This window comes from Canis lupus, chromosome X, assembly GCF_003254725.2.
Source record: "Canis lupus dingo isolate Sandy chromosome X, ASM325472v2, whole genome shotgun sequence".
NCBI classification, from domain to species: Eukaryota; Metazoa; Chordata; class Mammalia; order Carnivora; family Canidae; genus Canis; species Canis lupus.
This window is the reverse complement of record NC_064281.1, coordinates 21533241-21677419: the sequence shown is the minus strand read 5'-3', so window position 1 is coordinate 21677419 and position 144179 is coordinate 21533241. Positions and strand designations below refer to the sequence as shown.

General features: G+C 40.4%; 5 protein-coding genes, 1 long non-coding RNA gene and 1 other non-coding gene across 8 annotated transcripts; 2 read left to right on the top strand and 5 right to left on the bottom strand.

Annotated features, from left to right (window-relative positions):
- Nucleotides 1-57637: 57637 nt before the first annotated feature.
- On the bottom strand, nucleotides 57638-62391 carry LOC112655312 (melanoma-associated antigen B5-like). Of its 2 annotated transcripts, none has more exons than XM_035711733.2 (2): nucleotides 62263-62391; nucleotides 57638-60244 (listed from the first exon to the last, which is right to left on the bottom strand). In XM_035711733.2, exon 2 carries the CDS (start codon nucleotides 60181-60183, stop codon nucleotides 59122-59124), a length of 1062 nt encoding a protein of 353 aa, XP_035567626.1. In that variant the 5' UTR covers nucleotides 60184-60244; nucleotides 62263-62391; the 3' UTR covers nucleotides 57638-59121. The 2 variants fall into 2 exon arrangements, with proteins under 2 accessions (XP_035567626.1, XP_035567627.1); XM_035711734.2 differs by having other exon boundaries at nucleotides 57638-60589; nucleotides 62263-62369.
- Nucleotides 62392-66094: 3703 nt separating this feature from the next.
- Nucleotides 66095-68486, bottom strand: LOC112654491 (melanoma-associated antigen B5-like). Its single transcript, XM_025439062.3, has 2 exons — nucleotides 68129-68486; nucleotides 66095-67484 (listed from the first exon to the last, which is right to left on the bottom strand). Exon 2 carries the CDS (start codon nucleotides 67278-67280, stop codon nucleotides 66261-66263), a length of 1020 nt encoding a protein of 339 aa, XP_025294847.3. The 5' UTR covers nucleotides 67281-67484; nucleotides 68129-68486; the 3' UTR covers nucleotides 66095-66260.
- A 3926-nt stretch (nucleotides 68487-72412) lies between these two features.
- Nucleotides 72413-74509, bottom strand: LOC118353768 (melanoma-associated antigen B4-like). The gene is made up of 2 exons (XM_049107819.1): nucleotides 74405-74509; nucleotides 72413-74335 (listed from the first exon to the last, which is right to left on the bottom strand). Exons 1-2 carry the CDS (start codon nucleotides 74507-74509, stop codon nucleotides 73178-73180), a joined length of 1263 nt encoding a protein of 420 aa, XP_048963776.1. The 3' UTR covers nucleotides 72413-73177.
- LOC125754713 (translation initiation factor IF-2-like) lies at nucleotides 74508-115417 on the top strand. Its single transcript, XM_049107818.1, has 7 exons — nucleotides 74508-74695; nucleotides 74904-76162; nucleotides 85219-85318; nucleotides 104071-104466; nucleotides 107538-107670; nucleotides 108254-108382; nucleotides 112585-115417. Exons 1-2 carry the CDS (start codon nucleotides 74508-74510, stop codon nucleotides 75826-75828), a joined length of 1113 nt encoding a protein of 370 aa, XP_048963775.1. The 3' UTR covers nucleotides 75829-76162; nucleotides 85219-85318; nucleotides 104071-104466; nucleotides 107538-107670; nucleotides 108254-108382; nucleotides 112585-115417.
- On the bottom strand, nucleotides 78370-78476 carry LOC112656007 (U6 spliceosomal RNA). The gene has a single exon (XR_003134033.1). It is a non-coding gene; the product is annotated as a U6 spliceosomal RNA (small nuclear RNA).
- LOC112655301 (melanoma-associated antigen B4-like) lies at nucleotides 114953-116741 on the bottom strand (the record flags this gene model as incomplete). The annotated part of the gene is made up of 1 exon (XM_035712275.2): nucleotides 114953-116741. A coding segment is annotated over one exon (1161 nt), but the record flags the coding sequence as incomplete, so codon positions are not given.
- Nucleotides 116742-117215: 474 nt separating this feature from the next.
- Nucleotides 117216-123966, top strand: LOC112654489 (uncharacterized). Its single transcript, XR_003133074.3, has 3 exons — nucleotides 117216-118080; nucleotides 118433-118514; nucleotides 123807-123966. It is a non-coding gene; the product is annotated as an uncharacterized LOC112654489 (long non-coding RNA).
- The last annotated feature ends 20213 nt before the right edge of the window (nucleotides 123967-144179 follow it).

The following is a 144179-nucleotide window of genomic DNA, read 5'->3' as shown; positions in this document are numbered from 1 at the left end:
TTCACAGCTATTGTAAATAATGTTGCAACGAATATGAGAATGCAAATATCTGAGAACAAGATTTCATTTATTTTATTTTTTGGAATTTTATTTTATTGAAATTCAATGAATGTATAGGGTATTATTAGTTTAAGAGGTAGACTTCATTGATTCATCAGTTGCATATAACACCCAGTGCTCATTACATCATGTGCCCTCATTTAATTCCCATTAGCCCATTACCCAGTTACCTCATACCCCCACCTGCCTCCCCTCCAACTATTATATTAGATATATACCTACACATGGCCAAGCATTACCCTCCCTCTATTTCTCATTAGCTCCATAGATGCCTAGCATGTACTGCCTCACAGTAATGCAGTCTCAGAATAATCAAAGTTCTTAGGTAGAAGCTTTGGGCTCTGAGAGATTGAAAGTAGAAACTCCTGTCCTCTTAAATGCTAGGCCTAGAAATGGTATAACGTCACTTCCACCTTAACTCATTTGGTTACAGTAGTTGAAGTCCAGCCTAGATTCAAGGGAAGGATGCAGAACTCCACCTCTCCGTTAGAAGTATATCTACAATTTTGTTTTGTTTTGTTTTGTTTTTGAGTAGGTTTCATGCCCAGCTCCTGGCCCTGAGATCAAGACATGAGCCGAGATCAAGAGTCAGATGCTTAGTTGACTGAGTCACCAACTTGCCCCTACGATTTGATTTTAATTTAACTTTCTTCTGCTGAGTTTACATATAACATTTTACCATGCTTCAGTTTCTTCATTTGAAAAACTACGAAGTTCTATCTTGTTTTACACTTCACTACAGTTGTTTTGTTGTGATATGTATATCTTAATGAGAAGACTTTTCATTCTCTTTATGATAGACATACAATGATATAATTTCTGATATATGACAGAGCTGTCACAATTACATAATTAATGTGTTTGTAGATGTGTATTTATTAAGTCCAGTTACTACACAAGAAGAAATATCAAATTATCATGTTTCCTTGGTATTCTCATTTTTTATAAAAATGGAATAGTCTGGTAATTAGCACAAGTTATTCAAAAACAATGCACCAATTAAAAAATAACATCTTACAGAGCACAAAATAGTAACCCACAGCAAAGTATTGTCTCATCCAAAATATTAATAGTGCTAAGGTTGAGAAACGTGCTCTAAAATTCAGTACTAAGTGGGATGCCTGGGTGGCTCAGTGGTTGAGAATCTGCTTTCAGCTCAGGGTGAGATCCCAGGTCCGGGAATCGAGTCCCGCATTGGGCTCCCTGCAAAGAGCCTGCTTCTCCCTCTATGTCTCTGCCTCTCTCTGTGTGTGTCTCTCATGAATAAATAAATAAAATCTTTAAAAAACATTGGTACTAAGAGGTAAAATGTCACTACAGTACCTCAGTTATGAACTAAAGTATAAACTTTGTTATGAACTATATGTAGAGTTACATTAAAGAGCAATGACTATGAACAATGAACTAAAATACACAAAATATTGATTATGAAAACATTAGCCGCTGATTCTTTTATAATAGTATGAATGCAAATTGCCAATAAGCATATGAAGAGTCTACATTACTACTACTAGTAATAAAGGCAAAAACCGTAAAAATTTTTTCTTCCCTGATGAAACTGCTAAGAATAAAAATGATACCTTGAGTGATCTCAAGGCTGTGGTGAAGAGTTCCTCTTATGTACTATTTTCTGATGCATCCACTGAAGTCACTTTGGGAAAGCAATGTGGAAATTCCTATGAGGAGCCAAAGCAATATCTACCATTCCACTGGTCATTTTATTTCTATGGATTTATCTAAGAAAATAAAGATATGGGAAAAGGTTTAATACAGAGAGATGTAGTTATAATTGTAAAAATTGAATATAATTTGAAAATGTGAAATTGGGAAATCATCTATTATAGATCTACATTTAGATTGTGTGATACTAGGATATTTATTTACTTATTTATTTATTTTTAGACATGGGGCTTGATCCCTATGACCCAAGCCAACTGACTTATCCACCCAGGTGCCCCGATACTAGGGTACTTAATAATGTGGATAAATGTGAATGATATCAATTTAAATGGTGTTATAGGCTGTATTGTATCCTCCTAAAATTAATATATTGATGTCCTAACTCCTAGTGATGAAGTTTTGGAATATAGGTGAGGTTTGGTGGGGTGGTCCAGAGCCAACGACCAAGAAAGAATTCTTCAGATGTCTTTGGTGTAAAATGATGGTTTTATTAAAGCATGGGGACAGGACCCATGGGCAGGAAGAGCTGCTGCCCTAGGCCTGTGAGGGGTGGCTGATTATATACCTGGGAGTAGGAAGGGGCTTGAAGATAGTGTACACTCTAAGGAATTTTGGAAGCAAGGTTTCTAGGACCTTGAGGGTGCTAGCTATTGTTGGGAAAAGGTCACTTATTACCGTCTAATAAAACGAGTCATGAGACCCTTCAGACGTGTATCAGTGGACCATGTGCTTGGGGGATGATTGCCAACATGTATCTTAGGGGGTAGAGATAAAAGAAAATTTTTTTTTAAAGATTTTATTCATCCATTCACAAGACACACAGAGAGAGAGAGAGAGAGAGAGAGAGAGAGAGAGAGAGGTGCAGAACAGGCAGAGGGAGAAGCAAGCTCTGTGCAGGGAGCCCAACGTGGAACTCGATCCCGGGTCTCTAGGATCAGGCCCTGGGCCAAAGGCAGCGCTAAACTGCTGAACCACAGAGGCTGCCCCAAGATAAAAGAAATTTCTTTTCTTTCTTTTTTTTTTTTTTTTTGATAAAAGAAATTTCTAAAGGAATTTTTTTAAAGGAATTTTTATATGTTAAAGTAGACTTACAGGACCCTGGGGGTTGGGCTAAGATTGCTTTTTGCCCTTAGCAAAATATGAATATCGAGGCACTTGGGTCCATAGAAGAAGGTCCCTCTGCCTGTTTCAAGGACTTGTCAATGTGCTGCCCCCAGCTTGTGCTTTGTCCTCAGCTAGCCCTGTTCCCCCATCACTAGTACCCCAAAATGTGACTATGTTTGGAAATAGAATCTTTAAAGAGATAATTGAGTTAAAATGAGATCATGAGAGTGGGCCCTAATCCAATATGACTGTTGTCTTTGTAAGATGAACAAATTTGGAAATACACATGTGCAGATGGAAGACCATATGAAGACACATGGAGAAGATAGCTATGTACAAGCCAAAGAAAGAGACCTCAGAAGAAACCAACTCTGTCTACACTATGACCTTGGACTTCAAGCTTCCTGAATTGTGGGAAAATTAATTCCTGTTGCTTAGCTACCCAGTTCCTTGTCAAGGCAGGCCTAGCCAACTAATACCAGTAGAAAAATACGTTTTTAAAAAACGACTTATGTGTGCATGCCTGTACTTGGTCTGTGTATATTTGAACTATGACATCAATTTTGTGAATGTATATCTATACTAGCATTAATGCACTAGAAATAAATATGCCAAAATGTTAGTGGAGATAATTCTGGGTAGTCATTTATATTTTCTTCTCTAAATTTTATAGTTTTTTCTTTTTTCCCCACCAAATTGTGGTTTCTACGTAACTTACTACAAATACTTGAAATATAATAAATTGTCATTAGTGGGACCCCTTCGATTTCAGAATTTAGAAATATGTTGGTTAAGAATGATTTAAAGCCTCCTTTTCATCATATAAGAAAAATATGCTAATTAAGCATAATTTTGAGGGATCTGTGTAGTTACCTAAAATTATTTTTAAAGTAGTTGATTTGAGATAATCTAAATAGCAAACTCATGTTAGCTATTATTAGCTAGCTAACCAAATTATGTTAGCCTTTACACTACTGTAGTGTTAGCAAAATTTAAATTGAAGATTTATTGCTGCATAAACTTATCCTTTATTACATCAGATTGGATGTTTCCTGTCATCCTAAGGACTACATTTTATTAAGGAGTATTTAAGTGTCCTAACCAGTTGGAAAAGATAAAGCAGAAGTCTTGGAAACCCCTTAATATTAATTTTTGAAAGGGATAGATAAATCTTACTAAGAGCAATCAATCACCTTCTGCAAATTCAAAGTAATTAACATTTCAGTTGGAGATACATACATTCCAAATAAAATAAATCATTGGTTCTTCCTTTAAAGGCTTCTGATCTTTTGTCATATGATTTAGGCTTGTGAATTTCAAATGGAAGTGGCATTCCAGAAAGGTTCAGGGATAGTACTAATTTGCAGCTCTTTTCAACCTAAATAAAAGTCCTCTCCTATGCCTTGTAGTGAATAATCTAAACTAAACTACCTGACATTTCCACTCAGTCCAAAGAACCGAGTGAAAATGCTGAATTGTCAGCTAAGCTTTGATGTAAATCAGTAGTCACAGGAGACTGCAAAGAAGAACATAATGTTACCTTCAGCTCATCAAAGGGAAGCTTTCTTCTTTTCAAGGAAAAAAATTGCTGTCGTGCTTCCTCTGAATTGAAGAATCCTTTGGCCTCATTATTTAAGATACAGTTTCCTCCCCAATAGATATCAAGATAATTAACAGTGAAAAGCTCCTCTTTTTCTCATTGATCTAACAGAATTATAAAAATACAAATGAGAAACAAACTGTTGGTTTGCATGTTAGACTTTCTTTTTAAAATTTTTTAAGCATTCTTTAAGCTCATGATTATCTCCCAAGGATCAAAGTAAAATAAAAGTAAGGCAAAAAAAAAAACAAAAAAAAAAAAAACAAACTTAAGCATACTTTTGAAATCATTTTCTTGGCAAAGCCAAGAGCTCATTTTTTCCCCTCTGTAGTCTGTATATAGTCTGTATGTCTATGTGTTTTCTACACAAACCATGATCTTCACACTAGGCAACATTGACATCACTTTGAAGATTGCCAGGAAATGCATATTCTCAGGGCTTATCTCCTACTAACTGAATCAGAATCTGTGATTTGACGTGATTCTTCTGTGATTTGTGTGCACATTAAAGATTGACACATGCTATTCTACATGATAAAGGATACTTTTCAGAAGTAAGGATTCATTGTATTTTAGTATTTTGTTCAAACTAGTTAAGTCCCAAAGCATGGGTCAACAGTACTTTGTAAACCAGGGTTACTTTGCCTATGATCTTTGCATTTAATAGAGCTATGTTCCAGGTAGCTTGAAGTCTAAGAAGTAACATATTTTTCTAGTTGGAGGGAAGAAAATGTAAAGATGAAATGCCTTTTCATACAAGGCAAGATGCTTTTCTATAGTATAGGTGCTGTGTCAGTAAAGATGCATTCATTTGTAAATCATGAAGAACTCAGTAAGAAGGACATAAACGAGTACTTTTTTATTATTATTATTAAACAAACAAGGTCCTGCATTAGGAAGATCACCTTTGGCAAATTCTCTGTCTTGACACTATCATTAAGAACCCAAATTCTTGGGCAGCCCAGGTGGCTCAGCGGTTTAGCGCCATTTTCAGCCCAAGGCCCGATCCTGGGCACCCAGGATCGAGTCCCATGTCAGGCTCCTTGCATGGAGCCTGCTTCTCCCTCTGCCTGTGTCTCTGCCTCTCTCTCTCTCTCTCTCTCTCTCTCTCTCTCTGTGTGTCTCATGAATAAATAAATCTTAAAAAAAAAAAAAAAAAGATCCCAAATTCTTCTGATAGACTCCAAGCATTGACCTTGGCTTTAAGCTAGCTCCCTGATGGTCACAAAAGGACTGAACCATGAGAAAAAATATTGCCTAGCTTTTCATACAAGCTCACCCTTAATTCTCATGGAGTATGTTGGAATTACATGTAGCAAGGACCAAAAAATTGTCATGATTGGTGTTTGACTTAGCAGGATTCACACATGAATTCTATTTGGAGAGAGGAGTATGGTGGTAAGCTTCAAGATGCTTCCAAAAGATTCCAACTCCAAGCATTGATACCTCTGTGTAATCCTCACCCCTATCTACTACCCCCTTGAGTGTTAGAACAAATGATTTGCTCCTAATACATGAATTATGGTGAAAGTAACAAGACATCCCTTTCCAAATTGGGTTACGAGAATAATTTAGCTTCTGTCTTGCCGATTTCTTTCTCTTTCTCTTGCCCACCTTAATATGTTTCAACTCTCATGTTGCAAGTAAGGCCACTATGAGCATCTAGGAGCTAAGGGTGAATTCCACCCAACAACCAGCAAAAAAGCCAGAATGCTTTAGTCCTACAACTACAAGTGAAGTAAATTCCTTCCAAAATGTGAGCCTACAAGTGGGTCCTTTCCTAATCAAGCCTCCAGATGAGAACGCATACTTTGCTAATAGCCTGTGAGACTTTAAGTAGCAGACCCAGTTAGCCATACCTGGACTCCAAACCTGTGAAAACTGAGATAATACAAGTGTGCTGTTACAAGTTGCTTTGTCTTAATTTTTTACACACACACACACACACACACACACACACACACAAAATATCCTAGTTATAAGTAGATAAATGAACAATGTCTTTTATAGATACAGAGAACTAAATCCAAAGACTGTGAGTCCTGTATTCCTCAATGTCTACTATTTCATAGTTGCACGGTTGAATTTGCTAGAAAATAATTTCAAATGATGAATTATGCCATACAAATATAAATCTTCATTTGAACCGTATGAAATTGCCATTTTTTGCAGGTCAAAAATGATTTACCATTGGTGATTTCACATGGTTCAACCTGTATATGTAACAGTTTTTAATGGAATTGTATTCAGTATTAATAATCTTCAAACTGAGACACTGACTGTAAATGCACTGGTATTAGGGGACAGGTATTTCTCCTTTGGTAAGACCATTTTCCTTAAGTAAATGCAGAATTACTAATTTCAATTTTTGAATTCTAGGAATATTTTTTTAATTCCTCAAACATTTTCCAAGTATGTTTGAATATTTTTCAAAAACTCATTTGGGGGATCCCTGGGTGGCGCAGCGGTTTGGCGCCTGCCTTTGGCCCAGGGCGCGATCCTGGAGACCCGGGATCGAATCCCACGTCGGGCTCCCTGGTGCATGGAGCCTGCTTCTCCCTCTGCCTGTGTCTCTGCCTCTCTCTCTCTCTGTGACTATCGTAAAAAAAAAAAAAAAAAAAAAAAAGTTTAAAAAAAAAAAACTCATTTGGTAGTTTGATCCTTTTAGTTTATTTTGTTCTTTTGTTAAAATGCATAGTTATTATTTGGGGTTGTAGAAATATAATTCAAGCAGTTATCAGTTATTCGTGTCTTGTGAAGGAATTTTTGGTTCTTTCTTGAGATCTTTGAGCCTTTTTTTTTTTTTTTAAGATTTTATTTATTTGAGAGAGAGAAAGAGAATGAGGGGAGAGAGGGGCAGAGGGGGAGGGAGAAGCCGACTCCCTGCTGAGCAGGGACCTGGATGAGTGGGGACCCAGATGCAGGGTACCATCCTAGGACCCTGAGATAGTGACCTGAACCAAAGGCAGACACTTAACTGACTAAGCCACCCAGGTGCTCCTCTGTGAGCACTTTTTTTAAGGTTAATAGGAAATGAACTTTCTGTTCTAAGACTTATCTGGATCCTTGGTTTACTGACATAATGGCAAATTTCAAAAATTGATCTTTCAGTAAATGCTATTCGCATGATATGTATTTAATATACTCTTAATAGTATCTCTATCACTTGTGCCTTGTGAAAGTAAAAATTTTAAATTACTGCAGTACATTCTCTAAAGCTAGACATTCTTACTGAAACCATACTACTTACCTTTAAAAAATGAAACATTCTAACAATTGTTTTAATATATGCATTAAGTACTTTCAGTAGGTTCCTGGTTTTTCCTATCAACACATATTGCAACTGAAACTTCCTTGTGAATCTCTTGACCATTACTGCAATAAGGATTTTATCCTCATAATCTTTCAATTTCTGTGGAATTTAGAGGGCTTTTTTTTTTTTAATTGCTCTATGGTTGTCACACAATGTTACATTAGTTTCAGGTGTACGACATAGTGATTTGATAAATCTATCCACTATGTTTTGCTCACCGTCCGTATAGCTACCATCTGTTCCCCTATAACGCTATTATAATTCCATTGACTATATTCCCTATGGTCTATCTTTTATTCACGTATCTTTTTCATTCCATAACTGGAAGCCTGTATCTCCCACTCTCTCTCACCCATTTTGACCATCTTCCAACCCTCCTCTCCTCTGGCAGCCATCAGTTTGTTCTCTGTATTCAAGACTCTTGTTTGGGGGCACTTGGGTGATTCAGTGGTTGAAATCTTTGCCTTCAGCTCAGGTCCTGATCCCAGGGTCCCGGGATCAAGTCCTGTATCAGGCTCCCCACCCGGAGCCTGCTTCTCCCTCTGCCTAGGTCACTGACTCTCTCTTTCTCTCATGAATAAATTTGAAAAATCTTTTTAAAAAGAGAGAGATTCTGTTTTTTTTTGGAGGGAGAGTTGTTCCTTTCTTTCTTCATTCATTTTACTTGATAGATTCCATACTTAAATGAAATCATGTTACTTGTCTTTGACTTATTTTACTGAATGCTTTTTTTACACCCATGAAACTTGAGTAAACTTTAAAAATGTCAATATATTTTATAGCTTTTGTTGAAGATGATTATTTGCAGGTATTATAAACAAGAAAATGAAGTATGACATTCTATGTCCATTCTAGTTTTGTCCATCCCTGGCCCCTTTCTCATTGTGGAGAACCAAACATTTTATTCCAGCACTGAAGCTCTGTTTTCCTTTAGTTGTAAGTTGTATATGTACAGTCATACCTCTCTACTATTCTTATTTCTGGCCTAAGTCTCAAACACACAATAAATAAAACATTTAAACAGTTAATAAACCCTCTCACAGATAAAACTGGAGCCTAAGTCATAAGAAATGGACATTTTAACCAAGTATTTTAGCAGACCTACTATACTCACCAATATTTCTATGTATTTCTATAAGTATCTACCTATGTATCTACTATTATCTTCTACAGCCACAAACATCACTCATATTTTGTTAAACTGGCAATAATTACAATGTCTGTTAATATAACCCAGTGGTATAGTGACTCGGTAATATAAAATTGAGAACTAAACACACACACACTTCTTGTTGACTGATATTTTAGTATTCCGTATTACTTAAAAAGTAATTTAAGTATACAAAGTCTAATTCACTCTGCTTAATATTATCCCACAATCTTAAAGATGAATGAAGACAGTGAAAATTATAAGTAAGCTATATATACCACACAATGTAATTATTATTAACATAAAAATCATTTGTCACAATTATGATTCAACTTAAGTGAACACATAATTTTAAGTTTTCAATAATCTTAAACATGTGGAAATGATGTCATATCTAACTTCTAAAGTATAAAAGTTTACACATAAACTTTTAGGTATAAACTTTTTTATTTTTTTTTTTAATTCATAGAGACACAGAGAAAGAGGAAGGCAGAGACACAGGCAGAGGGAGAAGCAGGCTCCATGCAGGGAGCCCGACAGGGGCACCTGGTGGCTCAGTTGGTTGAGTTTGGTTGGTCCAACTCTTGGCTCAGGTCATGACCTCATGGGTTGTGGGATTGAGCCCTGTGTGGAGCTTTCCACTCAGCAGGGAGTCAGCCTGAGATTCTCCCTCTGCCCCTTACCACACCTTCACACACTCCCTCAAATAAATAAATCTTTTTTAAAAAGACATAAATGTTCTAAAATTTATTCATGTTTTTATTTCCCTCACTTATATAATTGTCTACTATATGAAAAATATGAGCAATACTGTGAACCAAAACCAATTTACTGTGTTGAATATCTTTCATATACCAATCCAGACTTTTCTATCCATCTTGCTCTAGCCTGCTCTGTGATTGAAAGGCTGAACCACATGGACTCTATCAGCAGGCCCCTTGTCTTCTGCCTTTCAGCTGCCTTTGCTCTAACTCTAAGCGGCTTATCCTTTTGTTACTTAGCAATCTTTGTCTCATTACTTCTGGGCCATGCTGATAGCTTCTTCCTCTCGTCCCTTCTCCTCACCTCTTTAGGGCTAAATATAATGGGTACCCATATTATTAGTCACAGGAACAGAACTGTCCCTTTCTTTTACTCCTTTTCCAGCATCTTGGTATATACTTTCTTTGCACATACTTCTTGAATTAACAAATTTTAAGTGGCATCTCTTTCCTGCAAGGACTCATACATAGAAAAAAAAAAAAAAGGAATGGCCAGAAAAAATATTAAAAGAAAATGGGGCCCTAGACCTAAGTAATAACAAAATTACTTTAAAATTAAAAGATTAGGGACACCTGGGTGGCTCAGCGGTTGAGAGCCTACCTTTGGCCCAGGGCGTGACCCTGGAGTCCCAGGATTGAGTCCCACATTGGGCTCCCTGCCGGGAGCCTGCTTCTTTCTCTGCCTGTGTCTCTGCCTCTCTCTCTCTCTGTGTCTCTCATGAATAAATAAATAAAATCTTTTTCAAAAATGAAACTAAATAATTAGAAACAGTGAAGTCATGTTTCATAAATAGAGAAACCCAGATCACTGTGTAGGTGTATTAAAATTTATGTATATATGTAGGACTGCCATAATATGAAGTTAGCTATTTAAAACAGTAACAAAAATACCTTTGAAAGAGTTGGAAATTTACATCATGCTGTACACCAGAATAATTTCCAAAGGAATCAAGGATATCTATGTAAAAAATGAAATAATAAACTATTAAAGGAGACAACAAGAGATTTATTTTCCTCATCCTTAAAAAATCCTTTCTAAGTATAACACCAGTCCCAGAATGTACAAAAGGGGGAAAAAAAGTGTTACATTTCACTACATAAAATCTAAATGCATAGTGTACTTAAAAAAACCGTTCTCATGCTGGCATACAGCCAAAGTAGGCACCAAGAAGGGAAACAGGCATAAGAACTGATGATCCCCTTTGCTGGAGGCTCCCTGTAGGGGAGAAAAGAGGTGCCATGGTTCTGGCTCTCCTAGCTTGGTGGAGACCCACTACTCAAGCAGCTACAACATCTCCAGAAAGATTCTGCTACAAAGCAGCTTGCTGTCCTCTGGACCTAGCTCTTGGGACCCCATGGTGAGAGTCCAGAGCTCTGAGGTTGCCACTTAGGAAACGTCTTCAAGATTATTTGCACGTGGCACGCCTGGGTGGCAGAGTTAGCTGGGTGTTGGACTCTTGGTTTCGACTCAGGGCCCACATCTCAGGGTCTTGAGATTGAGCCCCTCCTCGGGCTCTGCGCTTAGCACAGAGTCCCATTGAGATTCTCTCGCTCCCTCTCCCTCTCTGCCCCTTTGGCTCATATTCTGTCTCTGTCTCTCTCTAAAATAAATAAATCTTAAAAAAAAATAGATTGTTTGCACCTGTGTAGCTTTTACCACCAGACCAGCCAGCACCAGCTAAACATCCCTGTTTTGAGTACTAACCTAAAGGTGTCCTTTGCCTTAGCAGCCTTCTATTTGCCTCGTGCTTTAGAAGGGTCATCAGAGGCCATATGCCAGATGCTCTCTTCTGAATGCAATGGACTTGATTCAGTTCACAAACACCGTGTAGACTTCTCACATTTCTGTTGGGTTTGTCCCTTATCCCTTTAAACCATGAATGTTCTTTGGTTAATGTTGATGTGTATGTTACATAAGATAGAACAAATAGAGAGAGTTCTAGTTTCTATGAATGAGAATAACTGAAAATTGGCTTGAGTTACTTTAGCTTACTGTCAAACCACAAAGGAGGCAGTGCAAAGAATACATGCACAATTAAGGGGACCAGGAGAGTTGGACCTCCAGTAACTCCCTTTGTTGCATGTGAAGTAACTCTAGTTTATGATTTCACCAGGTAATAAAGAATAAGGGATGCATCTTGTCAGAGGAGGCAAGAACCTGGCCTCTTGTCTTTCTTTCCATATTATATTAGGTGAAAGATGTCACCATTAAAAAGTTAGCCTTCGAGGCACCTGGGTGGCTCAGTTGGTTGAGTATCCAACTCTTGGTTTCCTCTCAGTTTGTGATCTCATGGGTTGTGGGATGGAGCCCTGCTTCAGGCTCCTCTCTTAGCAGGGAGTCTGCTTGAAAGATTCTTGCCCGCTGCCCCTTTCCCCACTTGTTCTCTCTCCTATATGTCTCTCAAATAAATAAATCTTTAAAAAGGTAGCCTTATTAACATAGAAGTAAATATTTTAGTGCTGCCACACCAAACCTTTTTATTTTTAATTTTGTTTTCAGTGCAGAAGACTGCTCATGGCCTGCAGTAAAGCTTTGGTCCTCTTGGCATTTAAAGACACTGCAGCCTGAAAGCTGTCTTACCATCATTTGTCACACTGTTTACCCATCCCAAACATAAACACACAGTTCCTATATCAGAATTACTGTTTAGAGGAGAAACCTAGTGAAAAAAGATCTGCATTCACAATGTACGGGAACTGTATGCCAGTCAATTAGGCCTTCGGGGACTGGCATGATCCATGCTAAGGACGATCACGCAGTTAAAGAAATCACACTTTTTTTTTTACAAAAAAAAAAAAAAAAGGATAAAAGTAATGAAAAGAAAAGTGGATGTCAAAGGTAATAGAGTTAATTATTCATGTATAGGGGAAGTTAGGAAAAACTGCTTTATTTTTATTTCAGAGCACTTAAATGGGAAAGTTCTATCGAAACAAGGTGCTGTATAAAACAGTGATTATAAAATAGGGTTCATAGTAGTTAAAATTATAATTGCTAAAATAAAATGATGAGAGAGAGAATTTCACTTTGAGAGTATCTCCTAGAAAGTAGCTTTAAAAATCAAGCTATGAAAAGTATTAGAAATATGCAAAATGTAGAATATTTGCTTAAATTCTTGAATATGTGGTGTGTTTTCTTTAGAAAGATAAAACCAAGAAATTGGAGAATAAAATATCAAAAGTATCCTATTACAGAAAAAGAGGATATCTTCAGGCCGTCAGGGCTTGTTGAATACTGACTTCAATAAAAGAAGAAACAAGACCCACACATAAACATGTCACGATTTCATAACACCAATGATAAAAAGTTCTTGAAGAGTTTTAAAGGAGAAAAAAAGAAACCCTAGTACTTGTTATTGGCAATACTGCATGAAGAGCACATAGGAACAGCGATTCGAAACGTTCTAAGAAAAGCATTTAAAATCTAGAATTACCTAACCAGCAAAATGAATATATTTTGAGATATGCAATGAATTATGTAGTTTACTTTCAAAGCATACTTTTTGAGAACTTACTGTAAGTTTTTCTTCAGCAAAATGAGATTAAAATGAAGAGAAAGGAAGGCATGTAATTCAGGAAGCAGTAGGTAGATCACAGGATAGGAGGTTAAGAAATTCTCTTTAACAATGTGTACCAGTTCTGAAAAACGCACTTCCTTGAAGCAGGAGGACAAAGGCCTTGGGGAAAGATGTCTTTGTAGAATGAAAGGCAACACCCTCCATTAGGCAGCATGACTCAGAGGATAGAAGCACTCAGGTATATAATTGATTTTTTTTTTTTTTTTATGCAGTGAACATTTCTTGAGCACAACTTTATTCTACGCACTTCTGTATGCACGGCCGTGTGGGGAGGGGCACACAGAAAATGTTTTTTCAGGATTAGGAAAATCTGTCTTGTAGGAGATAGAATACACAAACAGATAACCTAAAGTGTGTTATATTGGATGGTATTCCAATGGATGTGAAGGGCAAAGCAAACATAGTGAGCGAACGACAGCCCTGATATTCAATAGTTCGGATGGAGACATTGTCCTAACCACTACCTTGGGCTGAAATCTCAAGTTGTGGGGAGAACATGAGAGAGGACAGTGCACTTGTAGTATGGAGAATAAGACAGAGTGCTGGAAGAGAAGAAAATAGAAACCTAACACAGGACCTCACGTGACCAGAAGGCCATAATAAATCCTGGATTCAACTCCCAAATGAGAGCGGAGACCATTGGATGACTTTGATTGGGTCACTCAGTTGTATATAAAATGGATTGTTAAAGTGAAAGAGTAGGAGAAGAAAAACCAATAAAGGGACTTTTAAAATAATTGTGAGGGAAGATGATAGTTACTTGGAATAGAGTTTCAACAAGGAAAATGACAAGAGACAGATTTGAAATGTGATTTAAAGGTATAGCTGACAGGAGTTTTGGCTCTGTTGGATGTGTAGGAGAGAAAAAGAGAAGAGTCAAGATTGAAAGCCAAGTGTGGCATGTGAAGAACTCGAACAACACAGTGTCCATTTAGTGGGACAAAGAGAGTGAATAAGAAGCAAATTTGTGGGGGCAGGGGACATATATAGTTGGATATATATAAGGCTGGAGTTCATGAGAGGTATTCAGGATAGAAATAAATCTCTTTCTCTTTTTTTCTTCAAGAAAAAAGTGAAAACATTTCTAAAATTCAGAGGGAAAAACAGTGTCACAAGGCAGCCATGGTCCAAATATGTATATGTAATCTTCATGACTGTAATGTTTTACTTCAGATAACTTGGGGTCAATACATTTTATCCGGAAGAAAGGCTGGTAATCCTGACACACTGTTCAACTGGTCAGTAAACACTATCTCTGCAGTCATAGTACTTGTGTTCTATTGAATTTGCAGTGAGTTTAATTTTAAGCTTTGAAGATTTATAGGCAAGGCAAGTTACGATTACAGTTGAAGAAGAAAATGTAGGATTTAACAACCCTGACAAGTGTAAAAGTAAAGCTGTAGGTGACAGATGGTGGGAGATGAGAGAGGAAAAGAATGTGGGGGGATGCATGGAGGCAGTGACATCCTTATCCTACATGGAAGAGAGTCAAAAGCCTTAAGGAAATTTTATAGCGCAAGAAATTGAGGAGTGAAGACATTACTTAACATTGTAATGTTTCCCAGCGCAAGAACTAGTTATGGCCATCAGCTGTAGGCAATAGCATAAGTCAAAACTTGAAATTTCCTCTTGAGGAGCTAATAGTCTGTTTTTTTTTTTTTCCTAAAACTAATCAAGACATGGGATTATAAGTATACACTAAGGTTTCATGTGTTAGAGTTTAAATTTTGGAAATTCCAGAAAAGTTATATGGGGAGTCCATTGTAAGCTAGGGAGTGGTGAAGAAGACATTTTCTATATGTATTTCAGATTAAGCCCTGTTCCATTTTGACTTTTAACATAAATATAAAATGTTTAAAAATTGATTAGAAAGTTACATTATAAGTAATCTATAAACCTTTACTAAATACTAGGAAGAATAAAGTAGAATTCGGAAAGATATAAGAAATTTAAAATGTTTCAGTTTACAGAGTACAAAATTTTAATTCTTTCTCTATCAAAATGTTTCCTAGGACTGCCAAGATTTGTACCATTTCACATTCATTCAATAACCTAGACAGGTGCACTTAACCATCAGAAGTTATAGGCCATAAACTTTGACCAAATGTCATTATAAAATTGTAGTACTGTATTTGATATAAAGCCCTGTGAAAACAGAAATAATCTTATGGCCCTATGTACTTGAAAAATGTTAAGTGCTATGTTGAAACTCCTCAGCATTATAAAGAAGACAAGACTATCATGTTTACGTTCTTGTAATCACAAACAAAAGGCCCTGTTCACATTACCCACTTGGAGCCGTCTCAAGCAAGATAACAGTCTGTATGCCTTCATACATAGACACACCACATATGTAACAGTGCTCGTTGTTCTCACGCTTACAGTTCCTCTCCCTGTGTTGACTAAAATAAAGCAAAGATTTGCAAGAGAACAATTTACAGTCTTTTACCCACACAGTTTGTAAGGTTTAATCACTTTGGATAGCAATAAGAACAAAAAGTATGGAGAGGCTAGTCTCAAGTAATCAAATTTGCCCATATAAATATTGGGTGACTCCTTTGTGGAACAGAGAGTGTGATATTCTCGTTAGTCTGACATGGTACTGCTGCAGCGGTGATGTTAGAGGTGCCTCTAGCATTTCTGATTCTAACGTAGCCTAGAATTTCATTTCTTCTGTAACTTCATGGAGATCTTTGCCTGGATTTTTGCATCCCCCACACTTGGTGTAATTGGAATTCACACTTGGTGTGATTGGAATACCTACCTCATGTTCTATTCCTGATTTTAAGTATGATCTTCCATGTCAGGCTCAATTAACATCTTCTAACATCTCCATTTTTAAGATGAAATTGCTTCTCCATATAATGATCCTGTTAAACTAGTAGATCAGTTGGGCTTGTTCTTAATACCTGAATTCTTTAACTTCCTTGTCTCATACTGTAATCTTAATACAGTATTTTCCTATAGTTATTTGTATATTTTAACTCTTCCTTGCACACCATTGTCTTTTGGACCTAGCTCATCTTTTCTGTCAGAACTGGAACAATCGGTAGGCAACTATTATACAACATAAATTTGCAAGCAGCTGCATTATAATCGATTTTGTTCAGAGTTAACACATCCTTGTTTTGTTTTTTGTTGTACTGTTAAAAAGTTCAGCAAGATTGATAAAATCAAATTTGGTCAGACCTTTTTTTAAAAAGTAAGTTATCATCAATATGGGGGTGCAGGTATCTCTTCAAGATGTTGATTTCATTTCCTTTGGATATATGTCCAGGAGCTCAACAGCTGGGACATAGGATATTTCTAGTTGTATTTGTAATTTTTTGAGAAACAGTCATACTGTTTTCTATAATAGTTGTACCAGTTGACATTCCCACCAAAAATGTAGAAGGGTTTCCTTTTCTCTAAATCTTCACCAACATTTGTTATCTTTTGTTGTTTTCTTTTTAATACTAGTCACCTTTCCTGTATAAGAAATGATTTTATTGTAGTTTTGATTAGCATACCCTAATGATTAGTGATGTTGAGCATCTTTTCATGTACCTATTGGTCAACACAGCTGCTCTTTAGAAAAATATCTGTTTGGGGGCACCTGAGTGGCTCAGTGGTTGAGTGTCTGCCTTTGGCTTAGGTCATGATCCCGGGGATCAAGTTCTGCATTGGGCTCCCAGTAGGAAGCCTGCTTTTCCCTCTGTCTATGTCTCTGCCTCTGTGTGTATGTCTCTCATGAATAAATAAATAAAAATCTTTAAAAAAGAAAAATATCTGTTTTGCTCCTTTGCCTCTTTTTAATTGAATTAACTTTTTTGCTATTGAGTGGTATGTATTCTTTTTATATTTTGAATATGAACCCCTTAGCAGCTAGATAGTTTGTCTCCCATTTTGTAGATTGCCTTTTCAATTTATTGTTTGCTTTACAGGAGCGCTTTAGTTTGGTGCAGTCTCAGCATTTGTTGTCTGTTGTTTTGGTATCTTATCTAAGAAAGCATTGCCAAGACCACTATCAAAGAGCTTTTTCCCTGTTTTCCTCTAGGTCCTTTACGGTTTCAGGTTTTACGTTTAAGTTTTTCATCTATTTTCAGTTAATTTTTGTAAGCATAAGATAGGGGTCTGGTTTGATTCTTCTGCATGTGGATATCCAGTTTTCTCAACACCATGAACTGAAGAGCCTATCCTTCTACATTATGTGTTCTTGGCATTCCCATGTTCATTGTAGCATTATTCGTAACAGTCAAGATGTAGAAACCATATGTTCCTTGCCTGATGGATAAGGGTAATGGGATATACATAAGGGAATCTTAGCCATAAAAAAGAAGGATATCCTGCCATTTGTGACAGCATAGGTGAAATTGGAGGCCATTATGGTAAGTGAAATAAGCCACACAGAGAAAGATAAATGCTGCATGGCATCACTTTTATATGGACTCTCAAAACAACAACAACAACAACAACAACAACAAACAAAACCTTTTTTATAGAAATAGAGACTAGAATGGTGGTTGCCTGGGGCTGGGGAGAGTAGCAAGTAGGGAAATGTAGGTCAAAGGGTGCAATCTTTCAGTTATAAGAATAAGTTCTGAGCATTTAATATAAAGCACGATTACTATAGCTAATAATATGATCGTATATCTGAAAATTGCTAAGAATAAATCTTGAGCATTGTTTTTTTGTTTGTTTGTTTTTAAAGATTTTATTTATTCATTTATGAGAGACCGAGAGAGGGAGAGAGAGGCAGAGACACAGGCAGAGGGAGAAGCAGGCTCCATGCAGGGAGCCTGACATGGGACTTGATCCTGGGTCTCCAGGATCATGACCTGAGCCAAAGGCAGACGCTTAACCACTCAGCCACACAGGCATCCCAATCTTGAGCATTGTTACCACACATCCCAAAAAAAGAGTTAATTATATGAGATCATTGATTTGTTAATTGTCTTGATCTTGGTAATCATTCCACAATGTATATATCGAGTCATCATGTTATACACTTTAATAAATATAATGATATTTTTCAGTCACTCCTCAATAAAGTCAGGGAAAAAGGAATTTATCAGATACTATGGAAAATAACCTTGCTTTTTCAGAGAGGGTATAATTCATATTTTTGATAGCTCCTTAAATGAAATATGGTCACGGATAGATGTGGAATTGGTGCATGCTGCTTGATATCTCACCTTGACACTGCCCTTCAGATTTGGGTGTTTCAAATATGTTAAAGACATTACAAAGTTGTTTTAAACAGAATTGAAAATCAGCGTCTCCGCTTCAAGAAAACTGGGCTAGTTCAACAAAACATGACTCAAAGTCTGAACTCATATTCTTTTTTTTCAAAGATTGTATTTATTTATTCATGAGAGACACAAAGAAAGAGAGAAGCAGAGACATAGGCAGAGGGAGAAGCAGACTTCCTGTGAGGAGCGTGATGCGGGTCTCTATCCCAGGACCCCAGGATCACGCCCTGAGCCGAAGGCAGATGTACAACTGCTGAGCCACCCAGGCGTCCCTGAACTCATATTCTTAATATGCCCTCTGTTCTGTGTTACTGGATTCACATAAGAGCCTCTATTTCTCATTTTAGCATATTAATATACTAAGGATGGAAACACAAAATACCATTCCAAAAGAGAATTTTAATTTAATTCTATGTCTTCCCTTCATTAGGATAGGTCTTAGTTTCCCCAAAAGGACTGAAAACAAACTGAGGCACTATTTTTAAAAATGTTTAATACCCTCTGTTGATTCTTTCATTCATTTTAGACACCTCTGCTCTCATAGAGGCCTAATTGGGAGTTACATATTCTCTTTGGAATTCCCTCAGTGTCTTATTTCTTTTTCTAGGACATATGCCACCTTCCATGTTATTAAGAATTTCCATTAAAAAAAAAGAATTTCTAGGACATATGCCACCTTCCATGTTATTAAGAATTTCCATTAAAAAAAAAGAATTTACATTTTATAATCATCACACTTTTTTGCAATGGGATTAAAAGTTATTTGAAAATGGATACCGTTTCTTATTCATCTATGTACCTCAGTCACCAGTGAACCAAATATATGGTGTTAGAAAAATACTGAACTGAGCTTAAACTTTCACCTTCCTTTTAGACCTCATTAATATCTTCTGAATTGTAGTGATAATTTTACATATCAGCTTAAACATTGTTGTCTTTTTCTTTAGTATTATCTATAATTAGTATAGTTCTTTGACTTAAACTGGTGAAAATAATAGGGCAAGCAAAGATTTTGCTCAGGTCAGTCCAATGTTTCTCATCTATAATAAATACCTTCTGAAGAATATTCCTAAAGTGCTATACAGATGTGTAAGAATGTCAAGGGAAAGTACATCACTGTTGATTTTACATAAAATCATTTAGCTTATTCCTAAAATCAGGCTATAAATTCTTAAAAATTTATCCAAGACAAAATCAAATTTCTATTTTCTTGAATTTGGGGGGGACTGTGTTGTCATAAAACTTCGTATTTAAGTGTATGAACAGATCATAGCTGTAAGATTCAAAGTAATTGCCCATATAGGACAAGTCATTGTGAAACTACCAATATTCTAAAACAAGCTATTGTCATTTGAGTATTTTGAATTAACTGTTTCTCGACATAAGATATAACTACATTTTTACTAATGTGACAAACCAAGGATAAACAACACCACAAGTTCACTGCCTTTTACAACCTGAAATTTGATATCTTATTTCCTCACACATCATATATACAAAATAAAGTTAGGAAACCTTTAAATGGCATTTATCCAAGATATGAAACACAGTTCAAGATAATTAAGAATGTTAAATATAATACAGTTTTTACCAAATTTGTTTATTAAATTATTCATTCATGAAATATATATCCTGTAACTATTTTGTGCCATAAACCTATTAGACTTTATCCTCACTTTCATGGAATCCATACCGCAGCAGAGAAAGTAGATATTGCACAAGTAATAAGAAATCTGATAAACACTAACAAAGAGAACTGTGGATAATTATTATCATCAATGTGCATGGGGTTTTTTTCTATAATATTAAATATGTGGAAGGCATTTATGGATTTTTTTTTTTGCATTTATGGATTTTTTAAAGCACCTAGTCACACTGTCTTGTAAATAGATGATAAATATTTGTTAAATGAGCAAAGAAATCAATATATAACTGGAAGAGTCATGTTGAGTGCCTAAAGGCTATAATGGTAAATGAGGAATGGCATGCAGAAGTATTTTACATAGGGCTAGAATGCCTGCTCTCAAATTTTATTAGAAACAGAAAAAGGGGGGATCCCTGGGTGGCTCAGCAGTTTAGCACCTGCCTTCAGCTCAGGGCATGATCCTGGAGTCCCAGGATAGAGTCCCTCATCGGGCTCCCTGCATGGAGCCTGCTTCTTCCTCTGCCTAGACTCTGCCTCTCTCTATCTGTCTCTCATGAATAAATAAATAAAATCTTAAAAAAAAAAAAAAGAAACAGAAAAAGAAAAATTCAGATTTTCAAGTAAAGAGTGCAGGATTTAGAATAGATGTAGGAAAGCTTTCCAAAGAGTTGGTAGTCATTAAATATTATAATTTATTTCCAAAAGAAGTTGTCAAATTCTTTTCACATGTCTTTGAGAATAAGATAGGAGTTTCATCTGTTCAGGATACTTTAATTGTCTCTACATTATGCCAAAACATCTGCTAGTTTCATTCAATAGTCAAAACTCCATACTGTCAATTCAAAGAATAAAATCAGCTCAATCATTTTTCTGGCATCTTATAGCTCAAACAAACCTGTTGATTGACGTTTTTATTTTTCTTCAAATTATTCTAGCTTAATGATAACTTCAGGGCTCTTGTAGTTCTGAGTGGGCTAGATTAAGTAAAATTTCTAAATCCCTTTTCTGTTCTATATGAATAAAACTGTTGTTTATTTATGATTTATGAGTATAAAATATATGTTACCTTTATATAATTTGAATGAAGCATACTTTACCTTTAAAAGCATTTAAAGTGAGAAAATGCTAATGTCTATATTTAAATTATAATGAAAGTTGCTAGAACTTAAAGAGGTTGTACTAAATATTCAAAGGTGAATGCATTCTATATATTTCACTACAGTACATAGCAACATGCAGTGAAAAAACTTTGGGAAGAATACCAGTTAGAGTAAAAGTGAGGAAAATGAGAAGGAAACTGCTGTTTATAATTTGGGGGTAGAAATTAGAGTTTGGTTGATGCTCAATATTCATTGGATAGATTAATTATTGACTCACTGCTTTATATGGTGAGACACTGATCTGTTGTATATAGGATAAGAAGTAGTATTCTTAATCTTAATTCAATTAGCCTAAAACAATACTTAATCTGCTAAGGGTTTTTCCAGTGAGAAGAGGAAAATGAACAACAGTGGTATATGGGAGAGAAAATGGTTGTCACAACCCTGAGATCATAACCTGAGCTGAAATCAAGAGTCAGACACTTAACCCACTAAGCCACTCAGGCACCCCATCACATGGTTTTTACAAGCTGCTTCTTGCTTGTGTAAATCAGGAACCATGATATTTTGGTAACAATCAAAATGATATATATAAAAATCTTAATAGGCTTATTTTCTATTTGATTCCAAGTAGTTCCTATGTCTTTACTACATTGAAATTATTTTCTAGACAGAACTAGAATATGATCTATTCATTGGTTCTTTACTGATGGTATGTTGGTGGTTTCCTAAGCATTAAATCTCTTCACGTTACAATAGGTTCATTTGCAAAGCAAGGATTAACATAGTAACTGTTTTAGAGAATTAACATGTGGATTAAATATGAAAATGTATATAAATCATTTAGCTCATGGCCAGATAAACTAAAAATATTGAAAAATTTTTAGCTGTTGATTACAGAGTACTCTTTCTGTTTGAATTACCAACATTGCAAATTACCCTCACTAAACCCTCTTAAACTTTGGATGTGGAGGCTGTTGTATTCATGCTGATCTCATTTATCCAGCACTTTTTTACTCCACTGATAAAATGAAGAATTTAATTTACATTTTACTTCACTGCCAAATGCTGGTGTTTTCCGTATTTGTTTTTAGGAAGTCCATTATATTTTCATTTCCATAATTTTTCTTCATAACAGTTTTCTGATGTATAAGCAAAGAATTAAAAACAAACCGAAACCTTCCAAAAAACAGGAAGAGTAATCACAACTTGGAAGAGAGAAAATGCCATGCCATCCACGAAGATCATTTTCTACTCTGATTTATGTGATAGTAGAATAAAATTCTAGAAATGCCTGGGTGAAACCTGGCAGAACAATGAACAATTAACATTTCTAGAGATATTATTATATGCCAGGCATGTATGTAAGGAACATTTAAAATGCTGATATACATGTACCCATTCTGTATTCACAAACACCTTAGGAATCAACTACTAGGGATCCCTGGGTGGCGCAGCGGTTTGGCGCCTGCCTTTGGCCCAGGGCGCGATCCTGGAGACCCGGGATCGAATCCCACGTCGGGCTCCCGGTGCATGGAGCCTGCTTCTCCCTCTGCCTGTGTCTCTGCCTCTCTCTCTCTCTGTGTGACTATCATAAATAAAAAAAAAAAAAAAAAGGAATCAACTACTATTATTATACCAATTCTACAAGTAACCAAATTGTGGCATGACAAATAGTTGTGCGAGATGAAAAGGGACTAATTCAAATATGGTAGAGGGTTCTCAGTTTTCCCTTTGTCTTCTACGTTTGGTCTTTTTTCTTTCTTTTTAAATTTCTGTCTTTGAAATTTGACAAGACAGTAAACCAAAAGGCTTGCAAAAATAGTCATGGAACATACTATTTTGCTGATTATTGTAACCTGAAGAAGGAGAATAAAGTTTGGAACAATCTTGAGCCATCAGTTTGGGTTCAAGTAAAAAACTGCTCTATAAGTCAAAACATGAAGGATATGTACTCACCTTCCCCCATCCTATAAAATTCTCCCCCAGTTGAGGAGTTACCTGTTCTGCTAATGGTCCCGTTTATGCATCTGTTAAATATGGAAGACCTTAACCTCTATTAAGTCACTTAAATGATTTACCTTTGACAAAGATGGCAATGTAAGTGGCAGACCAGGATTGGCAAGGACACAGTCCAGCTCAAGCTTTGATACTCTATGCACTCAGTGCCTCTTTTCTTTTTAAACATTTTTATGGAAATTTTTAAGTATATGCAAAAGCAGATAGAGTCCTATAATGAATGAAATCCCATGCATCCATCACTCAGTTTCAAAAAGTATCAACTTGATGTCATTATTTCATGTGTTCTTCACCTTCATATACATTGTTTGTTTGCTGTAGTATTTTAAAGAAAATCCCAGATATCATGTCATGTCAGTTTCTGCAGTAAAAAAATCATTAGACATCACTAAATAATAAAAACATTGTTAGTATAACAAAAAAGCTACTAGCATACATTAGTATTAACAACAGTTAATATCATGTAACATTCAGTCTGTAACTCACTAGCGGTGTCAAATTTCACCAATGGTCTCAAAGTTATCTTTTTACCATTGAATTGTAAAAATCAACATCCACACATGCTCATATATTGCCTTTGGTTGTTTTGATTCTTAAAAAATGAATTATATGGTTACAGTCTCTCCTGTTTTTTTGTGCCATTTATTGGTAGAAGGATACATGTCATTTGTCTTGTGGAATGTTCTATATTTAGATTTGCCAGATTGCTACTTCAAGTTGTCTTTTACCTTGTTTCTCTTTCTCCTATATTTTCAGTAAACTGATAGTTAAATACAGAGTCCTGATTTTATTCATATTTCATTTTTAGCAAAAGCACATCTTCATTTCACTACTACTTACTTCTTACTGCATCACATCATGAGACACATAAAGTCTAGTTGTCCAGCTTGAGTGAATCTAATGTTATCATTGATTTCCCGTGGTCTGAGTATGATGTTTCCATTATAAATTTTTTCCATCAAGCTTTCATGTAAAAAATATTACCATTCTTTGATGATAGTTGGGTTCAATATCTCATCAGAGATTGGAAAATGTTGATATTCTAATCTTTTATTAGGACAATTTATTCTAAAAAGGACATTCCTTCATCCACTCTTTGGTTACCTTGAAGCACAGTTTACACAAGAAACTCAGAGAAAAATGTGTGATTCAACTTCACTAGTTAAAATTTTTAGAGAAATGAGTCTTTCCTCAAAAACTCCACTGAGGAGTAATAAGACAGAATAATGTGTAATGTAGTAGTGTTGTGAATTCATGGATTTTTATATACTTCAAATATTTGCAGTTATTCTATTTGATCATCAATATACTCTGCCTTATACCTGTAGAAGACCCTTCCACATTGACTCATGGTGGTGAGATGGACTCCTCATCAGGCTCTAGGCCCAGCACAGAGTCTGCTTGAGATTCTCTCTCTCGCTCTCCCTCTGCCCCTCCCTTGACACTCACATTCTCTCTCTGTTTCTCAATAAATAAATTAATTAAGTCTTATAAAGCTTTTCATGTTTTCTTTTGTCTTTTGAGTATAACCCAAAAAGAATGTATGTGAAAGTATTGGTTTTTAGAATTAATTAAATAATTTCTCCCTATGGCCAGCCCACCACCTATATACAATTAAATATGTTTGTTTACTTTGGATTAGGTTTTCAGAACTTGTTTCTGTTCCAATTTAATATTTGTAAATATTTAGAAAATATATGATTCCATCGTAAAAATTATGTTGGAGATCAAAAGTTTTACTCTACCCTCCAATGTTTTTCTAGTTGGTCTAAGATTTAAATTGACAGGTGCCTGGGTGGCCTACTCAGTTAAACATATGACTTGATTTCAGCTCAGGTCATGATCTCAGAATCTTGGGATCAAGCCCCACGTCATGCTCCACACCCAGCATAATTTACTATATTTAAAGACATTTTGTATTGAGGGCAATATTTCTTTTTTTGTATTTTCTTATATTTCCAATGGGCTTTTCGTCTTTTTCTTTTCTTTTCTTTTCTTTTAATGATTTTATTTATCAGTTCATGAGAGACAGAGAGGCAGAGACATAGGCAAAGGGAGAAGCAGGCTCCCTGTGGGGAGCCTGATGCAGGATTTGATCCCAGGACCCTGGGATTGTGACCTGAGCCAAAGGCAGATGCTCAACCACTGAGCCACCCACGTGCCCTGCTTTTGGTCTTTTTCTTTACAATTTTAAAAATATCTTTATGCAATGGCAATATTAGCAGTTTGTGAAAAAACACCAATTGTCTCACAAGATTTTTATTGGATTTTAGATTTTTGAAAATTTTACATCATTCAAGAAATTAATCACAATCTGCTTTAATTACTATATGTGGTTTCTAGGGGAGAAATGAATGCAAAAAATATGTATAGCTTCTTTATTGTATATATTTTACAATGTTATATATGTCAATTATTTTCATTATTCTCTGTCTACACATTTTTTGTTGTGGATTTGGGTTCCATTTTAAACATATAAATCTTAGAGTGGGCTGTTCACCAGCTTTGCCCATTTTTCTAAAGGATTGTCTCTTTTTTTCCTTGTGGGGTTTTAAAAATCAATTATGAATATGAATCCTTTATCTCTTATGTAAGCTACACATATCTTCTGCTTGGTATCTTACTTTTTAACTTTCTCAGAAGTGTTTCTTGTTCATTTTGTTTATGAATAGAAGTTCTTAATTTTAATGAAGTTTAATTTATCAAAATTTCTTTAATGCTTGGATATTTTTATATCATATTTATGAAATACTTACATCCTTCAAATATGCATAAAAGTTCTTGTAGGAGTTTTCCAAAAAGTTTTATTACCTTTTTTACATACATCTTAAACCCATTTGGAATTGACTTTCTTTATGGAATGAGGTAAAGGTAATTATTGACTGAAATTGACTAGTTCAATTTATCAATAAGATGAACATTGCTATAATAATATCACCTTTGTCATGAATCAGGTGACTGTTGGTCTTTTTCTGGATTTGATTCTATTCTGTTTATCTATTTGTCTGTTTGGAAGTAATAACATGAATTCACTCCCTTGGTGAGTCATAGATAGAAACTGCTACAGGTGGAGTTGCAAGCAAGGAGACCATGGGAAATAATTTCCAAAGTCTTGACTCCCTGATCAAGGGTGAGTGGATTCCCTTTTTTACAGATAGGATGGATATTAGAAAGGGGAGCCTTGTCATCCTGTGTAGAGGTGGACATGAGGTTGTACATGTGCCTTAAGATTATATACCAATACATATATTGCTATGTCAATGAGGGTGTGTTCCTCATTGGGCAGAGATTCTAGTATTACAATGAGGTAAGGGTAATTGTCGGTTACTCCATCGGTTACTCTATAATCCATCTGTGAAGGTGTGATTCAAGCTTAAGTTCAAACTGGTCTGGGTGGTCTGGGCCAGCCAGAACTCTTTCTCCAGGCAGTTATTGCTCAAGGGGTAGTTTCAGACAAGATAAACTAGAAAGAAGAGCTGAAGGGAAAATGTGGGACAAAGGTGGTGAGAACAAGCAGGTGAGCAGTAAAGGTCAGTTCTTGGGGTCCAGCTGGTGACCCCAAGTCTCTCCTCTAGTTTTATTCTGTTCCTCATTCTTGAGGGGCATGGGACAATAGTTTATCTTCTGTAGCTACTTCCTCCTGGACAAAGATGTAGTCATCATGAGGTATACAGGTGCAGAGTTTAGATAGTTTAGGGTCATCATGTTTAACCCCAATCCATCCATACCTGCATATTACCATTTGTAATTTTATGGTCTGTGTATAGTTGGACACAGATTACATCAGTTAAGTATGAAAGGTCAAACAGTAATAAGAGAAGTCTTTAGTTTATTTCCTTCATTAGATTCTTACTGATACTTACTAGGGGATCTAGTTCCCAGGGATGTTCCAGCGTGTTTATAGCTTTTGGCATTTCTAGGATTATCGTGACCAGAACTAACATCAAAAAGGTGTTAATTTAAAATCACACCAAGATGGGAGAGGACTAGAACATCATCTATTTTGCCATGTACTACCAATAAGCTGGGACATTCATTATCGAACAGTCACAGAGAATGATTTAATCTATTTAAGGGGCCTGGCAGCAAACAAGAAGATTGAAGAAACCAGAACAGTAGAACTAGTATCCTCCAAATAGGGATTATTATAGTTTAACTGTGAGAACCCTTATTTGCTGAGGTGCCACTCATTTTGAGGATGTCTCTGGAACAGAATTCTCAGGGCAGTGAGTAGCTTACAGGAACATTTGCTGTCATCCAGTGCTGATAGAATCTCCTCCTGGGGCCTTGATACGTTAGTGTGGTGAATCCAAGGTACAACTCTAATTTTAAGGAAAAGTGTGTGATTTCTGGTACTAGGCAGGGCCCTGTCCATGTAGGATATAGCCGATCCTAGAATAACCTATTTTTCCAAATTTCGAGATATATCCAGTCCCCAGGTTCATTTGGGTAAAGCTTAATTTTAGTGGGTTGAGGGAGGCAAAAATTTCCATACTTGTTGATCACCTGTCAGTGATTAGTTATGTGCTCAATGGCTGGAGCAACGTCCAGTCTGGAGGTGAGGAGTCAGAGCCTTTTGGAAAAACCTCCCATAAGTCATTTCAAATGGGATGAAATTTCAGTTTGCCTTTTGAGGCTGCTCTCATTCTAGTGAGAGCTACCGGCAGTAACCTTGACCAGTTTTCCTGTGTTTCCTGGCACAACTTTGCCAGGGTCTTTTTCAGGGTTTTGTTAGCACGTTCTGTCTTCCCTGAAGCCCGAGATCTCCAGGCAGCTTAGAACCTCCACTTTGGTATTTGAAGCCTTGGTTATCTCAGAAATAATTTGTGTTATAAAGGCTGACCCATTCTCATCTTGGGTTGACCTTGGTAATCCAAATCAAGGAATTGTCTCTTAATAAAAGATCTTTGTTACTCTTTTAGCTCTTTCTGTCCTACAGGGAGAGGCTTTAATGGATCCAGTAAATCTATCTATAAACACCAAAAAGTATTTGAACCCTCCAGAGGCTGTAGGTATTATGGTAAAGTTTGCCAATCCTTCCCTGGCATTGCACCCCCGATTTGAGTTGCTCTAACTAGAGGGGATACTGGAAGTCTGGTTTGTACGTTATTGGTCTGGCATTAGGCGCATCAGTCTGTTGTTTTCTCGAGAGTTCGCTTCATTATTTGGACTTTGACAGTCTTTATTAACTGTAGGTATAAAGCTCCTTTAACATAATGAGTTGAGTCACGTGTAGACTTAAGGATTCCTCAAACAGTCTGCTTAGGCACCCACCTTATCCTATTGTTATTTGTCATCCATCCTTTGACTATCAGGGACCACTGATAGGCCAGTTTTGCAGCCTCTTTTTGTCTCATTCTAGAAGTAGGATGGTGTGAACTCACATAGTGGTAGAGAGGGAATTAGAGGCACTTGAAAAATCTCCCCAGGCTTGGCAGACTGTTTGGTGACCGCATTAGCCAAGTTCTTTCCCTCTGTTACTTCTCAATTTCCCTTTTGATGGCCTCTACAATGAGCCATTGCCAATTCTTGAGGTTTATGTACAGCTACTATCAGTCTGTGGATTTCCTTGCCATATTGAAATTCTCTGTTTTTCACTTTTTACAAGTGCCCCAACCCTCCAGATGGCTCCATGGGCATGAATTACAGAGAAGGCATATTCTGAATCACTATAAATAGTTAACACCTTGTCCTTACTCAATTCTAATATTCTGGTGAAGTGCAATTTTTTCTGTCTTTTAGGCTGAGGAGCCCGGGGCCAGTCTTTGAGCCTTTACAAGCATTTAGGGGCTACTACAGCATAGCTTGCCCTTTACTGTACATTTTCCATAAACCGCTACCATCTATAAACCAGATTTCCTCTGCATTGGACAGAGCTTCACTCTGGAGTTGTTTGTGGCTAGCATAAAGTTGATCAAGTACTTGATGATGGGGGAGGAGTGTGGCAGCTGTAATGGGGGGGGGGTGATGGTTATCTCTCAGCATGGCCTGATGTTGTAACATTCTGTTTTGTGATAGCCACAGATGTCCCTAGGTTTCCAGTAAAACGGAAACCTGGTGTAGGGTCCAAACAGTCATAGGTTGGCTCATAGCTAGTTTTTCTGCTTCTTTTACCAAGAGGCATGTGGCTGCCGCTGCTCTTAGGCGAAGGAGCCAACCCCTGGCAACCATGTCCATTTGTTTAGAAAAAAATTAGCCACCATTCTTTGCAAGGGCCCTAGCAACTGGGTTAATATTCATACAGTTATTCCTTGCCTTTCATGTATATACAAATCAAACAGCTTGTCACAATCAGATAATACAAAGTCTGGAGCCTTCCTAAAGTAGGCTTTGAGTTGCCTAGCTTCAGTTTGCAGGGCTGTAGGGCAAAGGGCAGTTTTAGTTCTCAATGATTCCAAGTCAAGAGAATGAAAGAAAACTAGAAACCTTAGTTTGGCAAGTCATAGCCAGATATTTAAAGAAATGAGGTGAATTCAGGATCCAGACCAGTTTTATAGGCAAATAACAAACTAGAAGATATCAGAACTAGAATCTAACACTCACAAAGAAGTGTTATTGAAACATGATTTTTCTCTGAAATCACCCAATTTCCCTCAAAGATAGCCAAATTGAGACTAAATCATTTGTAATACAAGTCCAATTTTTTAAAAACTTGGCCTAATTATTCATAAAAGCTCAGCAAGACTAACAATTGACCATATATGTTTTTTTAACTTGTTTTACTGGAACTTTTATGAGGAATTTCTTTTTTTTAAGATTTTATTTATTTATTCATGAGAGGCAGAGAGAGAGAGAGGCAGAGACATAGGCAGATGGAGAAGCAGTCTCCCCGCAGGGAACCTGTTGTGGGACTTGATCCCAGGACCCCAGGATCACGACCTGAGCCAAAGGCAGATGTTCAACCACTGAGCCACCTAGGTGCCCCTTATGAGGAATTTCAAATTGAACTTTTAATAGCCTCTCGAGGCCAGAAGCTAAGCCAAATATTTGACTTCTGAGTTGCCTGCAATACCTGCAGATTTGGGTGAATTCCTCTTCTCCAGGTTTTCAAAATATCTTAACATGTCCTGCATCTGCCAGGAAGTGACCTCCTTTACTCACCTGGTAAGGCTACTTGGAGCTCTGAGTATTTCCAAGGGGCTTTATTGGCTTCATCAAGTCAACCTTAGTTCCTAATAGCTGTCAGGTCATACCTGAGTCTATGCATATGTTTCTCAAATATGTCATTCCAGTCAAAGCCTAGGTAATAGAATCAATGTTTCCAATGGTGTTCTCTTACAAAGAGAACAGATTCTCCTTGAACTTAGGGAAATAATTATAGTTGCTCTAAAAGGAAGAATACCCATTGAGCATTTCTGAATTCTGGAGGGTTCAGGAAGGGAGAAAATAAAATGTTTCAGTTTGGTAATAAAAATATTTTATTGTAGAATCCTCAAATCTGAAAGAGTGGACATTGGAAAGAGTGGACAGTGTTTCAAAAAGGTTCATAAAACTATAATCAACTTCCTCACTTCATTTAGTCCCATGTCATTAATTGCTCTGTTTGAATGCAGCTTTATCATTAGTTCTGGAAATTCTTGCTCAGCATAATTTTAAGATCTTAAAGATATAAAAAAAAAAAAACATGTTTGTCAAAAAGTCCTTTTCATGAATCTCCTTGAAAATGAAACACATTTTGCAAGAGCATGAGAACAAGAAGTATAAATAACAAAAAATACTAAAAAATGGACATGGTTAAAGATCTAATAAGAGTTCATTATAATGTGGTTGACAAGGCATTCTGGATATTTCTATGACACACGCCCTTTCAATAATTAGAAAATTGAGTGGTGATCCTATACTAGGACATAGTAAAACTTTGGGAATTTCATATAACTTCTAGAACAGTTATAGCATTTTTGCATAAAATATGACCTAAGAAGGTTTATCACTTTTTGATAGTGTCTCCCACATAGCATAACATACCAAATAAACAAGCCTAATTAGTCAAAAAGACTTCATTTAGAATTTGAATCTTGGTAATTCTGTTAAAAACCTGACAAGGTTTTAACACACGTGCCTAAATAGGATTATAAATTATTATAAAACGTAATATTTGATTGTCCATTTAACCAAGCTGACATTAAGAGATTCTACAGAAGATTATATACTTGTTAGCAAAACTAAGCTTCTTTAATATTGAAAAGTTTTAACTTTTGTAACTAATCAAAGACCTGATAAAGACAAAGCATTGAATTTTTGTTTTTCTGGGCAGATAAGGAAAAATTTTCTTTACAACTTCTAATGAAGAATAGACCAATAATCTAAGAAAACTTTGTCTTTTCAACAGAGAAAAACCAAATCTCCATCTAATACCAGTGTACTCTTAAAACTCATTCATTCCTGACATGCATACATTTTTTTAAAAAAGATTCCCCTCACAAACCTGTTCTAGCTTTCTTTTTCATTTATATTTTGTCTTAAGCCTTCTGTCTTTAATAACCAGTCTCATTTTACAACAAAATTACTTTTTTTTACTTCAACAAAAATGTATTCCATTTTTTATATCTTTCTTATCAAAAATACATCTTACTTTACTTCCATACAGAGTTGTTTCTCTTACTATCTCTGGCAGTCTCAATTATATTTATCAGAATTTTTACTCTTAGGAGCCTTAGTCTCCAGTGAAAACTGAATACTAAGCAATTGTGAATTGTGTGTTATGCCAGAACTTTTTAGATCAGAAATTTATGAATATATTTCACAATTTCTAGAATCTTTTTTTTTATAGTACAGCCTTTTAATAAAGCATAAAACATGTTTACTAACAGACCCAAGTATCCTCAGTTCCCTGCAGAAGAAGCCAAAAGCAGACATATAATCAGTAATCAATGCTTTAGTATTGTCTCTTATTTGAAAAAACTTAGATACCCAATGAATTCAACCCAATTTATCATTTAAGTTAAATGATAAATGATGCTACATTAGCAAAACTTTGAAGTTTCAGGTCACCAAAGATTTCGAAAGTTATTTAAAGGTTTTATCTACAAACCTTTTTACCTATTCAGTCTACTTGTTTTTAACAATTACCCACGAAAACTTCATGAGACAGACAAGATCAACCATCTAAGTCATTTTTGCTGACACATTGCAAAAGATACAATATGAATTTAATAAATTCAGATAGAATAAAAGTTGATCATTATATTTGATGTTGATAACACCAAAAGACAGGTTAATTTACCAAACATCATCGCAAATCACGTGAACTTGAAAAACATTTGAGTTAGCTTTTGTATTTCTGGGTCTTAGAATGCCCAGTTCTTACAAGCACTTTTCTTTTAACCAACTAAATAGAGATCTTACCTGTTCTGGGTGTATGCTTCCAGTGACCCAAGAACCTGTTGCCTCCTTTGTCTGTGGTCGTAAGGGAAGGAGAAGGTACACCAGAGCCAAGTAGCAAGGGTGGAGATTTAAACAGGGAAAAACAACAAACAGAACAGCAACAGACAGATCAAACATCCAGGTGGGAAAGAGATTTCTTTGAACCTCCTAGGCCTTGCCCAACAACCAGTCTGGATGGAGGTTTCTTTTAATCTCCCAGACCCTAGACTAGTCTTTGTTAGATCACTCTCATTTTGCCAGGCTGGAGCATCCAAGCCTCTAATGGCCAGATCATGTGATCTTCTGTCATCCAGGGATGTCTAGACTGGAGTCTAATCAGAATGTTCAATCTTCCAGAGTATTTACTAGAAAGGCCTTGTCATTTCCCCAAGTATTCTGACTATTACGCTGGCTTGCCCAGGCTTTGTAAAACAACTTGAGTTTTACCTCTAAAAGTTGCACCACAGGCCTGGTGTAACTTATTCCAACAGAAATCCTTCTGAATAAACGTAATCAGACTCACCACTGGATTTGAGGTAAGGACAGAATGCCAGGCTGGTGGTCAGAAGTACCAAAAAGGGAGAGTTCCCTCCAAGGACTCCACTCCTGGTCCCAGTAGCTTGAACAGGATAACCTGGGCAAGCTCTCCCTATCCACTGCTCTGTTGGAAACCAGGGAACTGGAGAGCAGAACCTCAAAAGGACATCTATCTGGGTCACCAAATTTGTAGCTTAGCTAATGTGAATTCGCTCCTTGGTGAGTCACAAATAGAATCTGTCACAGGCGAGTTGTTGCACAAAGTTAACTTTATTTGAAACTGATAAGAAGTTGTGACAAAGTTGTGACTCCTCAATCACGGTGAATACCCATATATTTAGGGTGATGAGACGTATTTTGAAAGGAGAGCCTTGTCATCCTATGTAGAGCCTGGCATAAGGTCACACGTGCGCCTTAGAGAAACATGCCTATACATACATTGTACATCACGCAAGTGAGGTTTGTGCTCCTCCTTGGGCAGAGATTTCCATATTATAATGAAGTAAAAGTAATTGTTGGTCACTCCACAGGTCACTCCATGGTCCATCTACACAAGCATGAATCTGGGGATAAGTTCAAACTGGTCTGGGACATCTGGCCAGTATGAGTTCTTCCTCCAAGTAGTCATTATTGCTTGAGGGGTAGTTTGGTTTCCATCATGGGATGTTCTACCTCTCTGGTCTTTTGCCCAAGTTACAAGATAACCTGGAATGAAGAGGTTACGGGAGGATGTGGGACAAAGTCGGGCAGTAAGGTCAGGTCTTGGTGTCTAGCCAGTGACAATTCCTGCAGTGGTTTCCAATACAATAATTTTACCCCCTGCTCAGTGCTTTCTGTTTACTATCTTCGTACCTGCCCCAGGTGTCTTTTCTCCTCTACAACATTTCCTTAACTTTTATAGTAAGAAAGGGAGGGGGGAGGGAGAGCTGCCCTAAGATTTTCTTCTCCCTCTGTCCAGAAACCATTTCCTCATGTTGAGTTTTTTAATTGCCCCCAAAGAAAAGACAAATCAATCATAGTGTCGGGGAGGAAAAATAATTTTCCCTCTACTCTTTCTTAACAGAAAAACACAATTTAAAAAGATGTATACCTCCTGTATACATGGGAGATACATAGGAAAACTGAGCACTCCCCACACTGGCCCCAGCCACCATGTTAAATACCATTTCTAGCCAAAGATTAAAGAAAGATGTTGGTGGGGGAGGGAGTGGCCAGTTATGGAAAGTTTTCATGCAAAGCACAGTAATCAAGGGTGAAGTTCTTATGCAGATTCAAGTTATGACTTTCTACTGATAAGAGTTTTTAGATTTTTTTTTCATCATCCTATTTCTGATACAGAGAGGGTGACACCCTTACAAATGTATATGTCGGGATCCCTGGGTGGCGCAGCGGTTTGGCGCCTGCCTTTGGCCCAGGGCGCGATCCTGGAGACCCGGGATCGAATCCCACATCGGGCTCCCGGTACATGGAGCCTGCTTCTCCCTCTGCCTGTGTCTCTGCCTCTCTCTCTCTCTGTGACTATCATAAATAAATTTAAAAATTTTAAAAAAATTTTTTTAAAAATGTATATGTCTTTTAAAAAAGCATAATTTCTTCTCATGTTCAGGGCTTTTCCTATGTCTGCTGCTTCTTTAAAATAAGCTGCTCAAAACAATCCTTAAAACAAAGGGGTATATTTGGGAGTTGCTTATTCTGCTCCCCTTAACTAATTTCAATGAAGTCAAACATGTTGCCAACCACACCCCTTCTCTTTACATTTTTGGCTCTGACTCAGGAGGTCATCTTTTTTACATAAAAACTATGAAATAAATCAGCTGTTTGGATCTTTCATATGAACTTGGTACCCGACTATTATCCAGCTCACAAATAAATGTAACCCCACCCCAAGATCTTAGAGCACTGTACTTGTCCATTGTCTATACACATTTTCTTCCATCTTTTTAAAAGAGATTTCAGAGAAAACAGTTTTTTAATGTTTTTGACAAAGTTTCATGCCTAAATTATGTTTTAATTTTCTACTTTTAATGTACCTGATCCTAAGAAGAAATTTATGTCTGTAATCCGGTTCTTTAAATGCCATGTAGTTGTTCTTAAACTAACAAATTGGTACTGAGTTTCTCTTTCTTGGCAGAATAAATGCTGAATTTATAGAGGGCCCACTGTTTCCTTCTGGCAGTATACCAACCATCTGAAATTCTGCACTTACAGAGATGGTTTTGTTGTCAAGATTCTTCAGTATCTTGTTTAGATTTTAAAAAGGGGTGTCCAGAATTAAAGGAAGAAACAAGGAGCTTTGTGTGATGAAGTAGATCTCTGGACTCCAGATGTTTATATTGTTAAAGGAGGTTTATTTGGTGAGGAAGAGTTGTGCGCATTCCCTTTGTGGATGACTGGTCAAGCCTTGTGGCCAATTATGTGGAAAGGAGCAAAAAGTCAAGGGAGTTCAAGAAGTACTTTCTAGATTCCTTCATTGCTGTTATTCAAAACTCTGTTGAGGCGACAACAGTTGCCAAACTTTAGGAGGCACAGAATCACCGGGATGGTTTCTTAGAAAAGATTTCCAATAAATTTCATTTCTAACAAGTTCCCAAATATTACCAGTGTTACTGGTACTGAAAATACCATTGATCTAGGATCCCCCAAATAGATTTGAAATCCCCAGGGTCCAGACTATACCTCAGATATATCCAATGGCTCATCTTCTCAGTATACCAGGTGAGGTAATGCTGCAGTGACAGTAACTTCCCAGGTAGGGAAGTGTTGAGGTTGAATTTTCGTGTATGGAGAAGAAAGCCTAGAGGACAGATGTTTTAAAGTTCCTGACCTGGTTTCCCCTGAAAAGACTGGTTGGTGAGGAGGAAGGCCTTGGGGAAGCATAAAACAAGTTCAATTATTACCTTAAAAGTTACCTAATTTTATTTTAATATGGAAAATATTTTTTGCTTTTTCCACCTTCCCATCTGCAAGAGAGTTTTGGTTCTGAATTTCCACATCTGCCAGTGACACCTTCCAGACTGATGTTTCTTTGAAGTAAAACAACTGAATAATTTGTATACTACTGTTCTTCTATATTAGGGAAGTACGTCACTGCCGCAGAAGTAATTATCGTAATAATCGACACATTTCTATTTAAATAAATGCATAGACGTCTTTCTTGTTTCTTGGATGAAATTCAGTGTTGAGAGGAGCATTTCCTTAACAGGATCAAGCAACAAGTCTGATCTTTGACCAAGTATTTCTGCAAATAATTCCTGCCTGATTTTCAAGGTCTAAGAGTCCCCCCTCCCCCTGCAGTATCATTTACCCATTTTTAAAAATACAGCATTTTCTTGTTTTAGGCATTAACTCTTTATAAAATCTTTGCATATATTAAAGGTTTAATTCTTTGACTACTATATATGTTGGATATATTTTTCCAGCTCACTTATCCTTTTACATATATTTTTATATGTAAAGCATTGTTTCTTTATCTGAACAGATTTATTAATTTTCCCTTTTATGTTTCTATATCTAGACCAAACTTTAAAAATATAATCCTAATCTAAATATCAGATAGGGATGCCTGGGTGGCTCAGAGGTTGAGCATCTGCCTTCATCTCAGGGCATGATCCTGGGGTCTAGGATTGAGTCCCACATCAGGCTCCTTGCAGGGACCAGCTTCTCCCTCTGCCTATGTCTCTGCCTCTCTCTTTCTTTCTCTCTCTCTCTCTCTCTCTGTCTATCATGAATAAATAAATAAAATTTTTTTAAAAAATAAAAATAATAAAAAATAAATATCAGATAAATATTCATATACATTAAGTTCTGGGTTTTTTTCTTCCTTGTTTTTATTTTTCACCTTTACATTTGTTAAGATGTAAATTGAAATGTACTTTATTCTAAGGTGTGAGGTGGTTTTCTAAATTTCTTTTTTCCCTCAAATGTACTTTTCTTTATATGATTTTTATTTTATTTTTTAATAATTTTTAAATATTTTATTTATATATTTATTCATGAGAGACACAGAGAGAGAGAAAGGCAGAGACATAGGCAGAGGGAGAAGCAGGCTCCATGCAGGGAGCCCGATGTAAGATTCGATCCCAGGACCCTGGGATCACACCCCTGAGTCAAAGGCAGACGCTTAACCGCTGAGCCACCCAGGTGCCCGGCATATGACCATTTTAAAGATGAACTTTGAAATGATTTGGAAGGGATAGCTTATTTAAAAATCATAGAAAGAGGGATGCCTGGGTGGCTCAGTGGTTGAGTGTCTGCCTTTGACTCAGGCATGATCCTGGAGGCCCAGGATCGAGTCCCACATCAGGCTCCCTGCATGGAGCCTGCTTCTCCCTCTGCCTGTGTCTCTGCCTCTCTCTATGTGTCTCTCGTGAATAAATATATAAATGTTTTTAAAAAATGAAATAAAATAAAATGGTCATATGCCTGAAAATCTATACTTTATTCAAGTATTTATTTTTTAATGTTTTGAAATGATAGAGAGTAAGTCATCATCCATTCTCTTTTTGCAAACTATACTTGAGTATTTCATCTCTTTCCCAGGAAATCTAGTCTCTTATTGTAACATTACTTTCCATTTCCCTAAATCATAATTGGTATTTATTTTTAATTACTTTGACAATAATTGAGATCATACAAATAACAAAATTTATCTTTCAGAAAAAAATTATTTCTTCTTTTCCTTTGTGTATTATTGCATGGTCCTTGGTATAGAATTTCATACCTTTCTTATCTTAATATAAGAGCCCTTATATATTTTTTTGTATATTTTTTCATTGGAGTTCCATTTGCCAACATACAGCATAACACCATAACACCCTTATATTATATTTAAAGCATAGTAAGCATTGTGTTTGTATAAATCAGTGGACATATTTCTTAGTCAATTAAGATTGCTTAATAAAATACCAGAGACTGGGAGGGCTTATAAATAACAGAAATGTGTTCTTACATTTCTAGGGGCTGGCAAGTCTGAGATCAGGTTGCCACCATGGTCCGCACATCAGGGCCCTCTTATTTGTTAGGTTCTCTTCTGGTGGAAGGGGCGATGAGCCACTTTTGGGCCTCTTTAATAAAAGCATTAATCTCATTTAGAATCCTCAGTGACCTAATCACCTCCCAAAGGCCTCACCTAATATCATCATACTGGGCATTAGGATTGCAACATGAGTTTTGGAGGGAAACATTCAGTCCACAGCATTGTAGGAATGGAAAACATTACCATTATTTTAATTAAATTTTACCTATTGGCAGTTACAATACAATATATGAATATATTCTCATTTTCAAAAGTCACTGTTACAGATCGAATCTTCCTTGAATAACGCTACCAAACCAGCCCCTTCCCTTTCCTGGATTGATACGTATCAGCCAGACATTTCCCACAGGTTTAATTTAGCTTGTCTTTACCAGAAGTCATTTGATGTTTTTAATATAACTTGTAATCATTTTACACTTGCTTTTTGATTTCCCAGTAAGTTACCTTGATTAATATATTTACAAATCAATACACATATATCATTCACAAACATTTTAAGGGCTCCCGAGTATTCCATTGTCAGTACCCTCTCGATGAACGTTTAGCTTTTATTCCATTTGTCATAGCTACAGATATCAATGCAAATAAATAAACACTTTTGTGCATGCCTCTTAAGGGACATGTGTGAATATCTCCTCTAAATACTCAGAAGTGGAATTGTTTGGTCATAAAATATGTGCCTTCTTATTTTAATGTATTCTAATAATTGCTCCTCAAAGTGGTTTTAGAAATTGACTCTCCAAGCTGCAGAGCATTAAATCATTTGTTTTTCACACATCACTCTGTCTTCAGTATTATTAAACTTTCAAAAATGTGGGGTTTTTTTTTTCATTTTTTTCATAGTGGAAGTGAACATTTTTATTACTGAGTGAGTGGACATTAGAAAGAAGTAATATGAGAGTTCACAGTTTGAGATGATCTATTTTACACTGTTATTCTTTACAGGATATTATTACTTAGCAGGTGTTTTTTTCAGGTAGTATGCACATTTCATTCTGTAGCTATGTAAACCGGTATCTAATACATACTTGGTTGATGTAGGAGTGGTTAACAAGTTCTCAGTTAATGCTTCTCACACATGAAGTTTTCTTTTTTTCCAGTAACTTGCCCAGTTGGAATTAGTGTCAAACAGAGACAAAAACCTTTGGCTTCTGATACTCAGAGCAATGTTGTCTCCAGCCATAAGGAGTGTTTTTGGACCTAAGTAATCTATGCAGAACTAAAAATTACACTGTTCTTTGTGATGTGGTGGCAATCCTATTCCTTTTTTTAATTCTAGTAATTCTCAAAAGCCAGAAGTGGGTAAGATTATTGATATTTAACAAGTAGTTTATTCTTATTTATTCTATAGGCATGGGGTCCAAAGATCGTATTCCTGATTAATTACTTAAGCAACAATTGTTAAGCTTTTAATTGTTAATTAAATTGTTATGCTTAATTGATTGTTTAATGATGTTTTATTTGTTTATATTTAGTAATTTTTTTTATTTTATAAGTAATGCAAATCCATTGTTGGTAACACAGGAAATATTCAGAATTGTATTGTTTATGTTCTCCGATAATACAACCATTTATTGCGCATCACTAACATTTTTTTTTCACTAACATTTTAATTCATTATTTTTGTGTATGGTTGTGTGTATAACATATCCATACATGTTTACATATTCTTCAGCATTACTTTATAATCAGTGTGGCTTTTCATTCTTGTCCTCATACACACTTATATGAATAAGCAAATGTGTACATATATACATATATATGCGTATAGATTTACATACATGTACAAAGCATATAGAGTTCAGTATATGCATATATACCTATAAACTTATACATACATATTACTTTGATATACATACATATGTATGCATCTATACATACATACAGAACTAAGAAATATCTGTCCATAGATATGTAGATACGTTCCTGCATTGTTATATCTAGTCTTAAATGGAGGATGCGATGTAGAGTTGTTAAAAACAAAGCATATAAAAGCTTTGTTTTGACTCTTGGCTTAATTACTTACTGGTTACTCTTCACCTTCATGATGCTACATGTCATGTAATCTTGTTAGCATTACAGAATGGTAGGGAGTGTTACTTAATTGGGTGCTGATCATTGTTGAATAGGTTAGGCATAATATTTTTCCATTTTCTTCTTGATTCAATTTGTGCTGTCTTCCAAGAAGCATGAGTCCTGCCAGGGTGCCTTTACTTTGTTTAAAAACAAAGTTGCATTTTTTTCCCTAAACTACATTTTTGGACTAATGGATGGGGAACTTCCCTGCATCTTTATTTTCAGGTATTTAATTGCTCATATGTGATTGCATCTGTTTTTCATAGAGTTATACTTGATACAGAACATTATATTAGTTTCAGCTATATAACATAATGATTCTATATCTGTATATATTGTGAATAATCACCTCAAGTCTCATTAATGCCCATCACCACATATACATACCAATTTTTTTTTCTTGTGAGAACTTTGAAGATTCAGCAATTTTCAAATATACAGTGTAGTTTTATTATTTAGAATCACTTTGGGGGCGCCTGGTGGCTCAGTTGGTTGAGCATGTGTCTCTTGGTTTTGGCTCAGGTCATGATCTCAATGTCATGAGATCAAGCCTCAAGCAGGGCTCTGTGCTCAGGGCAGAGTGCTTGAAATTCTGTCTCTTTCTCTCCATCTGCCCCTCCCCCTCTCACATGCTCTCTCTATAATAAATAAATCTTTAAAATATTATAATCACTGTATATTACATCCGCATGACTTATTTATTTTATAACTGGAATTTTGTAAGTTTTGACCATTTTTACCCATTTTGCCAACCCTTCCCCCGTACCTCTGGCAACCACCAGTCTCTAGTTCCCTGTGTCTACAAGTTCTTTTTTATTATTATTATTTTTAGTTTTCCCCATATAAGTTATATCATCTAGTATTTGCCTTTCTCCATCTGACTTCTTTCATTTAATATGATGCACTCAGGGTCCATCCATGTTGTCAAACATTGCCAGGTTTCCTTCTTTTGTATGCTTGTATAATATTCTATTATATATATATTTCATATGTAACCAATACTATTAATTAATATTTAAATAAAAATATATAAAAATATTACTATATATTTGCTTTATCCATTCATCCATTGATAGATACTTAGGTTGCTTCCATGTCTTGGCTGTTATAAGTAATGCTATAATGGACATTGGTATGCGCATATCTTTTCAAGCTAGTGTTCAATTTCCTTTCACTAAATACTCAGAAGTGGAATTATTGGATCTTATGGTAGTTCTATTTTAATTTTTTGAGGAACCTCCACACTGTTTTCCATAGTGTCTGCACCAATTTACATTCTCACTGACAGTGCACAAGGGTTCCATCTTCTCCACATCCTTGCCAACACTTACCACTTCATTTTGATATAGCCATTCTAAGAAGTGTGTGGTGATATTCCAGTTTTGATTTGCATTTCCATAATGATTAGTGACATTGAGCACCTTTTCTTGTACCTGTTGGTTAATTGTATACTTCTGGTTATATCTCTTCAATGAAATTTTTCTTGACTGTTTGATCTGAAAGTTGGAGTTTTCTGTCTTCTCAGGGATTTTTTTCTCTTATATATAGTCACCTGTGCTCCAATTCTTCTGGGGTTTCTTTCTCCCCTCAAGGACACTGACACTTTGTAGAGTCATTATTCACTTTCTTTTGTTCAAAACTACCTGTTTCAATTCATCTCTTCTTGTTCTCATTTTTGTACTTTTCTTCTGTCTTTTATGCTAATGGATTTATTCCCTGTCATGCCGATGCTGGTCTTCATGTCTTTTTTTTTTTTTTGAAAGATTTTATTTATTTATTCATGAGAGACACAGAGAGAGAGGCAAAGACATAGGCAGAGGGAGAAGCAGGCTCCCTACAGGGAGCCTGATGCAGGACTCAATCCCAGGACTCTGGAATCACACCCTGAGCCAAAGGCAGATGCTGAACCGCTGAGCCACCCAGGCATCCCAGTGTTCATGTCTTATAGTAAGTTTTATTTTTCCTTTTGTTGTTGTTTTCTCTGGATTATCTTATTTTCTCTTACCATTCCTTTTCCAACTCTGTGTTTATTTAATTCTGTTAAATTTTATCTACCAATTGGGATGCCTGAGTGGCTCAGTTGGTTAAGCATCTGCCTTCAGCTCAGGTCATAATCCTGGGGTCCTGGGATTTAGCCCTGCTTTGGGCTCAGTGGGGAGTCTCTTCTCCCTCTCCCTCTGCTCCTTCCCTCCCCCTGCTAATGGTCTCTCACTCCTTCCCTCCCTCAAATAAATAAATAAAATCTTTTTAAAAATTTTTATTTACCAATTAATAATGGAATGATTTTAACTTGAAGGTAGCATAACTATATGTGCATTTGCAATTTAAAATAAAGAAGAAGGGGATCCCTGAGTGGCTCAGTGGTTTGGTGCCTGCCTTTAGCCCAGGGCGTGATGCTGGAGACCCGGGATCGAGTCCCACATCAGGCTCCTGCATGGAGCCTGCTTCTCCCTCTGCCTGTATCTCTGCCTCTCTCTCTCTCTGTATCTATCATGAATAAATAAATAAAATCTTTAAAAATAAATAAATAAAATACAGAAGAAAAAATAGGGTAATTTTTAAAGCAATGAAAATGTCCAACAAGAATCAAGTATAGAATCATAAATGCAAGTTATCAGCTATAGCACAATGGTGAACTTAAAGAATTATTGTAATATTTGATTTATGAAACTTAGGCTTTTCCTGATTAGTAAATATGATCTAATGTAATCAGATATATGAAATACACTAAGAACATTAAAATTATTATTGTGAACTTAATTCTAAAGTTTCTTTAACATTTCCTTTTAAAAATATATGTAATATGCCTGATTTCATTTGGAAACTGTTACATAATTGGGATTCCTTGTGGAACACAAAGCAGGTGCTGATTATGAAATCAGAGCCTTCTGAGAATCTAGTATGCATAGATCAGTACTGATGAGAGTAGGCCATCCCGAATATTTTCACAACAGGAGATATAATTGGTGTTTATGCTTCAACCATAAGTCATCAACTTGAGTAGACTGAAGATGCTGATAAAGCCATCTGGCAACTTTATGGATTTATTGGTAAAAAGCAGATTTTGTTCTTTTATTTGAAACATAATAATTTTAACATTTATAGTAGGGAGGATGTAAAAGAACAGAAGGTACCATTCACACTTCAGATTTAGAGTGTAACCTAAACTAAAAGTGGAACTATGCCAAACCAAACCTGATCTATAGAGACTACAACTGGCTGACGGTGACAAGCAAGCAGACACTTGGATGGAAAGAAGTTTATTGGATTGAAGCCAAAATACATTGTGCATATTTTGAACAAATATATCTGATGACTTGGCTTCAGGTTGCAAAATTTAAAACATACACAGAATGAAAATATAAACACTAATCAAAATTTGTGCTTGGTACCCGGTATATGAAGATTCATGAAATCATATACGAATCAGAACTAAGGAATCACTTTTGAAAAATGTTTAAGGGAACAGATCAAGATTATTCTTACTGAATTTTTGAATGTGTTCAGGATGAAAAATACATTTTATATCATCCTTGAACATGATCTTTTAGGCTAGTAGTTATATTTTTGGATACAGGCCTTAGGGGTATACCCCAAAAATAGCAAACATTAAAATGAAGATCATTTTATTTTCTAACAATAGGGACAAAAAAAAAGTAATGATGAGTTGTATTTATGAATTACATAAAAGAATTGAAATACAAGAGCAGGGATCCCTGGGTGGCTCAGTGGTTTAGTGCCTGTCTTCGGCCCAGGGCGTGATCCTGGAGTTCCAGGATCAAGTCCCACATCGGGTTCCCTGCATGGAGCCTGCTTCTCCCTCTGCCTGTGTCTCTGCCTCTCTCTCTGTATCTATCATGAATAAATAAATAAAATCTATAAACACACACACACACACACACAAAACTTTGAAATACAAGAGCAAGCAAGAAAAGCAACAAAAATATACTGATATTTGGCTTTAATAAATATTCAAGTGAGACAAAGACATCTTCCTGGCTTTCAACATAATAGTGATTCAGATTAATTGACATTATCTTTGAAGATGCTGGTGAAAATAGCAGAAAGACAGGGACATATAAATATTTTTCTTGATATGAAGCGTCTATTTTCCTACCTGGAGATGAGAAGATCCTGATAATTTCCTTCCAGGTTTCTTTTTAAGGCTTATTTATTTTAGAGGGGAGGAGGGGCAGAGGGAGAGAATCCAAAAGGAGACTCCCACTGAGCTTGAAGCCTGAAGACTCCATCCCACCACCCATGAGATCATGACCTGAATAGAAACCAAGAGTTAAACATTTAACCAGCTGAGCCACCCAGGTGCCTCTCCTTCCAGATTTATAATTGTGGAATTTATATATCTAAATCTATGCTTTCATAAAAATCATACAGAAATTCAAATAGTTTGTCTATAAGCTAAATGTAAATGAAGAAAAAGATTCTTGGTCTTTTCTGAAGGCTTTAGACAAAAGGAAAAAGAAAAGGTGAAAAAAAATTATTTGACCTTTAATTACTTTTGTTATTGACTTACAAATCTAGTCCAAAGAAGAAAGTTTCCTGGGGAAGTGTTTACAGGTGCCATCCTGATTTCTATAGTACCAGAGAGAAAGGTATAAAAGACACTAATGAAATATCCAATCATCAGAGTAGAGACTCCAGCATTCCCCCTGGAGATGTGGAGAATCTATTATTCATTCCCTTGACATAAGAGACTAAAAAGAAAATGACATCATATAATAATGATGCTTTGTAGCAAATAAATACCTATCACTCCCAATCATTCCACATAATAAGAGAAAAACAAAACTATCCCTAGGAATTATTTTTTCCTATATTGTTTTTGTTTTAATACAATCAGCTTAAGGATATATGGTGAGTAGAGTGATCTCATAAAAGTCTGTGACATTTTTGTACCTTATACAACACGTAATAGCCGGCCTCATAGGGTTGACGAGTAAATTAGCAGAATGCCTTGAACAGTGACTGGCAAAAACTAAATGCAACCAAACTGAAGGGGTTCATTGCTTAGGGTGCATCTCATTGAATATATCCAAGGAAGTGTTGAAAGCAAAGGATTTTGATTACTTATTACAAGTACAGAGACAGGGAGATAGCGCTAAAAGCACTCTCCACCTGGAGTTAGTACAAGAAGTTTTTATTCAGTGTTTTACAGAGTAGGGGCAGGGAGCTTGCGAAGGCACTTTCAGTGCATGTGCCTGGCACGGCTACATGCTAGTGCATAATACATCCTATGTTCAGAAGATGGTGGAAAACTCCAGCCACGAGAGGAATTCTGAGTATTACAATGAGTTGTAGGTAACTTCAGGTCACCTCAAGGGCCTTCTGCCCCTGTCCTCAGATCCAGTCCAGCTCAAACTGGCTCACAGAAGCTATCAGGGCAGACACACCTGGCAAGGGGCTATCAGGTGAAAGACCTAGTTGGGTGTCTCCTTGGCTGGAACTGTTCCACAAAACAAAACACGCCCCTTCCCTGCTTTTCTCCCTTTTCCTTTTTCCTGAGAACTATATCAGTCCTCTTATTTGAATAATTTCCCATTGCATCTAGTTAACATGGCATTGCATATGTTTGCTTATTGAATATATATATTTTTAAAGTCAGTCAACAGTAAATTAATTTGTAACAAAATCTGCCTGTTATTACTTTATTATTCAAATCAACTTTTCGGATTCATATAGACTGATATATTCAAAACTACACCAATGGTAGAAGCTGTAATTTTAAGAGCAAAGCAACTGGGTCTCTCCCCTCTCCCCCACTAAATTTATTTATGTATGTGGATTTAGCACACATTGAACATAACTGTTTTAACTGGTAGCAAAGATACCAACTTTCCATTTGGACTACTTATAAAAATACAAAAGGGAATTTTAAAAGTCAACAAAAGATCAGACAGATGGTATATAGATATAACAAATAGAAAAATGTTACATGCAATCCTGTAGAAAAAAAAAATGTAAATAGGTCACAGAGTTGCAAATCCAAAGAGACAACAGACATATGCAAAGAGGCTCAAATTCACCAGCAGTGGGGGAAATTCCAATGAGAGTAACAATGTAATACCATTCTATCTCTTAAATGGCTAAAACTAGAAAGAGCTACAACCTTGTGGTGATGGTAAATGAGGAAACAGCTACTCTCATAATTGCTGGTGAAATTTTGATGCATTAAAAGCTTTCTGAAAGTAACTTGGCAGCATACATTAAAATTAAAAATACATGTACCCATTCGGGGATCCCATCCCATAGAAGTAAAGCACGTAAGAACACATGCATGTGAAAGTTTATTGCTGTGGTATTTTTTTAAAAACTAAACAAAAAACCCAAACTTGAAAAAACAATGGTGTATCTCCATCAAGAAATGTCAGGATACATTGTGGCATATCCATACTCTCAATTATTGTTATTTGAAATACTGAATTAGAACTTTACTGGTTGTGTTAGGGTGTTTTTCATGAGGTATTGAGATACCAAGATCCAAACATATGTACAATTTAATGACACTGTTAAAAAAATCAGTAGTAATGGGCACCTGGGTTGCTCAGTGGTTGAGTGTGTCTGCCTTTGGCTCAGGTTGTGATCCCAGGGTCCTGGGATTGAGTCCTGCATTGGGTTCCCCACAGGGAGCCTGCTTCTCCCCTGCCTAGGTCTCTGCCTCTCTCTCTGTGTCTCTCATTAATAAGTGAAACATTTTTTAAAAAATTAAATCAGTAGTAACAAATGTTATCCTTATATACATAGATATGTACACCTATTTATACAGGACATGTAAGGATGCAGACTATGATTTCCTGGTCATCTTGAAGGCAGAAAAGGGGGCATTTACTGATTTGAGGGGAGGGAGAAGAGGAGGGCCAAACAAAAGATAAAATGTAAAAAAAAAAAAAAAAAAAAAAAGGCTACACCAGAAATAAGATGTCTATATCCATTATAATCATATATTTTAAATGACCTTTTTCAACATATTTAATAAAATCAAAAGTACAAAGATATTTAAATATATCAATAACACAGGTAAATCAATGCTTTTTTTTAACCAACTCCTTCTCATTCGTTCTTAGGTATATAATAACCTTCAAAATGCAAATTTTTATATTTCCATACTGTATTGCATCTGAGGAGTAACTGGATCTGGTGGAGGCCAGTAGCACATGTAGTGAAAAAATTTACCCAAGGCAAAACAAAGGAGATTGAAGTTTATCGAATACACTGCTAGGGAGCAGCTGCAGGACAACAAAGGAGAGACTTTTTGCCAGGAGGCAGTGGGGGGGAACTCTAGCTAATGGGGGAGTGAGGAGGATCATATATTATTTTCCTTTTTTTGGTACTTGTGCCGGCTTGTAAGTAGACCATTGGTCAGCTAGGGCCTATGGGTATTTTGAGGTAGGTCACCTAATAAGCCTGTTTGTGTTCAGCTTAGTGGCTGGCTATGGGCCCTTTCACCTTACTCAGGACACCATTGCTCAAGCCTGCTGCCTAAAAGTGGCCTCTACAGCATCTGTGGTTATTTGAAACCACTCACTGCCAAAAACGGACTTGTCACTGACCCATTTGGACATGGTTTACATTGGCATAGGTTTCATTCATGTTCTCTTTTATCATTAATATCCTCAATATTCCTTATTGTGCTTCCTAAACTATCTATTGGATTTGCTGGGGAGGAAAAAAATTTGTCTTCTATCCTTCTAGGTTCTTTGGATGGTCTAATAATTAAAAACATAAGATAGATGAACAGTAGTAAAGCAAATATAATTAGATGTCAATGGGGGCCACATTAAGTATATGGACTCAAAGACTAGTCAGTCAGACAACTGAGGTTATATACCCTCTTCAGGTAAGAAATGGGATGGAGGTCTGATGATTTTAAAAAGAAAAAAAAAAAAGCAGATGCTTGGTAATTAGACCTTTGTCTTGCTCTCTAGATAGGTCGTTCAGATAGCAAAGTCATCTCTTGGTAATAAATCTCTTTCTAGGCCAGTATTCCTATCTAAATTCTTTTAGGTATGGGGCACCTGACTCCCAGGTAAAGCATGTAACTCTTAATTTCAGGGTTGTGAGTTCAAGCCCCACGATGAGCATGGAGCCTACTTGAAAAAAAATTAAACAAAAAAAAATTATTTTAGTTTAAGGGAGAGGTAAAATTTTTTCTTGAGTCAGTTGGGTCTTGATTGCCTTTGGCTCAAGATAGTCCACATGCCAAAGTGGCACATTTTGGGAAACTTGTTCTGCACTCCTTCGGGTTCATTCTAAAATGCATCTTCCTTTCGTGATGGTTTCTTTCATCCTAATGATGTTCCTCAGCTTTGCCAACTTCATTTTCATCTTATCATTTTCTTGTCTCTTTCCCCCTGCTTTATTGTATTTCTGTCCTGGGTCATCAGTCAAATATTTGGATGTTTGGTTATATTTTCTTCATTAATTACAAAATATTTGATGACTCCTTGTGTTTTCTCTGTGGCAACATGTTTCTAGTGGGTCTTCTTCGTATGTTAATTAATGACGATTTTCTTGATGTCACATTTCAATAGTGTCTTCATATAGCTGCTGTGTTAGTTCCCTTTTTTGTTGTTAGTTCCCTTTTTAAATAGTCTGTTAGCATTGTTATCCCAGAAGTTAGCAATAAAATGAGGATTCATACTTTCCTCTTGTTATCTTTATTTTGGTGGTTAAAAAAAATATCTTGGAATTCTTTTATTTTTTTTAATAACAAATTTATTTTTTATTGGTGTTCAATTTGCCAACATACAGAATAACACCCAGTGCTCATCCCGTCAAGTGCCCCCCTCAGTGCCCGTCACCCATTCACCCCCACCCCCCGCCCTCCTCCCCTTCCACCACCCCTAGTTCGTTTCCCAGAGTTAGGAGTCTTCATGTTCTGTCTCCCTTTCTGATATTTCCTACCCATTTCTTCTCCCTTCCCTTCTATTGCCTTTCACTATTATTTATATTCCCCAAAGGAATGAGAACATATGTTTGTCCTTCTCCAATTGACTTACTTCACTCAGCATAATACCCTCCAGTTCCATCCACGTCGAAGCAAATGGTGGGTATTTGTCGTTTCTAATGGCTGAGGAATATTCCATTGTATACATAGACCACAGCGTCTTTATCCATTCATCTTTCGATGGACACCGAGGCTCCTTCCACAGTTTGGCTATTGTGGATGTTGCTGCTAGAAATATCGGGGTGCAGGTGTCCCGGCGTTTCATTGCATCTGTATCTTTGGGGTAAATCCCCAGCAGTGCACTTGCTGGGTCATAGGGCAGGTCTATTTTTAACTCTCTGAGGAACCTCCACGCAGTTTTCCAGAGTGGCTGCACCAGTTCACATTCCCACCAACAGTGTAAGAGGGTTCCCCTTTCTCCACATCCTCTCCAACATTTGTGGTTTCCTGCCTTGTTAATTTGCCCCATTCTCACTGGTGTGAGGTGGTATCTCATGGTGGTTTTGATTTGTATTTCCCTGATGGCAAGTGATGCAGAGCATTTCTCATGTGCGTGTTGGCCATGTCTATGTCTTCCTCTGTGAGATTTCTGTTCATGTCTTTTGCCCATTTCATGATTGGATTGTTTGTTTCTTTGGTGTTGAGTTTAATAAGTTCTTTATAGATCTTGGAAACTAGCCCTTTATCTGATATGTCATTTGCAAATATCTTCTCCCATTCTGTAGGTTGTCTCTTAGTTTTGTTGACTGTATCCTTTGCTATGCAAAAGCTTTTTATCTTGATGAAGTCCCAATAGTTCATTTTTGCTTTTGTTTCTTTTGCCTTCGTGGATGTATCTTGCAAGTAGTTACTGTGGCCAAGTTCAAAAAGGGTGTTGCTTGTGTGCTCCTCTAGGATTTTGATGGAATCTTGTCTCACATCGTATCAGCAAGAGAAAAACCAAGAACCATATGATCCTCTCATTAGATGCAGAGAAAGCATTTGACAAAATACAGCATCCATTCCTGATCAAAACTCTTCAGAGTGTAGGGATAGAGGGAACATTCCTCGACATCTTAAAAGCCATCTACGAAAAGCCCACAGCAAATATCATTCTCAATGGGGAAACACTAGAAGCCTTTCTCCTAAGATCAGGAACAAGACAGGGATGTCCGCTCTCACCACTGCTATTCAACATAGTACTGGAAGTCCTAGCCTCAGCAATCAAACAACAAAAAGACATTAAAGGCATTCAAATTGGCAAGGAATTCTTTTATCATCCATCTTGATTACAGTCTTTCAATTGCCAGACTGGATGAAGCAGTTTGTGTGGACTGTTTTTTGCACTTGGCAATTTATACGATAACTAGTGTTGTGCCCAAGATTGCAAATCCAAGAAACCACCAAAGAGCTGATGACGATGCAAGCAAATGAGGGTTTATTAGCAAGCTCCAGCTTGGATCCAAGTAGATCCAACACAGTGGAGCAGGGACTTGGACCCCTGAGGTGGGTTCCAGCTGGGTTTTTATGGGCTGGTCTAGGGGACCTCCAGAAGGGGTGGAGGAATTTCTTAAGCTCTGTTTTCATTCTGATATGGGGCTTTTAAGGATGTTAAGTGGTTTTTTCCTGTAACTGAAGTAAGGTAAAGTTCAGCTCTTATTCATAGGGGCCTGAGATGGCTGTACTTGTGCTAACACTGAACTTAAGGTGGAATGGCCTTAATTTTCTCAGCCTCCACACTAGTAATTAAATACTATTTCCAAAATGGTAATAGTGTTTCCAAAGCAGTAAAACAAAATGAGCAAAATGAAGTATGCGATGAAATGTTTGTTTTAAGAAATATGCCTTTTCAGGGGAGGAAAAGTGACTTTCTTTCTGTCCTATGTTCTTAGCTGAGAACCCAAATGAAACGGTAACAGGAGAAAAAAAAAGATAAATAGGAGAAAAATTAAGTTTGATAACTTAATATTTTAAAAAGTTTGATAAATGTGTACCTCATGTATACATGGGAGATACCCAGGAAAACTGAATTAATTCTTCTTCTGAATGGCTCAAGTCATCACCATAAGTGACTTTTCCAGCTAAAGACAAAAGAACACGTTGTGAAGAGTGGAGGAGGGGAAGCCTGTTATGGGAGGTTACAAAGAAAAGAACAGTAATAAAGGTTATGGTTGTTAGGCCAATTTACATCCTCACGTTCTCCAATGCTAAAGAGTTTCTAGAGATTTAGAATCCTCTGTCTCTTCCAAGTACAGAAAGGGAGACATCCTTACAAATGGAGATTTCCCTTGTAAATATCTATTACAAAAAGGGTAGCTTTAGATCAATTTTCAGAGCTGCTGCTTTGTCCAAATTTCATAAAAAATAATCTGCTCAAAATAATCTTGACAAAGAGACAAGTTTTGGTATGGCAAATTCTGCTCCCCTTCACTTTAAAAGAGGAGAAGAAAGTGACGTCCATCACAGAAACCTCTTTGGCATTTTAGAACGAGATACTCTAATGCAATAAGTGGAATTGATATAAATAGTCATTACTTTTGTCTCACATTGAAAGCTTTTTTTAACATCAGTTTTGTTACCTGAACACTGACTTCACAGTCCAGAGCTATAATTTCTAAATGATTTGTTTCTTTAGTTTGTTGAATGGGTTTTTGTCATTACCATATAGCTTTATTTTATAGAATACATCAAGTCAAAGAGGCAATTTAAAATGTAACCGCTTTCTAGTACCTTTTTGGTCCCTTACACTTCTCACATTCTATGGATATCTGTTGTGAAAGTTCAAAGGTGTTTTAGTCATTTGCTCTGCATAGTATTTTTTCTATTACCTGGCTTGGAAGAATAATGGAATTTCAAGATTAAGTTGATATTCTGGTTAAAGGAATGAACACAAATCCCATCCAGGACTAACTTATTTCCATTGGAATATGATTCAGTATAGTAATGCCAACCAAAATTGAATGTGTTATGCAATTAATCAGTTGATGTGCCTATTTTCAAACATTTATTGAATATTGATAGTATGCTTGATACTGTACAGAATACTCAGAGGTATCCTTCCAAGGGAAATTTATATCATTTAATATACTTTGTTAATATTAAGTATCAGCACTTTGAGGTCTATCGGGACCACTTTTAATAAGAATTTCATTAAATTATTGAATAATTCGCGGTATTTCTGTTATTTTCAAAATATCACAGCAATGTCAATACAAAAAAGATCATAAGTCATCCTTTCCTTTGTTATTTTTGCCACTTAATGCTTTTTATTATCAGGCTAAATGATCAGATAAAATTGTAGCCAAATTACAATTAAGCATAATCATTACAATCTACATAAATAATATTTGTACTCTGTGTTTGGTATGGTCTGATAAAAATGATAACTTGTGTAATGCACAACCTTTGTAATGCAGTACTTTTACTTTGTAAGGAGTAATGTGGCATTTATTTTAAAGCTTTTATTAAATTAAGGAATTCACTTATTCTTAGTCTGCTATAATTTTTTAAAGAATTCCCACCTCACTACATATAAGAATTTATGCTAGACAAACTGCAAATCAAAAAATGTTAAATCTTACTTGCCAGATACACAATTCTCCATTTGTAAAAGCTAGAAAAAAAAGTATTTTGAAGGTCTGAAAGTCTATTTAATAAGTATGATCACATGAGTGACAGGCAAAGGAGGAAATTTTAGCTTCTGTGTCTTACACTGTTCCAAAGACATTATTTCTCTCGAAGAAATTTTATACACCACTGGACCGTATCATGAACTAGTCACATTTAATTTAAAAAAAATAATCTTAGTATAATGTGAACTATTCCAACAATACTTATATGCCAAACTTTTAAATTTCCAAATACTGTTTTAAGAGCAGTATTGTCTCCTAGCAAGTGGCTTGGACCCATGCAGTATTTTAGCATAGTGCTTTAAATATCACTTTTCACAAACTGCTTTTCATGAAGTGAAAGCAATTGTATATATTAATTCTTATGAGAACCCCATCAGTATTCATTATATGAATTCTTTGTAAGAATGGGCATTACTATTTTATTATCTGGTATGCATGCATAAACCTCAAGGTACCAAAGTAGTTTTTTTGAAATCAATATTTCAAAATGTTGTATTTTCTAATAATTACGTATAAGTTACATTGTGCAGAGGTTACTTTTGTTGCATAACCTGTCTGTGGTCACACTGTAGCTGTTCCCATCGATGTCCAAGGAAAATGAATGAGTTCATGATTTTTTAGGCTATGTCATTATGGATAAAATTTATAACATTAATGTCATTACTACTTCTATGTGACATTTTGCAAACCACTTAGCTGTGCATTTATTGTGTCTGGGGAAAAGTTAAAAAAAGATGACAAAAATAAGTCACAGTAAAGAATTTATGATCTTATAAAAAATATTTAGAAATGCTATGTGTTGGGGCACTGGGGTGGCTCAGTGGCTGAGCTTCTGCCTTTGTTTGGCTCAGCATGTGATCCCAGGATCCTAGGATCTAGTCCCATGCATCTAGTCCCTGCATGGAGCCTGCTTCTCCCTCTGCCTGTGTCTCTGCCTCTCTCTCTCTGTCTCTCATGAATGAATAAATAAAATGTTTTTAAAAAATTATTTTCCAGTTTTACTGAGGTATGAATGACAAATACACATTGTATTTATTTAATGTGTATAATTGATGTCTTAGTATACATACATATACCTTGTGAAATGATTCCCCCAATTAAGTTCATTAACCTTAAAAAATCACAAAAGGCAGAAAAAAAAGAGCATAAGTCAAAAATAGGAAAATAGAAAAGGGTCAACAAATAGAAAACAGTGGGATGCCTGGGTGGCTCAGTGGTTGAGCATCTGCCTTTGGCCCAGGGCGTGATCCTGGAGACCCGGGATCGAGTCCCACATTGGGCTCCCTGCGTGGAGCCTGCTTCTCCCTCTGCCTGTGTCTCTGCCTCCCTCTGTGTGTCTCTCATGAATAAATAAATAAAATCTTTATTAAAAAAAACAAATAGAAAACAGTAACAAATAGGGTAGATATTAATCTAATCATTTCAATAATAATTTTCAATATCAGCAATCTGAAAATACCAATTAAAAGAAGAGCTGTATGAATCAGGAAACAAATCTCAACTACATGTTGTTTACAACAAATTCATTTTAAATATAAATATTAAAAATAGATATAATTAAATATAAATATGTGTTGAGTGAACTGGGCATCTGCCTGGGCAGAAGACCACACATTTATTAAGTGAAGCCTCAGCACTTAGTTGTCAGATCTGATGCTGGGTGTGTGCTCTTCCTAGGAATCTCAGGGAGGAAGTGTTGAGTCTGTTTGCAGATGAGAAAACTGAAGCCCAGAGAAGCTGAGGATGAGCCTGTGTTCCCGGGTTCTTGAGGGGCAGAACTGGCATGGATTAAAAATTAAGAGATGAAGAAAGATATACCATGATCTTATTAACCAAAGGAAAACGGGAGTAGGTGTGTTAATTTCACACAGAGCAAAGTTCAGATCGAGGGGAGTTACCAGGGTTAGAGAAGGGCATTACATAATAAAGTGCTAACTCTCTTAGATTACATAACGGTACTTAATGAGGATGTGCCTAAAAACAGAATATCATGAGATATTCTGTATGAGACAAAAATTATAAGAAAAAGTAGATGAATCCATTATACTAGAGACTTCTACAACTTTACATATTAGAAATGAAAAGATCTAGCAGGCAGAAAATTAGTAGGGACATAGTTGAACTCCTTAACATGATAAGTTAACAGGATATGATTAACATCTACGGACTACTTCATCCAACTGCAGAATACACATTCTTGTCAAGCTCACATGGGGCACTCACCGAGATTAACCACATTCTGGGCCATAAAGCACATCTAAGAAATATTTCAAAAATGGAAATCATGTAGTTTCTATCTCAGACAATAATGGAATTAAACTTGAAACCACCAACAAAACGATGACTGGAAAATCCTCAAAGCATGAAGATTAAATACGACACTAATAAATTACACGAGTATAAAAAGAAAACTCAAGAGAAATTAAAAAAAATATATATCTTCAATGGCTCAGCAGTTTACCACCGCCTTCAGCCCAGGGCATGATCCTGGGGACCCGGGATCGGAGTCCCACGTCGGGCTCCCTGCACGGAGCCTGCTTCTCCCTCTACCCCCCACCCCCCCGTCTCTCATGAATGAATGAATGAATGAGTGAATGGATAAATAAATAAATAATACTTTCAATGAAATGAAATGATAAGACAACTTATCAAAAATTGTGCGGATTTTTGTATGGGCATGAGATATAGGACTTTGCACACTGTATTCAAATGCAGTGAAAAGGGGCCCAGAACACGTGCCTTACCTCTGTCAATGGAAAGTTTCTTTGTAGTTTATCCAGGCTTCAAAAGTCATTTACATGCCAAGCTTAAGTCTCTCAGTCCTTCCGCACATTCTGTGAAGAACTGGCCCCCTCCCACAGTCTTTAACCCACATTGCTAAACCTAGACTTCAATCGCACTGAAAAACATGCAGTTTCCCAAACATACTTGCAACATTTGCTCCTACCTACCACCTCACTGCACTCATCTTGACTCTGGCATCCTCACTCTCTATTTTTTTAAAGATACATTTATTGGGCGGCCCAGTTTGCTCAGCGGTTTAGCACCGCCTTCAGCCCAGGGCGTGATCCTGAAGACCCGGGATCGAGTCCCACGTCCGGCTCCCTGCATGGAGCCTGCTTCTCCCTCTGCCTGTGTCTCTGCCTCTGTGTGTGTGTGTGTGTGTGTGTGTCTTAAATAAATAAATAAATAAATAAATAAATAAATAAATAAATAAAAATCTTTTTTAAAAAAATAAAGATTTTTTTATTTTACAGAGAGAGAGAGCATGTGATGGGGGAGAGGGCAAAGGGAGAGAAAGAAGCAGAATCCCTACTGAGCACAGAGCTCAATGCAGGGCTCAATCCCACAACCCTGAGATGATGACCTCAGTGTAAATCAAGAGTTGGAGGCTTAATCGAATGAGCCACCCAGGCACCCCTCCCCACCTTTTTTAAAGATTTATTTATTTATATCTAAGTTTTTTTTATATCTAAGATTTTTTTAAAGATTTTTTATTTATTTATATCTACTCCTAGACATCTCCCCCCCAAAAATCATGACATCTCCAGCAGTAGCACAGTGTATTTCCAAAAGTAGATGCTTGATTAATATTAAGGGAATAAATGAGCCAGTGAGCATATTTTCCAACTTATTAAGATTTAATTTCTTATAAATGCTTAAGTAAACTGAGCAAATCCAGGTATGTGTTATTAAATTTTACTGAACAATAGGCTAAACGAGATAAGATGGGAATTGATAATCTTTTACTTTATTCTGCTCTTTTTATTGACCCAAATAATTTTATTACTGAGTTATTTTATATTTCCAAAGTAATACCAATGCCTGTCCTATTCTGGATTCAAAATAATTGGGAAGATTTTCCAATTTGATTCACAAAATATAAAAACTCCTACTTGTAAACTTGATACATGTTAACAAATGTATGAAGAAAATGATTCATAAATTTATATTCAGAAGGTATTTAAACCATTTATTAAAAGGTTTAACATTTGAAGTCAGTCTCAGGTGTGCTGAGAGAGAGGAAAATGAAGATCTCCATACTACCACATAAACAGGTATATAAAGATGATATATATCCATGGTGAAGCAAGTGACCATTAGAGACTTGAAATGCTCTAAGTTCAGACAAAAGGAGGTGATACAGGTTTTCAGCTCCACTAAGAAGACAGTGCAGCTATCAGAGGAGGCCATAAGGAAGGACTTGTCAGCAGGTCAGTTTCCAGAGTTGGGAGGGCATCCTGGGGAAGTCACAAATGAAGGGCTCTGTAATAATGGAAGGTGCTGGAACCGGACAAAATACCAGGTCCAGGGCAGAGTTAGCTCTCAGTAGGATCCTAGGAAAAGGAAACTCAAAGACAATCCCCAAATTATTATTTATTTTCATATCTACCTTCCCTTCAATAGGCCTGCTTTTAGTATTTTGGTTTCAAGTGCCTTTGTACTGCCTGAGATATATTTGGAATAGGGAGTGTATAAATAAATTAAGAGACAGTAGGTTGGCCTTGGGTTGAGAGGAGAACCATGTTACCTTTAGGCAAATTCAAACCAGAGGTCTAGTCCCAGCTCTGCTAGTGACCATTCTTGTGAACTTGAAAAAAATTGCAAGTTCTTCATCACCAAGTGAGTTTGATAAGCTCCATTATTTGGAATGTATATATGTAACCACATGACAAGATGACTGGAAAATATTACCCAATATTTAAAGAGTAGCAATTAATATTATTTTGATCCCAAATGATACTACCCACCTCCTTTGATGTTTTTTTTCCAGGAAGTGTCAGAGAATATGTGGTATTCTTGGATAAAGAACACCAAATCAACCAAAAAAAAAAAAAAATTATCCTAGCTAGTAAAAGTAAGTAAATTTTCCCCATTAGAACATCTTCATTTAATTTAGGCATGGAGTTTTCTTTCTCAGCTGGTTGTAACTCAAGTTCCTAGAATTGGTGTCAAGGTACAAGTCCTCCCATCCCTTCCAGGTGCCCTTCCAATCAAATGACCTCTGTTAACATTCAATACACCCTCATCAAAAGCCAGCCCTTGCTCAGAGTTTGCCAAATTACATCCAAGATAATCTAATTAAAACACCCTTTTAATGAAGCAGGCTCTGGCTCTCCCAGCTTGGGGCAAGCAGTGCCGGCACTGTGGCATCTTGCCTGAAGGGGGTATCACCCTTATTTCTGAGAAAGTCCACAAGGATGTCATGTATAGATCATCTAATTTGCATGCTGCATTCATCTGCACTGGAATAGGAACAAAGGACACCTTCCTTTCCTATCCCAGGTGATGATTTCTCTTTGGTTGACCCACAATCCCACAGTAACTCCTAGCACCAGTTTTGTTATAAAGACTGACTGCTTTTGTCCCTTTTCACCAAATGCCTATGTTGAAGCCCTAACACCTAGTGTGAAGGTAATTGGAGGTAGAATCTTTGGGAGATAATTTGGTTTAGATGAGGTCATGAGGATAGCATACTCATGATGTGATTAGTGTTCTCCTAAGAGCAAAAGAAACCAGAACTTTCTCCCTGTACTATGTGAGGACACATGGAGAAGGTGGCCATCTGTAAGGTAGGAAAAGGCCTCTCACAAGAAATCGAGTCTGCTGGCACCTTGTTTGTAAACTTCCCAGCCTCCTTAACTGTGAAAATGTCTGTTGTTTACGTCGTCGGATCCATGGTATGTTGTTATAGCGGCCAGACAGACTAACACAGGGTGATGTCTCACAGTTCTCAAGTATACCGTTGAGGGGTTCTGGCCTCTACCCACCGATTCCACAATCTCAGCTAGTCCACCACACACTGTAAATGAGAATTACATCCCACTGAGGCCTGGCAGGTTCCTAAAGTCCCAAACTGCATGGCTCAGGAAATTTCCACATAATTATCTCAAAAAGATGACCCTCCTCCTCACTCATTCCTTTGACTCGACCTGTGGGCCACAGAGGTTATTTCAATGCTCACTTGTCTGAGTGGAGCTCACAGGCTCTCAAATTCTGAGTAAAGGCTGGATTTCCTTTATATTTGCATCTGAAGTACTAACACTGAGCCTACCCATGAGCAGATATTCACTGTGACAAACAACCAGTAAACATAAACTACAGTTTCTTGAGATTTAATTTCTTTCTTGAACAAATTAACAAAATCGAAGAATAAATCCTTTAATTTTGTAAAACTAAAGACTAAATGAACAAATAAAACTGAATTAATCATGTTTAATTTTTTTCCATTCCATTATTCTTACTATTTTATCATGAGATTCTTTCATATTGCTAATAATATAATTCCTATTGTGATGTTATATTTTCTTATCTAGATAATAACAAAACTCAGGTTTCACTAAGGGTGGAAAGATATTCCAGGGCATAGCCCTGGAAGATGCAATGACTTTGGCAATAGCGCTAGCTCTGGCCTCCTCATCTCGCAGAGCTTCTTCATAATAAGATGGGAAAGCACTGGGGATGGTATCGTTGACTTTTGCCAGAAATTCCAGGACTTGCATCTTGCTGGTTTCAGCTTGAGCTTTCGGACCCCACAGTAGCTCATAGCGTGGAGGATCACTGTTAGACACCTGGCGGTACTCTAGGTACTGCAGCCTCACCAAGTCTTTGGTGATGAGCTTCCTGGGCTCTCCGTAGATGAAGTGCTTCCTCCCGGCATATACTTGCATCATACCCAGGAACTTCCAGATGTCTTCCTCAGCAGCGCAGTTGCCCTTCATGAAGATCATTCCCAGGATATTCATCAGCAGACCGGTCTTGGGTAACCCCCTGCCAGCACGCACCCTCCCGTTGTTGGGGAGTTTGAGTTTGCTGATAAGGTCATACGATTGTCTGGTTGAGTCAATTTCCTTCAGGTCGACTGCGAAGACAATCTCAATGCGCTCAGAGGCTTTCTTGAGGATCTCAGGAAATTGGTCTTCATAATGATGGCCGATAATCTTCAGCATGTCTTCCTTCAAAATGGGTTGCTTCATTTTATACTTGTACAGAAGGAACTGCTCCAGCAGGCCAGGCTTCCTGGTCAAAGAATCTTCACCTACGTTCTCAGTGTAGTAGGCGGCCTCGTAGGCATTTGCTCTATCATAATCTTGGTTGTTGTACTCTGCATCAGATCTAGCCCAAGAAGCACCTACAGAAGTAAAGGTGGTGGCTTGTGCTCTTCGATACCACTGGGAAGTGCTACTTGCCCTAACAGGAGGCAGAATCTGGGCAGTATCTTCGTACTGAGGAGGAAAGGAGGGAGTGGACTCCTTTTCTACTGCTGCTGTGGCCTGAGCATTCTCACCAGCCTGAGCCTCAGCTTGAGCCTGGCGGCGTTTCTCAGAAGCCTGGAGCTTACTCTTCTGACTCCGAGGCATGATGCACTATGGTGACAAGCAGCAGGCAGGTGTATGAACAGGAGATCAGGAGATGTGAGCACTTGGAGGAAAGAGAATGAGATGATGTAAGCACCTTCGGTAGGGAGTTTCTACGTTGGCTTTAACTGAGGCTGCTTCTGCGGGTTTACTCGAGGGCACTGCTCCGTGGACCCACAAGGTTCCTGTTCTAATCAGGCTGTCCTCTGAGAACCCTGTAGAGGAAGGGGACCTTTCACTGCTGTCTGCCAGCCCCGCCTGGGGTATACTGGGGTGACATCAGAGGCTGCCAGTGGGGAACTTCTGTTCTGGGCTCGTGGAGGAGTCTTCTCTGTTTAACTTCAGGATCATCTTCTCAACCCTCGGCAGGTCCTGGGCCTCCTCTATTCTACTGCTGTGAAGTCGATACCTCAAACCAAAGCCAGAGACCCCAGAGGAATAAGTAAAGTAGTAGTTCCTTACTCCCTGTCCCTGTCAGGGGCATCCGCCTGAGATCTACGTGGAGCTCTCTCCTTCATGAGCTGTTTTGGCCCTTAGTTCTCATTCAGGGTGCTCACTTGGTCTCTAGCTAGTGCCTGGTACACCTCCCTCCTGCTCACTGGTGGCTGTACCATCACACTAAAGATCTCTTGTCTCTGAGATTTAATATAAATAAATGAGAGTAAGGCTTGGCCTGACCACCCTGCCCTGAACCTGCAAGTGCTGAATGCAAATATGGGGATCTGATTTTTTGTTATCTTTTTATGTTCAGTGGTCCCCTCCATCTTTCCCTTGTCCCCTGCTCATTGAAAAGCAAGGAGCAGATAAAAAAAGGAAGGTTATGTGTGCACGCATATGGGAGAAACCAGAAACCAAGGGGTAGGGGTGGATGCTTCATTCTCCTTGCTGAACAGGACACAGAAGGGGCTGGTTCAGTTTGCTAGCTAGGGGCCCTCTGATGACCTTGACTGGTGGTCTCAAGAAGGGCTGGTAGGCAGCAGATACCACATCACTGGAGATTGAGGAGATAATGGTGGGGGGGGGGGCAGTAGAGAAGCTATAAGAGTGCATATAAATCCAGTAAGAAGCTCAACTAGGAGGGAAAGAGATAAGGCTGGGGAAGATGCAGTGGCCAGGAAGGCTGGATTTGGTTCTGTTTTGAAGATAAGAAAGGCTTGACCTTATGTGCCTGTGCCCCTGCCCCAGGGCGCCCCAGGATTGTTGGCTGCTGTAAGTTCTATGCCACCTCCATGTTGTAGAATTGTTGATCCCCTCAGATCTCAACTCGGAGTTCTGCAGCCTTGATTTCCTTCAAGATATGATGGCCTTCCCGAGATCAAGGCTTTCAGCTTCCTGATCCTTCAAATATTGAAGGAAGCCTCACGCCCACCTGACCGCCACGCTTGGTTCCCCCGGGAGCCTCTAGTCAGAATGGAACCCCCTACTCCCCCAACTTCCCCATTCCCGCTGGTGAACTGGCAGCTCCCACCAAAGCCCGCACCTTCTTGTGACCCTCCAGGCAGAAATCTACCTCAGCCTGACTCCTCTGCTGTGGGGCGGGAGGACTGGGGGGTGGAGGCTGAGGGGTAGTGAGCGGGGGGCACGGAGGCGGTGGAGGCTGGGGGGTTAGGGAGTGGAGAGGAGGGGGTGGGGCCGGGGGAGTAGGGAGGAAGGGAGATGGGGGCTGGGGAAAGGAGGGCGCGAGAGGGTGGTAGAGGCTGGGGGGTGGGGAGTGGGAGGTTCGAAGAGGGGGAGGGGGGGCTCGGGGGTAGGGAGTGGAGAGGGGGTTTAGGGCTGGGGAGTGGGGGTGGGAGAGGGGGTTGGGGGGTAGGGAATGGAGGAACATATCAAAATGGGAGGTTCGCCTCAGAGGAGTGAGGGCAGGGAATGGGGGGTAGGCAATGGTGGAACATATCAAGATGGGGGTTCGGCTCAGAGGAGAGGGGGCTGGGGGTAGGGAATAGTGGAACATATCAAAATGGGAGGTTCGCCTCAGAGGAGTGGGGGCGGGGAATGGGGACATGAGGGATGGGGTGGCATGAGGTGGGGATGGCACTTTTGGGGGGCGAGGGCATTCTGGTATTTTTTAGTCAGGTTCCTCACCTTGACTTGTGCTCGGGTCTGAAAGATTCCTCACTCGCCAGGCCCAAGGCAGCTGCCGAAGCAAAGTCACGCACCTCCTCAGGCATCCCAAGAGGAAGTGAGGCTGTTCTTCCTGTCACCAACGACAGGGCCTCTCAAGGCTGGCAGCAGGGGTGGGATCTCTGGTGCCCCCTCTGTTCTGGGGTGGAGAGCACACTCAGTTTCATACAGGACTGTCCCTTGGCCCTCATCTATGACCTTGGGCTCTTCCACCCCCCCTCCTTGCGATGCCCTCCCTCCCATCCTTGAGAACTTTCTTGTGGAGATGTCACTCCGACAGCATAGACGGAAGAGTGGGGGGGGGGGGTCGCTGCATGACTGCCCAGGTGACTGTATGTTGCTGGGGTCAGCCTCCACTCATAGTTCCCATCTGGGCTCCTGTCTCTAACGAAAGGCTTCCAGAGCAGGGCCACAGCCCGCCAAGCCCTTGAGTCGTCTCTCTAGTGCAAATCGTACAGATGAGTCTGTGTCCCAGGAGTGATATGACACGGGGAAGGTCTTAGCTTGGCCTATGGAATATCTGTAAAAAAAAAAACCCGCCCATATATCCCTTCTCTTTACTACCCAGACTTGGCATCTTCGGTAACTTCTGTTCTAAAATACTTACCATGGGAAAAGACGGAGCCACATAATTTCATGAGACTGACATCTTTTTCTTTTTCCTTTTCTTTTTCTTTTTCTTTTAGGCTGCTATCTTTGGAAGTTAAACAACACTACATATTGTTAGCAGATATTATATCTTCCTGTCATCATTCATACCTCTTATTTATTTTGATATTTTTATTGCTCCGGTCATATATTCCTTTTTTTTTTTTTTTTTTTTTACCTAATTGGCTGAGATATATTTTGGAGTAGTGACAAAGTGAATACACGTTCACAAGGTTGACTTCAGGGTGGGAGTGGTAGGCCAGTGTATGCCCTGGATGGATTCACATCAGGGCTTTGGTCTAGCTCTGACATTTACCACCTTGTGAATAGGAGACTGAAGTTTTTTATATGCCAACTGAGTTTGATAAACTATATTTTAAGACTTTGAGAATGTAGGCACTGTATATAAAGCATCTGTCAAGATGACTGGCTAATACTGGGCATTCAATGAAAGGCAGTGATGATGATTTTTACCTAAATAGTATCATCCTCCTACGGAGGAATGTTTTTTAAATCCAGGGTCTGTCCTTCAAAATGCAATACAAAAGAATATTAAATCAGCCAAAAATTCACTTTAGCAAGTAAAATTAACTATCTTTTCCCTATTAGAGTATCTAGTATTTCATTTGGGGGTGTGGCTTTTCTTTCCATGGATGCCGCTCAGAACTCCTTGCGTGTTGTCAAAACCCCACTCTTTTTCTTCCCAGTTCTTCTTCCATTCAAATCACCTCAATTTTCATTTGTTTTGTCCCCACCAAAATCTAGCCTTCTCTTAGAATTTGCAAACTATAGTCAAGAAAACCTAATTAAAATACTTTTTTAAAAAAGATTTATTTATTTATTTATTTATTTATTTATTTATTTATTTGAGACAGAGAGAGAGGCAGAGACACAGGCAGAGGGAGAAGCAGGCACCATGCAGGGAGCCTGACGTGGAACTCCATCCTGGGTCCCCAGGATCGCGCCCTGGGCCAAATGCAGGCACTAAACCGCTGAGCCACCCAAGGATTCCCTAATTAAAGTGGTATTTTAGGGCAGCCCCAGTGGCTCAGCGGTTTAGTGCTGCCTTCCGCCCAAGGCGTGATCCTGGGGACCCAGGATGGAGTTCCACGTCAGGCTCCCTCCATGGAGCCTGCTTCTCTCTCTACCCAGGTCTCTGCCTCTCTCTCTCTGTGTGTCTCTCATGAGTAAATAAATAAAATCTTAAAAAATAAATAAATAAAATAAAATGCTGTTTTAATGCAGTGGATCCTGACTGTACCAGTTCAAAGCAGAAAGTGTCAATACAGTGGCTTCTGTGTGTGTCATCTCAAGGGAGTTCACCCTTTTATCTTGAAACTCCCTGGAGACCATGTGTTTAGAATGCCTATTTGTGCACTACATTCTTCTTTTTTGAGATAGTAACAAAGACACTTTTGATTCTTGCCTTTTCGGGGCTGAATTGCGTCCACCAAAAATTCATGTTGAAGCCATAACCCCTTCCCCCCCTCCTCAGAATGTGACTCTAGTTGGAGATGAGGCCATAAAAGAGATGGTTAAATTAAAATTAGGCCATTAGGGTGGGCCATAACCCAGTCTGACTGGTTTGCTTATGATAAAAGACTAGGACCCACAAAAAGATACCAGAGATTCATGCACACAAAAGGACAACCAAATAAAGAGGGTGGCTATATGGGAGCCCAGGAGAGGAACCTCAGAGGAAACCAATCTTGCCAGCAACTTGGCATTGGACTTCTAGCCTCCAGATCTATGAGAAAATAAATTTTGTTTTAAACTGCCCAGTCGGGAAGCCTGGGTGGCTCAGCAGTTGAGCGCCTGCCTTTGGCCCAGGGCATGATCCTGGAGTACCGGAATCGAGTCCCACATCGGGCTCCCTGCATGGAGCCTGCTTCTCCTTCTGCTTATGTCTCTGCCTCTCTCTCTCTCTCTCTCTGTGTCTCTCATGAATAAATAAATAAAATCGTTAAAAAATAAATATAAAAATAAACTGCCCAGTCTGTGTTATTTTGTTATGGCATTCCTAACAGGTTAATACACTGCCCCAGGTAAAGGTTTCTTTCTGGATTATCTATGATGCCAAAGTGATTGACCAGAGCTTGTTTTAATGGCCTCCTTTTCATCCCACTAGGTGAGGAAAGAACTTTCATACTGTGGTTCTATGGACTTCAAATACGCGCCACTGGACACTGTAGAGATGAGACAGACATCTGGTTTTGAATCATAGGTACTCACTTGGCTGGAGGAGAAAGGCATTGCGTGCTACACAGCACAAAATGGGGGCTACACCTAGGAACACAACGCATGAACGAGTCTTTGGAAGGCAGTATTTGGTGTCAAGAGTTTGAGGTGACCTTTAGTTCCCATGGTACCATGCAATCAGCTTCTTTGAATAATTCTGCAAGCTGATTGGGAACAAAAAACTGCTACTTAGGAATAAGCAAGATATTAGGTGCCTTGTCCCCTTGATAAAGATGGTTGTTTGATAGTGGACCTTATCTGCAAGTGCACAGTATGGAGGGGAGCTTTCATTTAGTCAATTTGAGGCCCTGTCGGTTTCACTCAACGTCAAGGAGACTGTAATACTGAACCTTCATTTTAGACCTTCTGGCAGCACAGTGTAAAATTCCATTCAAAGATATTTCTTTTCTCTCAACTCGGAGATGCATCATCTTAGGGTATGGCCTCTATCACCATTCCCGCGACCTTAGTCTAGCCCATCATGTAGCTTAATTTGAAATTACATCACACAGATTGACCCTACAATATCCCGAAACTTAAACTGCCTTGTTTCGGGGAATACACACGCTACTCTGCCCTGAGACACCTCCTTTCTGTTTTTTGGTGTGTGTGTGTGTGTGTTTTTTAACTTTCTTATAAGACAGAGAGGGTATCTTAGTATTTTCCTTTTGATCATAGCTACTAGTTTCTAAAGTTCTATAGGAGAGGCTGGGTCTTTATCTTAGCATCCCCAGTCCTAGCATGGAGCCTTCCAGAAAGCAGATTACTCACTAGACATTTGGGGAATAAAAGAGTATGAGGTCTACGTTGTAATGATATAATATTTCCTGAATTCTTTAATAAATAAAACACATTGAAGTATAAATCCCTTAATTTTATAAAACAAAAGACTGAAGAGTCAAGAGCATCAAAGCTGACCCTGTTTTATTATTTTTTTATATTCCATTGTTGCAGTAAATGGGATTCTTTCACATATCCATGAAAATCCCTATTGTGATGTCATATTTTCCTTAGATGATTGGGAAAAAACCCTCAGGTATCAGTAGAGGCGAGAAAAGCTGCTGGATGTGCCCCTATAACACATACTGGCTGTAGCAGTAGTGCCTGGCCGAACGCCTGGCTTGGACTCTCTCTTCCTCATCTCGCAGAGCTTCTTCATATCTTGTTGAGAAAGCACTGGGAACTGTATCACTAACCTTGGCTAAAAATTCCAGGACTTGCATCTTGCTGGTTTCAGCTTGAGCTTTCGGACCCCACAGTAGCTCATAGCGTGGAGGATCACTGTTAGACACCTGGCGGTACTCTAGGTACTGCAGCCTCACCAAGTCTTTGGTGATGAGCTTCCTGGGCTCTCCGTAGATGAAGTGCTTCCTCCCGGCATATACTCGCATCATACCCAGGAACTTCCAGATGTCTTCCTCAGCAGCGCAGTTGCCCTTCATGAAGATCACACCCAGGACTGTCATGAGCAGGCCGGTCTTGGGTAACCCCCTGCCAGCACGCACCCTCCCATTGTTGGGTAGCTTCACTTTGCTGACCAGGTCGTAAGAGTGGCCGGTTGAATCAATTTCTTTCAAGTCGACTGCGAAGATAATCTCTATGTGCTCAGAGGCTTGCTTAAGGATCTCAGAATAATGGTCTTTGTAATTTTGGCCAATAATATTCAGTATATCTTCCTTCATGATGGGTTGTTTCATTTTATATCTATACAGAAGAAACTGTTCCAACAAACTCACTTTCATAGTTAGAATATCAAGGCATTCGCTCTCACTAGAAGGTAAGGGCTCAGAGAAATAGAGATTTTCCTCATCTTGACTGTTCTCACCTTCATCAGATCTTGTACCAGAAATATCAGAAGTAATAATGGTGGTAGATGAGGCTCTGCAAGACTCCTGGAAAGTGCTAGTTGACTCAGGAGCTGATAAACTCTGGGTATTCCCCTCCAAAGCAGGAGAAGAGGAGATGGGGGACTCTTCCTGTGCTTCAGGGCTCTGAACTCCGTTACTCTGGGAGTCACCATGAGACTGGTGGCGTTTCTCACGAGTGTGAGTGCGAGTGCGAGTGCGGTGCTTACTCTTCTGACCCCGAGGCATACTGAGTATGATCAGGGACAATGGTCAGAATGTGAGTAGGAGAGAAAGTGATGAGGAACATCGACAGGATGTCACCTTCAGCAGGGAAATAGCACCTTGGCTGGTGGTATGTGAAGGAGGCTACATTTGCAGTTTTCCTCAAGGGCACTTCGCTACAAATCCACAGGGCTCCCCTCCACCTAGTCAGCCTATCCTTTGGAAAACCTGTGAAGGAAGGTAAAGTGAGGTTTAGGCTGCTTCCCGCCAGACCTGCCTCAGGCATCCTGGGGTGACAGTGGGGGCTGCTTGGGGTTGAGGAGTCTCTTATTCAAGACCATCATTCAACTAGTGGCAGGTCACGGCTTTTTTTCCCTCTGTTCTTCCGAGGTTGACATCACAAACCTCCCTGGCACCCACAGTAAGGAATTGATGGGGGTCCTCAGCTTGTAATTCCTGTCTAGGTCTGAATGTTCAGGGGGAACTTTTCTATCCTGGCCGCCGTGGGGTCCTCGAGTCCTCATTAAGGGTCCTAACTTTGGATCTGTACGGGGCCTGGCTCCCCCACCCCTTTCAGTGAATGGTAGCCACGCCTCCAAACTAAGGATTTCATTCCCTGTAAATATGATATAATTAAATGTTGAGGGAGTTTCGACTTGATAGCCTGGCCCTGGTTCTTAAGGACTAAAACCAGAGGTGGAGTCAGATTTTTGGTTACTCTTTCTATTTAGTGGTGGGTAGTCCCTTGGTCCTTGCTTCCAACTTTGACCCTTTTTATGGCTTGAAATTGCTCCCTCCCTCACCCTTAGGCCTGCCCCTCATATCAAGGCCTGTACCACCCTGAAACCCCTAGAAGAAAAGGATCTCCTTACCTGACCATACCTGTCCTTGGTCTTCTAAGAAATTAACACTATCATGCTCCTACTATTAGGGGTACGTGGCTCCTTTTGTCCTCAGGGTATTCACTTCAGCCTCTGGAAACACCAAGAAAGCTTTCCACTGCTATCACTTTAGCCATACCCCTTATACCAAGTCTCTCACCTCTTTGTGACACCCTAGGGTGAAGTGACTATGTCACATTATGTCAACAATGCCCAGGTATCTGAGGATTTCCAGCAAAGGCAGGATTGTATATGAGTCTCAGTTCTGAGGGAAAAGGTTTCCCTAATTTGTGAGACTACTTCCTTTGCTTGCCTGAGGTCCCTTCCCGTACACCAAGGCCCTCACATTTCTGGCACTTTTCTGGCAGAGTCAGCCTGACCGCCTTGTCTGAGGCATGCCACGGTTGCAGGGGCAATCTCTGTGCCACCTCACTATTCTGGGGTCTGTGATCCCCACAGTCACCACCCAGGACTCTTCCCTTGATGCCTGGCAGTGCCTGAGATGCCTCCCTCTATTGTCCAAGGTCTCAAAGCCACAGACCCAGCCCATCACTCCCTTAGGTGCCAGAGACAAGTCTTGTATGGATGGAAGTTTCTGTAATTGTCCTGCACAACCACCCACCCCAACCCGCGGGTACACAGGCAGGATGTTATTTGTGAGGCTTCTGCTTCATGAGTGACCTCGGGAGCCTGGTTAGTTGACATTAGGTGGCCTCCAGGTCAGAACTGGTCTTCTGGTTGGGATGCCAAGAGCTATAAATTTTGCTTTACATACCCCCTGGCTTCAAGCCAGGCTGCCTCCCCGCCCCCAGAATGAAATCCAGGAGGGGAGGCAACCACACCTAGCCTGGGCTCCTTGAAGCTATAAAGACATGATAACATAGGAACACAGCTCGTGCCACACTGCATGTGGGCAAGCAAATGTTTAACTTAAGACCCCATCATTTGCCCTATAAATACAGCCGTGATGGGGATGGTCAGTTGGAAGTCTCACCTGAGGGGAGGATGGTCTCCTCACACTTCTCCATCCAGACTCCAGTTTGGCTGACTCCACAGGGCTTCCCCAGCTAGTGAGAGGCTGGATGTTGTAAGTGCCCGATTTGATGTAACTTTGGCTTATTCTCCTTTACTGCTTACTATTGCCCTCATCTATGCGTCGATTTCCCTTTTCATCTTTCTATTAGATTTTTATAATATCAATAAGGTGTTTCTTCCCCTTCAAAAACAAGAGTAGGACAAATCCGTGAATCTTTTCTTTACAGCAGGAGGGAAAGTCAGGGAATGCTGCATGAAGCTACTCCTGTCTGTGCCTTTCCAGGTATGTTATGAGGATTCAGGCTTCTTCTTTTTTTAAAAGAAGATTTTATGTATTTATTCATGAGAGATACAGAGAGAGAGAGAGAGGCAGAGAGAGAAGCAGGCTCCATGCAGGGAGCCCGATGCGGGACTCGATCCCAGGACTTCAGGATCATGCTGTGGGCCGAAGGCAGGCACTAAACAGCTGAGCCACCCAGGGACCCCCGAGGATTCAGGCTTCTTAAGGCCTTCTCTGATCCCCGTAGGAGTTTGCCGCTAATATTCACTTAGGATCTTTACCTTGACTCCTAGCAGACCTTGGTTTTCCACTTTCTTTCAACTTAAGATCACCCATGTAGCCCTGAGAACCCTGAAAATAAGTGAAGAAAATCTTGGCAGCTCTGCCTTGGCCTCCTAGGTCTCAGAGGAGTCACAGGCCAGTCTTCCCATGATTTTAGTTCTTATGTAGCCCTGAGAACCCTGAAGATCGGTGAAGGAATGCTTATCTTGGCAGCTCTGCCTTGGCCTCCGAGGTCTCAGAGGGGTCAGGCCAGGCTTCCCTTGATTCTAGTTATCGTGGGGTGTTTGCCTCCTTAGTCCTCATTCATCAGAATTTTCATATTGACTCCTGTCTCTTCTTTGAAAGGCTTCTGGGAAATACCTCATCCTTCCAAACTCTTGCTCTGCCTCCCTACTGCAAAGCTGGCAGCGAATGGGTTGATCGCCAGAGGTGATGTGAGATGAAGGAGCTAGAGGAAAGATGGGGGCCAGGACAGGTGGCGTGCTGTCATAGAAAGCAAGCTCATTTCTTCATTCTCTTCAAGGACCTAGCCTCTTAACATAATTCCTCTTCTAACAAATTTACTTTCTGCAGTGAAGGGACTGAGTCACATGACACTGTGATTCCCTGATCATTTGGGGTTTACTGATACTTCCTTTGTTGATAATGTTGTTACTGAATATTGTCTCTTTCTCTATTCATTCTACACACCTTGATTTTTCTATTTTTATTGCTTATTCCTCAGGCTATGTATTCCAGAACCATACTGTGGTATGAAGTTGTGCTTTTTAACACCTGAAGTACATTTTGGAATAGTGAGCAGAAAAATGAAGTAAGTGACACAGGTGTGCCTCGGGCTGGGAGGAGCAGTGTGGGCTCTAGAGGAATTCAGAACCAGGGTCTAGGCCAGGACAGTCACTTGCCAGCCTTGAATTTGAGACTATTCTAAATAATTTATCTCCAAAGTGACTCTGATAATATTTATCATATAGGACCATAGAAATATATGTGATGATGTATTTAACATCTAGCACAGTATTAGGCAAAGTTCAATGCTTTTTAAAAAAAATTTTTTTTAAAGATTTTATTTATTTGAGAGAAAGAGAGCATGAGCAGGAAGAGGGTCAGAGGGAGAAGGAAAAGCAGACTCCCAGCTGAGCAGGGAGCCTGATGAAGGGCTCAATCCCATGACCCTGAGATCACGACCTGAGCTGAAGTTGGATGCTTAACCAGCTGAGCCACCTAGGTACCCCCTAAGTTTGGTACCTTGTTTTTTTTTTTTTTTTTTAATAAAGATTTTATATATTTATTCATGGGAGACACAGAGAGAGGCAGATACAGAAGCAGGCTGCCTGTGGGAAGCCTGATGTGGGACTCAATCCCAGGACCTTGGGATCATGACCCATGCTAAAGACAGACACTCAGCCACTGAGCCACCCAGGTGCCCCAAGTTTGGTACTTTTAATGAATGGAAGTTATTACTGATGATTTTGACCCCACATAATAACACTGTTTCCTCACATAATTTTATATCGAGCCTGTATCAAAGAATAAACAACTTCTGGGATCCCTGGGTGGTGCAGTGGTTTAGCGCCTGCCTTTGGCCCAGGGCGCGATCCTGGAGACCCGGGATCAAGTCCCATGTCGGGCTCCCGGTGCATGGAGCCTGCTTCTCCCTCTGCCTGTATCTCTGCCTCTCTCTCTCTCTCTCTGTGACTATTATAAATAAATAAAAATGAAAAAAAAAAACTTAAAAAAAAAAGAATATACAACTTCAAACAATAGAAATCCAAATCCACTGAAATGCTGCTGGGCAAATAAAATGCAGTAGTATTTCTCCACTAGACCATCTGTTTTTTAATATGGGTATGGGGTTGTCTTCTCCAGTTGTATGCAACTAAAAGTTCCTATTTGTGTCAAGGTCAAACAACTTCCCTCCTGGGTCCATTTTCATCCAAACCACCCCCTATTTTCATTCATTTTATTACTACCAAAATTCGAGCTCTCCCTTAAGAGTTTGACAAATTATACTCAAAATAACTTAGTTAAAATGCCCTTTTAATGGAGTGAGCTCTTACTTATCCTGCAAAAAGTGGTAAAGTCCAGGTGCTTCTTGGAATCTCACTTAAATGGAATATTACCCTTAATACTCGGAAACTCGCTGGACATTCTATGCCTCAAAAACCTTATTTGTGTACTGCTACCTGCACTGGGGCAAGCATATAGGACTCCTTCCATCCAGCCTTCAGCCCAGGACTGTCACTGGTTTTCCCAAAATTCCAAAGTAACTGTGAAAATCTATTTTCCTTTCTAGACCTAGTCTCTCAACTCAGAACCACCGACTAACGACCTGGTCCCTCCCAGTCCACCAATTCTACCCAGCCCATTGCACAGCCTGGCTTGAAATGACCTCCCCCCAAGGGACTGGCATTTTACCAAGGCCAACAGAGCCTTGATCAAGTAACTTACATTAGACTGTTATCATCTAGGACCTCCCCTCCCCTTATATACCTCTTTATTTTACTTCTCATTTATTTATTTCTCAGAATGTATCTCACCATCTTCATTGTATGAAAACTGCTGCTAGAGTATACATTTCTATGTGCGAGGGTTCAATGTTATTTTTCTTACCATCCAGTGCGATTAAGGACTATTCCAAAGAGCAGATGCTCAATGCTGGAGGAAAGAGGGAACGAGCAAGAAGTTTATTTGATTTAATTTCTTATACATTTTGAATTCGCTACATATACTCAGGTATATATTATTTAATTTTACAAGCAAAGTGCACAGAGAATAAGGCAATGAGTTAACCACCCTTTATATATGTGTCACCATTTTTTATCACAAATATTTTCCTATGAGGTTCCTTCATATTCCCATGAAATAAATTCATTCCAGTGCCATGCTACCTTGTTCTATAGCAAAAACAAAATACTAAAGGCTTTTCAGCTTGTTTACAAAAAACGAAACTCTTAATCTTAAACCCGAATGGGAATAAATTTCCATTCCATGAAAATACCTATTGCAGTGCCATGTTATCTGCTTTTCGATCATAAATACAATATAGATGCTTTGTGACTTTCAAATACCAAAAATGTAGCTCTGCTGTGTTAAACAGCAATAAATATTACATTAAAACCTAAGTAAGCTATTATAAGAAAAAACATTTGAAAACACCAAAATAAATATAACTGTCTATGTGTTTCTAGAAGTTACCTGTTTAGAACAAGTACGAGGAAGAGCTTTTCTCTTCCTTCCAGCCCCGAGGACTCTGCACGTGTTAAAAGAGCAAGGACTGGAGAGCTATGCCATCCGTAAGTGTACAGTCTAAAGCTAAATGAGCTAAGAGAAAAATTGAAAACACCGAAATAAATATAGCCGTATGTGTGTTTCTAGAAGTTACCAGCTTAGAACAAGTATGAGGAAGAGCTTTTGTGTGCCCTCCATCCCTAGGCCTGCACCACTCACAAGGTGGACCGCCCGCCCCGCTGCAGCCCCGAGGAGGAGCCGCCGCCGCCCCGAGCGCCTCCCTGGAGGCGGAGGAAGCCCAGCGCCGCCTCCAGGGCAGGCGGCCAGGCCGTGGCTGTGGCCGCGGCCGCGGCGGCCGAGGCCCCCCTGGCCGAGGCCAAGGCCCACCTGGCCGTGGCCGTGGTCGCGGCGGCCGAGGCCCCCCAGGCCGAGGCAGTGGCAGCCGAGGCCCCCCTGACCGTGGCCGTGGTCGCGGCGGCCGAGGCCCCCATGGCCGAGGCAGCGGCAGCCGAGGCCCCCATGGCCGAGGCCCCCCTGGCCGAGGCCCTGGGCCCCGCGCGCTCCTCCTGGTCTAGCAGAGCCTCGGCGTAGAGCTCGGGGAAGCAGCTGGGCACGGTGTCGTTGATCTTGGCGAGGACCTGCAGCACCTGCATCTTGCTGGTCTCGGCGCGGGCTCGCGGGCCCCACAGGAACTCGTGGCGCGGGGGGTCGCTGGCCGGCACCTGGCGGTACTCCAGGTAGCCCTGGCGCACCAGGTCTTGGGTGAGGAGCTTCCGGGGCTCCCCGAAGATCAGGTGCCACCTGCCCTCGTAGACGCCCAGCATGTGCAGGAACTCCCAGATGTCCTCCTCGGCGGCGCGGTTGCCCTTCATGAAGATGACGCCCAGCAGCGTCATGAGGAGGCCGGTCTTGGGCAGCTCCCGGGTGCTGGTGGCGGCGGCGGCCAGGCCCAGCTTGCTGACCAGCGCGTACGACTGGCTGCGGGCGTCGACCTCCCTGAGCTCCAGGCCGAAGACCAGCTCCAGGCGCTCGGCGGCGCACCGGAAGATCTCGGGGAAGTGCTCGCGGTACTTCCTGCCCACCGTCTTCTGCAGCGCGGCCCGCGGGACGGGCTCCCCGCTGCTGTGCTTCTCCAGCAGGAGCTGCACCAGCATGCTGGCCTTGCGGCTGAGGGGGTCCCTGCGGGCGCTGGGGCCGGGGGACCCGGCGGGGCTCCCGGCGCCCTGCTCCCGCGGCGACCCCGAGGCGGAGGCGGAGGCGCCGGGAGACCCGGGCTGCGGGGGGGGCGCCGCCGCCGCCTCGGGGGCGCGCGGGGGACTCCCCTGCAGGCTCAGCGAGGGGATGCGGGGGGCCTCCTCGGCCGCCGCCGCCGCCTCCGCCGCCTCCGCCTCCACCTCCGCCTCCACCTCCACCTCCGCCGCCTCCGCCGCCTCCGCCTCCACCTCCGCCACCGCCGCTGCGGCCGCCGCCACCCCGACACTCTCCTCCCCGTGGCCCTCGTGGCGTTTCTTGCGGGCACGGAGCTTGCTCTTTTGGCCCCGAGGCATGGCGACCCTGGGCAGGGCTGGCGGGCAGCGGGGGCACCTGGAGAGCGGGACAGTGAGGCGGGGTGAGCCCCTTGGCGGCGGGGCCCGGGGTGCGCCCTGCCTGGGGGTCACTGGGGGCGACGGTGGAGACCCGCGTCCGGGTGCGGGGCGGGGGAGGCCCTCTCCGGTCACGTGCAAGATCGGCAGGTGAGTTGTTGGCAAGCTCCGGGTCCCCCCACCCCAGCCCTCCTCCCCCCCCCCCGCAGCCCGCCCTCGGGGTCCTCCCGCCCTCGGGGTCCTCCCTCCCTCGGGGTCCGCCCTCCCGGGCCTGCTGCCTCGCCCTGACGCTGGCCACTCAGGCCCACGGCGGCAGGGCCTCGAGACTGACTAGGAGCGAGCGAGGCTGACCACGCAGCCCCACGTGCCCGACACCGACACCGACGCCGACACCAGCGAGCCTGAAAGCTGCGGCAGACGCGCCGAGGCTCCCTGGCCCGCGCCCCGCTGTCCCCCCTCGGGCGGTCCCCGGGAGCCCGCCTGCCGCCCCGTGCCCCCCGTCCCGGGCCCGCAGCTCCGGGGCCCACAGCAGGGCGCGTGTTCTGAGGTGCGCTCGTTCCGGGGAGGGCGGCCTCAGCCCGACTCCCCGCGAGGCCCGGAACGGCCCCCGCGGCCGACCTGCTGCCTGCCCCCGACCAAGGAAGGCCCCACGTCCCCGGGTCCCCGGAGCACCCACCGCCACCAGGAGCGGGGCCTCCGCGTGGCCCCCGGGGTGGGTATGGAGCCCCCCCCCCCCCAGCCCTCACGAAGGCCCTCCTTCTCGCCAGCGGGCCTGGGACTTCTCCCCGCGCTGCGCGGAGCCACGGTCCAGCAGCAGCCTCGGGCCAAGCCTGCAGTCCCTGAGCCCCCGCGGGGGCAGCAGCCATGGGGGCAGCCATGTTGGGGCCTCCGAGGCGCGGGAGCAGGGGCCGAGCGGGGCAGGGTGTGTGTGGACCCCCTTTCCCAGGGCAGATGGGGCCGGGGCTTGTCGGGGCGGCGTGCCCGCGGCCTTAACCCGGGACTCCTGGCTCCTGGCCGCGGACGGGCGCGTGGGACCCCCGTCTGGGCTCACCCTAGGCAGGAGCGGTCCGACTAGGCCTCGCCGCCCACCGCGTGGTCAGGAGGAAGTCGTCGAGGGCCACTTCCGGTCATGTGGGTCCGGGCCCCCGGGAAGCCCGCGTGGGCGGGAGGGCTGCGGCGTGCTGGGCGTGTGCTGGGGCGCAGGAGAGCGGCCTGCAGTTTGGCGCGCGCGGGCTTCCGCTGCCTCTGAGCAGCTCGGGGGCCTTCTCTCTCCGCTGCGCTGACGCCACTGCCCTCGGACCGAGGGTCTCATGTCCCTGCCAGCGTCCCCCCGTAGGAAGTGTTTGGGGGCCTCCTCGTGCCTGCCAGGCCTGGTCCTTCCCCAATGTTATAGCACACATACTCTTTCGACGCCGCTTATGTGACCCGGGGCACCCCTCATCTCATATCTCTGTGTCTTACTTCACTTCTACTAGGCCTTTGGCTACGTCCAATCAGCTGACCTACTGCCAACTCTTCACACCAAAGACATTAGGTCTGTGAGCTTCCTGATATGAATTCCAGGTACACCTCCTTGGCCACTCCTGCTTGAGGCTCCCCAGAAATGGCTGCCTTAAGGTGAGAATCTTGTTGGGTTCCCTCCACCCTCTTGGGTGGAGAAGCGCATCGTATTTCATTCAGGGAACTTGCAGTGAGTTAGCAGGTCTGCAATTCCTTCCTTTTTCACTTGGTACCTCCCCCCACGCCCCATCAAGGCCCTTAGGAATCCCGTGGGCAAGTGGAGTGCCCTTTAGCCTGACCAACTTCTCAGGGCTTCTTTTAGCTGACATCATTTTCATCGCTCCAAGTTCCTGGAGTGAATTTCGATCATTATGTGCAATTATTGTGATACTTGCCAGTCTATTTTAGTTTGTGCCTTGTACCTTTTATTCTATTAAGATGTTAAAAAAAGGCCAGTCCACATTCATTGGTAAATTTTCAAGTGGTTATTAGCACAGCCTGTGGACTCATACTGCCACAACCAACCCATAGTTTATTATAGTCCTGATATTACCCTTTGGTCCTGGCACTTAGGCTCTGAGGGGCTGCCTCCGTTCCCTTTATTGAGGCTGTAGAAATTCATTATCTCAGGGAATTATTGGAAGAGTCAAGGGCTGAACTGAAAACTTTCCGTCTAGTCAATCCTGTCATTGGCCTCTCTTGCAGGCCAGGTACCGCTCTCAATCCCAGAGCTGGCCTCCACCAGCTCACACAGAGGCTCTAGTTCAATACACAATTAGTATTCCTCAGGAGCTTTTCAGTTTTGTTGTTTTGTTCTTGTTGATATTGGTTTTTTATTTCTTTTTAAGATTTTCAGGGTTGATTTTGATTATGGGAAAAAGCAACCTGAGTTGGTGACATTTTTGTAGCTATAGGTAAGGCAGTGAATCTTTAAATATGTTAAAGAGAATTAACGTCTTTATAATATTCCCTCACATATGAGTAAACATAGTAAACTGCTTTTTTCAAAAATTCTTTTTCCTTTCAGTAAGTTTTTAAAAAAGTTTTTATTTAAATTCAATTTAATTAACATATAGTGTATTATTAATTTCAGAGGTAGAATTTAATGATTAATCAGTTGCATATAACACCCAGTGCTCATTCCATCAAGTGCCTCCTTAATGCCCATCACCCAGTTACCCATTCCCCCACCCGCCTCCACTCCAGCAACCCTCAGTTTGTTTACTGTATTTAAGTATCTCTTATGGTTTGTCTCCCTGTTTTCATCTTATTGTATTTTTCCTTCCCTTCCCCTATGTTCGTCTGTTTTGTTTCTTAAATTCTACATATGAGTGAAATTATATGGTCTTTGTCTGTCTCTGACTTACATATTTCACTTAGCATAATGCACTCTAGCTCCATCTATGTCATTCCAAGTGGCAAGATTTCATTCTGATGGCTGAGTAATATTCCATTGTATATATACACTACCTCTTCTTTATCTGTTTATCTGTTGATGGACATCTAGGCTCTTTCCACAGTTTGGCTATTGTGGACATTGCTGTTATAAACATTGGGGTGAATGTGCCCCTTCAAAATATTATTTTTGTATGCTTTGTTTAAATATCTTGTTATGCAGTTCCTGAGTCTTTTGGGTAGTTCTATCTTGAACTTTCTGAGGAACCTCCATACTGTTCTCCAGAGTGGTTGAACCAGCTTGCATTCACACCAACAGTGTAAGAGGGTTCTCTTTTCTCCACGTCCTTGCCAACAGCTCTTGTTTCCTGAGTTGTTAATTTTAGCCATTTTGACTGGTATAAGGTGGTATCTCATTGTGGTTTTGATTTGTGTTAGTCTATCAGTACGTTTTTATAGTTATCTCCTAAAGAATTTGTAGGCATCTGGTTTTGTATTAGGTATATCTTGGAGATTATTATTGTTTTCAGTCATATATTTTCCATTACGTGTTGTAATTTGTTAGTGATTTTGTTTTATCACATTCCTTAATTTGCTATCTTGATCTTTTATACACCATCTTCCTGAAGTTGCTTATGTATCTTAATAATTTCTGTACCAATTACTTGGAACTTTTAAATTAAGAGATCATATTGTTACCATTGTTACCTCTTTCTTTTCATTATTCTTTCCTCTGATTTACTTTGGTATTCATATTCTTGTATAATAGTTGTGTACTGTGTATGTATTTTCATCCAATTGTAGACAGTGGAATTGATACCACATATCTTTGTTTTCTTGTCAAACCTATTGAGTATGTTTGCAGTTGTTCCCATTTAGTAAATCCATTGTAGATTTTAGAAAATGGACATTTTTTTCTTTCTTTTTTTTTCAATATGGAATGCTTAACAAATTTGCATGTCACCCTTGCACAGAGGCCATGCTAGTCTTCTCTGTATTGTTCCAGTTTTAATATATTTGGTGCCAAAATGAGCACGGAAATTCTTTTGCAATGCAAGCTTGCCAAAACTTATTATCATTAACAAGTTTTACTTATTTATTTTGTCAAAGGCTTTTTCTTTACCCTTACACATAGTCCAATCCTTTTCCCCTCTTTTTTTGCTAACATAGTTATTTCCATCTGGCAGCATTTTCTAGTGTTAATTCACTGCTATATTGGAAATACTATGAATTTATTTAAGGTATTTATCTCTATGCATGTGAGCTTGGCTTGATATTTTATGGGAAGATTCTTACCTGGTCTTTGTATCAAGAAGAGGTAGCATATTTTAATGGTTGATAACTCCCTAAATTTTTGTATAATTTTTAAAAGTTTACATGAGGTAGTGATTACTTTTTCCTTTACCATTTTGTGTAACAAGCCCTAAGGCCTGGATAGCCCTAGAGTCTTTTGCTGTTGCCTTGGATTGGACTGCTGTTTCAATTTCTATTTTGTTGATTGAAGGGGTCTGTCTCTCTGTGGACCTATTTAGTCATTTATATTATGTTGACCTTAAAAATAAGCATCCAGTTATCTTACCTAGAAAATGAGTTTATTTGGAAATAGTAGGAAATTTCAGTTTGGAACTTGAAAGCTATTGCACAATCATAGGCAAGTCTAAGAACAAAGGAGAGGAATACTCTTATAGACGGAAAGAGGAGTTGGAGGAGCTCTTATAAAGTCCACTGGAAAAATAAATAAATAAATAAAGTCCACTGGAATAAACTGGGAGTTTGAAATGGCTTTTCATTGGCTGAGTTGTGACCGTCTCTTATTGGCTGGGCCAGGAAAAATTCTTTTCTCCTTCTGCTCTTGTACTGAAGTATGTATGACCTTCTTCCTATTGGGAATACATTTCTACCTGTCTGCAATTGAAGACAAGTGGTAAATTATGAGAGCTCCCCTTTTCTGGCCTCCCAATTCCGTTTTAAATGAGTTTTCCTTTATTTAATTTCACAATATTTTGATGAAAATGCTCCATTTTACAGGCATATCTCAAAGATATTGCAGGTTCAATTCCACACTACCATAATAAAGCTAATACATATTGCAATAAAGCAAGTCACATGAATTTTTTAGTTCCCAGTGCATCTAAAAGTTGTATTCACACTATACTGTAGTCTATTACTTTTGCAAAAGCATTATGTCTAGAAAAAAAAAAAAACAGTGTGCATACTTTAATTTAAAAATAGCTTAATGAAAATGCCAAGCTCATGTAGTTCTGTTTATGTGGGACAGATTAAGTGAAATTTCTAAATGCCTTTTCAGCTATAAATGCATTAAACTAGTATTTATTCATGATGTATTAGTATAAAATATGTGTTACTTTTATGCAATTTGAAGGATACTTGAAGTACATTTAAATTATTTAAAGTGAGAAGATTGTAATTTCCATATTGAAATTATAACTCAACTTGCTAGGACTTTAAGAAGTTGTACTATGTATTCAAAGGTGAGTGTGTTTTAAATAGTCATCAAAGATGGTGATATGTAGGGAAAAAACTTCAAATACTGATTATACTAGAAGTGAGGAAAATGAGGAAATTGCTTTTTAATTACTTCTGAAGAAAATTAGAGCTTGATTGATGCTCAAAGAATATCTATTGGATAGATTGACTGGCTGTTTTATATGGTGAGACAACTGAGATATATATGATAAGATGTGGTATAAGGCATACCTTGGAGATACTGCGGATTTGGTTCCAGACTACTAGAATAAAGCAAATATTGTGACAAAGAGAGTCCATTTAATTTCTTATTTTCCCAGTTCATATGGAAGTTATGTTTACACTATATTGTAGTCTTTTCAATGTACAATACGTTTTGTCTCTAGGAAGTACATATCATTATATGGGGCACCTGAGTGGAACAGTCTGTTGGGCACCAGACTCTTGGTTTTGGCTCAGGTCATAATCTCAGGGATGTCAGATTAGCCCCACGTCAGACTCTGCTGGGCATGGAGCCTGCTTAAGCCTCTCTCTGCCCCTCTCCCCTGTGTACACATGCTCTAACTCTTTCTCAAATAACTAAATCTTTAAAAAAATTAAAAGTACATATCATAATAAAGAAGTACCTTATTACTAATATAATAATTGTTAGATATAATTTGGGCTTTCAGCGAGTCATAATCTTTTTGTTGGTAAGAAGGTCTTGCCTTGATGTTGATGATGGCTGACTGATGAGGCTTGTGGTTTCTAAAGGTTGGGGTGGCTGTGGCAATGTCTTAAAATAAGACGACAATAAAGTTTGCCGGATCGACTGACTCTTCTCCCACGCACAGTTTCTCTGTAACATGTGCTGCTGTTTGATAGCATCTTCACCAGGAGTAGATTTCATTTCATAAAATCCCTTTCTTTGCTCATCCATAGGAAGCAAATCCTTATCCATTCAAGTTATATCATGAGATGGCAGCATTTCAGTCATATCTTCAGGCTCCACTTAATTCTAGTCCCCTTCCTTTTTCACCACATCTGCAATTGCTTCCTCCACTGAAGTCTTGAAACCCACAAAGTTATCCATAAGGACTGGAATAACTTTTTCCAGACTCCCATTAATATTGATATTTTTACCTCTTTTCGTGAATCATCAGTGTCCCTAATAGCACCTAGAATGGCACATCCTTTACAGAAGGTTTTCAGTTGGCACTGCCCTGATCCATCAGGGGATTCACTAGCTATGGCAGCTGGAGCCTTATGAAATGTATTTCTTAAACCATAAGACTTAAAAGTTGAAATTAACTCCTTTATCCATGGGCCGCAGAAGGGATATTGTATCAGCAGGCATGAAAAAAAAAAAACATTAATGTCCTTGCTCCTCTCCCTGAGAGCTCTCAAGTGACTGGGTACATTGCCAATAAGCAGTCATATTTTGAAAGGAAACTTTTTTCGGAGCAGTAGGTCTCAACAGTGGGCTTAAAGTGTTCAGTAAGCAGGTGTGCTGTCATCCAGGCTTTGTTTTTCCATTTATGAGCACAGACAGAATGCATTTAGCATAGTTCTTAAGGGCCTGAGGATTTTGGGAATGGGAAATGGGCTTTGGCTTCACCTTACAGTCACCAGCTACATTAGTCCCTAAGAAGAGAGTCAGCTAGTCCTTTGAAGCTTTGAAGCCAGGCTTTGAGTTCTCTTCTCTAGCTGTGAAAGTCCTGGATGGCATCTGCTTCCAATGGAAAGCTGTGGATATATATCATCCACACTGAAAATCTGTTTAGTGTAGCCACCTTCATAAATGATCTTAGCTAGATCTAGGGAATAACTTCCTGTCGCTTCTACATTAGCACTTGGTGCTTTTCCTTTATACCGTTATGTTGTGCAGATGGCTTCTTTCCTTAAACCTCATGAACCAACCTCTGATAGCTTCAGATTTTCGCTTGTGCAGCCTCCTCACCTCTCTCAACATTCAAAGAATTGAAGAAAGTTAGGGCCTTGCCCTGGATTAGGCTTTAGCTTAAGGGTATGTATGTATATTGTGACAGGTTTGATTTCCTATCCAGACCCCTGAAACTTTATCCATTTCACTTTTGTGGGTTCATTGTAGTAGTACTTTTAATTTTCTTCAAGGACTTTTCCTCTGAATTTACTGTTTGACTGTTTGGTGCAAGAACCTGAGCTTTCAGCCTGTCTTGGCTTTTTTTTTTTTTTTTAAAGATTTTATTTATTCATTTATGAGAGACACAAAGAGAGAGGCAGAGACGTAGGCAGAGGGAGAAGCAGGCTTCTCTCAGAGAACCTGATGAGGTGCTTGATCCCAAGACCTCAGGACCACACCCTGAGCAAAAAAAAAAAGGTAGACACTCGGCCATCTTGGGTGGCTCAACATTTTAGTGCCGCCTTCAGCCCAGGGCGTGATCCTGGAGTCCCGGGATCGAGTCCCACATCAGGCTCCCTGCATGGAGCCTGCTTCTCCCTCTGCCTGTGTCACTGTCTCTCTCTCTCTCTCTCCCCCTCTGTGTCTCTCATAAATAAATAAAATCTTAAAAAAAAAAAAGGTAGACACTCAATCACTGAGCCACCCAGGTGTCCCCTATCTTGGTTTTTGACATGCCTTCCTCACTAAGCTTAATAATTGCTAGCTTTTGATTTAAAGTGAAGGATGTAGAAATCTCCCCTTCATTTAAACACTTAGAAGCCATCGTGGGGTTACTAATTGGCCTAATTTCAATATTGTTGTGTTTCAGAATAGAAGAAGGAGAGATGGCGAGAAACTGGTCAGTGGGAGAGTCAGAACACACATAACATTGATTAAGTTTGCCATCTTATGGGTATGATTCTTGGCACCTCAAAACAATTACAGTAGTCACATCAAAGATTATTGATCATATTACCATAACACATATAAGAATCATGAAAAAGTTTGAAATATTGTGAGAATTACCAAAATGTAACACAGAAATATGAAGTGAGGAAATTGTGTTGAAAAAATGGCGCCAATAGTCTTACTTTACCCAGAGTTGCCATAAAACTTCACTTGGTAGAAAACATGATGATCTGAGAATTGCCATAAAATGAGATCTGCCTGTACATCACTTTTCTTTTCTTTTAAGGATTTATTTATGTATTTTTAGAGAGAGAGAGAGAGCGCACAAGCAGGAGGGGCAAGAGGGAGAGGAAAAGAGAACCTCAAGCAGGTTCTGTGCTGAGCACAGAGCCTGATGCGGGGCTCTATCATATGACCCTGAGATCACGACCTGAGCTGAAACCAAGAGTTGGACATTTAATTGGCTGTGCCACACAGGTGCCCCATCTCACATTTCATATTAAAGGCAGGATATTTAAATAGAGCCCTTTTATTATAGAAATTCTCAAATATATACAAGAGTGAACCCAGTTACCTAACATTAATCCACAGCAAGTCTCGATTTTTATAGATAGAATCCTGTTCAGATTAAGGTTTAGGTGTTTGTTTATTGGCAAATACACTCCAGGGGTAAAAATCTGCACTTCCATCAAGATGTGTATGATATCTGTTGTCTCCTTTGTGGTAATATTGGCAGTCATATTCTTTTAATATCCATTAAATCCATTAAAGGTGGCAGGATGGTAATTTTCTTTTCTTTTTTAAAAGATTTTATTTATTTATTCATGAGAGACTCAGAAAGAAAGAGGCAGAGACAGGCAGAAGGAGAAGCAGGCTCCAGGGGAGCCTGATGGTGGGACTCGATCCCGGGACTCCAGAATCATACCCTGAGCCAAAGGCAGGCGCTTAATTGCTAATTGCAGGCGCTGCTAATTGCAGGCGCTGAACCACCCAGGCATCCCAGAATGGTTGTTTTCTAATTCCAAAATTCCTGAGTTTTTTTTATCTGAAATTCTTCTTTAGGTGGGACTTCTATGTCCATCATTTATCTTGAGATATTGGTAATACTTATTTGTAGTGTTAATTTATCATTGCCATATCTCTTCTCCACCTAAATTGGCTCCATGCAGGGAGCTCAATGTGGGACTCAAACCTGGGACTCCAGGATCATGCCCTGGGCCAAAGGCAGGCGCTCAATTGCTCAGCCACCCAGGCGTCTCTGATCACTTAAAAAAAAAAAAAAAAAAAAAAAAAAAAAAAAGTTTTTATTTGTTTATTTGAGAAAGAGAGAAAGAGAGAAAGAAAAAACAGAGGCAGAGGAAGAAGCAAACTCCCTGCTGAGCAGAGAGCCTGATGTGGAGCTCAATCCCAGGACCTGAGCTGAAGGTAGACACATAACTGACTGAGCCATCCATATACCTCTAACTGATCACTTTTGCATTCATCTGAACTGTTTTCTACCTTTGCCTCTTTGTGTTTAGTATGCTGTTCTTTCTCTAGCTTCTTGAATTCTTTGTTTTAAACATGTTTGTAATAAATCTAATTAATGTAATAAATATCCTGGAAGTACCCCCTTGGGTGATTTCACACAGTAGAGTGCTATAAGAGCTTTATATGTAGTGCTTCTATTTTTTACAAGTTGAACATACCTGTCAATGTTTTTGTGATTTTTTGAGTGTGTGTGTGTGTGTGGGTGTGTGTGTGTTTATGCATAGAAGCCTAGGACCAAAACGGTTATTTAGAGGACGTTTCAGGTTTCAGAGTTCATGGGGTATTTTGCTTTATGTTTTACTTCTTAATGACAGAAGGAATTTGAGCAAATTTAACTTAATTAGTAAAAAAGTTGCTTCCCCCGCCCCAGAAGAGGAAGTAAGGTTTCAAATGAGAAAATCAATAAAAATAATTGGCCAACTGCAACATTTAGATTATCCAGGAAAACAAAAACTACTCTAAGTATATAATTCTGAGGGGATGTTTATTTATTCAAAAGCTTTATTTTTTCATGCTCTTTCAGGTTTATAGAAAAATAGGGTGGAAAGTACAGAGCTCCCATATATTCTCTCAGCCCCTTACACAGTTTCTCCTATTATTTACATCTTATTAGTTTAGTGTGCTAGTTATAATTAATAAACCAATATCAATACATTATTAGTAAGTAAAGTAGATAGTATACATTAGGGTTCACTCTTTGTGTTGTATATCTATGGATTTTGACAAATGTATAATCATTATGGTATTATAAAAAGTAGTTCCACAGCACTAAAAATCCCCTGTGCTCCACGAGGCACCATCCCTTCCGTCCCCTGAACCCCTAATCTTCCTACCGTCGCCATAGTTTTACCTTTTCAAGAATGTCATGTGTTTGAAATAATAGGATAAGGAGGAGGGGCAAGATGGCGGAAGAGTAGGGTCCCCAATCACCTGTCTCCACCAAATTACCTAGATAACCTTCAAATCATCCTGAAAATCTACGGATTCGGTCTGAGATTTAAAGAGAGACCAGCTGGAACGCTACAGTGAGAAGAGTTCGCGCTTCTATCAAGGTAGGAAGACGGGGAAAAAGAAATAAAGAAACAAAAGGCCTCCAAGGGGGAGGGGCCCCGCGAGGAGCCGGGCTGAGGCCGGGGCGAGTGTCCCCAGGACAGGAGAGCCCCGTCCCGGAGGAGCAGGAGCTGCACCGACCTTCCCGGGGGAAAGGGGCTCGCGGGGAGTTGGAGCAGGACCCAGGAGGGCGGGGATGCCCTCGGGTTCCCCGGGACAGTAACAGAGCAACTGCGCGCCCAGGAGAGTGCGCCGAGCTCCCTAAGGGCTGCAGCGCGCACGGCGGGACCCGGCGGGACCCGGAGCAGCTCGGAGGGGCTCGGGCGGCGGCTCCGCGGAGGGGGTTGCGCGGCCCGGGAGCAGCTTGGGGGCTCGGGCAGAGGAAGAGGCTCCGTGCGGAGGGGGCTGCGCGGTTCCAGGAGCAGCTCGGAGGGGCTCGGGCGGCAGCTCCGCGGAGGGGGCTGCGCGGCGGCGGCCCGGGAACGCGAATCCACCAGCGCAGGCTCCGGAGCACAGGGCGCCGGGACACAGCCCAGGATCCGGCCTCCCCCCGAGACAGGCAGAGGCCGGGAGGGCCCAGGACAGCAAGGAAGCTCCTGCCCCAGCTGAGCAGATCAGCGGCCCCGCCCCGGAGCCTCCAGGCCCTGCAGACGGAGAGCTCCGGAGTTCCTGCGGGGGCTGAATCCAGGGTCCCAGAGCTGGCCCCGCCCCTGCGGTTGTTCCTCCTGCGGCCTCACGGGGTACACAACCCCCACTGAGCCCTGCACCAGGCAGGGGGCAGAGCAGCTCCCCCAAGTGCTAACACCTGAAAATCAGCACAGCAGGCCCCTCCCCCAGAAGACCAGCTAGACTGACAAGTTCCAGGGGAAGTCAAGGGACTTAAAGTATACAGAATCAGAAGATACTCCCCCGTGGTTTTTTTGTTTTTTGTTTTTTGTTTTTTGTTTTTTTTTTTTTGCTTTTTGATTTCTGTTTGATTCCCCCACCCTTTCTTTCTTTCTTTCTTTTTCTTTCTCTTCTTCTTCTCTTTTTTCTTTTTTCTTCCTTTTTTCTTTTTTCTTTTTCTCTCTTCTTTCCTTCTTTCTCTCTCTTTTTCTCCTTTTCCCAATACAACTTGTTTTTGGCCATTCTGCACTGAGCAAAATGACTAGAAGGAAAACCTCACCTCAAAAGAAAGAATCAGAAACAGTCCTCTTTCCCACACAGTTACAAAATCTGGATTACAATTCAATGTCAGAAAGCCAATTCCGAAGCACTATTATACAGCTACTGGTGGCTCTAGAAAAAAGCCTAAAGGACTCAAGAGACTTCATGACTGCAGAATTTAGATCCAATCAAGCAGAAATTAAAAATCAATTGAATGAGATGCAATCCAAACTAGAAGTCCTAACGACGAGGGTTAACGAGGTGGAAGAACGAGTGAGTGACATAGAAAACAAGTTGATGGCAAAGAGGGAAACTGAGGAAAAAAGAGACAATTAAAAGACCATGAAGACAGACTAAGGGAAATAAACGACAGCCTGATAAAGAAAAACCTGCGTTTAATTGGGGTTCCCGAGGGCGCCGAAAGGGCCAGAGGGCCAGAATATGTATTTGAACAAATCCTAGCTGAAAACTTTCCTAATCTGGGAAGGGAAACAGGCATTCAGATCCAGGAAATAGAGAGATCCCCCCTAAAATCAATAAAAACCGTTCAGCACCTCGACATCTAATAGTGAAGCTTGCAAATTCCAAAGATAAAGAGAAGATCCTTAAAGCAGCAAGAGAAAAGAAATCCCTGACTTTTATGGGGAGGAGTATTAGGGTAACAGCAGACCTCTCCACAGAGACCTGGCAGGCCAGAAAGGGCTGGCAGGATATATTCAGGGTCCTAAATGAGAAGAACATGCAACCAAGAATACTTTATCCAGCAAGGCTCTCATTCAAAAGGGAAGGAGAGATAAAGAGCTTTCAAGACAGGCAGGAACTGAAAGAATATGTGACCTCCAAACCAGCTCTGCAAGAAATTTTAAGGGGGACTCTTAAAATTCCCCTTTAAGAAGAAGTTCAGTGGAACAATCCACAAAAACAAGGACTGAATAGATATCATGATGACACTAAACTCATATCTGTCAATGGTAACTCTGAACGTGAACGGGCTTAATGACCCCATCAAAAGGCGCAGGGTTTCAGACTGGATAAAAAAGCAGGACCCATCTATTTGCTGTCTACAAGAGACTCATTTTAGACAGAAGGACACCTACAACCTGAAAATAAAAGTTTGGAGAACCATTTACCATTCAAATGGTCCTCAAAAGAAAGCAGGGGTAGCCATCCTTATATCAGATAAACTAAATGTTACCCCGAAGACTGTAGTGAGAGATGAAGAGGGACACTGTCTCATACTTAAAGGATCTATCCAACAAGAGGATTTAACAATCCTCAATATGTATGCCCTGAATGTGGGAGCTGCTAAACATTTAAACCAATTAATAACCAAAGTGAAGAAATACTTAGATAATAATACACTTATACTTGGTGACTTCAATCTAGCTCTTTCTATACTCGATAGGTCTTCTAAGCACAACATCTCCAAAGAAACGAGAGCTTTAAATGATACACTGGACCAGATGGATTTCACAGATATCTACAGAACTTTACATCCAAACTCAACTGAATACACATTCTTCTCAAGTGCACATGAAACTTTCTCCAGAATAGACCACATACTGGGTCACAAATCGGGTCTGAACTGATACCAAAAGATTGGGATCGTCCCCTGCATATTCTCAGACCATAATGCCTTGAAATTAGAACTAAATCACAAGAAGTTTGGAAGGACCTCAAACACGTGGAGGTTAAGGACCATCCTGCTAAAAGATGAAAGGGTCAACCAGGAAATTAAGGAAGAATTAAAAAGATTCATGGAAACTAATGAGAATGAAGATACAACCATTCAAAATCTTTGGGATGCAGCAAAAGCAGTCCTGAGGGGGAAATACATCGCAATACAAGCATCCATTCAAAAACTGGAAAGAACTCAAATACAAAAGCTAACCTTACACATAAAGGAGCTAGAGAAAAAACAGCAGATGGACCCTACGCCCAGCAGAAGAAGAGAGTTAATTAAAATTCTAGCAGAACTCAACGAAATCGAGACCAGAAGAACTGTGGAACAGATCAACAGAACCAGGAGTTGGTTCTTTGAAAGAATCAATAAGATAGATAAACCATTAGCCAACCTTATTAAAAAGAAGAGAGAGAAGACTCAAATGAATAAAATCATGAATGAGAAAGGAGAGATCACTACCAACACCAAGGAAATACAAACGATTTTAAAAACATATTATGAACAGTTATACGCCAATAAATTAAGCAATCTAGAAGAAATGGACGCATTCCTGGAAAGCCAAACTACCAAAACTGGAACAGGAAGAAATAGAAAACCTGAACAGGCCAATAACCAGGGAGGAAATGGAAGCAGTCAACAAAAACCTCCCAAGACACAAGAGTCCAGGGCCAGATGGCTTCCCAGGGGAATTCTATCAAACGTTTAAAGAAGAAACCATACCTATTCTACTAAAGCTGTTTGGAAAGATAGAAAGAGTTGGAGTACTTCCAAATTCGTTCTATGAGGCCAGCATCACCTTAATTCCAAAACCAGACAAAGACCCCACCAAAAAGGAGAATTACAGACCAATATCCCTGATGAGCATGGATGCAAAAATTCTCAACAAGATACTAGCCAATAGGATCCAACAGCACATTAAGAAAATTATTCACCATGACCAAGTAGGATTTATCCCCGGGACACAAGGCTGGTTCAACACTAGTAAAACAATCAATGTGATTCATCATATCAGCAAGAGAAAAACCAAGAACCATATGATCCTCTCATTAGATGCAGAGAAAGCATTTGACAAAATACAACATCCATTCCTGATCAAAACTCTTCAGAGTGTAGGGATAGAGGGAACTTTCCTCGACATCTTAAAAGCCATCTATGAAAAGCCCACAGCAAATATCACTCTCAATGGGGAAGCACTGGGAGCCTTTCCCCTAAGATCAGGAACAAGACAGGGATGTCCACTCTCACCACTGCTATTCAACATAGTGTTGGAGGTCCTAGCCTCAGCAATCAGACAACAAAAAGACATTAAAGGCATTCAAATTGGCAAAGAAGAAGTCAAACTCTCCCTCTTCGCCGATGACATGATACTCTACATAGAAAACCCAAAAGCCTCCACCCCAAGATTGCTAGAACTCATACAGCAATTCGGTATCGTGGCAGGATACAAAATCAATGCTCAGAAATCAATGGCATTTCTATACACTAACAATGAGACTGAAGAAAGAGAAATGAAGGAGTCAATCCCATTTACAATTGCACCCAAAAGCATAAGATACCTAGGAATAAACCTAACCGAAGAGGTAAAGGATCTATACCCTAAAAACTATAGAACACTTCTGAAAGAAATTGAGGAAGACACAAAGAGATGGAAAAGTATTCCATGCTCATGGATTGGCAGAATTAATATTGTGAAAATGTCAATGTTACCCAGGGCAATTTACACGTTTAATGCAATCCCTATCAAAATACCATGGACTTTCCTCAGAGAGTTAGAACAAATTATTTTAAGATTTGTGTGGAATCAGAAAAGACCCCGAATAGCCAGGGGAATATTACAAAAGAAAACCATAGCTGGGGGCATCACAATGCCAGATTTCAGGTTGTACTACAAAGCTGTGGTCATCAAGACAGTGTGGTACTGGCACAAAAACAGACACATAGATCAATGGAACAGAATAAAGAACCCAGAAGTGGACCCCGAACTTTATGGTCAACTAATATTCGATAAAGGAGGAAAGACTATCCATTGGAAGAAAGACAGTCTCTTCAATAAATGGTGCTGGGAAAATTGGACATCCACATGCAGAAGAATGAAACTAGACCACTCTCTTACACCATACACAGAGATAAACTCAAAATGGATGAAAGATCTAAATGTGAGACAAGATTCCATCAAAATCCTAGAGGAGAACACAGGCAACACCCTTTTTGAACTGGGCCACAGTAACTTCTTGCAAGATACATCCACGAAGGCAAAAGAAACAAAAGCAAAAATGAACTATTGGGACTTCATCAAGATAAGAAGCTTTTACACAGCAAAGGATACAGTCAACAAAACTAAAAGACAACCTACAGAATGGGAGAAGATATTTGCAAATGACCTATCAGATAAAGGGCTAGTTTCCAAAATCTATAAAGGACTTATTAAACTTAATCCCAAAGAAACAAACAATCCAATCATGAAATGGGAAAAAGACATGAGCAGAAATCTCACAGAGGAAGACATAGACATGGCCAACATGCACATGAGAAAATGCTCTGCATCACTTGCCATCAGGGAAATGCAAATCAAAACCACAATGAGATACCACCTCACACCAGTGGGAATGGGGAGAATTAACAAAGCAGGAAACCACAAATGTTGGAGAGGATGCGGAGAAAAGGGAACCCTCTTACATTGTTGGTGGGAATGTGAACTGGTGCAGCCACTCTGGAAAACTGTGTGGAGGTTCCTCAAACAGTTAAAAATAGACCTGCCCTACTACCCAGCAATTGCACTGTTGGGGATTTACCCCAAAGATACAGATGCAATGAAACGCCGGGACACCTGCACCCCGATGTTTCTAGCAGCAATGTCCACAATAGCCAAACTGTGGAAGGAGTCTCGGTGTCCATCGAAAGATGAATGGATAAAGAAGATGTGGTTTATGTATACAATGGAATATTACTCAGCCACTAGAAACGACAAATACCCACCATTTGCTTCAACGTGGATGGAACTAGAGGGTATTATGCTGAGTGAAGTAAGTCAATCGGAGAAGGACAAACAGTGTATGTTCTCATTCATTTGGGGTATATAAATAATAGTGAAAGGGAATATAAGGGAAGGGAGAAGAAATGTGTGGGAAATATCAGAAAGGGAGACAGAACGTAAAGACTGCTAACTCTGGGAAACGAACTAGGGGTGGTGGAAGGGGAGGAGGGCAGGGGGTGGGGGTGAATGGGTGACGGGCACTGAGGGGGACACTTGACAGGATGAGCACCGGGTGTTATTCTGTATGTTGGTAAATTGAACACCAATAAAAAATTATTTAAAAAATGAAGTAATAGGATATGTGATTTTTTCATACATGCTACTGCATTTAGCGTTCTCTGTGTCTTTTCATAGCTTGAAAGTTCATTTCCTTGTATCATTGGACAATATTCTATTGTCTGGGTATACCACAACTTGTTTATCCATTCACCTGTTGAAAGACATCTTGGTTCCTTTCATCCTTAGGAATAATGCTGCTATAAACATTTGTGTGCATATTTTTGTATGAACATAATTTTTCAACTAATGGGGGTAAATAGGAGTTCATTTGCTGGATTGTAAGATAGGAGTATGTTTACTTTTGTAGGATTCTGTTAAACTGTCTTTCCATGTGGCCATACCATTTTGTATTCCCACCAGGACTGAATGAGAGTTCCTATTGCTCTGCATCCTTTCCAGTGTTTGGGTTTGTCTGTGTTTTAGATTTTAGATTCTAACAAGTATGTAGTGGTATCTCTTTGTTTTAATTTGTAATTCCAAATGAGATATAGTGTTGAGCCTCTTTTTATGTAGAAGTATGTCGTTTAATCTCAATGTATTTTAGATTTTTATGCTATATTTTGGCTGTTTATTTGTAGTTGAATTCCACTGTGGCCCAGAGTATGCTTGTATGATTTCTGTTCTTTAAATTATATGGTGTTTCACTCATTTCACTAATTTTTATATTCCCCTAATGAATGAGACCATATAATGTTTGTCCTTTTCTGATTGACTTATTTCACTCAGCATAATACCCTCCAGGTCCATCTACATCGAATCAAATGGTGGGTATTTGTCGTTTCTAATGGCTGAGGAATATTCCATTGTATACAGAGACTACACTTTCTTTATCCATTCTTCTTTCGATGGACACCGAGGCTTCTTCCACAGTTTGGCTATTGTGGACATTGCTGCTATAAACATTGGGGTGCAGGTGTCCTGGTGTTTCACTGCATCTTTATCTTTGGGGTAAATCCCCAGCAGTGCAATTGCTGGGTCGTAGGGCAGGTCTGTTTTTAACTCTTTGAGGAACCTCCACAGTTTTCCAGAGTGGCTCCACCAGTTCACATTCCCACCAACAGTGCAGGAGGGTTCCCCTTTCTCCACATCCTCTCCAACATTTGTTGTTTCCTGCCTTGTTAATTTTCCCCATTCTCACTGGTGTGAGGTGGTATCTCATTGTGGTTTTGATTTGTATTTCCCTGATGGCAAGTGATGTGGAACATTTTCTCATGTGCTTGTTGACCATGTCTATGTCTTCCTCTGTGAAATTTCTGCTCATGTCTTTTTCCCATTTCATGATTAGATTGTTTGTTTCTTTGCTGTTGAGTTTAATAAGTTCTGTATAGATCTTGGAAACTAGCCCTTTATCTGATAGGTCATTTGCAAATATCTTCTCCCATTCTGTAGGTTGTCTTTTAGTTTTGTTGGCTGTTTCTTTTGCTGTGCAAAAGCTTATTATCTTGATGAAGTCCCAATAGTTCATTTTTGCTTTTGTTTCTCTTGCCTTCATGGATGTATCTTGCAAGAAGTTACTGTGGCCCAGTTCAAAAAGGGTGTTGCCTGTGTTCTCCTCTAGGATTTTGATGGAATCTTGTCTCACATTTAGATCTTTCATCCATTTTGAATTTATCTTTGTGTATGGTGTAAGAGAATGGTCTAGTTTCATTCTTCTGCATGTGGATGTCCAATTTTCCCAGCGCCATTTATTGAAGAGACTGTCTTTTTTTCCAGTGGATAGTCTTCCGTGCTTTGTCAAATATTAGTTGACCATAAAGTTGAGAGTCCACTTCTGGATTCTCTATTCTGTTCCATTGATCTATGTGTCTGTTTTTGTGCCAGTACCACACTGTCTTGATGACCACAGCTTTGTAGTACAACCTGAAATCTGGCATTGTGATGCCCCCAGCTATGGTTTTCTTTTTTAATATTCCCCTGGCTATTCGGGGTCTTTTCTGATTCCACACAAATCTTAGGACGATTTGTTCCAATGAGTGAAAATATCAGTGAGGGTGACAAAACATGAGAGACACCTAACTCTGGGAAATGAAGAAGGGATAGTGGAAGGGGAGGTGGGTGGGGGGTTGGGGTGACTGGGTGATGGGCACTGAGGGGGGCACTTGGCAGGATGAGCACTGGGTGTTATGCTATATGTTGCCAAATTGAACTCCAATAAAAAAATTTTTTAAAAAGGGGAAAAATTATATGGTGTTTTATAGCACAGAATGTGGTCTATCTGGATGTATATTCCACGTGAACTTGGGAAAAAAAGTGTGTTTTCTCCTGTTGTTGAGTCTTCTAAAAATGTCAGGTAGACTTCCTTTACTGATGGTGATATCCACTTTAATTATCCTATTAATAGTTTCTGACTGCTGCATTTGTTGGTTACTTAGAGAGGTGTGCTGAAGTCTCTTCATTATGATTGTGAATTTATCTCATCAGTGTTTCCCTCATACATTTGGACACTGTGTTTTTTGGTGCATATGCATTAAGGATGGTAATATATCTTGGAGACGTGACCCCTTTATGATTATGTGATACCTCTCTTTATCTCTAGTAATTTTCCTTGATCTGAATTGTGCTTTGTCTGAAAGAAAAATAGTTGGTCCAACTTTCCTTTAGTTTGTATTAGAGTGGTATGTCTTTTCCAATCTCTTTAGTTTCTTTAATCTTTGGGTATCTTTACGTTTGAGGTGGATTTCTTGTAGACAATGTATGATGTGGTCTTGTTTGTTTGTTTTTTTACCTCCTCTGAGAACTTGTATTCTTCTAAGTGGTATATTTAGACCACTGACTTTTTAAAAGATTTTTTAAATTTATTTGATAGATTGAGCACACAATGGGAGAGGGAGAGGAAGGAGCAGTCTCCCTGCTGGGCGGGGAACCAATGCAAGGCTCAATCCCAGGACCCTGAGATCATGACATGGTTCTGAAGGCAGATGCTTAACCATTTAACCCACTGAGCCACACAGGCACTCCTAGACCACTGAGTTTTAAAGTAATTATCACCATAGCTGGATTTATATTTACCATAGTATTTTGTTCCTGTTGTTTATTTGTTACTCTTGTTCTTTGTTTCTTGTCTCTCACCCTTTTTCTACCTACTCTGGCTTTTTTTAAAGATCTTTTATTTATTTATTTGAGATACAGAGAGAGAGAGAGAGCACAACCAAGGGAAGTGGCAGAGGGAGAAGGAGAAGCCTGAACCTCCCTCAGCAGGGAGCCTGACACGGGGTTCAATCCCAGGACCCTGAGGTCGTGACCTGAGCTGAAGGTAGATGCTTCACCGACTGAGCCAGGCACCCCCCTTCTCTGGCTTTAATTTAGAACTTTATGATTCCATTTTTTCTCCTCTTGAGCATAGCAATTTGTTTTGTTTTGTTTTGTTTTTGTGTTTTTTTAGTGGATGCTCTAACTTTTGGAATACCCATAATATACAAAATTATAATTTTGGAATTCACATTTATAATCCAAGTCCACTTTTGAATCATGCACTACAAATTCACAGGTAGTGCCACTTCCTCCCTCCTATTTCTTATAACATTGTTGTCATCCATTTTACTTTCTCATAAGGCATAATTACTGAATGGATTGTTTTCTGTTCTTATTTTGGACTGTTATCTGTTAGCTCAAATAAAGAAAAATACTATTTTGCCTTCATTTATTCCTTTCCTGACATTCTTCTCTTCTTTATATAGGTCGGAGTTTCTGACCTATATATTACTTTTCTTCTCCTTGAAAAACTAATTTTAACATTTTTTGCAAGGGATGTCTACTGGTACCAGATTTCCTCAGTTCGTGTTTGTCTGTGAACATCTTTTATTCTCTTTCACTTCAGAGGAGAATTTTACTCAGTATAGAATTCTAGGTTGGTAGGGAATTTTTTTTCCAACTTTTTAAAGCTTTAATTCAACTATCTTCTTGCTTTCATGGTTTGTGAAGGGAAGGCCAATGTAATTCTTATCCTTGTGTCTCTTTACACAAAGTGCCATTTTCTCTGGCTTTTTTTTCCCCAAGAATTTCTCCTTTTTGTTGGTTTTCTACAGTTTGCATATGCTATGTCTAGTTGTAGTTTTTGTTGTTCATGCTGTTTGGCATTCTTGGAGCTTCTTGGATCTGTGGTTTAGCATCTGTTAATTTTGGAAAATTCTCAGTAATTTTTACTTCATATGTTTGTTCAGTTTCTTGCTTCCTTTCTCCTTCTTTTAGTATTCCCATTACACAAATGTTGTATCTTTTGCCATTGTCCCACAATTTTTGGCTCTTCTCTTCCTTTTTTTTTTTTTTTTTTTTTTTTTTTTTTTTTTTGTTCTTTTTTCTCTTTGCATTTCACCTGGAAGTTTCTGTTGTCATGTTTTCAAGTTTACTGATTTTATTCCTCAGCCATGTCCAGCCTATTGATGAAACCCATAAAAGACTTTCTTCATTTCTTTTGTAATGTTTTTGATTTCTAGCATTGGCTTAAAATTCTTTCTTAGAGCTTAATGTAAGCTCTCTTACATTACCCCCTATTTATTCTTGCACAGTTTGCCTTTTGCCCACAGCATATTAATCATAGTTATTTTAAATTCCTGATATGATAATCCCGAAATGTCTGCCATATCTGATTCTGGATCTGATGTTTGCTTTCCCTCTTCAAACTATGTGTTTTGTCTTTTCATATACCTTATAATTGTTGTTGTTGTTGAAAGCTAGGTATAATGTATTGGGTGAAAGATTTTATGATTTTTCTGGCCTGGAGTCAGGTAGTGTTTATTGTTTGCTATAGCTGCAATTGTCAGAGACTCAATTTTTTCTGGTGTCCTTCTTTTCATCTTCTCTGTTTTTCTTACATAAGGTCCGAGATGCATAGTTCTTTCTGTTGCAACCCCTTGTTATTATACAGGAGCCCTGTTGATATGGTAATAAGGTATGGGACATGAGGGAGTGTTCCATAATCTGATGATTCGGTCTTAGTTTTGTAGTAAGCCTATGCGCCCGGGCTCTGACATCACAAGTACTTTTAAGTTTTTTTCACTCCTTAGGGAAAACACGAAGTAAAGAGGGCCTGTTTTGGCATATTTCCCTTCTTCCTCTTGGAAGGCTAGAGGGGGCTAAAGTTGGCATTTCTTCTCCCTCAGATGGCTTAGGCTCTGATAAAACCCTAGTCAGTTAGGCTCTGATAAACAGCTGCTCTGTAGGCAAGCCTTGTTATGAAAAACAGATTGCTTTGGCATTTTTCAATACCTTTCCCCTGCTAAAGATACAATGGCATTTTTATCTGGCTTTTATTGTCACTATAAGAACCTGGTAGGGCTCCTGGAAGTAAAACTTAGAAAAGTTTAGAGGCCCCTATTAGAGTAGAACTACGTAGAATTTTTAACTTGAAGTTACTCTATAGTGAGTGTCCAGCAATTTGTGAAATACACTTCAAGTTTTCCAATCCTAGTACCAGCTCCAGCACTGATTTCTGCTCCTGGACTTATGATCCAATGAGCTGTGATTCTCTATTTCAACCAGTTTCTTTCTCTATTTGGGGGGGGGGGGGGGAGAAGCAGTTAACCTTGTGACCTCATTTCTCTGATGGATATAAGAAGAATTGCCAATTTGCAGTTTGTTCCAATGTTTTCTCGCTGGGAGAATGGGAGTGACAAAGTAAGTTCCTTACATGTTAGACTGGAAACTGGAAGTGAGCAGGAAAAATCCACTCTCAAGCTCGTTTTGTTTGCCAGAATTAATTTCCTTTTGTCTATAGGACTGAGGGTTTTTTTTTTTTTCTGACTGTTATTTACAGATTAACCTCAGTACCTAAAGCTAGCCTGCAATTTTATGCCACTTTGCCCACTCCGTAGGCCATTCAAAACATGGCAGATTTCCTCTTCAAAACAAGCAAGATATCAAGAGTCTGATAGCAATATAGTGTCTTATATAATGTCTGTAATCAGAGGAATGTTGTGTTGTCTTACCTTTAACATGTAATATAATTATTGGAGTGACATCCCAACACTCTTGTCATAATCGTTTCCTTAGAATCCAGCTATAGGCCCTACCTACACTTGAGGGTAGAAGGGCGCAAAGGTATGATCTCCGAATGCTGGGGAATCATGGGCCCCCATACAGTTCTGTCTCTTGGCCCCATTGTTTCATGTCCCTGTCCCTACCTGATACAAAATTCATTTCCCCCATCTAAGATCCTTAGAAGTCTGATCTAAGTACAACATGACCTCAAAATTCAAATCTTAACATTTCAATGAGGTCCACCTACCAATGATTAGACTCCTGGATGTGGTTGTTAGGTATACTGATTGGATATATTACATCTTTATGTGTGGATCTATGAAACACATTATTCTTACTTTTTTAATGAGAGGCAGACTTTTTGTAGTTGAGAATGTTGATAATTACTTTGCAAATGGTTCAAGTGCAGAGGGACAGGTACCCATAACATGGACCTTGTCTGCTCCAGTAGAAACCTTCTCCCTAGTTTATTTGGGACTCGTGTATCACTGCTAGGAGCCACTTTGCATTACAGGCTTTAGTCTTTCAACTCTGAGACACACCATTAGAGGTTTGGACAGCAGCTCACCCCTTCCACAGCCTTACCTTTCAGACCACAGGGTGAAACTTGAACTTCAGTACCTCTGAAGAACTGCAGTTACCAAAATCCCGAACAGACTTGTCTCAGGATGTTTACACTTGATTGCTCTTGCTTAGATTCACTTCTGTTTTCTTCTTTTAAATTATCCCTATGCACTGCCATAATACCCCACCAACTTCCAACTGTTCCCTGTCGCAGAAATCCTAGAATTCCCTGAAATAGTATGGTATTTCCAAAAAGCAGATATTCCATTAATGTTTAGGGCATGAATGAGCCAATGAACATAATATCTAATTTATTAAAATTTAATTTCTCCTACACTTTTTTAAAAGATTTATTTATTTATTTATGATACACACACACACACACACAGAGAGAGAGAGAGAGAGAGAGAGAGGCAGAGACACAGGCAGAGGGAGAAGCAGGCTCCATTCCGGGAGCCCGACGCGTGACTCGATCCTGGGACTCCAGGATCGCGCCCTGGGCCAAAGGCAGGAGCCAAACCGCTGAGCCACCCAGGGATCCCCTCTCCTACACTTTTGAATAAGCTAAGTAAATCTCTGTGTGTGTGTGTGTGTGTGTGTGTGTGTGTGTGTGTGTTTAAATCTTTCAGAGCAACAAAACTGAATGTTTAGGGAATTCAAGAGTTGAGCATTTGTTTTTCACTTTATCACTGTTTCTTGAGCACAATTTTACTGTTGAATCCATTCATATTTCTGAAGAAGCAATTACTCAATTGCCACATTATTCTGTTTTAGATCACAAAATAAGATGGAAATTTTTCCAGTTGGTTTTACAAAACAGCATAGCTTCTACTCCTAAACTTGATGCAAAACAATAAATGTATAATCAAAGTGGTGATTCATAAGCTTACATTCCAAAGCTATTTAAGTTTTCTATTTAAAGGAACAACATTTAGAAACTAAGTGGAAAGAAAGAAGGAAAGAAAGGAAGGAAGGAAGAGTGGAATGAAGGAAGACAAATCTCCAAGTTACCCTGTAAAACAGGAATAGGATGATGGTATATAATGTGTTCCCTCTTGCCCCACAGCAGCCCTTCACTACTTATAAGGTTAATAGACTTATTCAACCAGAAAGTAAGGAACCTACCTGCCTAAGACTTCACTGGAGGCAATAAAACTGCTGGATATGATCCTGGACCATGCCCAAGCCATAGCAGTAGCGTCAGCAACTCTGGTTCGGACTCTCCCTCCCTTTCTCATCTCACAAAGACTTCATATTGGCATAGGCAGAAATGGGGCCATATCATTGACCTTGGTCAGAAATTTCAGGACTTTCATCTTGTTGGCTTCTTTGAGCTGTTGGACCCCACAGGAGTTCGTAGCATGTAGGATCACTATTGGGAACTCACTTGATACTCCAAGTACTTTTTCTGTACCAAATCTCTGGTAATGAGCTTTCTGGCCTCTCCACAGATGAAGGGCTTTCTACCAGCATATATCTACATCATATTCAGGAATTCTCAGATATCATCTTCAGTGGTGCAATTGCCCTTCACAAAGGTCATGCCCGGGAAGGTCATCAGACCAGTTTTTTGCAACCACTGGCAACACTCTAACTCCCATCATGGGTGAAATCCATTTTGCTAACAAGGACAGTGTTTAGTTGTGTCAAAATCCTTCAAGTCAAGGGCAAAGACCAGCTCCACATGTTAGAGGCTTTCCCGAAGATCACAGGAAAATGGTCCTTATACATTTTGTTGACCTTTTTCAGCATGTGTGCTTTTGTGATGGGCTCTTTAATTTTATACATGAGCAAAAGGAACTGCATCATCTAAGCCACCTTCTTGGTTAAAGGGCCTCTCTCTGCATGAGTTCTCTGTGGCAGGTGGGGCTTGTGAAGTGCTCAGATTTTCATCCTTTTGGCTTTTGGTATCTTTCTCAGTTCTGCTGTGTGAAAAATCTGCAGTACTCTGGGTGGTGAATGGGGAAATATGAGAAGCCTGGAGAATATTTTGTGTCCTGATGGCAGGCAGCATCTGGGGGAGTACCCAGAAAAGAGGAGAGGAGGAAGTGAAGGATGCTTCTTCTCTTTCTGCAGTGACCCGACATCCTTCTAGGTCCTTGGCACCACTCAGCCAAAGCTGAATACAGCTGTCTGGTACCTCTCAGATCTGAAAGCAGAGGCAAGGACATAGTAATGCTTATGCTCTGAGGTTTTTGGTTACTTCAGTCCTCCCTCTGGCAGATTCTTACATATGGTTATTGTTCTTTGTCTAACACTCTCTCATAATATCCCCTCTCTACAAGCTCTGAGATTTTGCCCAACTAGATCCCTTATAAATAATAGGTGAGGATCCCAGGCTAGATGTGAGGTGAAGGACCTGCAGCAAAAGGCATAGTGCCCAAGACAGGTGATATGCTGTGTCCTAGTCCATTCGGGCTGCTGTAACAACTTACCAGACTAGGTAGCTTGTAAATAACAGATATTTCTCTCAGTTCTAGAGTCTGGGGATCTTGGATCAGGATGCCGGTATGGTTGGTTCGGTGAAGTCTCTCTTCTGGGTTGCAGACTGCTGACTTCTGTGTTCTCACAGGAGATAAGGGGCAAGGAATCCCTCAGGCGCCTTTTCACAAAAGCTCCCCCCCCCCCCCCCCCCCCCGGGACCTAATCACACAGGTTTTAATGTATGAGTTTTGGAGGGGACACATTCAGGCCATGGCAGGCTGTCAGATGATAAACAGACTTATCTCTTCCTTCTCCTCACCAACCGGACTTTATCTTTATGTATTCCCTGTCCAAAAAATACTTAACTTTCTAAAGGTAATGTGCTGAACCAGATGTGTTTGTGAGCTTTCAATCTTTTGACATTGTGTAACATTGCAATGTCCAGCACAATGACTTTTTTTGACCCTCAATTATAGTAAGATATATATGGAATAGTATGAAAACCTACCAACTCTATGTTAGTGATTTTGTGTTCATAAATACATAAGCATGATCTCAAAAATTCCATGAAAAACTTTTTAGACTTACCATGTGATTTGCTGTGATACTATTCTATTTTTCATCCATTCTTTATAGTTTGTTAAAATGAAAATTAAAAATTCTAGTTCTCATCTATAAAGAGTTTTCAGGTAGTTTTGTGTTCTTTGGAGTCACAGTGCCACAACTACCTAAACCCATGTTATGTATAGGCTGAGGTACTTTTCTCTGATTGCTTTAGTGTAGCAGTAGAAAGTCAGTGTTCCAAGGATCACTGCAAACAAAAAAAGGGCAAAACTTTAAAACCTTTTCCTTATCTTATCATTCACCTTTTATTGCAGGCTACAGAGCCAGCACAAACTGTAATGGCATGCCCCTCCCTTCCACCACAAAGCGCTTTTGAACTTAACTTTATTCTTTTTCTATATAAGTTTTTATTTATTTATTCATGAGAGACACAGAGAGAGAGGCAGAGACATAGACAGAGGGAGAAGCAGGCTCCATGCAGGAAGCCCAATGTGGGACTCGATCCCAGAACCCCGGGATCATGCCCTGAGCCAGAGGCAGATGCTCAACACCACCCGGGTGTTCCTGGACCGAATTTAGAGCCATAAATAAAGTGTCAATCAGTTGTACTTCATCAAAACCAAAACCTTTTGCTTTACAAGAGACACTGTTAAAGACAGATAATAAAAACCATAGACAGGAAAATTTGCGTATGTTTGCAACTCACCTACAGGACAAAAAACTTGTACCCAAATGAAATAAGAAAGAATATTCTGTACAACAATAAGAAAAAAGACTCCAATTAGAAAATGTGCATAAAACTTGAACACATTTCACAGAAGAAGACCTATGAATGGAAAATAGGCAGATGCAAATATGTTCAACATGAGTTGTCCATTAAGGAACTGTGAATCATGCAATGATGAGATACAACTATACACCTACTATAATAGCTAAAATAGAAATTACTAAAAATACCAAGTATTAGAATTTCAAGCAGTTGGATTGCTCATACAGGCATGGTGAAAAAGTAAAATGGTCCAGGATCTCTGGAAATCAAGTGTCAGTTTTTCTGAAGTTAAACACACACCTACCATATGATCAAGCAGCCATTTCCTAGGAATTTAGAGAAAAGAAATACCAGAACATCACCAACAAATGTACATAGCAGTTTTATTTTTAGCAGCCCAGAATTTAAGATAACCCAACTGTCCTTCAGCTGGTAAATGTATAAAAGACTAAAGTACATCAATACAATGGAATGCTCCTCAGCATTAAAAAGAGAACCAATTAATGATACATGAAACATCCTGGATGGATCTTGAGATTATTATGCAGAGCAAGAAGCTGACCTGAATGTGAAATCTCACATACCATAAAATTCCATTTATATAACATTCTCAAAATGACAGAATTATAGTAATGGAAAATAGATCCATGTTTGTCAAGGTTTAAGGTTTGGGGAAAGGTAAGATTTCAAATGGGGCGTGTTGGAGACATTTAAATGGTGAGAGAACAGTTTTGTACCCTGAATATGGTAGTCGTTATCTGAATCAATACATGTGAGGGGAAAAGAACTTAAGGAACTCTGCTTCCCTGTCAAATAAGTGCATGTTAAAACTTTGCAATCTGAATTAGATTGCATTTTATTTCATAATTTTGTGTAACAGTGTTCTTTTCTAAGTCTTTTTTTTTTTAAGTAATCTCTGCACCTAACGTGGGTCTCAAACTCACAAACCTGAGATCAAGACTGACATGCTCAACTGAGCCAGCTAGATGCCCCTTTCAGGATTTTTTTTTTTAATTTTTATTTATTCATGAGAGAGACAGAGAGAAAGGCAGAGACATAGGCAGAGGGAGAAGCAGGCTCCATGCAGGGAGCCCGATGTGGGACTCGATCCCAGGACCCCAGGATCACGCCCTGAGCCAAGGCAGACGCTCAACCACTGAGCCACCCAGGCATCCCATCAGGGTCTTGATAAATATACTATTCTATGTAAATTGGCATATTAGGTTAAAGCTGGGTAAAGGTAACATAAGAACTCTATTTTTACTATTTTTACAACTTCTTTGTGAGTCTAAAATTATTTTATATAAAAAGGTTTAAAATAAAAAGCCCAGGCACCTAGGTGGCTTAGTTGGTGCAGCCACTCTGGAAAACTGTGTGGAAGTTCCTCAAACAGTTAAAAATATACCTGCCCTATGACCCAGCAATTGCACTGTTGGGGATTTACCCCAAAGATACAAATGCAATGAAACGCCGGGACACCTGCACCCCAATGTTTATAGCAGCAATGGCCACGATAGCCAAACTGTGGAAGGAGCCTCGGTGTCCAATGAAAGATGAATGGATAAAGAAGATGTGGTTTATGTATACAATGGAATATTACTCAGCTATTAGATGACTAACTCTTAATTTTGGCTCAGGTTGATCTCAAGGTCATAGGATTGAGCCCTGTGGTGGGCTTCATGCTCAGCTCTTAGTGTTTGTGATCCTCTCCATTTTCCTCTTCCTCTGTTCCTCCTCTCACTTGTGCCCTTGCTTTCTCTCTCTCTAAATAAAATATTTTTAAACATAAAAATAAAAAGCTACCACTCAGGTATAATTACCAGTGTTCACCAGTGTTCATTTCGGGGGTTCCTTGAAGTTACCTGGCCACCGGATTATGCTTCTGATAGAGGCAATGATGTAAAATGATGTAAAATGAAATGCAGAGCCACACAGAGACAGTGGATAGGATGAAATTGTGTGTGTGAGCATAGAGAGGCAAGGAATAACCTCTGACTTACAAGAGGTGGGAATGGTTCTGCTAAAGAGCGAATATACCAACCTGAAACAAAAACAACGGAGAGGAACTATCACTTGCACCTTTTGCGGCTCTGCAGTCTCACCATGTTGGCACTCACCAGCCACGGATGCCACACGCTTAGTGCCTCCAGGCAGCTCTGCCTTCAGCATAGCATCTCCCACGGGGACAGATGATTTATATTTTACAGTAGATCCTGTGAAGACCGTGGGGATGCCTGCTCCAGATCAATCAGATGCATAAAGTCAGAGTCCTTGCAATAACCAAGACGGGGTCTGATGTGTACTTTTTCCACAGCCACATACCGTTTTTCCGGGATTGCCATTCCTCCACCTGGACAAGAAGAAGAAAGAAGGAAGCTAGCCTCGGTCCCGTTAGATTTCATCCCGAAAACATGGATGAAACCGGAGGGCAGGAAGGATCCAGTCCCATCAGGAGCCGTGTTGTCAGGAAGAGCTCTCCCAGGTGGAGGAAGAATGGGGTGGTGGACGCAGGAGGAGACAGGAAGAAGCCAAGGAAAGCCTCCTCCTCCTCCTCCAAAGCTTGGCAGAGCGGGAGAAACGAAAATTGGGAGAGACTGGCTGGAAAGGTCCACGGTCTGGGTGTCCCTCTGGGCCACTGAAGGAGCCAGAGGGGCCTTGAGCCTGGTGTCTGGGAGAGGCTGCTGCAGGCCACATTCACTGGAAGGAGGAGGTAAGAGCAGTGTGTCCCCTACAGGGTGTCCTCCTCAGATGTTTAAAGAGAGAAGGGAAATAAATCTCTCTCTTTTTCTGTTTCTCTCTCCTTCACTTAGTAACATAAAGAACTGTGTCAAATGATGGCTTTAGTTTTCATCGTATGGGCCTTATCAATTACTGATCACATTCTTTTCTCCTTTTCACATTGGATGTTAGAGAGGATAGGGCCAAACTTTCTTCCTAAACAGGGATATTCAACAAACATTTTGTTTATCAGCTCCTTGTTGAATTCAACTTGACATTTCTACTCCTATTAAAAAAAAAATCTAGGGACACCTGGGTGGCTCAGCACTTGAACATCTGCCTTCAGCTTGGGGCGTGATCCTGGGACCTGGGATCAAGTCCCACATTGGGCTCCCTGTGAGGAACCTACTTCTCCCTCTGCCTGTGTCTCTGCCTCTCTCTGTGTATTTCTCATGAATAAATAAATAAATTTTTTAAAAAAAATCTAGCTTTAATCATCCAAATTTTAATTATTATATTATTTTACTGTAAAGTCTTTTTTTAATGTAAACATCCTTAAATTGTTCCTGGGACTAATGGGACTGAGTTATATTGATGAATAAATCAAGCAGTGTTATGAAGGAAAAAGAAAATGACATAGAATCATTTTTTAAATAGTATAGATAAAAAAGATGCAGTTTTAGATGGCTTCAGGATTGTCATCCCTTGATGTTCAAATCAGAGTAAAATATAGAGGAGTTAGAAAATTTACTTGTTGAGACATGGGTGTTCAGAGATATGGAATCTGAATATCTAATGCCAGTTTGACAAAACAGAATATTGAGCAGAGGTGGTTTTCAGTGCAGCCAAAGTATAGGAACCTCTCCGTTTTCAGCAAGAAATCTGTAATACAGGAGTTGCAGAAAGGGCAAAAATAACAGGACATATGTTATAATCACATAAAAGAATAAAAAGTGCTGAAGCACAGTCAATTAAACGTGGACTCTTGGTTTTGGTTCAGGTTGTGATCTCAGGGTCGTGATCTTGGAGGTGTGAGATGGAGCCTGGTGTCAAGCTCCACACTCAGCCAGACCCACCTCCACCTTCTGCCTCCTTCAAATAAATACATAAAACTTAAAAAAACAGTAATAGCAACTGCTTTGTGATCCAGTAGGAAGGTGTAGCTACTTCAAGTGATAATGGGGCTCGAGTCATTTAGATCCGCAGCAAAGGGATACTGAAGAAACAAGATGATAAAGTAGAAAACAAAGGAAGAGTTTTGATTTGCAATGTTGAGGTGCTGCTCTAACTATAAAATGGTATTAGGGAAAATACTAGCGCCCATTCTTTTTTACCTTGTTTGGACAATACGGGCACATTTTTAAAAAGAAAAAGCAAAGTAGTATGAGAATTGCACTGCACACTAATATGTATATGCCCTGTGTAATGGAAAATCTGCAGAATAACCTTCAGATCAAAAGCATATGGTCAAACATGGGAATTGATGAATTCTGAAAAGAGGGCCATGGTTCAACAGCAAAGAAACAAAACATGTTCACTGGAGAAGAGATAATATAATTCTTTAATAAAGGAAAATAAAATAACATGGGGAGGAAATTACTTGGGCATGAAATAATACAAATTTATATCAATGTGAACAAAATCACCAGTGCCTTTGTTATCAGGACAATTTATGAATGCCAACATTGTAATAGAAGAATGTCAAAACCAGAAAATAAGTATGTGACATGTAACTAACAACTGGGAAGTTAGCAACTTTGACATTGGGATAAAAGAATTAAGTAAGTCATGAATCCCAGTTCTGTTGACATGGTTTTTACTTTGTGAAAGATAATCACATGTGAACTTAAGAAATGTGTTAAATAATAGCCCATGAGGGAAAATATACTTTATCTGACAGTGTTCTCATGAAAGTCAATAAGTAAAAAAAGAAGTATATTTTGGGTTACTACTCAAAATTAATCGCCACAATAAAAATATTCCATATTTTAAAAAGCACAGTGTCTTTATATGAGCTTGGTAACAAACATAGAAACACAACATGTGTAATACTGAGAGCAATCAGTGTTTTTTTGTTGTTGTCACTATTAGTTGCATAATATGTCATATAAATATTGAAAATAGTGAATGAAGCCAATCATGTTAGGGAAGATTTGTGTAAGATTTATTTACATATATGATTATATATATATATAATATATATATTTATATTTTTATAAATATAAATATAAATATATATATGATTATATATATATAATAATATATATATAATAATATATATTTTTTTATTTTATATATATATATAATTTATAATTTCTGCTTTTAAAACCTTCTGGAAGGAGTCCTTTTTTTTTTTTTTTTTTTAATTTTTATTTATGATAGTCACAGAGAGAGAGAGAGAGGCAGAGACACAGGCAGAGGGAGAAGCAGGCTCCATGCACTGGGAGCCTCACGTGGGATTCGATCCCGGGTCTCCAGGATCACGCCCTGGGCCAAAGGCAGGCGCTAAACCGCTGCGCCACCCAGGGATCCCTGGAAGGAGTCCTTATGTCGATTGAATGCACATAGCCTAATACTTAGATTTTAAATATTTTTCCTTATTATTAAAGTGTTAAGTTAGAGAATGTATGTTTATTTTCAGTGTCAGGATGGTTAGATTTTTGTGTCTGTTTAACTGGGCAATGGGGTCAAATATGATTCTGGGTGCTTCTGTAACAGTGTTTTTGTATGAGATTAACATTGTTTTTAAAAGATTTTATTTATTCATTCATGAGAGACAGAGAGAGAGAGAGGCAGAGACATAGGCAGAGGGAGAAGCAGGCTCCATGCAGGGGCCCCAATGTGCGACTGGATCCTGGGACTCCAGGATCACGCCCTGGGCTGAAGGCAGGCGCTAAAACACTGAGCCACCTAGGGATTCCCGAGATTAACATTTAAATTCATAGATTGTCCTCCCTAATGTGAATACTCCTCTTATATTAGGCCTGTATAGAACAAGTTCTAAGAGAGATTTCCTCCTGCCCGATTGCCTTTTGAGATGGGACATTTTTTCCCTATCCTTAGACGTGAAACATCAGCTCTTCCGGGGTTTCGAGTCTGCTGACCTTCCCACTAGAACTATACCTTCAGCTCTCCTGGGCCTCTAGCTTGTTGACTCATCCAGCAGATCTTGGTAGTTGCCAGCCTCCCTAATCATGTGAGTCAATTACTTATAATAAATCTCTCTAGACAGATTGATAGATACATAGATACATAGAGGTGTACACACATATACAAACATCCTATTGGTTCAGTTTCTCTGGAGAACCTTGACTAATATGGGTATATAAATAATATTTTGAATATTTATAGTTTTTATAAACATAAAGGGAATGCATATGTGTTTAATCAGTGTTGGAAAATATGGAAACCATAAATAAGTAATCGCATATCTTTCCACAAACAGGAGAGGAACATTTTTGATATTTTGCCCTGTGTGTTCGTACTCTTCCTATACTCTCTGCTACTTATTTATAAATGTGTGCCTATGAATATATGTATGTATAGAAATATGCATACATGTATACACACACAATCATAGTTGTGTGTATTCCACAGTCTTTCCATCCAAGTTTTTATTCTTTTTTTTTTTATTTTTTTATCTTTTTAAAGTAATTTCCACACGCAATGTGGGGCTCAAACGCACAACCCTGAGATCAGGAGTTACATGCTGTACTGATGAGCCAGCCGGGAGCCCCTATTCTTTTATTTTTTAAAGATTATATTTACTTATTTGACAGAGAGAGAGAGAGAGAAGAGCACAAGCAGGAGGAGTGGCAAAGGGAGATGGAGAAACAGACTCCTCACTGAGCAGGGAGCCCAATGAGGGGCTTCATCCCAGGTCGTCGGGATCATGACCAGAGCTGAAGGTAGATGCTCAACCGACTGAGTCACTCAGGTGCCTCACAAGGTTTTATTTTTGTATGTTTCAAATGTCAGATGGCTTGTGGTTTAAAGGCATTTGTTTGTCATAAAGGTTTAGGTTTTAAATTTGGATTATATTGTTTATATTTCTGGAGAAAATGGAATAATAGAAAATGGATGTAGCCACCTGCCAGAAACTAACTAAGAAAACAAGAAAAAGTTCCAAAATATATATGACAACCATTCTCAGTATACTGGCTATCAGGCAAGGAAAGGCAGTGACTGCCTCCCAAGAGATTGAAAAGAAACAAAGTGAGCCTAGAATTCTATCAGCTTGCTCCCTTGAGTCCACAGTGCAGAGACTGGTAGTTCAAGTGAAATCTGGCAGTTCAGGAGTTGAGAAGATGAGACTGAGGGTCAGAGGAGGAGGACTAGGAAGCTAGAGTTCACAGGACAAAGTACCAAGTGAGCACTGCGCAGAGAGAGAATTTCAGACTCCACGTGAGGTATTTCCTACTCACACAAGTCATAATGGAAAACTGTATCATGCTCAGGGCATCAGAGAAGGTACTCCGAAAGTTGTTCTGTCATGAGGCAGGATTAGTCCTAGATTTCTGCTGCTTTGGCAGCACCAAAGGAACTTTTTTTTTTTTTTTAAGATTTTATTTATTTATTCATCAGAGACACAGAGAGAGGCAAAGACCTAGGCAGAGGGAGAAACAGGCTCCCTCTGGGGAGCCTGATGCAGGACTCAATACCAGGACCCCAGGATCACAACCTGAGCCAAACGCAGATGCTTAACCACTGAGCCCCCCAGGTGTCCCCCCAACAAACCTTTAAAGCAAAAATTGAAAAGAACATAGTGTTTCTAAGAATCTTACCTGAGTTATTAAAATAAAGCTCAAGAATACATAGGTATTGAAAAACAGTATCTGACACAGTTGTGCTTGATAAGCATGAACAAGGCCAAATTCAAAATGTTCAGCATCCAATAAAAAATTGCCAGCCATGCAAAGAAGCAGGAGAATATGTCCAGGAATAGCAGGAATAAAAACTGATCAAAATTTATCTAGAAATGATACAGATAATAGAATGAGTAGATAATGATGTCAAAAGAGTTATAACTATATTCTATTTTTTCAGAAATTAATAAAAAATAAAACATGTTAAATACAGACACATAAGATATAAAGAAACACAAATAAACTTATACTAAACACAATGTCTGAGATAAAAATACACTCTTTTGGACTAATGACAGATAATATATTACAGAAGAGAAGATTAGTGCATGTTAAAATCACAATGAATTTTTTTAAAGATTCTATTTATTTATTCATAAGAGATAGAGAGAGAGGCAGACATAGGCAGAGGGAGAAGCAGGCTCCCCATGGGAGCCTGATGTGGGACTCGATCCTGGGACTCTGGGATCACGCCCTGAGCAGAAGGCAAATGCTCAACCACTGAGCCACTCAGACATCCCAAAATCACAATGAATTTTTATGGTACATCTCTGTGTCCAAAGGAAAAGAAAACACTAACCAAAAAATATCTCTATACTCCTATGTTCGTTGTAGCATTATTTCAGTAACTAAGACATGGAAGCAACCTAAGTGTCCGTTGATGGATGAATGGATAAATAAAATGTCATACATATAAAATATTATACACTCTTAAAAAGAAGGAAATCCTGCTATTTACAACATGGATGGTCCTTGAGGGCATTATGCTAAGTGAAATAATTCAGAGAAAAACAGATACCATATGATCTTGCTTATATGTAGACTCTTTAAAAAACAATACCACCACCAAATATTTGCAAATGGAAATACAGAGAACAGATTGGTTGTTGCCAGACATGGGAAGTGGGGTGGTTAAAATGAATAAAGGTGGTAAAAAGGTACAAACTCCTAGTAATAAAATAAATAAGTCCTCGTAGACAAAAAATTATAGAATCGTTTTTAAAATAATACCTGCCATGGGTTAATTTGATTCACCACAGAGGATGTTGCTGAATTTACTGGGCATGATGTGAAGCCTATGATGTGATTTCTCTGTATTGTTTGAATTATTTTGCTACAAGAATATATGCATCATTATCTTGGTAATTAAAATATTTAAATAAGTCTAACAACAGAAATAGCAGTTGTGTATTAAAATAACTGCTAGCTGATACAAGAGACACAATGTGAAATCTGAACAGCTTCACAGAATGAAGGCTCATTTCTGGATGTGGGTTGGAAGAGGTGTGTGCTATCAGTTGACCTAGGGATTAAGGCTCCATCCATCATCTAAACACGGGTTTCAGTGTTTCCTATAAAGTGGAAGAAGAAAGTGTGGAGGTGGAATACTGTCTGTCTGAGATGTAGGCCCAGAAGTGACAAAAAGCGCTTCTACTTATATTTCAGTGGCAAGGGTAGTGATGACCCTTCCTAACTACGAGTGAACTGGGCAGCATAGTCTCCCAGTGTGCCAGAGAGGAGGGTGAGACACCTGTGCATGGGTAGCTCTAGTCTCTCCCATAAACTTACATAGTAGATACTCAATAAAAGAGCAGTTATTAGACACAGGGCACCAGGGTGGCTCAGTCAGTTAGGTATCAGATTCCTGATTTCAGCTCAGGTCATGATATCAGGGTTGTAAGATCAAGCCCCGCTTTGGGCTCCATATGAAACAGGGTGTCTGCTCAAGATTCTCTCCCTCTCCCACTGCCCTTCCCCATGCTCGTGCTGTCTCTCTCTCTCTCTCTCTCTCAAATCAATAAATCTAAAAAAAAAAATTCGTTGGAGTTTCTGGCAAGGCTAAATCTGCCTTGGAATTCTACACATTTTTGAGAGCCTACTTTGTGACAGATGCTTCACAATGCAGATCACATCAGGTTTATCCAAAGGATTCTGTAAAACTTAAGCAGGGAGGGATCGGGGATCCCTGGGTGGCTCAGCAGTTTAGCGCCTGCCTTCGGCCCAGGGCATGATCCTGGAATCCCAGGATCAAGTCCCACATCAGGCTCCCTGCATGGAGCCTGCTTCTCCCTCTGCCTATGTCTCTACCTCTCTCTCTCTCTCTCTTTCTCTCTCTCTGTCTCTCATGAACAGATAAATAAAATCTTTAAAAAAAAAAAAGCAGGGAGGGATCATCTTTCTTCTCTCCAACACTCCTTTCTGGACTAACCATTGGAGTAGATTCCAGAGTCTCAATAGGAAGAGAATGTTCTCTTTCTATTGATGCTTAGTCAAAATCTTCACTTGTGAATCCCGGCCACCTCAGTATGACTAAACATGTAGGACACTTTACTGCAAGTGCCATTAGGCACAAGGAAAAACCAAGATAATCCTCTGGGGCAAGTACTGAGGTAAGAGAGAGCAGAAAGATAGTGAACTGTTTTGATCTTTGCTGTTCAAAGATAGCATGTCTACCAAGAAACCATTTTCCTGTCATTAAGTTCTCTGAGGTTCTAAGAAATTCAGCCTTAGTAGGTGTTGGCTATACAGTGAAATCCCTGGTCATTCCTCATCACCAGGTTGTGAGGAAGGTTTTGGTTATTGACCACTTAGTTAAGCTCACTCATCAGTATATTCATTCAGAGGCCAGTCTCAAATACTGCACCATTAAAACTATACTGCATACATCAGGATGATTTCAGAAACCTTCTCTACTTACAGGATCATATCCCCAAACTAGTAGTTGTGCCAAAGCAAAGTCTAGTTATGAGCCCACTTAGGATATATTTTGAGAATGTAGTGAAAACACACAGGGGTTCTAACCTTCGGTTTCTGAAGTGATCTTTTACATGGATATGTCTAAGCCTGCCTATAATCACTTTTGATATGCCAGGGTCTGTTGCTATCATAGACATTCCACATGAAGAAAATGACTGCCAGGGAGTTGGAATGTTCTAAGTCCGGAGGAAGACAGGTGACTCTGGACTGACTTTACACTGGCAAAGAAGGAATGCCCTTAGAGAAAAAGACGTGAAAAACTGGCCAGCAGGTCAGCTTCCAGAGTTGGATAGTAGGTCACAGTAGGAATGGCCCTGGAGGAGGATACTGTAATGTGGGAACATGTTGGAATGGAATAAAAGCCAGCACCTGGGCAGAATCAGCTCTCAGGAAACCCTGGGGTGAGGGACAGCAGGATCCTAAGTAAATGAAGCCCACAGATAATCCCCAAATTACGGTTTATTCTCATACTCACCTTCCTTCCTTAGGCCTGCTTATGATGTTTTCACTGCAAGGTCCTCTTAATGTTTTGCCTGAGAACATTGTGGAACAGTGAGAAGAGAAATGAATTAAGAGACACAAGATCAGCCTCAGGTTGGGAGGAGTGGCACAATGTGGACTCCAGAGAAATCAGACCAGGCTCTACTTTTGGTTTGGTTACTTCATTCGCTATCTGAACCTGAGAATATTTCAAGTTCTTTCTCTGTTAAGTGGGTTGGATAAGCCCCAGCCTGCAGGACTGTTGGAACTGTCTGTAATGTATGTAAAGTACCTAGTGCAGTGATTGGCAAACATTGGGTCTCTTATGAATGACAATTATTACTCTAATAATTTTGGTCGCAGATGATACCACCCACACCTTTGTAATATTTTTGTTTGTTTGCTTTGATCCAGCATATGTCGGAGAATATGCATTGCAGGACAGAGAACACCAAAATAGCCAATATGTTGCCTGGCAAGCAAATTGTCCCTGTTTGAGTGGGTGTTGCTTAATTTCAGTATGCGGGAGTCTTCCCCAGTTAGAGGCAACTCAGCTGAGAATTTGCATAAGTGTACTCCGTAAAACCTAATTACAATGCCATTTTAATGGAGTGGGCTCTGGCCCTCCTCATGCAAGGCAGAGTGTGAATTTCGTGGCTTCTTGACCATCCTTCAAGGGAGTATCACACTGTTTCTTTGAAGTTTCTTAGATATGATGTACATGAAATGCCTCGTTTGTGCACTGGGTTTGCCTGCCCTGGGACAGGAGCACAGGGCCCTGTCCATTCCTGCTTTAGGTAGAGAGGTCTCTCTGGTTTGCCCACATTCCCAGTGTAGCTGTGAAGAGCAGTTCTCCATTCCGGGCTTCAGCCTGTCCATTCCCATACACACAATCTGCTATCTGCCCTTTCCTTATGATATGCTTAGCCTCACTTAGCCCAACCTTCTGCCTTGGAAGACTTGCAGACTCCCAGCCCCAAACCACATGGCCTCAAGGAATTTATACCCAACTGCTCTCATCTGGAACTTTCTCCTCTTCCTCATCCCTTCTTTTTGCTGACCTGTAGGTCTTCCAGAGGGTATCTCACCATCCTCTTATGATAGCTGCTCCTAGACTTGGTAATTCTGTGGGCAGTGGCTCAGTCTTCTTTTTTTACCATTTCCCTCATACTACCATGGTTCTTCCAAAGAGCAGATGCTAAATTAATGCTTGAGAATTAGACGGTAAACAGGATTTCTAATGTATTATTTAATTTCTCCCACATTCCTGAATAAGCAGAGTAAATCCAGATATATATATACATATGTATCTACATATATCTCTTTTATATAGATATATATAGGCAGATATATATGATAATATTAAAGACTGAAAGAATAAGCCAGGCCAAGAATTTAACACCTTTTACTGTCCTATTTCTCTTTTTTGTGGTTCCCAAGTAATTTTCACGTGGAGTTATTTCACATTTTCATGACAATCCCTATGCCAATAACATGCTATCTTGTTCTGGTTAATAGAAAATAGAAAAGGTCAAAAAAAATTGTACTCCTTGTACAACTTGGAAAAGCTACTCCTGAGATACTTCACATCAGCTTAAGATGCTCACAATCCTGACTTCAGAGTCTAAAGCAAGCATGAGCCCCATCTGGCCCCCCGTCCATATTCTCTCCAGACTGGTAGAAGGGTGAGGTCCTATGGCACTGCACTGCTCTAAGTTTGGTGGCCCCCTTAGATCTCCTGCAGTCAGGATCTGGGCTGTTTCCTGAGCCCTCACTGTTAAGAGGTTGATGGTCTCCATCTTCAGGGTCCTCACCTTGACCTAGAAATTCTCCCTCTGCTGACTTGAGGTCACCCCCTTTGATGAGGTCCCTCACCTCCATGAGATGCCATGGAAAGAAGGAGGATTCATCATGTTACCACATTTGCACCTCTCAAGAGAGACAACATGAGACAAGGCTGTAAGCAGCCTCATTCTTTATAAGGAAAGGTATCCTTATTGTTACTCAGTGTTAGCACTTTGACTCTCCACTCCCACCCCCACCCCCCAGCCCCCACCTTTAGTCCCAGAATTTCATGTTCCTGAGACCATCCCTTGCTTGCCAGCCTGATGACCTTGAGAAATCTAGAAGTCATTTATCAGTAAAGGGACTCTCTCTCATAAGTCTTGTCTTGTAGGAATGTTGGAATGCACATTGTATTGTAATGCGCTTGGCATACTTATTGGGAAATATTGGATCTTTAATCATTGATAGTTATCATATGATTATTTTGAAACCCCAAATTATCAACCTCCCATTAATTTTTTTCTTAATTGAGTAGATATTAGAGAATATACGGTTGTTCTTCAATAAATAGTCTTTAATAAGCTACACAAATCCAGGATAGATAACTTTTAATATTAGAAAAGAAAGACTAAAAGAAATAAAGCAAAAAACTGAAAGTATTAAACTTTTAAAAAGTTTTTTCATGCACTTTGTAGTCCCAACTATTCTGCTGTTGGATTCTTCCACATCTCCATGAAAATCCTGTTCTGATGCCATGTCATCTTGGCTGGATCATGAACAAATACTGAATATTTTTAAATTGTTTTACAAATACCAAAAGTGGAACGTTAAAACCTTTTAAATAGCAAAATTGGGTATCTATGTTGCTCATATATTTATATTCTGAAGCTAAGTAAAATTCATATTAAAAGAAAAACATTTGAAAAAATACTATATAGCTTTACTTGATGTCTATGTGTATGTTTCTTTTTATGTATCTTTACCTAGAACAACTCATATGAGGAACAAAAAAGTGTTTTGTTAAAACTACACCCCCCTCAACCCACACTACTTAAAATGCTGAATGCTATCTTATATGTGAGATCTCTGCTTTCTAAGAGAAAAAACTTTTGAAAACACCGAAATAAATATAGCTGTATGTGTGTTTCTAGAAGTTACCAGCTTAGAACAAGTATGAGGAAGAGCTTTTGTGTGCCCTCCATCCCTAGGCCTGCACCACTCACAAGGTGGACCGCCCGCCCCGCTGCAGCCCCGAGGAGGAGCCGCCGCCGCCCCGAGCGCCTCCCTGGAGGCGGAGGAAGCCCAGCGCCGCCTCCAGGGCAGGCGGCCAGGCCGTGGCTGTGGCCGCGGCCGCGGCGGCCGAGGCCCCCCTGGCCGAGGCCAAGGCCCACCTGGCCGTGGCCGTGGTCGCGGCGGCCGAGGCCCCCCAGGCCGAGGCAGTGGCAGCCGAGGCCCCCCTGACCGTGGCCGTGGTCGCGGCGGCCGAGGCCCCCATGGCCGAGGCAGCGGCAGCCGAGGCCCCCATGGCCGAGGCCCCCCTGGCCGAGGCCCTGGGCCCCGCGCGCTCCTCCTGGTCTAGCAGAGCCTCGGCGTAGAGCTCGGGGAAGCAGCTGGGCACGGTGTCGTTGATCTTGGCGAGGACCTGCAGCACCTGCATCTTGCTGGTCTCGGCGCGGGCTCGCGGGCCCCACAGGAACTCGTGGCGCGGGGGGTCGCTGGCCGGCACCTGGCGGTACTCCAGGTAGCCCTGGCGCACCAGGTCTTGGGTGAGGAGCTTCCGGGGCTCCCCGAAGATCAGGTGCCACCTGCCCTCGTAGACGCCCAGCATGTGCAGGAACTCCCAGATGTCCTCCTCGGCGGCGCGGTTGCCCTTCATGAAGATGACGCCCAGCAGCGTCATGAGGAGGCCGGTCTTGGGCAGCTCCCGGGTGCTGGTGGCGGCGGCGGCCAGGCCCAGCTTGCTGACCAGCGCGTACGACTGGCTGCGGGCGTCGACCTCCCTGAGCTCCAGGCCGAAGACCAGCTCCAGGCGCTCGGCGGCGCACCGGAAGATCTCGGGGAAGTGCTCGCGGTACTTCCTGCCCACCGTCTTCTGCAGCGCGGCCCGCGGGACGGGCTCCCCGCTGCTGTGCTTCTCCAGCAGGAGCTGCACCAGCATGCTGGCCTTGCGGCTGAGGGGGTCCCTGCGGGCGCTGGGGCCGGGGGACCCGGCGGGGCTCCCGGCGCCCTGCTCCCGCGGCGACCCCGAGGCGGAGGCGGAGGCGCCGGGAGACCCGGGCTGCGGGGGGGGCGCCGCCGCCGCCTCGGGGGCGCGCGGGGGACTCCCCTGCAGGCTCAGCGAGGGGATGCGGGGGGCCTCCTCGGCCGCCGCCGCCGCCTCCGCCGCCTCCGCCTCCACCTCCGCCTCCACCTCCACCTCCGCCGCCTCCGCCGCCTCCGCCTCCACCTCCGCCACCGCCGCTGCGGCCGCCGCCACCCCGACACTCTCCTCCCCGTGGCCCTCGTGGCGTTTCTTGCGGGCACGGAGCTTGCTCTTTTGGCCCCGAGGCATGGCGACCCTGGGCAGGGCTGGCGGGCAGCGGGGGCACCTGGAGAGCGGGACAGTGAGGCGGGGTGAGCCCCTTGGCGGCGGGGCCCGGGGTGCGCCCTGCCTGGGGGTCACTGGGGGCGACGGTGGAGACCCGCGTCCGGGTGCGGGGCGGGGGAGGCCCTCTCCGGTCACGTGCAAGATCGGCAGGTGAGTTGTTGGCAAGCTCCGGGTCCCCCCACCCCAGCCCTCCTCCCCCCCCCCCGCAGCCCGCCCTCGGGGTCCTCCCGCCCTCGGGGTCCTCCCTCCCTCGGGGTCCGCCCTCCCGGGCCTGCTGCCTCGCCCTGACGCTGGCCACTCAGGCCCACGGCGGCAGGGCCTCGAGACTGACTAGGAGCGAGCGAGGCTGACCACGCAGCCCCACGTGCCCGACACCGACACCGACGCCGACACCAGCGAGCCTGAAAGCTGCGGCAGACGCGCCGAGGCTCCCTGGCCCGCGCCCCGCTGTCCCCCCTCGGGCGGTCCCCGGGAGCCCGCCTGCCGCCCCGTGCCCCCCGTCCCGGGCCCGCAGCTCCGGGGCCCACAGCAGGGCGCGTGTTCTGAGGTGCGCTCGTTCCGGGGAGGGCGGCCTCAGCCCGACTCCCCGCGAGGCCCGGAACGGCCCCCGCGGCCGACCTGCTGCCTGCCCCCGACCAAGGAAGGCCCCACGTCCCCGGGTCCCCGGAGCACCCACCGCCACCAGGAGCGGGGCCTCCGCGTGGCCCCCGGGGTGGGTATGGAGCCCCCCCCCCCCCCAGCCCTCACGAAGGCCCTCCTTCTCGCCAGCGGGCCTGGGACTTCTCCCCGCGCTGCGCGGAGCCACGGTCCAGCAGCAGCCTCGGGCCAAGCCTGCAGTCCCTGAGCCCCCGCGGGGGCAGCAGCCATGGGGGCAGCCATGTTGGGGCCTCCGAGGCGCGGGAGCAGGGGCCGAGCGGGGCAGGGTGTGTGTGGACCCCCTTTCCCAGGGCAGATGGGGCCGGGGCTTGTCGGGGCGGCGTGCCCGCGGCCTTAACCCGGGACTCCTGGCTCCTGGCCGCGGACGGGCGCGTGGGACCCCCGTCTGGGCTCACCCTAGGCAGGAGCGGTCCGACTAGGCCTCGCCGCCCACCGCGTGGTCAGGAGGAAGTCGTCGAGGGCCACTTCCGGTCATGTGGGTCCGGGCCCCCGGGAAGCCCGCGTGGGCGGGAGGGCTGCGGCGTGCTGGGCGTGTGCTGGGGCGCAGGAGAGCGGCCTGCAGTTTGGCGCGCGCGGGCTTCCGCTGCCTCTGAGCAGCTCGGGGGCCTTCTCTCTCCGCTGCGCTGACGCCACTGCCCTCGGACCGAGGGTCTCATGTCCCTGCCAGCGTCCCCCCGTAGGAAGTGTTTGGGGGCCTCCTCGTGCCTGCCAGGCCTGGGGCTACCCAATCCGATAGTCACCAGGTGATAGCTTTGGGGGAGCACGTGCCCTTTGGTGGGCACTGCCTCAGACGTCTCTCCCTGTCTTTCCTTGGCCCCCCCCTGCAGGAGTTGTGATACCTTCAACCTGCTGAGCTGAAGCCTTGCACCGATGACTTAAATTCTTTGAGACCCCAGATACATAGTGAAGGTTTGCTTTATCGGGGCACCCCTTCTTGTGACCCTCCGCAGCTTTCGTTAGGCGTTTACACCTTATTCCAGTCCTGTTTCAAATAACACAATAGTGTCGCTGTTACTGTAGGTTTGTTACAGCAGAGTCTTCCCAACTCCCCCCTTTCTATAGGTCATACTATTGATTTATTTTATCCTTAAGGTACAGTCATTGGTTGCATTGCTCTTATTTTATTTTGAACATAGATACCTTTTTTAACGATGAAAAATAAGAAGATGCTTTATATTCCTTTATTCCCTCTCCAACTACCTCCTTTCTTTATGTAGTTCCACACTTCTGATCTATATCATTTTTTCCCCTGAGGCCTTCTTTTAACATTTTTTACACAGTAGATCTACTAGTGACAAATTCCCTTGTTTTTTGTTTGTATTTTTTGGCTGAGTGTCTTTATTTCTCACTAACTTTTAAGGGTTTTCACTAGCTATAGAATTCCAGTTGGATGGTACTATTGGGTTTTTCGTTTTGTTTTCAATGCCTTAAAAATTTACTCTCTTTTTGTTTGTGTGGTTTTTGAAGAGCAATTGGATGTAACTAATCTTTGTGTCTTTATGTTAAGTCCCACCTGTGCCCAGTTTCTCTGAAGAATTCTTTCTCTTTGGTTTTCTGCAGTGTTTGATATACCTGGGTGTAGTTTTGGGGAGGTTTGTTTGTTTTTTGGTATTTATCCTGCATGGTTTCCTCTGAGATTCTTAGTTCTATGACTTATTTTCGCTCATTACTTTTGGCAAATTCTCATTCATTATCTGTTTAAATATTCTGTTTCTTCTCCTTCTCTTATTCCTGCTATGCAAAGGTTAGGTCTTTTGTAATTGTCCCACTATCCTTGATTCTTCTCTTCTCTTCTCTTCTCTTCTTTTTTCCCCGCGATTTTCTCTTTGACTTTTACTTTGAGGAGTTTACTTTGACATCTCTAACTTTCCTGTGACTCTGCTTGGCCATGTCTAGTCTGCTAGGTTGCCTATCATAGGCATTTTTCATTTCTGTTACAATGATTTTGATTTCTCACCTTTCCTTTTGATGCTTTCCTAAAGTTTCCATCTCTCTACCCACTGTTCTTGCATGTTGCTCATTTTTACCTAGGATCTCAATTAGAACTATTCTAAGATTCTAGTCTGATAATTCCAAATTATCTTCCATATCTGAGTGTGGTTAATTTACTTGCTTTGTCTCATCAGACTTTGTTTTTCTTGCCACTTAGCTTAGCTTGTAATTTTTTGTTGAAACTAGACATGATTTATTAGGTAATAGGAACTGAGTGAAATTAGTCCTTAGTGTGAGAGAGTATATGTTTATCTTAATAAGAGACTGTGTTCACTGTTTGGTGTTACTTTTGGTAGCTGAGGTTTCCATTTCCATGAGTGTTCTTGTTTTTGGTTTTCCTTAGAAACTTCTCCATAAATAGTCTGAGCCTTGCAGTCTTCAGCTGTAATTCTCTACTATTCTATTGGAAACTTATTGATGTGGTGGTAAGATGTGTGGGGAGAAGTGTTCTATAATCCCATTATTAGTTTGCCATATTTAAGTGATTTTGTGCCCCTGGGCTTTTAGCTTCACAAGTGCTCCTCAGCTCTCCCTCCACCTGCCTAATGTGAGATGGGGTGGCAAGAGAGGCTGGAGTCAGGATTTTTGCTTCACTCAGATTTCATGTAGAGAAAACCATCTGGGCCTGTCTTTCAAAATGGAAACTTTTTCCTGGATATATTTCAAAAGGGTTTTCCCTCTCTTCCTGTCAGAAACATGAGGAAATTTTTCATGGATCTTTACTATGAGAACTTGGTGCAGCTCTAGATGTTTACAATTTAAGTTTTCCTATCCATTCCTGAATCTGGGAATTCCTGAATCCTGGGGCTTCTGCTCCCAGTAAGCTGTGATTCTGTATATTTGCCTGTCCCTTGAGTTTTGGGAGCATTAGTTTGCACTGTAACTTCAATTCTTTTAATAGATCTAAGAAAAATTACTGACCTTACAGTTTGCTTGGCTTTTTTGTTGTTGTTGTGAGGATAGTAGTGATGACTTCCAACATCTTTACATGTCAGAGCAGAAAAATTGTTTAATTTTGAATAGTAGAGATGGTACCAAACATCCATATCTTGTTTCTTACTTTATTGAGAATTTTTACAACATTCCACATTTACATGTGCTTACAAAGTGGAAATTCCCTTCTAATGTAAGTTTGCTAAAATTCCTTACCATAAACTGGTGCTGAATTTTTATCAAAGGCCTTCTCTTTACTCCTGCATTTAATTAAATTGTGATGTTGTGGTTTATAATAGGAAATACATGTTGTGTCTTCATCTTCATCCCCCATTCCCAACACAGAACACCTAGAACTCTTGAAATTTCCTAAGTGATAAGAGCAATAAAGGTAATAAGAGTATTTTTTGTATAATTTAAAACAAGTGCCTTTTAACCATACCTGAGTTTATGTTAATGAGGCGTCTTGGGAAAGCCCTTAAATATGGGCACTGGCTACCAGGGGAATCGGCTGCATATTTAAAGGTTTGGAAGCTTCAGCCCCAACCTTCTGATCTCCAGGGAGGAGAGAGAGGCTGGACATTGATTTAATCACCAGTGGCCAGTGATCTAATTAATTGTGCTTATGTAATGAATCCTCAATAAAAATCCTGCCCAGGAGCATGTGGGTGGTCCAGTTGGTTAAGCACCAGACTCCTGATTTTGGCTCAGGTCATGCATGATCTCAGAGTCGTGAGATGTAGCCTCACATTTGGCTCTATGCTGGGCTTAGAGCATGCTTAAGATTCTCTCTCTCTCCCTCTGCCCCTCCCGCCGCACGCTCTCTCTCTTAAGAAGAAAAAATCCTAACCAAAGTGTTTTTGGAGAGCTTCCAGTTTGCTGAACACGTGGAGGTACTGGGAGGGTGGTGTAGCTGAAGAGAGGCCTGGAAGCTCTGTGTCCCTTCCCCACACCATCTTTATGCATTTCTTACATTTGGCTGTTACCAAGTCATGCTGTTTTATAATAAATTAGTAACCTACCAAGTAAATCATTTTCCCAAGTTCTATGAGCATTTTAGAACATTTTCAAACTCAAGGAGGGGTTTGTGAGAACTCCTGATTTATTATATAACCGGTCAGAAGTACGGGAGGCCCAGATTTGTGATTACGTATAGGATTGTCTTAGGGAATGAGCCCTTAACTTGTGAGATTTGATGCTAATTTCAGGTAAATATTGTCAGGTATTATAGGATACCTAACTGATGTGGGGGATAAAAACTTAAAAACCCATATGTTTGGTGTCAGCAGTACTGAAAGTAGAAGTATAGAGAAAAATATTCTTTTCTTTTACAAATGCATTTTCTTTTTCTGTGAATGTAGTGATTTCCATGTGTTTATATTTTCTTTTATGATCTAATCATTGTTTCTCAATCACCCTGTTTATTTGTTTAATTCATGCTTATTTTGAATATCTGTGAGTTTATTTTAAAGTTTATTTGTCTCTATGCGAGTGATCTTTGCTCATGTATTCTTTTATTGGGCATTCTTAGCTGCATTTGTATCAAGGAGAGCTACTCTTTTAAAATGGTTGATCCATTTCCTATCATTTTGTATGATTTGAAAGAATTCAAATAAGATGATTAGTTTTTCCCTAAGCGTTTGGTATAGTTGGCCTCCAAACTTGGGTTGTCCTGAAAAATTTTGATTGTGTTATAGGTTTTGACTCTATCTTCAGTACAGTGATTTATATTTGTTGAATTTGTTTTATTTTATGTGGATTGTCAAATTTAAAGGCCTGGTACTTAAAAGCAATCATATACAACATTACAGAGAAGAGAATCATGAACCCAATGTACCCGAAACTCAGCATCAATAATTCTCAATAGTTATAGGAGAACAAATATTGTTCAAATCAAGATTTACTTATTTATCAGTTTATTGGCAAGTCCACTCCCAAGACAAAGCTATGTATTTCCATTCAGAGGTACCTAATGTCTGTTTTCTGCTTTGTGATTATGTTGACAGTTGTTGAGATCTTCACCCTTATCTGTAAATCCATTAGGGCTGCAGAATGGTATCCTATATCACTATATCCACTGATTGTGTGCATGTGTGCGTATATAATATTTTAAATATATATTTTATATGTATAACATTTATATATATAACTTTTTTTAGATATATAACATTTAAAGTGAACAATTCAGTGGCATTAGTGCATTCCTAACATTATGCAACCCCCATCTCTGTCTAGTTCAAAACAAAAAGTAACTTCCTACCCTTCAAAAAGTTACTTCCCATTCGCTGCTCTCCCTAGCCCCTGACAATCACCATTCTGTTTTCCCTCTCTTGTGAATTTGCTTAGACTGGATGATTCACATATGTGTTGTCATACAATATGTGACCTCACATAACTGCTTTTTTTCATTTGTCATGTTTTCAAGGTTCATCCATGGTCTATCATGTATTGATATCTCATCCCTTTTTATGACTATTACTACATTGCAAGGATATACTCTATTCTTCTGTTGATGAAAATTCTGGATTATCTGCATTTTGGGGCTTTATGAATAATAATGCTTCTATGAATATTTCTGCACAAATATTTCTTTGAATACTCTTTTTAAATTATGTTGGTTACATATACCTAGGAGTAGAATTACTGAGTCATATGGTAATTGTTTAAATTTGAGGAACTGCCAAATTGTTTATGCAAAGAGCCTGAACTATTTTATATTCTCTACCAGCAGTGTATTTGGGTTCCAGGTTCTTCACATCCTTGCCAACACTTGTTGGGGTTTTTGTTTTTCATTTTTATAACCACCCTAGTAAAATGCTATCCCACTGTGTTTCACATTTTCCTTATGACTAATGATATTGAGCATCTTTTCATGTTGCCCATTTGTAGATCTTCTTTGGAGAAATGCATATTCAATTTCTTTGCTTATATATTTTTTTTAGTCAAGTTGTTAAACTTGACTAAAAGTTTTTTTTTTTTTTTTTTTGACTAAAAGTTTTTTAGCTTTTTCCTCCCACAGTGACTGGGAGAGAGACCCTATCCTTCCTGATGACTACATTTCAATGGAAAGGCTTTCACATCTTTGAGAAAGACACTCCTGGGATGTTTGAAATACATATTCACCTCAATGATGACAGAGAATGGGTTTACCAGTCTTACTGTTGTTGTTGCCTTGTTTTTCAAATAAATTCTCTAAAGGAAGATCCCAGGCCTATGGTCAGATGTTGGCTGGAACAAACGGTAATTCTTTTGGTAGACTTGATATTTTCCAAACAGGAACTCAAGACCAGCTGGGTTGGAGATCCCTGGAAGGCTCAGCAGTTTGATGCCTGCCTTCGGCCCAGGGCGTGATCCTGGAGACCTAGGATCGAGTCCCATGTCAGGCTTTCTGCATGAGGCCTGCTTCTCCCTCTGCCTGTGTCTCTGCCTCTCTATCTCTGTGTTTCTCATGAATAAATAAATAAAATCTTAAAAAAAAAAAAAAAAAGACCAGCTGGGTTGTCCTAAGATGCAGCCTTAGGCTGCTAAAAGCCATGCTTTAGTTAAATCAAGTTTCTTAGTGCAGGAGTTTAGACAGAGTCATTCATGCCAAGAGTTTTTGTAGTTCTTGGTTCCCAAACTCTCCAACTCCTTGCCACGTAACCCTCTCCATAAATGACTTAAAACTTGGTGGGTTTCTTTATTCAAGGGAAGCAAGAACTTACTTGCTAGCAGAACATTATCTTACATAATATCTGGAATCAAAGGAGTGATGTCATACCTTTGGCATATACTGTAATGTAACAAGTGAACTGACACCCATCACCTCGACATCATCTGTTGATTAGGAACAAGCCACCAGGTCCTACCCCCACTTCAGGATAAAAGTACACAAAGGTATGAATGTAGGAGATGTGCACGACGAGGGCCCAATATAATTGTATCTGCCACGTTCCATCCCCTACGCCCCATTATTTCATGTCCCTACCTTACACAGTTTGTTCTTTCCATACCAAGATCCCAAAAAGCCTGATATCGTTACAACATTCCCTCCATATTGAACATGAGTTCAATATTCAAACCCATCATCTAAATAAGTCCAGTTGCAGGTGATGAAGCTTTTGCTGTGTAGTTTATCAGCTCACCAACTCAACACCATACCTATTTGTGAACCTGTTAAAAAAAAAAAGTTACCTGTTCTAACATACTCAATGTATATAGTGCTAGGACAGGATTGGGATAACAACTACAGAAATCCCTGTGTAAAACAGGCATATTAAGAGGTACAGAAGAGTCAAATAGCTGTTTCTAAATTCCACTAGGCAAAAGGTGTCAATTTCTTGATTAGATTTCAAAGCTTGAGAATAATTCTGGCTGTCAGCTTCATTCTGTGGGTACCTGGTTTCAACCACTGTGTTACCCTTCTTTTGTAATGAAAGGTAACATGTGTTCAATGTAAAACAATTACTTTGCAGATAGTGATCAAATGCAATGGGATTAGTACTCAAAACATCTCTCTTGCTTTCTCCAGTTGAAACTGTTTCTAGTTTGTGTGAAATTCCTTAGTAACTGCTAAGACTTGCTTTTATATTCTAGGCTGTAGTCTCTCAAATAGCAAGTGCCATCATCTAAGGGTCCTTCATCTGTTTTCCCTCCCACAGCCTTACCAACCACCATATAGCTTATCTTAAACTTTGGTACCATTAAAGAAGTATAGTTTTCCAAATGCCCAAACAGACTTGTCTCAGGATGTTTATGCTAGATATCCACTTCCTCAGTCCTTTTCATTCATTGTCCCTCTGGGCGACCATGATATCCCACCAACTTAAAATTGCTCCTATCGCTAAAATCCTAACATCTGCAGCAATACCATGGTGTTTTCCAAAGAGTAGAAACTCAATGTTAAAGGAATAAAAGAACCAGTGAATATGATGTGCCATTTATTAAGATTTAATGTAACCTACATTCTTGGATAAGTTAAGCAAATCCAAGTATGCATTTTTTAATTTTACAGGATGACGACTGAAAGTATTAGGGAATCCATGAGTTGACTATCTTTGATTTTATTTTTCTGTATTTCATGAGCCCAACAGTTTTACTGCTGAGTTGTTTGATATTTCCAAAGAAAGGCCTATTAGAAGGCCACATTATCACATTCCTAATCATAAGATATAAGAATTTTTAGTTTGGAAAAAAAAAACCGAATTTTTAGTTTGGTTTATAGAATAGCATGGCTTCTACTCTTTAACATTAATAAATTTTTATTGGGATCCTTGGGTGGCGCAGCGGTTTGGCGCCTGCCTTTGGCCCAGGGCGCGATCCTGGAGACCCGGGATCGAATCCCACAACGGGCTCCCAGTGCATGGAGCCTGCTTCTCCCTCTGCCTGTGTCTCTGCCCCTCTCTCTCTCTCTCTCTCTCTGTGACTATCATAAATAAAAATAAATAAAAAAAATTAAAAAAATTTTATTGATGTATAATTAACACACAGTGTTATATTTTCAGATACACAATATAATGATTCAACAATTCTATACATTTCTCAGTGTTCATAAAAAAAAGAAAGTGTACTCTTAATCCTTTTATCTATTTCACCCATTCCTCCCACCCATCTACCCTCTGGCAATCACCAATTCTCTGTATATGAGTCTATTTTTTGTCTCTTTTTTCTTTGTTTTGTTTCTTAAATTCCAAGTATGAGTGAAATCATATGGTATTTGTCTTTCTTTGACTGAGTTATTTCACTTAGCATTATACCCTCTAGGTCCAACCATGTTGTCGCAGAGGCAAGATTTCATTCTTTTTTATGGCTGAGTAATTCATTATATATCTCACATCTTTATCCTTTCATCTGTCAATGGACCCTTGAGTTGCTTTCATATCTTAGCTATTGTAAATAATGCTGCAATAAACATAGGGGTGCATATATCTTTTCAAATTAGTGTTTTCATTTTCTTTGGGTAAATATCCAGTAGTGGAATTACTGGATCTTACAGCATTTTTTAAAAAGATTTATTTATTTGAGAGAGAGAGAGAGAGAGTAGGGATGAGGGGAGGGACAAAAGGAAAGAGAGAATCCTCCAGGCTGATCCTGGAGCCTGACATGGGCGCTTGATCCCATGACCCTGAGATCATAGCCTGAGCCAAAATCAAGTCTGATGCTCAGGCGCCCATCTATTTTTAATTTTTGGAGGAACCTTTATACTGTTTTCTACAGTAGATGCAACAATTTGCGTTCCCACCATCAGTACATAAGGTTCCTTTTTCTCTACATCCTTGTCAACACTTACTTGTGTTTTTTATTTTAGCCATTCTAACAAGTGTAAAGTGATATTTCATAGTGATTTTAATATGCATTTCCCTTATGTTGAGTGATGTTGAGCATCTTTTCATGTGTCTGTTAGCTATCTGTGTGTCATCTTTGGAAAAATGTGTATGCATGTCCTCTGCCCATTTTTTAACCAGATTGTTTTTTATGTGTGTTGTTAAATTCTTTGTGTATTTTCAATATTAACCCTTTATCAGATATATCATTAGCAGATATCTTTTGCCTTTTTATTTTGTTGATGATTTCCTTTGCTGTGCAAAGGCTTATTTTGATGTAGTACCAACAGTTTCATTTTGCTTTTGTTTCCCTTGCCCAAAGAGGTAAGTCTAGAAAGATGTTTTTATGGCTAACATCAAATAAATTACTACTAATATTTTCCTCTGGTAATTTTATAATTTCAAGTCTCACATTTAAGTCTTTAATCTCTTTTGAGTTTATTTTTTGTTATGGTATAAGAAAATGAACCAGTTTTATTCTTTCACATTTAGCTGTCCAGTTTTCCTAGCATCATTTGTTAAAGAGATGGTCTTTTCCCGCATTGCATATTTTTGCCTTCTTTGTCACAGATTGACCATATAAGCATGGGTTTATTTCTGGGCTCTGTATTCTGTTCTGTTGATCTATGTGTCTGTTTTTATGCCTATATCATACTGTTTGGATCACTACAGCTTTGTACTATCTCTTGAAATCTGGGATTGTGACACTTCCACTTTTGTTCTTTTTCAAGATTGCCTGTTTGGGGTCTTTTGTGGTTCCATACAAATTTGGATATTATTTTTGGTAGTTCTCTGAAAAAATGCCATTGATAGCTTGATGGGGATTTCATTGAATCTACCTATTGCTTTATGTAGTATGGATATTTTAACAACATTGTTTCCTTCAGTCCATACACATGGAGTATCTTTCCATTTGTGTGTGTCCTCTTCCATTTCTTTCATCATTGTTTTATAGTTTTCAGAGTACAGTTCTTTCACCTCCTTGGTTAAGTTTATTCCTAGGTATTTTATTACTTTTAGTGCAATTTTAAATAGGATTGTTTTCTCTTTTTTTTTTTTTTTTTTTTTAAGATTTTATTTATTTCTTCATGAGAGAGACAGAGAGAGAGGCAGAGACACAGGCAGAGAAAGAAGCAGGCTCCAGGCCAGGAGCCTGATGCAGGACTCCATCTCAGGTCCCCAGGATCACTCCACAGGGCCGAAGGCAGGCACCAATCTCCTGAGCCACCCAGGCATCCCAAATAGGATTGTTTTCTTAATTTCTCTTTCTACTAATTGATGATTCATAGAAATGCAACCAATTGCTAGAAATTTATTTTATATCCTGCAACTTTACTGAATTGGTTTATCAGTTCCAGCAGGTTTTTAGTGGAGTCTTTCAGGTATTCTATATATAGTATCATGTCATCTGCAAATAGCGTTTTACTTTCTTCTTAGCAATTTGAATGCTTTTGATTTCTCTTTGTCATCTGATCACTATGACTAGGACGTCCAGTATTGTGTTGAATTAAAGTGATGAGAATGGACATCCTTGTCTTGTTCCTGATCTTAAAGGAAAAGCTCTCAAGTTTTTCACCATTGAGTACTATGATAGCTGTGGGTTTTTCATAGATGACTTTTTTTTTTTTTTAAGTTGAGGTATGTTCCCTTTAAACCTACTTTGTTGAGACCTTTTTTCATGAATGCATGTTGTACTTTGTCAAATGCTTTTTCTTCATCTATTGAGGTGATCATGTGGTTTTTGTCCTTTACTTTTGTTAATGTGGTGTGTCACTTTGATTCATTTGCCAGTATTGAGTCACCCTGGCATCCCGTGAATAAATCCCACTTGATTATAATGAATGATATTTTAATGTATTGTTGGATTAGATTCACTAACATTTTGTTGAGAATTTTTGCACGTATATTCATCAGAGATACCAGTTTGTAAGTTGTCTTTGTTGTAGTGTCTTTATCTGGTTTTAGTGTCAGGGTAATGCTGGCCTTGTAGAATGATTTTGAAAGCTTTCCTTCCTCTTCTATTTTTTGGAATAGTTTTGGAAGAATAGGTATTAAGTCCTCTTTAAATGTTTAGTAGAATTCACCTGTGGTGCAATCTGTTCCTGAATTTTTGTTGTTGTTGTTGAGAATTGTTTGGTTACTGATTGAGTTTCAGTGCTACTGATCAGTCTGTTCAAATTCTCTATTTCTTCCTGATTCATTTTTAGAAGGTTATGTGTCTAGGAATGTATATGTTTCTGGTTTGTCCAATCTGTTAGCATGTAATTTTTCCTAATATTGTCATAATCCTTTGTATTTCTTGATGTTAGTTATTATTTCCCTTCATTCACTTCTAATTTTGAGTCCTCCCTCTCTTTTTTTAATGAGTGTGGCTAAAGGCATTATCAGTTTTATTGTTCTTTTCAAAGAACCAGCTCCTAGTTTCCTGGATCTGTTCTTTTTTTTTTTTTTTTTTTTTAAGATGTTATTCATTTATTCGTGAGAGACACAGAGAGAGAGAGAGAGAGAGGCAGAGACACAAGCAGAGGGAGAAGCAGGCTCCATGCAGAAACCTGATGTGGAACTCGATCCCGGGACTCCAGGATCATGCCCTAGGCCAAAGGCAGGCGCTAAACCACTGAGCCACCCAGGGAATCCCGTTCTGTTTTTTTTTTTTTTTTTTTTTTTGAGTCACTTTTCCAGTTATTTCTGCTCTAATCTTCATTATTTCCTTCCATTAGTTTGGGCTTTGTTTGCTTTGTTTTCTAGCTCCTTTGGGTGTGAGGTTAGTTTGTTCATTTGAGATTTTTTTTTTTTTTTGCTTCTTCAAGTGGGCCTGCATTGCTATAACCTTCCCTATTAGAACAGTTTTTGCTGCATCCCAAAGATTTTGAACCATTGTGGTTTCATTTTTCATTTGTCTCCATGTAGGTTTTTTTTTTTTTATTTCCTCTTTTGTTTCTTGGTTGACCCATTCATTGTTTAGTAGTTGTTATTTAGCCTGTATTGTCTTCTTTCCAGGTTTTTCTTGTGATTGATTTCAAGTTTCATACAGTTGTGGTCAGAAAAGATACATGATATGATGTTAAACTTTTTGAATTTATTGAGTCTTGTTTTATGGCCTAACATGTGATCTGTTCTGGAGAATGTTGCATATGCACTTGAAAAGAATGTCTGTTCCACTGTTTTGGGATGAAATGTTCTAAATATAGTTGTTAGGTCCATCTGGTTCAATATGTCTTCAGAGCCACTCTTTTATTATTGATTTTCTGTCAGGATTATCTATCCATTGATGTAAGAGGGTATTAGAGTTCTCAACTTTTATTGTATTACTGTCAATTTTTTTCTTTATGTCTGTTAATAGTTGCTTTATGTATTTAGGTGCCCCGATGTTGGTTGCATAAATATATATATGTTAAATCCTCTTATTGGATTGTTTCCTTTATCATTATGTAGTGTCCTTGTCTGTCTCTTGTTACAGTCTTTGTTTTAAAGTATATTTTGCATGTTGTAAGAATTGGTACCCTAGCTTTCTTTTCACTTCCATTTGCATGATAAATGCTTTTTCATCCCTTCACTTTCAGTCTACATTTGCCTTTAGGTCTGCAACAAGTCTCTTGTAGGCAGCATATAGAGGCATCTTGCTTTTTTTTTTTTTTTTTAAGATTTTTATTTATTTATGAGAGATACAGAGAGATAGGCAGAGACACAGGCAGAGGGAGAAGCAGGCTCCATTCAGGAAGCCCGATGCGGGACCCAATCCCGGGTCTCCAGGATCACGCCCTGGGCCGAAGGCGCTGAGCCACCCGGGCTGCCCGGCATCTTGCTTTTTTATCCATTCTGTCACCCTAGGCCTTTTGATTGGAGCATTTAGTCTATTTACATTGGAAGTAATTATTGATAGATATGTACTTGTTATCATTTTGTTTGTTGTTTTACAGTTGTTTTTGCAGTTCTTTTCTGTTCTTTTTTCTCTCTTTCTCTCCTCCCTTGTGGTTTGATGGTTTCCTTTAGTGATATACTTGGGCTCCTTTTGATTTGTGATTACCATTAGGTTCATTTGGAGGTCATATGTATACAGCTTTCTATATTAGATTGAGGGTTACTTAAGTTTGAACCCATCCTAAACTAAGTTTTTACTCCTGCCCCTTCACATTTTATGTGTATGATGTAATACTTGACATATTTATATCCTTTTATTTTTTTTAATCCCCTGACTGCTTTTTATACATATTATTGATTTTTCTGCTTTTGTGCTTTATCCTCCATACCAGTTTTTTAAAAGATTTTTATTTGCATGAATAAATAAAATAAAATCTTAAAAAAAAAAAAAAAAAGGACGCCTTGGTAGCTCAGCGTTTGAGCGTCTGCCTTCGGCGCAGGGAGTGATCCCAGAGTCCTGGGATCAAGTCCCATATTGTGCTCCCTGCATAGAGCCTGCTTCTCCCTCTATGTCTCTGCCTCTCTCTGTGTGTCTCTCATGAATAAATAAAAATCTTAAGTAAAAATCTTCTTTTTTTTTTTTTTTTTTGAGAGAAAGAGAGAGAACAAGAACAAGAATGAACAGGGGGAGAGGCAGAGGGAGAAGACTCTCCGTTGAACAGGGCTCCATCCCAGGATGCTGGGGTCATGACCTGAGTGGAAGGCAGACATTTAACCAACTGAGCCACCCAGGTGACCCAATACTGGTTCTTATAAGTGATTAATCTACTACTTTTATTATGTTTGGGTTTAACTGTGAATTTTTTTCGTTTCATAATTTTCTCTTTAAGTTTTATTTGAATTCCAGTTAGTTAACACACAGTGTTAATTAGGTTCCGGTGTACAAGATTTTCACACACCTGATGCTCATCAGGAGGGCACTCCTTAATCCCCTTCACCTATCTCACCCATCCCCCCACCTCACTCCCCTCTGGCAACCAGCCATTTGTTCTTAATAGTTGAGAGTCTGTTTCTTGGCCTTTTATAACATTTTCTTATTCCTGATTATAGCTTTTTCTTTCCACTCGAAGAATCTCCTTTAATGTTTCTTGTAAAGCTGGTTTAGTGGTGATGCATTCCTTTAACTTTTGTTTGCATGGGAAACTCTATGTTCTCTTCTATTCTGAATGATCTTGCTAAGAAGAGTGTTCTTGGTTGCAAGTTTTCTCCTTTTGGTGCTTTGAATATATCATGCCACTCTCTTAGTACTTGCAAGGTTTCTGCTGAAAAAAATTAGCTGATAGCCATATTGGGTCTCCCTTCATGTAACTGTTTTCTTTTGCTGATTTTGCTATTTTAATTATTAGGTTTTTTGATGTATACCTCCTTGGGCTGATTTTGTTAGAGGCTACCATCTTGGATCTGGATGTCTCTTTCCTTCCCTAGATTAGTAAAGTTTCAGCTATTATATTTTGAAATAAATTCTCTGTCCCCTTTTCTGTATCCTTTTTTCTGGAATCCCTGTAATGCAAATATTATACTTAATGAGGTCACTGAATTCTGCTTAACCTATTCTCACTTTCTATTTTTCTTTTAGCTTTCAGCTTGGTTATTTTTCATTATTCTCTCTTCCATATTGCTGATTTGTTCTTCGATTTCCTCTAATCTGCTATTTATTAACTTTGGTGTATTTTAAATTTCAGTTGATGAATTCTTCATCTCTGATTAGTTCTTTTATATTTTCTTTCTCTCTGCTAAAGGTCTCACTGAGATTCTCCACTCTCAAGTCCACTGAGTTTTCTTGAACATTATTTTGAATTCTTTAACAGGTATATTGTTTATTTCTGTTTCATTATTGGGTTTGTTGTGATTTTATCCTCCTATTTCATTTGGAATGTATTCATCTGTCTCCTCATTTTGTCTAACTCTCTGTATTTCTAAGTATTAGGAAAGTCAGTTACATGTCCTGATTTTGAAAGTAATGGCCTTAGGCATAAGAGGGCCATAGGTGATTGCTTATGACATAACATTCCCTATTCACCAGAATTAGGTACCTCAGGGTTGTCTCCTAGTAGGTTGCATGCACCCTGCTGTTGTGGCTGAGCCACATTTCCTTTTAGTACAGTCTGCTGCAGTGGCCCACTTTGGCTATTACGCATGCACTGGGCAAGAGTTGGTCCCTTTGTTGTTAAAGAGTTAGTCTGTGGCTGCCATAGGTTTGTAGTTGGGTGATGTTCAGAGTCAGACTAGATGACTGCTTTCAGCCTGTCTACTGGGGTTTTGGTTGCACTGAACTGCAGGGCACACTCCCAGCATTGTTCCCTGAGAGGCTTTTGTTTGTGTCAAAAGCACCTGCTGGCACTGTGGTCACACTGGTGTGTGTAGTTACCTTCTCCTCTCCTCAGGACATGAGTAACTTTGGAGTGGTGCTTGTCCCTGCTGGAACTGATTGCAGGATGTGTTGTTGCAGAGGTTTTTTTGGTGGAGCTAATCCACAGAAGAATGTGGGGGCTGGTGTTGTTAACAAGGTAGGTGAAGAATGTTCATGCTGGCTTTTGTAAAAGTCCAACTGTCTAGGTGGAGGGCAGAGAAAGAAGTGGTACTTGCCAGTTCTTTCTTTCTTGGAAAAGTCTTCTAAAGATCCCTGCCCCTCCAATGCAGTTCTGAGATTTGTAAATAACTTTTTTTTTTTTTTTTTAGGATTTTATTTATTTACTCATGAGAGAGGTGAGACATAGACAGAAGGAGAAGCAGGTTCCCTGTGGGGAGCCTGATGTGGGACTTGATCCCAGGATCCTGGGATCATGACCTGAGCCAAAGGCAGATGCTCAACCACTGAGCCACCCAGGTGCCCCCATAACTCTACTTCATGTTTTGAAGGTGTTTTTCAAACTCCTGCCTCTATGCTTCTATCTCAGTGGAATGGTTTGTTAAGCTGTCTTTTCAAGGGCAAGGACTCAGTTCTCTCTTGCCTTTTGGGTTTCCCAAAGCTAAGGCTGTTGATTTTTTTTAAGATTTTATTTATTTATTCATAAGAGACACACAGAGAGAGGCAGGGACATAGGCAGAGGGAGAAGCAGGCTCCCTGTGGGAAGCCCGATACAGGATTCGATTCTAGGACCCCAGGATCGTAACCTGAGCCAAAGGCAGATGGTCAACCACTGAGCCACCCAGGTGCCCCAAAGCCCGTTGATTTTTAAAGTGCCCAGAGTTGGGACGCTGCATACAGGTGGGGTCTTGCTTGGAGAGGGCCAGGGCAGTGAGGTGCACATCTCAGACCTTGGCTCCTGCAACTACAGTGCCTGCATGGCCTTCTACTGCCTGGTGTCCAAGGACTTCATTTTATATATACGTATAAAGTGCCCAGAGTTAAGCGCCACTGGTTGCAAAACACCAAATTAAGCCCCAGTGGTTTTCAAAGCCAAACGTTACAGGGACTCATCTTCCCACTACAGGCGCCCGTGTCTGGAATGCCTGGCATGGGGTCTGTTCCTCTCCCTTCTCCATGCCTGTGGTGTCCCTCCCACTCGTGGTTAATGTACAGGGAGTTTGGTTTTCGCTTGTGTTGTGTCTCTGCCCCTCCTACCCTTCCTGATGTGGTCCCCCCGATGATGGACTATGGAAAGTCTATTCTGCCAATCTTCAGGCCGTTTTCTGAGTGAGTTGCACCAATGTGGCTGTTATCTAAGCACGTCTCTAGAACGAGGTGAGGTTAGGACCCTCCTCTTCTGCCATCTGTCCCCTACCTCCAGCATGGCTCCTACTCTTCATTCTGATAAACTGCAATCAATAAATCAGTAAAGTGATGATTTACAAACTTCTATTTTGAAGTTATATAAACCCCCCTATTAAAAGGAACAACACTGGGGCGCCTGGGTGGCTCAGTCAGTTAAGCGTCTGCCTTCGGCTCAGGCCATGGTCCCAGGGTCCTGAGAGTGAGCCCTGCATCAGGCTGCCTGCTCAGTGAGGAGTCTGCTTCTCCTCCTTGCTCTTGCACTCTCACTTACGTGCACTCTCTCTCTCAAATAAATAAAATCTTAAAAAAAAAAAAAGAGTGACATTTAAAATTTAACAAAATATAAAACAGAGGAGTGAAAGCAAACAGGAAATAAGATGAGAAAAAGAAAGAGGAATAAGACAGGAAGTCATGAAGGGAGAGAAGAAGGTGGGGGAGCTGAAAATGCAATCTTCTGTACTGTGAAGTTTCATTTATGTAACATTCTCAAAATGAGAAAATTAGAGTGATGGGGAGTAGATTGGTAATTGTCAGAAGTTAAGGTTGGAGAGATAACGAACTTTTTCCATGGTAATGGAATAGCTCTGTGTCCAGATGCTGGTAGGTGTCACACAAATCTGTATATGCAAAGAAATGTCACAGACTAGGGTGCCGGAATGGCTCTGTTGGTTAAGTGTCCCATGCTTGGTTTTGGCTCAGGTCATGATCATGATTTCCTGTAATCAAGCCCTGCATAGGGCTCCCAGCTCAGTGGGGAGTCTGCTTCAGATTCTCCCTCCCTCTCCCTCCCCCCTACTTGTGCATGTTCTCTGTCTCTCTTTCTAAAATAAGTAGAATAAAAAGAAAGAAAGAAATGTTACAGAGCTAAAACCACTGCTTCTCCCACTCCCACTGCATATAGGTATATTTAAAAACTTTTGCTATTTGACTTAGATTGTAGGTTAGTTATTGATTTTGTGCCATTGTAGTTTTTGAGTTTTTTTTTTAAGATTTATTTATTTATTTATGATAGACATAGAGAGAGAGGAGAGAGAGAGAGAGGCAGAGACACAGGAGGAGGGAGAAGCAGGCTCCATGCAGGGAGCCCGACGTGGGACTCGATCCCGGGTCTCCAGGATCGCGGCCTGGGCCAAAGGCAGGCGCTAAACCACTGAGCCACCCAGGGATCCCCTAGTTTTTGAGTTTTAATAAATGTAGTTTTCTATTTAAACTGCTATCTTAGGTTAAAGCTGGGAAAATGGTACATGAAAACTCTGTACTATTTTTAACAAGTTCTATGTGAGTCTAAAATTATTTATTTTCAGAATCTAAAAGGACTTGACTTTCTGGCACAAGGAGGACCAAGAGAGCACCTTCCCTTTCCTGAGGGTCCCAGGGCTGATAGCCCTGCTGAGAGGAGAAAAACCCTAGCTGTCCCTGGATCCTGCTGCTCTGGCAGGTGGGGCCTCCATGAAGTCCTTGGACACCAGGCAGTAGAAGGCCATGCAGGCACTGTAGTTGCAGGAGCCAAGGTCTGAGATGTGCACCTCACTGCCCTGGCCCTCTCCAAGCAAGACCCCACTTGTATGCAGTGGAGCTGATGGTTTCCCAAAGATAACACCCAGGTCTCCATCAGGATCAGGGTCCATCTTCCCTTACAGAGTCTGCCCTCCAGGATGTGGCCTTACACAATCAGCATGGTGTCATTGTCATCCTGCAGCCAGGTCTGGGGATCTCCCTCTATCGCTCTGTACCACACCTTCCGTGGCAATGCCAGTTGTAGCTCTTCGAAAAATCCAAAGAATGCTCCACAAAGCTGGCCTCTAGAGCAGCAGGGTCATCAGGTGGCAGTGCTGGCACAGCAGGTGGAGTGCAGGGTTTGTGAGACTGCACTTCTTTCCCTTGAAGGTGAGGAAAATGGGTCTATGCTTGAGATCCAGCAGATAACACAGAGCCTCCCCGTGGGGGTGGGGCCATCAGAGGAACACAGGACAAAACAGTTTAAAATGAACAGGGAGGCTCCCACTCATGGTATAATTACCAGTGTACACTTCTCCCCTCATAGGGCAGCATTTTGGAGGTGCCTTCTAGCTAACGGGCCACCTGATTAGAATATGATTCTGATAGAGGCAGTGATGTAAAATGAAATGCAGGGATGCCTGGGTGGCTCAGGGCATGATCCTGGAGTCCCGGGATCGAGTCCCACATCAGGCTTCCTGCATGGAGCCTGCTTCTCCCTCTACCTGAGTCTCTGCCTCTCTCTCTCTCTCTCTCTCTCTGTGTCTCTCATGAATGAATATATAAAATATTTTTTAAAAATTAAAATGAAATACAGAGACAGTGGGATAGGATGAAATTGTGTGTGTGAGCATAGAGAGGCAAGGAATAACCTCTGACTTACAAGAGGTGGGAATGGTTCTGCTAAAGAGCGAATATACCAACCTGAAACAAAAACAACGGAGAGGAACTATCACTTGCACCTTTTGCGGCTCTGCAGTCTCACCGTGTTGGCACTCACCAGCCACGGATGCCACACGCTTAGTGCCTCCAGGCAGCTCTGCCTTCAGCATAGCATCTCCCACGGGGACAGATGATTTATATTTTACAGTAGATCCTGTGAAGACCGTGGGGATGCCTGCTCCAGATCAATCAGATGCATAAAGTCAGAGTCCTTGCAATAACCAAGACGGGGTCTGATGTGTACTTTTTCCGCAGCCACATACCGTTTTTCCGGGATTGCCATTCCTCCACCTGGACAAGAAGAAGAAAGAAGGAAGCTAGCCTCGGTCCCGTTAGATTTCATCCCGAAAACATGGATGAAACCGGAGGGCAGGAAGGATCCAGTCCCATCAGGAGCCGTGTTGTCAGGAAGAGCTCTCCCAGGTGGAGGAAGAATGGGGTGGTGGACGCAGGAGGAGACAGGAAGAAGCCAAGGAAAGCCTCCTCCTCCTCCTCCAAAGCTTGGCAGAGCGGGAGAAACGAAAATTGGGAGAGACTGGCTGGAAAGGTCCACGGTCCGGGTGTCCCTCTGGGCCACTGAAGGAGCCAGAGGGGCCTTGAGCCTGGTGTCTGGGAGAGGCTGCTGCAGGCCACATTCACTGGAAGGAGGAGGTAAGAGCAGTGTGTCCCCTACAGGGTGTCCTCCTCAGATGTTTAAAAAGAGAAGGGAAATAGATATATATTTATTAATTTATGTGTATTATTTCTATATATATTTACTTCTGTATAAAGCTCTTTCTTTCTCTGGTGCTCTCTCTTCTTACAGTAGGTAAAAGACTACAATTTGCCAGACACTGCCTTTGGCTTTAATCTTTTGGACATTATAAATTACTTATTATATTTGTATTTCTTTTTTGGGTTGGTTGTTAGAAAGGATAGGCCCACATGGACAGGGCTACACTCCCAACATTTTTCATACTGCCTCCTTGAGTTAGTTACTATTTCTACTCTCATTTTCTTACCTGTTTTTTAATTATTCATGTTTCGCAAAGGTGTATTACTGTACTGTATGTTGTTATGTAAATCCCCTTAAAGTGTTTCTGGGACTAATGGGCTGCAACCACATCAGTGAGAGACTTCAGTAGTATTACAGAGGGGAGAAATAGGTACAGGAGGATATGAAAAAAGTATAGACACATTTTTCAAAAATACAGGATAGAGAGGATTTGGAGGAATGTGTAATTTTAGGTGGTATGAGTGTTGCCAAACCTTGAAGTTCAAATCAGAGTAAAATGCAGAAGAGTTCATGAATTTTCTTGTTGAGAGATGGATGTTCAGGGACATAAAAGCTGAATATCTGATGTCAGTCTGAGAAATTAAAAAAAAAAAAGGAATGTTGAGCAGCAATCGTTTTGCACACCAGCTATAGGAAACTGTTCAGCAAGGAATATGTAATACAGGATTTGCAGAGAGGGCAAAAATGACACAATACATGATAAAGCAAAATAATGACAACTGCTTGGAGAGCCAGTAGTACTGTATAACTGTTTAAACATATATAAGCTCCAGCAAATCATTTAGACCTTCAACAAGGACGTATTCAAAAAGCAAGATGATAAAGTGTCAAAATAAGGAACATGTTTTATTTGCAAGGCTGAACTACTGGTTGAGGCGTAAAACAATATTGGGACAAATACTGGTGTTTATTCTTTTCTTTTTGTCCTTTTTGGAGTCTGTCAACCTCTATTTTGAAAAGGAAAGATAAAACTCCTGTAAGACAGTTGCACTGCAAACTAATAATGTGCATCCCTTCTATAATAGAAAGCATGCAGAATCACCTTTGGATCAAAAACGTTTGAGGAAAGGGATTAATGAATTTTGAAAGAGAGCATGGTTTACAAAAAAAAAGATAAAAATGCTCACTGGAGCAGGGACAATATATTGCCTTTTAAAAAGAAAATATGCAATGATAATACTGTGAGGATAAAATGTCTGAGGCACAAAGAAATATAGAATTCTATTAGTAGGAGTGAAATCATTAATGACTTTGTTAGCAGTTTAGTTTATGATAGAAAACTTCCATAAAGAGGAATTTTGAGCACAGAAAGTAAGTATGTGGGATGTGGCTAACTCGGAAGGTAACGACTTTTACAGGAAAGAATAGTTAAGCCATGAATTCTGGTTCTGTTGACTGACACGTTGTGAAATATTGTCGCATGTTACCTTAAGGAACACCTTGTAGAATACTAGCCTATGAAAGAAAATGCTGATTTCCTTTGCATTGTTTGTAGGAAAATCCAAGAATATTAAAATAAAAGTGCATCTTCAGTCACTACTCAGAATTAATAGCAGCCAGGAGGAAACAACATATTTTTAACTAATGCCGTTTATTAATACTGAGCTTTTCCAACAAATATATAAAGTTAAAATTTACAACACTGAAAGTAATTAGTGTCATTTATTGCTGCCTACATTGCCTGCATACAATCCTTCATGTAATTGAAGGATACAGTCGTCTCAGGGTGACTGTGTTTTAGAGATAAGTATAATTTCTGCTCTTCAAATACTTCCTCTGGAGGGAGGCTCTTAAGTTGGTTGAGTATACATATCCTACTACTGATGATTCATTTTCTTCCCTAGTTATGAAAGGGGTAAGTAAATTAGATGGAGAATAGAATCAGGCAAGAGGTTAATCAATATTGACCAAAAAAATCTAGAGGATATATGTTTATTTTTGGTCTCTAAATCACATTTTGGATATTTATATTATTTTAAAATTTAAATGTAATTCCTATGTGTTTTGGCAATGTTGGAAAGTATTGAACATAAGTGAGATTTTTAAAATCCTGTAATTTTCACCATCAAGATAGGAACTCTGCTTATAATTTGTTTACAGGTTTATACACTCCTACTTACATGTAAATATGCCCGTATGAACATAGATATTAGTATGCATGTTTCACAGTCTTCTGATCCTAGTTATAATTTTTAAAAAACATTTTATTTATTTATTCATGAGAGAGACAGAGAGAGAGAGAGAGAGAGAGAGGCAGAGACATAAGCAGAGGGAGAAGCAGGCTCCATGCAGGGAGCCTGATGTGGGACTCAATCCTGGGACTCCAGGATCACACCCTGGGCCAAAGGCAGGTGCTAAACCACTGAGCCACCCAGGCGTCCCCCTAGTTATAATTTGAATGTGTTTGAAATGTTAGCTTTCACCTTGGGACATTTGCATGCCATAGTAACTTGGGTTTTAAATTTGTAGTATCCTACTACTTCTGGCAAAGATTGAATAACAGAGAGCAGATTTAACCACTTGCCTGAAACATCTGCAAAAAAATAAAAGACCAAATGATAAAAATACATATGAGAACCATTTTCAATATATAGGACATCAGGCATGGAAAGACAGTACTCATAAGAGATAGAAAAGAAACGACGTGAACCCCAGCTTGCTGCCTTGAGTTCACATGAACTCATGAGTAGTTCAGCTGAAACCTGGTGGTTTTCTCGAGTTGAGGACATGAGGCTGAGGGTCCAAGGAGATCCATGGGGCTAGTGTCCACAGGACAAAGTACCAGAGAGGAGAGATTGCTATAGAAATGAAATTTTGGAGTCCATACATGGCTCAGAATACTTCTTACTCCCTTTAGTCAAAGTGTCAAACCCTGTCATGCTCAGCATCACAGAGAGTCCACAGAAGGGTTTTGTGTCTGTACTGATACAAAATTTGCCCTAGATTTTTGCTTTCTGATCTCACTAACAGAGCTTAAAATCAAGAGCCAAAAGATCATAGTGTTTCCAGGTAACTTAGTTGAGTATCAGAACAAAGCTCAAGAAGATAGAAGTATTGAAAAATAGTTGAGGTCACTTAAGCTGGGTAAGTGTGAACAAGGCAAAATTCACAGTCTTTAGCATCCAATTGAAAGTCACTGAGACACACAAAGCAGAAAATATGTCCAGTAGTGTGGACAAAAATTAATTGATCAAAACTGATCTAGAAGTGAAACATGGTAGAGTGATAAGATGAAGCATCACAAGATTCATTATTACTCTGTTCCATTTGTTCATAACTCAGGAGGAAAGATGAAACATGTTAAATATAGGCATGGAATATATAAAAGAACATTCTCATCCTTTCTGCACTCACCTCTTAAAGTCTAGAGTCTCAATAGGATGAGAAAGTTCTCCTATTGAAGCATGGTCAAAAGCTTTGCTCATGAGTCTGGGCCACCTTCTGTATGACTAAACTCACAGGATGCTTTACAAGTGCTATTAGGCACAAGGAAGACCCAAGATAATCCTCTGGGGCAAGTACTGAGAAGAGGCAGCAGAAGATGGTAAACTGTTCTGATCTTTGCTGTTCAAAGATAGCATGTCTTCCAAGAAACCATTTTCCTCTCATTAAGTTCTCTGGGGTTCTGAGGAATTCAGCCTTAGTAGGTGTTGGCTGCCTAGTGAAATCCCTGGTCGTTGGGCAGCCCCAGGGGCCCAGTGGTTTAGCGCTGCCTTCAGCCCAGGGCATGGTCCTGGAGACCCGGGATCGAGTCCTGCGTCAGGCTCCCTGCATGGAGCCTGCTTCTCCCTCTGCCTGTGTCTCTGCCTGTGTCTCTCCATCTCTCTGTGTCTGTCATGGATAAATAAATGAAATCTTAAAAAAAAATAAATAAAAGAAATCCCTGGTCATTCTTCATCCCCAAATTGTGAGGGAGGCTTTGGTTATTGACCACTTAGTTAAGGTCACTCATCAGTGTATTTGTTCAGAGGCCAGTCTCAAATCCCATACCATTAACAGATTCCAGAGTTGGACATGATGGCACACCAGAGAAGGCCCAGGGCAAGGATGCCGTCATGCAGGAAAGCACTGGACCTGGACACGTGTTGGGAATCAGGGCAGAGTCTGCTCTCCAGGATCCATAGAGCTAGTGGTAGGTGGATCTTAGGTAAATGCGGCCCATAGACAATCCCCAAATTGTGGTTTCTTCTGATATTAACCACGCTCCTTTATGCCTGCTTTTAACATTTTGGCTACAAGTTCCTCTTTCTTATCGCTTGAGATCTGTTTTGCAGTGGTGGAAGAAAAGTAACTTAAGACATTATGTGTGTCTTCAGCCGGGAGGAATGGCACAGCGTGGCCTCTAGACAAATGCAGACCAGGGCTCTAGTCCCAGCTCTGTCACTTACAAGCCAAGTGAACTTGAGAAAATTTCAAGTTCGTCATCCGCGAAGTGAGACTGATGTGTCCTATCTGGTAGGACTGTTGGAATAGATATGATGTTTGCAAGGCACCTGAAACTGTGATCTTTATTATTTTTTAAAAGATTTTATTTATTTAATCATGAGAGACACAGAGAGAAAGAGAGGCAGAGACACAGACAGAGGGAGAAGCAGGCTCCATGCAGGGAGCCTGACGTGGGACTCGATCCTGGGTCTCCAGGATCACGCCCTGGGCTGAAGGCGGCGCTAAACTGCTGAGCCACCCAGGCTGCCCTCTTTTTTTTTTTTTTTTTTTTTAAGATTTTATTTATTTGAGAGAGAGAGAGAGAGAGGGAGGGAGAGAACAAGCCGGGGAGTGGAGAGGGAGAAGCAGACTCCCCAATGGGTGTGGAGCTCCACAGGGGGCTCAATCCCAGGACCCTGGGATCATGACCTGAGCTGAAGGCAGACGCTTAACTAACTGAGCCACCCAGTCACCCTGAAACAGTGATCTTTAAAGAATGGCATTTATTGCTATGATAATTATGACCCGAGACAATAACACCAACTCCTTTGGGATATTTTTTTAATTTTATGAGATGTCACAAGATATGCAGTACTTTTTGGAAGGAATGAAATAGTGTTAAGCCAGCAAAACTATGTAAATTTTCCCCATTTGAAAACATTATTTGAGTGTTGAAGAATCTCCCCCAACTAAATGTAATTCAGAGGTCCTAGAATTTGTGTCCAGGACCAACAGTTTCCCTCCCAGATGTCTTTACCTCCAAACCACCCCTATTTTTACTCATCTCACCACCACCAAAAATCTAGCCTTCGTTTAGAGTTTGCCAGATGAGACTCAAAATGATTTAATTAATAGAATGCCCCTTTAATGGAATGGTTTCTGGCCCTTCCAGCCCAGTGTGAAGACAGTGAAGTGACACCTCGCTTCAGAGGAGTGTCACCTTTGTTTATGAGGATTTTCCTGGAGATCATATCCATAAGACACGTAATTTGTGCGCTGTGTCCACATGCACTGGGCCCAGAGTACAGGAGCCCTTCTCTTTCTGCCCCAGGTGGAGGTGCTCTCTGGTTTATCTGCCTCCCAAAATAACTATTAAGGGAAATTTTTCATTCTAGTCTTAAGTCTGTCATCTCTGAGACCCAACATGTCAGGGTCAGATCCTTGCTCACAATTCTCACAACTTCGAGTCTGCTATCCTGCATTACTTAAAATGACCTCCTCTACAGTAGCTGCAGTGTCGCAAAGCTCCAAAGTGTGCCTGACTTCAGAGCATTTGCTCGTGGCTGTTCCCATAGGGAACCTCCTCTCTCCCTTACCCCTTCCTTTAATTTGTCATTTATTTTTTTTGTTTTTTTAAATTTTTATTTATTTATGATAGTCACACAGAGAGAGAGAGAGAGAGGCAGAGACACAGGCAGAGAGAGAAGCAGGCTCCATGCACCGGAAGCCCAACGTGGGATTCGATCCCGGGTCTCCAGGATCGCGCCCTGGGCCAAAGGCAGGCGCCAAACTGCTGCGCCACCCAGAGATCCCTAATTTGTCATTTATGTGGGTTATAGAGTGGAGTTCAGTGTCTTCCTTACATGGCAGCAGCCTCTAGACTAAAACTCTACGGGACCGTGGCCTGGTCGTCTTTTTCTTACCATCCCTGGTACTAGCATGAGACCTTCTGAAGAAGAGATGCTCAGTTAATAGTTGAGGAGAAAGAGACATAGCAGATCGTTTATTTTATTATTACTTAATTTCTCCCACAATCTTGACTAATCCAAGAAATTCTAGATACAGATCTTTTAGTTTTACAAAAAGTACTAAAAGTAAAATGAACCAAAAATTTGGTAGAATAGGAACACAAAGAAAACATGCACTGTGTTTCTTCCAATCCCACCTTGGTCCTCCACTGCTTAAAACACTAACTGCATTCTTCAGGGGAAAGATGAAGAATCTCCCTCAGACTTTACTTGATGCGGGAGTAATTACTGGTAATGGGTCAGGACTGCGTGCTGGTCTTGGTGCTAAACCTGGCTGCATCTGTCCCACAGTCTCTCTTTCTCATCTCTCAGAGCCTTTGCATA

What these genes read in the sequence shown, in the direction of transcription:
- LOC118353768 (XM_049107819.1), bottom strand. Translation starts at nt 74,509, where the DNA reads ATGCCTCGGGGCCAAAAGAGCAAGCTCCGTGCCCGCAAGAAACGCCAC. An exon ending in CCGCAGCGGCGGTGGCGGAG is followed by an intron (nt 74,336 to 74,404) that starts GTGGAGGCGGAG and finishes GAGGCGGCGGAG; the next exon opens with GCGGCGGCGGCGGCCGAGGA.
- LOC112654491 (XM_025439062.3), bottom strand. Translation starts at nt 67,280, where the DNA reads ATGCCTCGGGGTCAGAAGAGTAAGCACCGCACTCGCACTCGCACTCAC.
- LOC125754713 (XM_049107818.1), top strand. Translation starts at nt 74,508, where the DNA reads ATGGCGACCCTGGGCAGGGCTGGCGGGCAGCGGGGGCACCTGGAGAGC. An exon ending in GTCACGTGCAAGATCGGCAG is followed by an intron (nt 74,696 to 74,903) that starts GTGAGTTGTTGG and finishes CTGACCACGCAG; the next exon opens with CCCCACGTGCCCGACACCGA.
- LOC112655312 (XM_035711733.2), bottom strand. Translation starts at nt 60,183, where the DNA reads ATGCCTCGGAGTCAGAAGAGTAAGCTCCAGGCTTCTGAGAAACGCCGC.